This window comes from Lissotriton helveticus, chromosome 11 (assembly GCF_964261635.1).
Source record: "Lissotriton helveticus chromosome 11, aLisHel1.1, whole genome shotgun sequence".
Taxonomy (NCBI): Eukaryota; Metazoa; Chordata; class Amphibia; order Caudata; family Salamandridae; genus Lissotriton; species Lissotriton helveticus.
The window spans coordinates 142,754,094-142,898,272 of record NC_136072.1 but is presented as its reverse complement, the minus strand read 5'-3'; positions in this window follow the sequence as shown (position 1 = coordinate 142,898,272).

The following is a 144,179-nucleotide window of genomic DNA, read 5'->3' as shown; positions in this document are numbered from 1 at the left end:
CGAAAAGACTCCACAGATGACGAAATCCTCCTGCAGCAACAACATCAGGGTCACAAAGGTTTCCGCCGACCCAGGAAACTTTTCAGCCGTTCAGGCAACCAGGAAATGCGCTCTCACGGCATCCGCGGGTAAAGTCCGGCACGGAGCCCACGGAGAAGCCGTCCTCACCAGCTGGTGCGCAAGCCACGCCCCCCTCTTCAGGTAGTGCTAACGTCTGAAAATGGCAGAATTAAAAGTTATACTATAACAAAAAATTGCAGTATTGCACTACATACTTTGCCTTTTCTTGCTGCATTATTAATTCAACACTACTACATAAGTTGGTCCTCCTCGGTTGCATAATTCCAATGGCCTTGACAGCATCCTTATTTTCTGACCTTCTGACACCTTCTAACCTTAAGGAGTTCTAAAATACCTTCAAGAGGCTAGGGCCACCCACAGTTTCATTTATACTAAACACCCATTAATAACAGAGTGCATTTCATTCAGGAAGCTTGTCAGTGTCACCAGTTACTGTCACTGTGCCAAAAAATTATCATTTTGCTCAAACTTTCCCTAGATGAATGGGTCTCAACTTCACAACAAGCCATGGTGATAGCAAGGGAAAGGCACATATTTTCATTAATAATTATTATTATCTGCGAAGCAGAAGTGCCCTTCCCCAATCATTTAGGAAGAAACTATGAGAAAGAAAATCTCGGAATGTAAGTCCCCATGTGGGATAGTCTGTATCTCACCATTACCTAAATGCTAGCTGACTCATAACCTTTCTGTTCACTTCCTATCTGTCCCCACCTCTGGGCTTCAACTGACAATCAATTTCAGTCAGCCCAATACTCTAAAGTGACTCTGCTCAGTCATTGAACCTGTTGCATTGGTACAACCACAGCACAGATACACAGTGGTGCTGGAACAATTTTCGGAGTGTGGATGCTGCCATCAATGTTACCTCACTGAAGTCCTATGAATTGTGAAAAATTCAAGCATCGTAGAAAGTGGAGATAATGAGCCATGCACATTCAAGCAGGAAAGTGGTACGGGTGTTGTACGTAGCAGGTGGTGTAGTTTTAAGCACACTGTTGCAAATATATTACTAAAGCATAGGGGCAGCACACTCTCATTTACAAACACCACATTTTCTGTTCAATTTGCAACAACATTTGTACCGATATGCAGTTGTACTAATAATCCTATATAGGGTGCACACCATATATAATATGTGTGGTATTAAGGAGAATATTTCTAATTTGCTCTTTCCGAAGTAGTGTTTTGATTTGTTTGGATCTTATTAAAATCGTTGGTTCTACCACACGTCACAATTATAACAAAAAATGACCCTCATTTGTGCTAACTGCTGACACATTTTGAAATATTTTAATAGTTATTTCACAGATATTTACATTTTGCTGTGTGCTAGAAATAAATTTACATCTTGAAGCATTTGTTTTTTCACTCCCTGTCACCAGCAAGACTGTCACACAGTTCATTTGGTTGACTTTACAAAATTCTCTCACATTGCCCTCAGAGAAAGAAAAGTAAACACCAATCTCCATGTTAAAAAAAAAGCAGCAATTTGTCAGAAGACATAGCCTGACGTTTTACCTCTGTCTTTGAAGGTACAGCAAATGTATCAAGATAAAAACAACAGTTAAAGGCATCTTTGTAACTCATTCACATTCTGAACTCCAGCATGGTTACTTTGGGGGATGCTGCAGCATCCCTGGTCCCCAACACAATGCAGGCACATCAATATAAAACTAACTGCTCTCATCAAATGGCACACTTAAACCATGTGTTATTAATATTTTTTGCAGATTTATATAGCGTGAACTTGACCCGAAGGTATCGGAGCGCTTTACATGAGCACCAGTTGCAGTACAGACAGACACATTAATTATTTCCTGGTTAGACACGGGGAGATTAAGGGCCAGATGTAGGTGAGGGACATTTACCGATTCGAAAATACCGAATTTTACCGATTCAGTATTTTCGAATTGGTAAATGCTATGTAGCAAATTATTCGGTAAAAATTACCGAATCGTTAATTATTTACCGAATCGTATACCGATTCGGTAATTGCCATTCATGCCTATGGGCCTGGAGGCCCATAGGAATAAATGGTAAATACTGATTCGGTAAAAGGGGAAAACATTGAAGGGTGGCAGGGTATCACTTTGACACTCTGTTGCACCCCTCATTTGTGTATGGGTGCACATGTGGCACACATACATGTCCTAAGGGCATGTATGTCTGCAACATGGCACTGAAGTAATTTGCATGAAAATGCTTTTTTGGGGTTTTTCGTTATTTACCACCAACTTGTAGTTGGTGGTAAATAACGAATCCTAACATGGGATAAGCACTCATTTAAGTGCTCCCTAAATTAGGAATTCAGTCATTTACCGAATCGGTATTTAAGAATTCGGTAATTGACCGATTCCTTAAATTACCGATTCTGTAAAATACTGAATCCTTAATTTAGGCTCATACATCAGAAAAGCCTATTAATGGTCGGTAACGGCCGAAATTCATTAATTTCGGCTGTTACTGACCAGTAATAGGCTTCCTACATCTGGCCCAAAGTGATTTGCCAGGAATCACAGGATGGGGAGTCGACCATAAGGCTTGAACCTTGGCTTCCCAACTCCAAAGTCGGCAATCTAGCAATCAGACCACATCCTCTCAATATGTACAACGCTTCATGGCAAATCCTGCCTGAATCAATCCGCTGCTGTATGAAAACGGTTCACTTGATGCATAATAATAGATTCACAAGCCTAAACACACCTTTTGCGAATCCCTTGAAAACATAAACATCTACCTAATCGTACACAGTTTCTGAAATAAGCTTCACAATTTCCCAATGCAGGGGCTAGTGTACGTTTCCCAAGCATGACTACCATCTGTAAACAGAAAAGTTCACCACCATTCCAGTTCTATGAATCAGAATTTATGATTTATGACTGCAGATGACACCTTTGCCCACATGGATTTGGCATATGTGCCCGCTCCTCTTCTTAACCAGGCCTTGCTTCCTGCGCTGTATTCTGTTTCAATGGCTCTGAATTATATAAAGTTAACAGATTGTCCCCATTAATGCATCTGGCTATAATTTTGCTCTCAATTACTAAAAAGGCACGTTTAATGCACCATAAATTGCCTTTCTTAATATGGTTGAAGCCTAATTTAGGTCATTTTGTAAAATTGCTAGGGTAATTTAGCATCGAAGTAAATCTACTTAAGACAACCTGCTTATGGCATGCGTTTAATTGCGAATGGGGGGTAAAAATCACAATAGATTATCTAAATTGAGTGTTTAAGAATGCCTTCTCCCTCTGTGAGACATCTAAAGCTAGAGTGTGTGTGGCGAAACTGTTGCCAAGGGAAATTTTGGAAGTTCAAAACTACATTAGAAGGATTTCGTCTGCTTTAAGTCTACAAAGGAAGGGAAATCAAAGCTAAGGGGACAATCGCCCGGTTACAAAAGGCCAAGCTTCTTAATGTTATCCCTTTTGTACCTGTGTGAGAAATCATTACTGTAGCGCAGCGGCTTTTCATCCTACTGCTGTTTTGAGAAAATGGACCTCTGTAACATTTGAACACTGTAGCCTTATATCCGCTTTTTGCTTAAAGGCATTAATCGCCTTATAAACACACCTGCTCTGCAAAAGCATGATACTACATCTTGTAAAATGGACGAGCTGATTTTCAGTGACATTGCATGTAAATTGGAGGCACAAAATGTTACTTAGGTTTAGAATATTATTGTTACAACTGCGGGCAACAGACGCAATACCTTTTATCTTTATTACACTTTTATGCATGTATTTTTGTTGTCTTTACACCAGTTTTAGAAGAGTTTTTCGAGCATGCACAGGGAAATAAAGAAAAACAATAGCACGAGGAGAGGTAGTCTGAACACAATGGAGGGGGTTACACCCCTCTAATAAATGTAAATGCTATTATACCCCAAATGGCACTCTTCCTTCTGGATTTACCAATGCCTGAGACACTTCTAAGACCTCTGGACTTGGAGACCTCTGAGGTAGTGAATTAACAGGGAATGCAAAGTGTATGTACCCTCAAAGGGACCTTAGACATAAAGAATTGCCAGGGAATTTGGTAATTCTGCACCCAGTCGCCCTGTTAATTCCATTTTCAATGGATTTTCACCCAGAAATGTTTGTTTTCACCGCATGAAGTCCTCAGAGTTACCCTAGTTCTTGAAATCCTGATGGGGCCAAGAATATGCATTACAGGCCCCATCTGATTACATTCAAATTCATAATGAGGGCTTTTAGTCCCATTATGAGGTTGAAACCCTGACTGGGGATCTAAGATATTATATTTATAAAGAAGATTCTCACTTGGCCAGGAAGTACATTCTTTAATAATTGCGGGGTATAATTATGGCGATTTGGTGCAGGGCAGCACAACAAGTCACCTTGTGGCGCTGCCCTGCATCAAAGAGAAAGGGCGGGAGTGCGCTGTATCAATGGCATACAGCACATTCCTGTCTTTGTTCCCTGCGCTAGTGCCCTTTTGGCAGCCGAGCGCCAACGCAGGCCCCGTTGCACCACAGTGCAAGGGGACCTGCATTGCACACAGGATTGCTTTTGTGCAGGGAAGCTTTGCACATAAGATGAAGAAAAAACTAGGAGAAATAATGGTATTTCTCCTTGCCGTGCCTCCCCTTGGGAGGCTTAAGGTTTGGACGCTTCTGCATGTTTACATGGTCTTGTAAATCTTGGGATGTATCAAACTCCATGGGTCTCATGTGAGAACACCCACTGCAACGCCCATAGAAAGCTCATTGCTAAGGTATGATTTTTTATAGGGTGATGCCAGTAGAGGTCAAATGTGAAGGCGGTCACACTTTCTGCTAACAAAGCACAACATATCAAGGCAAAGAGTTTATACACCAAGGCTAGAATCATCTTGTTGCTGTTTCAAATTATATTTCTCTACATTTACTGTTAGCTAATAGTGCTTGATAGTCACCCACCAAAACTGAGGAAAATCAAATCTATAACTCCTTGAGAGATGACCATACTTTATAAGGCTATTAGACATGAGACACATTTGGGGTATCAACTAGCATGTAATCGTTTGTCAAAGAAGCTTTAAAGAGGAAGCAATCTCCAATTTCTTTAGAGTACTTGTATTATTGAACCACTTGGCTTTATTTCGCCTACTTATTTTTTTCAAAGTAATTTAAGAGTTTAATTGGAGTGGATTTCCTGTGATGGTGCCAAGGTCTTCAATGCATTACTACAGATATGAAAACAGTAGCCTATCAGTGTTGTTGAAGAAATTCTCTCTGTAATGGAAGTGAGTTTTTAGATACGTGGTTTAGTACCAAAATATCATAATCAAAATACGGCCTGACAGAAATATTGAGTCCTAATTGATATTTACAAAACTATGGTCCAATTGAAAAGAATAATAGAAAATCTACACTCAAAGGGCTGATACTTTTGTAAATGTTATTTAGGATGCATGTTTATGGCATACACATTTTCTAAAATGATAATCAGACACATAAACTGCTAAACAATGTCGGCTCAATCCCCATAAGGGCATCTTTGTCGTAAAGCTGCTTAATTTCTCAATGTTAGCTGAAGACTGTGGGCTATATTCATCAAGGCTTTGTGCCAGTGCAACAAAAGGTGACTGTAGGAAAATGTCCCTTTTTGCACTGTCACCCCCACTTTTTGCCTGATTCTATTGCTAGTTTTTGGACTCTTCACACTGGGACACCGTTTCTGTCTCAGACCCAGAAAAACATATGCATTGGCATATTTAACTTACCTATCAGTCCCTATTATATCGACCAAGTGTAACCAGGGCTGTAAGTGAAAGGTCACTCATGGATTGCAACTGCTAATGTGCCACCCACTACAGGGACTGTGTACGCATGGCTTCAGGCTTACTATTGCATGTAGCCTGTTTGTAGCAGCTTTAAATCTGCGAATTTGACTTGTCAAAAAAACCTCTTTGACAGACTTAAACCTTCCTTTTAAATATTATTAGGTCCTCCCTAAGTAGTCCTTACTCGTAAGGCAGGATATATGATATTGAAAAGTAGGGTATTTAAAAGTTTCATACGCAACATGTGCCTACAGTCAAAAAGGCCACAAAAGCTATTGTCACTGTTGAAGAATTGGCTGTTCCATAGGAATATTATGAAATACAATATTACATGTAATAATGTTATCTCTGGCTCGAAAACATGTACAAATGTTATTTTTGAACTTACTGAAATATTTATTACCTTTTCCCTGCCTAGGGCCTCTGAGCCTCTGGAGACCCATTTGCATGAGCTCCAGTGTCACCTTGCAGTATAACAGCCCCTTTAATGATGTGTGAAAACTGCTCCCAGAGCAGGACAAAGGTTTGGGGAGGGTCAGTGTTTCTGTTCCTCTGGTAGATTGACCATTTGAGCAATGGCCAGGCACCTGATTAACTTCAAAGAGGCCTATCCTGTTTTAGGGAAATGTTATCTGACGCCTGTGATTCTGCTGGAGTGAGTCCTGACCCCCAAGTACTGTTTTTGAGCTGCTGGGACTCTTGTCAGTGTCAAATGTCAAAGTGGACTCCTCCTAACTTCCTGAAATACCTGAGACTTGGAATTATTTTGGCTCCACAGCCTGCGGGATGATCGGAACAAACCTGCAAGTCAATCCATCAAAAGTGTGTTGCCACTGGGCCAAAGATTCAGGTTACTCCAATTCGGAGCTATTCTGCAACAGCAAATATGTCTCAGCGGGACGTTGTGGAAAGGTTATCCAGCCTCATGGAGCCATGTTCAGATACAGCTGGCAGCCTTGCCCCGGTGGAGGAATCCAAGCTCCAAAAATCTGAGTAAGTTCGAACATAAAAATCTTAACAGGGCAAAGGCTCCAAAAGTATCCAGCAGGCGAGGGACCTTAAATGAGTGCACATTTTTTATTTCTCCCCCTTGGAGCTTTCCTGCCAAAGGTTAACAGCTTCATTGGTATCTCGTCCAATGGTTCCTCTGGTTCATTTAACCCTTCTTAGCCACCACTTACTGCCTTGCCCCAATGAAGGTTTTTTGACTTCCATTTCAGAGACTAACTCACAAGGTGAATCTTTCAACCGGATTGAACCTGGTTTCTGTATCTGACTGGCACCTCATTGTGATCAGCCTTAAATTACACCTAGGTCCCAGAAAAGTGCAAACAAATTACCACGATTGGTTCTGAACAGTTTTTGGTGCTATTTCTATTATAAACTTCAAAACATGTATTTATTCAGCTCCCTTTATTGAAATGTTCTTGTTTTGGTGTCTCTTTGTTCATTACATTTTTTATTTTGATAGATTGGAGTGGGATTTTTACTGTGTTGTATTTTCATCTTTGTAACTGTTCTGATAGTTCTAAATGCTTTACACATTTTCTTATGGTCAGCCTATCTGCCACGTTCCAAATCTGCTGGGGGTTGACCTCAGGTTTACATTATTGAAACGTTTATTTGGCCTAACAAGAACAGTGACAATTTACTTGTGGTGGGCTAACATCCACTGAAACTAATAATACAAATTTTCACAGAAATACAAACCAGCGCAAAGCCTTGAAGTGGGATTTTCTTCCTGTGCAAATTACGATTAGCGCTGAAAAGTGGGCCTAAAGTTATGCAAAGTAGTGTAATGTGCTACCTAGAACTACTAAGGGGTGTCCCATGAATTGTACATGGGTATTGCCAATGCAGACTACCCCCGGATTTTGACACAAAGCTCTCTGTACTAAAATAGTTAGACAGCACTTAGCGCCAACATTTTATGCTTCTTCGAGACTAATGTAATGTTTGAGAAAAGCTTCATTTTCTCAAGAGCTTCTAGTTTTTTCAGGTTTGTTGTAATGTACAATGCATGCACAAGGTTAGAAAAGTTGTAAACTATGTCCAGAGAATAACATTTCCAGTACAAAACTTATGCCAGACATTACATGGTGCAAATTTGTGGTTGTGGCACTAGGCAGCCTAAAGTGTTGCAGCAGAGGGGATGATAGCAGCATCGCCATATCTTAGGATATGTGGTGCTGAGCTGCTCTCCCGCTTTCAAGCAATGCAGTGCAGGGCAGCAACTTTGTAAATTTGACCAAAAGTGCGATGCAGTCTTTTCTGATAGGTGAATGATGGCAAGCCTTTAGGTTAGAAACTTCTGTAGTAAAGATAAATTAGAGTACATGTGCAAGATTGACAGCAATTTTAAATAACAATCTAATGAAATATTAATAGAGATGTGGAATTTAGAAAGTTAGCCATTGTCCTAAATGCAGACACGTTCATAGGAAGCATAAAATCATAGTACAAGAGATAACAATATGTCAAAAATAACTATATGAAACATTGCACCATTACCAGAGGACGGGAGGCGGTCCAAACATCATCAGTGATAGTGGACTGATTTACCTGTTTCGGCAGATCATTTCTTATGGAAGCGTACCAATAGGTTGAGCAATAGGTAGGGTAGGACGATAAACTCTGCTCCTCTGGTGGAGTTTGCAGAGTTTTGCCCACTCCGAGCACCGCTTGGAGTGCAGAGTTTGGGAATAGCCCTGCCAACTCCTGCATTGCATAGTTGTTTCTCGCACGCATCTCGCCAATATTAAATTGACTAAACAGGGAGAAAATTGAACATTAAACTGCCTCCCAGTGGGATTTCTCAATGCTGTGTTGTCCCGGCACGTCACTACCACTTGCATTCAGAAGTTCTGCTCAAGTGGTAAAAGCAGCAGCTTGAGTAGAAAATATACTTGAGTGGCAGAAAAAAGCTACGCCCTCTGGCGGACATCACATGGTGCAGTTCACCCTGAGTTTACAGTGCAAGGCAAATTCATGGCAGTAAAAATCTGTGTGACTAGCGTGATTTACTGTATTCCACCACTCATGGAACTCCACAGAATCTCTCAGAGTTTTTAGGTAGTTTTGCGGAATTCTGTGGAGTGAAACTCCACGAGTTCTGCACGCCCCTAGTAAAAGGTAACAGGTGGGGTAGCTATGGCTACTGTTTATCCCTACTAAACCTTTATCCACACCATCCATACTTTTGGGGAAGATTTACTAATATGTTGTGTTGTAGTCGCATCACGCAACCCAGAAAAATGTTGCAAGTGCTGTTTACTAAGCTGCGCAGTGGAGGATTTTAATTATATTTTACCAACTGTGTGTTGTAAGGGCAGTGTTGCATTGCACTGCATCAGTTTTTTTTAATGTATTGAAGATGAGTGTTTCCATGCAGATCCATGGGAATAACAACACGATATGACTTAGTATTTTCATGCAAATGTACAATTGCTTTAAACATTTATGAATAGTCCAAGTAGGGGCATAATCCACGGTAAAATCCAGGGAAAACTCCACAGTATATAAAGGAACATGACACAGTACTTTACACATGGATACTCTGTGCCACATGACTCAGCTGTGACAGTACATCACTAGAAGACAAACAAAGGAGTGAATCTTTATACAGAGGGTTGAACTGAGTGATCATAGGGAGGGTGAGGTCATTAACTACTAAAGCCTGAATAAAGGCAGTATGATGGTTCTAGTGGGAAACAATTGCCCTGATTTGGAGCCCAACACAGCATGCTGACATGCAAAAGCACCACAGGTGAAACTCCTGTCAGTATTACATCTACGCGGATCTGGACCTTTCTGATGTAGTTGCACCATGGTGGCTGGCATTTTTCAGATTTCTTTGATATCTAGTTTGACAAATGTACATAATACCATTATTCACATTACTCCACAATCTTTGCATTTCCCACAAACAGCTGCAGAACAAATATAGGTCAAACAAGCTTTTCTCAAATTGGCCATTTTCCACATACGCTCAGAATTGCACATTGTATCTATGTAGCATTATTGTCACCTGCAGCAGCTGCACACATATACAGAACACGGAAGCAATCATACTCCATTAATGTCCAAGCAACTGTGCATTGTAACTACCGTTTCACAACATTATGACGAAATATCAATGAAGTGCCCATGATTCAGAAACATTTTGGCACTCTACAGTTCATCATCATTTTGAAGATGACCTATATGGAAATTCACTGTTATTAGGAAAATATATCTATTTTATTTTCACTAAATGACTAGCAGGTTTAAGGATCTTAACAAACGTCTGACAGATTTTCCAACACATTTACCTGAGTTTGCCTCAAAAAAGAGCATTGTGGTGGGATTTCCTTTTCAATAAAAATCAAGATTTGTGTTGGAAAGTTGCTTAATTTAATGGACAATAGTGTGTGCTACTTTACAATACTTTGGTCGTTGTACGATGGGAGGGGATCCCATGCAATTACCTACTTTTTTGATGCAAATTCCTATAAAACAATACCCAAAATAGCTAAGCACCTTGAAGCTGATGTAACATTGGAGCAACTTTTAAAAGTGTCCATATTTTTCCAGCTTGCCTTTGTGTACTGCACTGTACAGCACACATACAAAGTGGGAAAAGCATTAATGCATAGTTTCAGTACAAGAAGGCTCACTTTCCGGTACAAAGACTATGGTTAGTAGAATGCACACACCCATGAATGTGTGCAAAGGTCTCTGACAGCCTAAGGTGCCCCACTGCAGGGAGAAATCAAAACAGAGCCATATATTTTTTTAACGAATCACCTTCCGATTTTAATACTATACTCTCCTATGCTTTCAATATGCATCTTACAAAAGTCGCACACAAACAACGAAAAATATATCCATATGGGTCTTATGATTAAAATTCAGTTTTTTCAGTATTGTAGCACTTCACAACACATTCAGTATTTTGAAGACAAAGGAGTTAATATTTTGATTAGAAGTATGAAAACAACAATTAAATATATGCTAAATAATCCACCATGAATGCTAAAATACAGCAAATGAGATTGCACTTGTTCTACACCTTCACATTCTGGGCAGTTATCAATATAACACACATCAAGTGACCTTTATCAGACTTTGCACACACAGTACACTAGGGTGGCATAAAAAGAAAATCAATCATATATTTAATGGCGGTTAGCCAGGACAGGAAAATTAACTGCGTACATTGCAGGAGACATTGGCATCACAACACGAATTAAACAGAGTACTGTCATGAGAGTTAAAAAAACACTTTTATTTATTTACATTTATTTATTTTAAATTAAAAAGGTTACAAATGTTATTAGTGACTTGAGCAAACTGGAAAATATATCATGTAAACATTTATTTTTGACATGCCTGAGATGTTGCTGAGTCCTTGAGGTGGGCACTGTCAGTGCCCTCAATTCCACCAATTATTTCTGGTCCTATGACTGATGTGATTTGATCCTTCGGTAATGTAAAGTTCTCAAGAATGTCTGGACATCCTCCTGTCTCCTTTGCAGCCCTTAGGTTCCATGCACCTTTTCATTGCTTCTCTGCTTGTAATCATGCCACTTCCTATTACGTTACCCCACAATCCAGTGAGTAGGCGACACAGCATTGACACTGTCAGCTATAGCTCGGGGTAGAAGTAACTCGTGCAATATGCTGTCGCGTAATTGCTTCAAATTATAGCAAAATTACTTGAGATTATGGAGAATTACAAAAGGAGCATAACCCAGCATTTAGCACTATTTTCTTAGCACAAAATGCACCCTCACGTTCAAAAGTGTCCCGCAGATGCATTTTTCTCTAAGAGAATAGAGCTAACTGCAACAGAACACAAACAGCAGATGCCAGTAGGTGTTCGCCCCTGTTCCTGTGCTCTTGCTGTAGGCATTTTCCTCAAAAGGACTCTAAATTTCACGGGCGGACGTAATCGCTTCATTTTCAGTAATTTTGTGTCACAAGAATAATGCAAAATTACATAAAGTACTTTGATTACTCTGGCATAATTAAAATCTTACCCAGACCTTCAACAGATCTCAATAAATCTGACTTCTTGGATAATGATAGTTTAGAGGTGAGAAAAAGATACTGTTCTTGTGGGTACCTTCAGAAATCAAAATTTAATTCTCCCCCTGGGCAAAGTTTATCTTCGTTTTCTGGAAATCTCCTGTCCCTTGCCCTTTTTGCTGCTGGGGAACCTCCTGACTGGTTGCATCATCTTAGCTTACCCTTTGGCAGGATGGAGATCTCCAGGACTCAAGTTTAATATTTGCGCAGCTTTTTAAAAGTTAAACACAACGCAAGAATGCCTTGCAAGCCTTGAAAAGTGATGCATCGCTGCTTGAAAACAGAGATGCGTCACTTTTCACTGCGCCCTCCTTGCAACACAAATGATGCGTCATATTTACAGTATGATGCATCATTGCGCAAGGAGTTACAGATACGTCAGTATTTCTGACGTATCTGTATGGTGCAAAAGTGACGCATTGCTGGAGTGTGTCACAAAAGTGACGCAACTCCTGCAATGTATCCTTTTACATGGGGCAAGCCCCATGTGAAAGGGCCTGCATCAGTCTTACGCCTGCTGTGAGGCAGGCGTAAGAAATTGACGCATTTTTGTCCTAGAAATGGCGCAGTGAAATCTCATAGATTTCACTGCGTCACTTCTACGGCCCTTTCTTGCTTCAATACGCCCCCCTTGCATACATTATACCTGGCGCAGGTATAATGTGACGCAGGGGTTTACAAAGTGACGCTCCTACCTAGATGCGTTACTTTGTTAATATGGCGCAACAAGGAGCATTTTTTACGCCTTTTGGTGCGTCACAAAAAGTGACGCACCAGCGGCGTAAAAGTGACGCATAGCCTCATAAATGAGGCCCATGATTTTGCTTAATGGCGCAAAGCAGCTTAATAAAATTCATTGTTGCAGTACAGTGCATTGTGCTACCAAGGCGAGCTTTGCGTTAACATGGGTATTTGTGAAGCATAACACAACTTGTGTATTTGTAAAGCGCACATTCACCCAGAAGGGTATCTTAGGACTGAATAACATGTTGGTTGTTACCCAAATCAATGATACTCATTTTATCGACCTCAGATATATGAAAATCTGACTGGACCCACCGGGAAATGAACCTGTGACAATGAGGTCGAACATAGGCCCCCTGCAGTGGATGCATCAGTCCACAGAGCCCCAAGACCCGGTTATTATGCGAGGCATAGTAAATTGGGAGCTGCCCATGTCAAAAAAAGATGTTCAACGCAGAAAAAATCCTTTTGACGCAATGCAGCACTGTGCGTCTTTTTGTAAATTTGGACTCGGATGTTGTATTTTTGACAACTAATTCATCCAAGAGATGTTTATTTCTGACGTGGACCAGGATTGCCGAAGAACTACTTAATTCTGAATAAATATTTTTTTAAATCATGGAAATAAAAAAAATCCAAGTAAATCCCCTTCTCGATGAACGCCCATTTCTACCCTCCACACAAATGAAAATAAATCAAGAAGGAGGCTATGAATATTGTGTGCAGATTTGGTTCTGAAAAGCTGCACTCGATGACCCCAACTTTTGCGGTCTGAAATTCATCCCTTTAATATCGGTGAGCTTTAGACACTGCAGACGGAAAAGCTGAAGGGCCGCACCTGTCCAAGAATGAAAAATGTAGCTGGAATTGCAGGGGAAAATCGGCGTGGGCCTTCCTGCCCATGTTATGGCCTGCTAAGGAGAGCATATTAAATATGGAAGGGCTAGCTGCATGAAAGGAACAGGGCTACTGGGAGTTTACGTTCACAAGCCCTTTCAAGCAATATGATTTCGGGCAGACTCAGCTAGCAAAATCATAATTTCACGTGAGAGCAGAACTGTCAATAAAGGTGTTAGGATTTGAGAGGCAACAAACACAAATAAAACAGTTGTTTTTGAAAAAAAGATACATGGTAAAGCATTTCCTCTTCTTAATCATAACTTTTTACAGTATCATTCAAAATAAAATTGATCAAAATGGAGTTTGTGGCAATAAGTGAAAGGTATTCTACTGAGATCCCAAAAAAAGTGTGTCTGAGGCTTTAGGCAGCAATGCACTCTCTTCACGGTCCTGTCAAAGACAGGTGTCAGAATGCGCTGCCAGTGTGTGTGCAATGGAAACAGAAAAGCTGGGATTGAAGTTTCAGTGCCCCTCAAAAAGATGATCCCATACAAAAGACAACAGAAAAGTTTGAGAAGTACAGTGGTGAAAATATTTTTCAGGAGGTAATATGTAGAGAAAAACTATGGGGCATATTCCCAACAAGTAGCAATATTTATTGCTAAATAGGCTTAGTGACAATTTTTTTATTGCTGAGCAATAGCATCGCCGGAATTTATCGTTGCGATAACGTGCTATTAGCTACGTTTTTCTCCAAAGCAATACATTTTCCGGCGATAGCGGCGAAATGCGGGAATATCGCTGAGAATACAGCGATATTCACGGATTAGCGACGAAATGCTCTTAGCCATGTTTTCCACCTCCCATTGGATAACATGGCTAAGAACTGGTCTGGGCAGGTGTTAGTATTTGGAGATATTCGTGCTTAGCATGAATATTTCCATCAGTACGCCTGCCTTGCTAATAGGCGATAGCGATGTTAGCGACTGTTTTCAGTCGCTAATAGTTTGGGTACGCCCACTTTGGATGTCATTAGCGATAAATTTCGCTAACATGCAAAGCGTGCCCCAAACCGCTCGCTATCACCTAAAAGCTGTCGCTATCTGCTGTTAGCGACAGCTTGCTAATAGGGCGATAGAATTATCGCCGCTTAGCGGCCAAAAACGGCCACAAAATCGGCGAAAATTCCCTATCGCCACCCTTGATAATATGCCCCTATATTTGTACACACACGCATGATTATGTACTTATTGTCCGATGAGCACTGTTAGATCTGGGGGTCTCTAGTTGGCAGGGGTAAGTACCACTGTCCAAATAGGGACCCTTGCTTCTAGTCAGGACAAGGAGATAACTCTCTGAGATAACCCCTGCTCGCCCTCTAGGTAGCTTGGCCTGAGCAGTCTAAGCTAATCAGAGGCAATGCGTAAAGTATTTGTACCAACACTCACAGTAACACAGTGAAAACACCACAAACTGATTCCACAACAGTTTAGAAAAATAAAGGTATTTAATCTAAAACTACACAAGACCAAAACGATAAAAATCCAACATACACAGTTCAAGAATATGGTTTCAAAAAGAGTTCTTAAGGTTGCGTTAAAGTTCTTCAAGTTGCGGTAAAAATAACCACGGTTGCGTGAAAAGTTCACAGATGCGTCACGTTTACTCACAGTACCTTTAGTTGCAACAAAGTTCCAAAAGCAGAAGCTGGTGCGGTGGAAAACAAGCGATGCGTTGCTCCTGAGACCCTGGGGAGGCGATGCGACAGCCCCGCTGCAGCAGCGGGCGTGTTGCGACGAATCCGATCTGTATGGGGAGGAAGGCCACTTGTATGGATTCCGGTGCGTAGGTTCCGTAGGAAGTCTGTTCTCGCAAAGGCACGATGCGACGATCTCGTAGGTGCTGCGACGATCTCCGGGGCGACGATGCGCGGTCCAGCGGCGATCCTTTCTCTCGCAGCTCCTCGATGCGATGATTCTGCGACGACACTCGCAGCGACGTGATGCGGTCCGCAAGCAAGCGGTGTGGCGTTCTCACCCAGCGACGACAGGCTCTGCGACGATACTCGCAGCGATGTTCGATTCTCCCGCACCGGTCTGGTGCGTCCCGCAAACGAAGGATGCGACGTCTCTGGCAGCGGCGTCAGGCGCTGCGACGATCTCGACCTCCGTAGCGGCGGGAAACTTCTCGCACTGTCGGGGATGCGCTCCGCAAGCGAGCGATGCGACACTTTTCAGATTCAAAAGTCACTCAAGCTTAGTTTCAAGCTTCCCAGCACAGGTCCAACCTCCAGAGGCCCCACAACTGGATCAAGCACTCTAGGAGGGACAGAACTCTCTCAGCAGAGTTCAGGGAAGCTGGGGGTGAAGTCCTTTTGTTCCTGGGACTTCAAAACAGGGAGCCAGCTCTTCTCAGGCCCTTGGAGATTCCTTCAAGACAGGGGACACAGCACACAGCAAAGTCCTTCCCCTCTCCTTGGCAGCAAAGCAACAGGTCAGTCCAGCAGAGCAACAGCAGGACAATCTTCCTTCTTCAGTTTCAGCTTTCTCCTTGGCAGAGGTTCCTTCTTGATTTCCAGGATGATCTAATTTTCTGTTGTCAGGGGTCCTGTACTTATACCCCTAAAGTCTTTGTTCTCTGGGTGCATGTGGGCCCTGTGCCCGGTCTGAACCAGTTCTGGGTGGATCCTGAGTACTTTGTTTTGCTGGCTGCATCTTTCCTTTCAGAGTGAGGGGCAGGGTCCTCAGCCGCCCAGCAGGGGGGTGGAGCCAGCATTGTGGAAGGCAGGCACAGCCCTATTCAGCCCAGGTGCTAACTCCTCCCACCACTCAAGTCATTCAGCCTAGTGCTGACTCATCCATCCTGCCGGGGAATTCCCCAGCCCCTGTCACTCACAAACCAGACAGTCAATACACAAACAGACCCATGCACACAGAAGGGTCAGACAAGAGAACAGCAACTTTCTAAAAGTGCTGTTCTCAAACACAGGATTTAAAAACAACCTTTCCTAAAAGATGTGTTATTAAATTCTGAGTTCAGGGATACTAGATACTTATGTCCTATCTTGTTCCTATGGGAAGAAATGCTGTTAACCACTGTAGCCAGCATCCCCCATGTTAATCTATGGAGCAAGATAGCCTTACAATAGTGAAAACGAAAATGGCTCTAATTCACTACCAGAACATGTTACCTGCACCAGTACATGCTCTACCTTTCACATACACTGCACCCTGCCCAGGGGGGGTACCTTGGGCCTTCCATAAGGGTGACTGATGTGCACGAAAAGGGAAGGGTTAGGCCTGGTCAGTGGGGACACTGACCAGGAGGACATGGCAGTTCTAAACTGCCCATAGGCACTGCAGTGGCAGGCCTGAGACACCATTTTAGAGCTACTCATGTGGGTGGCACAATCAGTGCTGCAGGCCCACTAGTAGCATTTGTCATCACCAGCCCTGGCACACCCAGTGCACTTTACTAGGGACTTCATGGTGATACAAATATGCCAAACATGTATATCCAATCAGAATAACAATTTACACGGAGAGCATATGCACTTTAGCACTGATCAGCAGTGGTAAAGTGCGCAGAGTCCTATTGCCAACAGCCACGGGTCAGGAAAAATGAGGGAGGAAGAAGCAAAAAGTTTGAGGATGACCCTGCAAGAAGGGCCAGTTCCAACACAACCCCCTTCCAGCCTAAAGCCAGGGTAGACCAAACGATACCTCGATGGTATTCCCTGCTTAAGGCGATAGAACACGGAAACTGGCCCACACAGCAGGGCAGTCCTGTTCTACGCCATCCTAAACCCAGTTGGATCACTCTATACATACTCTCAGGGTCCACCATGCCAATCCATGTGGAACCCTTCTCCTCACCTGTGGACACCACCTGTGCAGCACTTAACCTTAATTTTCTCACAGGTGTGTCCCAACAGACCGACAGCAAGCCACAGTGACCACCACCAGTGATCATGGATGAGACCCAGGCCTTATGCCTCTCAGGGCTCTCAAACCCCTGTGGCGTCAGAGGGTGGGGGGCAGTAGCCCCAGGTGCTTGGCACCCTTTGTCCACCCCCTCTCTTGTCAAGTCAGGTCTAACATCCTGGCACTGACCCACCAGTCCCGGACCTGTATCCGGCGGCTGGACAGGAGGCTGAGGTGGGCTTCTCCACACCCGGTCCTCCTCTTCCTTGGGGCTCTGTACCCTCCCACCTGGAGCGGTACCCCCTTCTAGAATAGCCAGGGCACCTGTGGCAGGTGTCCCGCACCATTCATCCACCAGTTCAGGGGTGCTATCCTGCAACTGGTTTTCCAGGTCGGGGGGATACCCCGGGCCTGGCCCTCACACCTAGGCTCCAAAGCCTCCAGGTCAGACAGCACCTGAACCTGGCTTCCCCACCCAGGGACTAACCCCTGCAGTGGAACACTTGCCTGGCGCACCAGGACTTCACTCACTGAGGTTCCTATACTGGTAGACAGTACCCACCTGGCCAACACAAGGGTGTTGCCTAGTCCACCCCCAGGGTGAGACTCCTGCCCTCCTTCCAGGGGTGATCCTGTCCACCAAGACAACCAAGAACACAACTTTTCTACCAGTTCAGGACCTCCCTCCAGCAACTGGTCTCCCAACCTAGGGTTTAACCCCTCAGGTAGTACCGGGGTCAGAGGCGAGGACTCCCTCCCTCTGCACCCCCTTCCAGAGCGCTGCCCCCTCCCTACTGGAGGGGTACCCCTGGGAACCATATTGGTCAGGACACTGGTTACAGATGTCCTTCCTTCCAGGTCAGGCAGATCCTGAACCTGGTCTCCCAACCCAGGGACCAATACCTGCGGTTGTGCACTTGCCTGGCACGCCAGGACTTCTGGGGACTTACACAGTACCCCCATGAGGGTGACACACAACTCATGTGTCTTGTGACAGTCTGCCTGGCGCAGATCTCCCGACCCCTGTCCACCTGACAGCGCGGGAAGATCCCCCAGGACAGAAGTGAGGTCACCATGGTCACTCACTGGGGACTCAGCCCTTCTGACTGGTCCCTGACCCACTGGTTCTCCCACTGGGGACTCCTTCCCCCTCTCACCCCTCAGTCTGGACTTTGGTACCCTCCCAAATGGAGCTGCACTGCCAGACACCAGAACTGATGGAGGCCTGGTTACAGGCACTCCCCGTTCACCAGACACTAGGAGATCCTCCTCAAATGGCCCACAAGTACAGTCTAGGTCCCCTGCCTGGTGTTCCCCTAAGGAACCCTCCAGGCCCTGAGACTGGGTTTCGGGCACCATGAGACACACCGTCCCACACTCATTCCTTCTCCACTGAGACCGGACATGAGCCCCTACACCCCTCCCACTACACTGGGACCTAACTGGGCTACACTGAACCTCTTCCACCTCACAGGTCTGGAAGATATCTAAGCCACTCCTTTTGGGATCACTCCCCAATGCCTCCTCAGACTCTCTGGAATCCACCAAGAGGTCTGCCTCCAACGCAAGCTCTCTGGGATCAGAGAACTCACACTCCACCAGGTGTTGGCATAGCTCTGGAAAACAGGGACTTAAAATATGCTCTCCAACAAATGAATCACACAGCCCCCCACAGTTGTTAACCATGCTACCCTTTGCCTCACCCTCCAGTGCCTCACACAAGTACCCCACACCACTCTCTTGAGACTGGCAAGACAGTATCTGACTGCCTCTGTCACACAACCCACACTCTTCTGGCTGGTCGTCACACACACACACCAAGGTTTCTACCATGGGGGAACCCCTCTCCCTGTACCTCTCATCTAGAGTCAGTAGAGTGTCCCTCCCACCACTAGGAATATGGTCCCCTGTGCCAGTCCCCCCATCTACTTCAGGGACACTGCACTCCACTGGAACTACATCATAAACCTGAACCCCCTGGTGTATGTCGACCCCCTCCCTCAAGTCAGGCGCCACATCTCTGGGTGTTTGTACCTTTCTCTCAGCACTAGATATCATAAACATGCTGCCACCATCTGAGCTGGACTCCACCTCCAACTCAGCAAAGCTCACCTCTTGAGCTACCCATGTTTCTTCTGCAGCTGAGACCCTCATGGCCTCACGCCTCTTGAGCTCCAACTCAAGTTTCCTCATTCTTAATTCATGGGCCAAGGTAAATTTCTATTCCTCTAGGGCACGGGCATGTTTGCTCTCCTCCGCCGCCCTTTCTATTTTCATGACTTCCAAGTCATATTTTCTCATTCTCTGATTTTTTTGTAACTCTTCTGGGCTGAGGCCCCTACCGGAGTGGTTGCTGCCAGCTCCTGAGCCTCCTCTGCCCACTGGCAGATCTTTGACTTGAAAACCATTTTCTACATCCACATCATCCTCTCCCTCTTGTGCCTCCCAATGGGCCTTCAAGATTTTCTGCAGCTCCTCCTTTCTGTAGGCGCTTTTTATGGGGCACTCAAACTCAAGGCAGAATTTCCTAAGTTGCTCAACTTTGTATGAATACAAATCTCCAATGGCAAACTCCATCTCTACTTCTGCCTCTTTACTGGGTGCCTTCCCATGCACAGACATGATGTGTTGAAGAGTTACTCAAAAATAGAAAAATCAAAACCAAAAAAATCAGTAGTATGCGGTGGCGTAGTGGTCTGCACTCACTAGTGATGTACACCAATTACTGTGGGTCAAGTACAAATACAAGTTCAAATCCCACCGCCTGACCACCAATGTTAGATATGGGGGTCTCTAGTTGGCAGGGGTAAGTACCACTGTCCAAATAGGGACCCTTGCTTCTAGTCAGGACAAGGAGATAACTCTCTGAGATAACCCCTGCTCGCCCTCTAGGTAGCTTGGCCTGAGCAGTCTAGGCTAATCAGAGGCAATGCGTAAAGTATTTGTACCAACACTCACAGTAACACAGTGAAAACACCACAAACTGATTCACAACAGTTTAGAAAAATAAAGGTATTTAATCTAAAACTACACAAGACCAAAACGATAAAAATCCAACATACACAGTTCAAGAATATGGTTTCAAAAAGAGTTCTTAAGGTTGCGTTAAAGTTCTTCAAGTTGCGGTAAAAATAACCACGGTTGCGTGGAAAGTTCACAGATGCGTCACGTTTACTCACAGTACCTTTAGTTGCAACAAAGTTCCAAAAGCAGAAGCTGGTGCGGTGGAAAACAAGCGATGCGTTGCTCCTGAGACCCTGGGGAGGCGATGCGACAGCCCCGCTGCAGCAGCGGGCGTGTTGCGACGAATCCGATCTGTATGGGGAGGAAGGCCACTTGTATGGATTCCGGTGCGTAGGTTCCGTAGGAAGTCTGTTCTCGCAAAGGCACGATGCGACGATCTCGTAGGTGCTGCGACGATCTCCGGGGCGACGATGCGCGGTCCAGCGGCGATCCTTTCTCTCGCAGCTCCTCGATGCGAGGATTCTGCGACGACACTCGCAGTGACGTGATGCGGTCCGCAAGCAAGCGGTGTGGCGTTCTCACCCAGCGACGACAGGCTCTGCGACGATACTCGCAGCGATGTTCGATTCTCCCTCACCGGTCTGGTGCGTCCCGCAAACGAAGGATGCGACGTCTCTGGCAGCGGCGTCAGGCGCTGCGACGATCTCGACCTCCGTAGCGGCGGGAAACTTCTCGCACTGTCGGGGATGCGCTCCGCAAGCGAGCGATGCAACACTTTTCAGATTCAAAAGTCACTCAAGCTTAGTTTCAAGCTTCCCAGCACAGGTCCAACCTCCAGAGGCCCCACAACTGGATCAAGCACTCTAGGAGGGACAGAACTCTCTCAGCAGAGTTCAGGGAAGCTGGGGGTGAAGTCCTTTTGTTCCTTTGACTTCAAAACAGGGAGCCAGCTCTTCTCAGGCCCTTGGAGATTCCTTCAAGACAGGGGACACAGCACACAGCAAAGTCCTTCCCCTCTCCTTGGCAGCAAAGCAACAGGTCAGTCCAGCAGAGCAACAGCAGGACAATCTTCCTTCTTCAGTTTCAGCTTTCTCCTTGGCAGAGGTTCCTTCTTGATTTCCAGGATGATCTAATTTTCTGTTGTCAGGGGTCCTGTACTTATACCCCTAAAGTCTTTGTTCTCTGGGTGCATGTGGGCCCTGTGCCCGGTCTGAACCAGTTCTGGGTGGATCCTGAGTACTTTGTTTTGCTGGCTGCATCTTTCCTTTCAGAGTGAGGGGCAGGGTCCTCAGCCGCCCAGCAGGGGGGTGGAGCCAGCATTGTGGAAGGCAGGCACAGCCCTATTCAGCCCAGGTGCTAACTCCTCCCACCACTCAAGTCATTCAGCCTAGTGCTGACTCATCCATCCTGCCGGGGAATTCCCCAGCCCCTGTCACTCACAAACCAGACAGTCAATACACAAACAGGCCCATGCACACAGAAGGGTCAGACAAGAGAACAGCAACTTTCTAAAAGTGCTGTTCTCAAACACAGGATTTAAAAACAACCTTTCCTAAAAGATGTGTTATTAAATTCTGAGTTCAGGGATACTAGATACTTATGTCCTATAGGAAGAAATGCTGTTAACCACTGTAGCCAGCATCCCCCATGTTAATCTATGGAGAAAGATAGCCTTACAATAGTGAAAACGAAAATGGCTCTAATTCACTACCAGAACATGTTACCTGCACCAGTACATGCTCTACCTTTCACATACACTGCACCCTGCCCAGGGGGGGTACCTTGGGCCTTCCATAAGGGTGACTGATGTGCACGAAAAGGGAAGGGTTAGGCCTGGTCAGTGGGGACACTGACCAGGAGGACATGGCAGTTCTAAACTGCCCATAGGCACTGCAGTGGCAGGCCTGAGACACCATTTTAGAGCTACTCATGTGGGTGGCACAATCAGTGCTGCAGGCCCACTAGTAGCATTTGTCATCACCAGCCCTGGCACACCCAGTGCACTTTACTAGGGACTTCATGGTGATACAAATATGCCAAACATGTATATCCAATCAGAATAACAATTTACACGGAGAGCATATGCACTTTAGCACTGATCAGCAGTGGTAAAGTGCGCAGAGTCCTATTGCCAACAGCCACGAGTCAGGAAAAATGAGGGAGGAAGAAGCAAAAAGTTTGAGGATGACCCTGCAAGAAGGGCCAGTTCCAACACAACCCCCTTCCAGCCTAAAGCCAGGGTAGACCAAACGATACCTCGATGGTATTCCCTGCTTAAGGCGATAGAACACGGAAACTGGCCCACACAGCAGGGCAGTCCTGTTCTACGCCATCCTAAACCCAGTTGGATCACTCTATACATACTCTCAGGGTCCACCATGCCAATCCATGTGGAACCCTTCTCCTCACCTGTGGACACCACCTGTGCAGCACTTAACCTTAATTTTCTCACAGGTGTGTCCCAACAGACCGACAGCAAGCCACAGTGACCACCACCAGTGATCATGGATGAGACCCAGGCCTTATGCCTCTCAGGGCTCTCAAACCCCTGTGGCGTCAGAGGGTGGGGGGCAGTAGCCCCAGGTGCTTGGCACCCTTTGTCCACCCCCTCTCTTGTCAAGTCAGGTCTAACATCCTGGCACTGACCCACCAGTCCCGGACCTGTATCCGGCGGCTAGACAGGAGGCTGAGGTGGGCTTCTCCACACCCGGTCCTCCTCTTCCTTGGGGCTCTGTACCCTCCCACCTGGAGCGGTACCCCCTTCTAGAATAGCCAGGGCACCTGTGGCAGGTGTCCCGCACCATTCATCCACCAGTTCAGGGGTGCTATCCTGCAACTGGTTTTCCAGGTCGGGGGGATACCCCGGGCCTGGCCCTCACACCTAGGCTCCAAAGCCTCCAGGTCAGACAGCACCTGAACCTGGCTTCCCCACCCAGGGACTAACCCCTGCAGTGGAACACTTGCCTGGCGCACCAGGACTTTACTCACTGAGGTTCCTATACTGGTAGACAGTACCCACCTGGCCAACACAAGGGTGTTGCCTAGTCCACCCCCAGGGTGAGACTCCTGCCCTCCTTCCAGGGGTGATCCTGTCCACCAAGACAACCAAGAACACAACTTTTCTACCAGTTCAGGACCTCCCTCCAGCAACTGGTCTCCCAACCTAGGGTTTAACCCCTCAGGTTGTACCGGGGTCAGAGGCGAGGACTCCCTCCCTCTGCACCCCCTTCCAGAGCGCTGCCCCCTCCCTACTGGAGGGGTACCCCTGGGAACCATATTGGTCAGGACACTGGTTACAGATGTCCTTCCTTCCAGGTCAGGCAGATCCTGAACCTGGTCTCCCAACCCAGGGACCAATACCTGCGGTTGTGCACTTGCCTGGCACGCCAGGACTTCTGGGGACTTACACAGTACCCCCATGAGGGTGACACACAACTCATGTGTCTTGTGACAGTCTGCCTGGCGCAGATCTCCCGACCCCTGTCCACCTGACAGCGCGGGAAGATCCCCCAGGACAGAAGTGAGGTCACCATGGTCACTCACTGGGGACTCAGCCCTTCTGACTGGTCCCTGACCCACTGGTTCTCCCACTGGGGACTCCTTCCCCCTCTCACCCCTCAGTCTGGACTTTGGTACCCTCCCAAATGGAGCTGCACTGCCAGACACCAGAACTGATGGAGGCCTGGTTACAGGCACTCCCCGTTCACCAGACACTAGGAGATCCTCCTCAAATGGCCCACAAGTACAGTCTAGGTCCCCTGCCTGGTGTTCCCCTAAGGAACCCTCCAGGCCCTGAGACTGGGTTTCGGGCACCATGAGACACACCGTCCCACACTCATTCCTTCTCCACTGAGACCGGACATGAGCCCCTACACCCCTCCCACTACACTGGGACCTAACTGGGCTACACTGAACCTCTTCCACCTCACAGGTCTGGAAGATATCTAAGCCACTCCTTTTGGAATCACTCCCCAATGCCTCCTCAGACTCTCTGGAATCCACCAAGAGGTCTGCCTCCAACGCAAGCTCTCTGGGATCAGAGAACTCACACTCCACCAGGTGTTGGCATAGCTCTGGAAAACAGGGACTTAAAATATGCTCTCCAACAAATGAATCACACAGCCCCCCACAGTTGTTAACCATGCTACCCTTTGCCTCACCCTCCAGTGCCTCACACAAGTACCCCACACCACTCTCTTGAGACTGGCAAGACAGTATCTGACTGCCTCTGTCACACAACCCACACTCTTCTGGCTGGTCGTCACACACACACACCAAGGTTTCTACCATGGGGGAACCCCTCTCCCTGTACCTCTCATCTAGAGTCAGTAGAGTGTCCCTCCCACCACTAGGAATATGGTCCCCTGTGCCAGTCCCCCCATCTACTTCAGGGACACTGCACTCCACTGGAACTACATCATAAACCTGAACCCCCTGGTGTATGTCGACCCCCTCCCTCAAGTCAGGCGCCACATCTCTGGGTGTTTGTACCTTTCTCTCAGCACTAGATATCATAAACATGCTGCCACCATCTGAGCTGGACTCCACCTCCAACTCAGCAAAGCTCACCTCTTGAGCTACCCATGTTTCTTCTGCAGCTGAGACCCTCATGGCCTCACGCCTCTTGAGCTCCAACTCAAGTTTCCTCATTCTTAATTCATGGGCCAAGGTAAATTTCTATTCCTCTAGGGCACGGGCATGTTTGCTCTCCTCCGCCGCCCTTTCTATTTTCATGACTTCCAAGTCATATTCTCTCATTCTCTGATTTTTTTGTAACTCTTCTGGGCTGAGGCCCCTACCGGAGTGGTTGCTGCCAGCTCCTGAGCCTCCTCTGCCCACTGGCAGATCTTTGACTTGAAAACCATTTTCTACATCCACATCATCCTCTCCCTCTTGTGCCTCCCAATGGGCCTTCAAGATTTTCTGCAGCTCCTCCTTTCTGTAGGCGCTTTTTATGGGGCACTCAAACTAAAGGCAGAATTTCCTAAGTTGCTCAACTTTGTATGAATACAAATCTCCAATGGCAAACTCCATCTCTACTTCTGCCTCTTTACTGGGTGCCTTCCCATGCACAGACATGATGTGTTGAAGAGTTACTCAAAAATAGAAAAATCAAAACCAAAAAAATCAGTAGTATGCGGTGGCGTAGTGGTCTGCACTCACTAGTGATGTACACCAATTACTGTGGGTCAAGTACAAATACAAGTTCAAATCCCACCGCCTGACCACCAATGTTAGATATGGGGGTCTCTAGTTGGCAGGGGTAAGTACCACTGTCCAAATAGGGACCCTTGCTTCTAGTCAGGACAAGGAGATAACTCTCTGAGATAACCCCTGCTCGCCCTCTAGGTAGCTTGGCCTGAGCAGTCTAGGCTAATCAGAGGCAATGCGTAAAGTATTTGTACCAACACTCACAGTAACACAGTGAAAACACCACAAACTGATTCCACAACAGTTTAGAAAAATAAAGGTATTTAATCTAAAACTACACAAGACCAAAACGATAAAAATCCAACATACACAGTTCAAGAATATGGTTTCAAAAAGAGTTCTTAAGGTTGCGTTAAAGTTCTTCAAGTTGCGGTAAAAATAACCACGGTTGCGTGAAAAGTTCACAGATGCGTCACGTTTACTCACAGTACCTTTAGTTGCAACAAAGTTCCAAAAGCAGAAGCTGGTGCGGTGGAAAACAAGCGATGCGTTGCTCCTGAGACCCTGGGGAGGCGATGCGACAGCCCCGCTGCAGCAGCGGGCGTGTTGCGACGAATCCGATCTGTATGGGGAGGAAGGCCACTTGTATGGATTCCGGTGCGTAGGTTCCGTAGGAAGTCTGTTCTCGCAAAGGCACGATGCGACGATCTTGTAGGTGCTGCGACGATCTCCGGGGCGACAATGCGCGGTCCAGCGGCGATCCTTTCTCTCGCAGCTCCTCGATGCGAGGATTCTGCGACGACACTCGCAGTGACGTGATGCGGTCCGCAAGCAAGCGGTGTGGCGTTCTCACCCAGCGACGACAGGCTCTGCGACGATACTCGCAGCGATGTTCGATTCTCCCTCACCGGTCTGGTGCGTCCCGCAAACGAAGGATGCGACGTCTCTGGCAGCGGCGTCAGGCGCTGCGACGATCTCGACCTCCGTAGCGGCGGGAAACTTCTCGCACTGTCGGGGATGCGCTCCGCAAGCGAGCGATGCGACACTTTTCAGATTCAAAAGTCACTCAAGCTTAGTTTCAAGCTTCCCAGCACAGGTCCAACCTCCAGAGGCCCCACAACTGGATCAAGCACTCTAGGAGGGACAGAACTCTCTCAGCAGAGTTCAGGGAAGCTGGGGGTGAAGTCCTTTTGTTCCTGGGACTTCAAAACAGGGAGCCAGCTCTTCTCAGGCCCTTGGAGATTCCTTCAAGACAGGGGACACAGCACACAGCAAAGTCCTTCCCCTCTCCTTGGCAGCAAAGCAACAGGTCAGTCCAGCAGAGCAACAGCAGGACAATCTTCCTTCTTCAGTTTCAGCTTTCTCCTTGGCAGAGGTTCCTTCTTGATTTCCAGGATGATCTAATTTTCTGTTGTCAGGGGTCCTGTACTTATACCCCTAAAGTCTTTGTTCTCTGGGTGCATGTGGGCCCTGTGCCCGGTCTGAACCAGTTCTGGGTGGATCCTGAGTACTTTGTTTTGCTGGCTGCATCTTTCCTTTCAGAGTGAGGGGCAGGGTCCTCAGCCGCCCAGCAGGGGGGTGGAGCCAGCATTGTGGAAGGCAGGCACAGCCCTATTCAGCCCAGGTGCTAACTCCTCCCACCACTCAAGTCATTCAGCCTAGTGCTGACTCATCCATCCTGCCGGGGAATTCCCCAGCCCCTGTCACTCACAAACCAGACAGTCAATACACAAACAGGCCCATGCACACAGAAGGGTCAGACAAGAGAACAGCAACTTTCTAAAAGTGCTGTTCTCAAACACAGGATTTAAAAACAACCTTTCCTAAAAGATGTGTTATTAAATTCTGAGTTCAGGGATACTAGATACTTATGTCCTATCTTGTTCCTATGGGAAGAAATGCTGTTAACCACTGTAGCCAGCATCCCCCATGTTAATCTATGGAGCAAGATAGCCTTACAATAGTGAAAACGAAAATGGCTCTAATTCACTACCAGAACATGTTACCTGCACCAGTACATGCTCTACCTTTCACATACACTGCACCCTGCCCAGGGGGGGTACCTTGGGCCTTCCATAAGGGTGACTGATGTGCACGAAAAGGGAAGGGTTAGGCCTGGTCAGTGGGGACACTGACCAGGAGGACATGGCAGTTCTAAACTGCCCATAGGCACTGCAGTGGCAGGCCTGAGACACCATTTTAGAGCTACTCATGTGGGTGGCACAATCAGTGCTGCAGGCCCACTAGTAGCATTTGTCATCACCAGCCCTGGCACACCCAGTGCACTTTACTAGGGACTTCATGGTGATACAAATATGCCAAACATGTATATCCAATCAGAATAACAATTTACACGGAGAGCATATGCACTTTAGCACTGATCAGCAGTGGTAAAGTGCGCAGAGTCCTATTGCCAACAGCCACGGGTCAGGAAAAATGAGGGAGGAAGAAGCAAAAAGTTTGAGGATGACCCTGCAAGAAGGGCCAGTTCCAACACAACCCCCTTCCAGCCTAAAGCCAGGGTAGACCAAACGATACCTCGATGGTATTCCCTGCTTAAGGCGATAGAACACGGAAACTGGCCCACACAGCAGGGCAGTCCTGTTCTACGCCATCCTAAACCCAGTTGGATCACTCTATACATACTCTCAGGGTCCACCATGCCAATCCATGTGGAACCCTTCTCCTCACCTGTGGACACCACCTGTGCAGCACTTAACCTTAATTTTCTCACAGGTGTGTCCCAACAGACCGACAGCAAGCCACAGTGACCACCACCAGTGATCATGGATGAGACCCAGGCCTTATGCCTCTCAGGGCTCTCAAACCCCTGTGGCGTCAGAGGGTGGGGGGCAGTAGCCCCAGGTGCTTGGCACCCTTTGTCCACCCCCTCTCTTGTCAAGTCAGGTCTAACATCCTGGCACTGACCCACCAGTCCCGGACCTGTATCCGGCGGCTGGACAGGAGGCTGAGGTGGGCTTCTCCACACCCGGTCCTCCTCTTCCTTGGGGCTCTGTACCCTCCCACCTGGAGCGGTACCCCCTTCTAGAATAGCCAGGGCACCTGTGGCAGGTGTCCCGCACCATTCATCCACCAGTTCAGGGGTGCTATCCTGCAACTGGTTTTCCAGGTCGGGGGGATACCCCGGGCCTGGCCCTCACACCTAGGCTCCAAAGCCTCCAGGTCAGACAGCACCTGAACCTGGCTTCCCCACCCAGGGACTAACCCCTGCAGTGGAACACTTGCCTGGCGCACCAGGACTTCACTCACTGAGGTTCCTATACTGGTAGACAGTACCCACCTGGCCAACACAAGGGTGTTGCCTAGTCCACCCCCAGGGTGAGACTCCTGCCCTCCTTCCAGGGGTGATCCTGTCCACCAAGACAACCAAGAACACAACTTTTCTACCAGTTCAGGACCTCCCTCCAGCAACTGGTCTCCCAACCTAGGGTTTAACCCCTCAGGTTGTACCGGGGTCAGAGGCGAGGACTCCCTCCCTCTGCACCCCCTTCCAGAGCGCTGCCCCCTCCCTACTGGAGGGGTACCCCTGGGAACCATATTGGTCAGGACACTGGTTACAGATGTCCTTCCTTCCAGGTCAGGCAGATCCTGAACCTGGTCTCCCAACCCAGGGACCAATACCTGCGGTTGTGCACTTGCCTGGCATGCCAGGACTTCTGGGGACTTACACAGTACCCCCATGAGGGTGACACACAACTCATGTGTCTTGTGACAGTCTGCCTGGCGCAGATCTCCCGACCCCTGTCCACCTGACAGCGCGGGAAGATCCCCCAGGACAGAAGTGAGGTCACCATGGTCACTCACTGGGGACTCAGCCCTTCTGACTGGTCCCTGACCCACTGGTTCTCCCACTGGGGACTCCTTCCCCCTCTCACCCCTCAGTCTGGACTTTGGTACCCTCCCAAATGGAGCTGCACTGCCAGACACCAGAACTGATGGAGGCCTGGTTACAGGCACTCCCCGTTCACCAGACACTAGGAGATCCTCCTCAAATGGCCCACAAGTACAGTCTAGGTCCCCTGCCTGGTGTTCCCCTAAGGAACCCTCCAGGCCCTGAGACTGGGTTTCGGGCACCATGAGACACACCGTCCCACACTCATTCCTTCTCCACTGAGACCGGACATGAGCCCCTACACCCCTCCCACTACACTGGGACCTAACTGGGCTACACTGAACCTCTTCCACCTCACAGGTCTGGAAGATATCTAAGCCACTCCTTTTGGGATCACTCCCCAATGCCTCCTCAGACTCTCTGGAATCCACCAAGAGGTCTGCCTCCAACGCAAGCTCTCTGGGATCAGAGAACTCACACTCCACCAGGTGTTGGCATAGCTCTGGAAAACAGGGACTTAAAATATGCTCTCCAACAAATGAATCACACAGCCCCCCACAGTTGTTAACCATGCTACCCTTTGCCTCACCCTCCAGTGCCTCACACAAGTACCCCACACCACTCTCTTGAGACTGGCAAGACAGTATCTGACTGCCTCTGTCACACAACCCACACTCTTCTGGCTGGTCGTCACACACACACACCAAGGTTTCTACCATGGGGGAACCCCTCTCCCTGTACCTCTCATCTAGAGTCAGTAGAGTGTCCCTCCCACCACTAGGAATATGGTCCCCTGTGCCAGTCCCCCCATCTACTTCAGGGACACTGCACTCCACTGGAACTACATCATAAACCTGAACCCCCTGGTGTATGTCGACCCCCTCCCTCAAGTCAGGCGCCACATCTCTGGGTGTTTGTACCTTTCTCTCAGCACTAGATATCATAAACATGCTGCCACCATCTGAGCTGGACTCCACCTCCAACTCAGCAAAGCTCACCTCTTGAGCTACCCATGTTTCTTCTGCAGCTGAGACCCTCATGGCCTCACGCCTCTTGAGCTCCAACTCAAGTTTCCTCATTCTTAATTCATGGGCCAAGGTAAATTTCTATTCCTCTAGGGCACGGGCATGTTTGCTCTCCTCCGCCGCCCTTTCTATTTTCATGACTTCCAAGTCATATTCTCTCATTCTCTGATTTTTTTGTAACTCTTCTGGGCTGAGGCCCCTACCGGAGTGGTTGCTGCCAGCTCCTGAGCCTCCTCTGCCCACTGGCAGATCTTTGACTTGAAAACCATTTTCTACATCCACATCATCCTCTCCCTCTTGTGCCTCCCAATGGGCCTTCAAGATTTTCTGCAGCTCCTCCTTTCTGTAGGCGCTTTTTATGGGGCACTCAAACTCAAGGCAGAATTTCCTAAGTTGCTCAACTTTGTATGAATACAAATCTCCAATGGCAAACTCCATCTCTACTTCTGCCTCTTTACTGGGTGCCTTCCCATGCACAGACATGATGTGTTGAAGAGTTACTCAAAAATAGAAAAATCAAAACCAAAAAAATCAGTAGTATGCGGTGGCGTAGTGGTCTGCACTCACTAGTGATGTACACCAATTACTGTGGGTCAAGTACAAATACAAGTTCAAATCCCACCGCCTGACCACCAATGTTAGATATGGGGGTCTCTAGTTGGCAGGGGTAAGTACCACTGTCCAAATAGGGACCCTTGCTTCTAGTCAGGACAAGGAGATAACTCTCTGAGATAACCCCTGCTCGCCCTCTAGGTAGCTTGGCCTGAGCAGTCTAGGCTAATCAGAGGCAATGCGTAAAGTATTTGTACCAACACTCACAGTAACACAGTGAAAACACCACAAACTGATTCCACAACAGTTTAGAAAAATAAAGGTATTTAATCTAAAACTACACAAGACCAAAACGATAAAAATCCAACATACACAGTTCAAGAATATGGTTTCAAAAAGAGTTCTTAAGGTTGCGTTAAAGTTCTTCAAGTTGCGGTAAAAATAACCACGGTTGCGTGAAAAGTTCACAGATGCGTCACGTTTACTCACAGTACCTTTAGTTGCAACAAAGTTCCAAAAGCAGAAGCTGGTGCGGTGGAAAACAAGCGATGCGTTGCTCCTGAGACCCTGGGGAGGCGATGCGACAGCCCCGCTGCAGCAGCGGGCGTGTTGCGACGAATCCGATCTGTATGGGGAGGAAGGCCACTTGTATGGATTCCGGTGCGTAGGTTCCGTAGGAAGTCTGTTCTCGCAAAGGCACGATGCGACGATCTCGTAGGTGCTGAGACGATCTCCGGGGCGACGATGCGCGGTCCAGCGGCGATCCTTTCTCTCGCAGCTCCTCGATGCGAGGATTCTGCGACGACACTCGCAGTGACGTGATGCGGTCCGCAAGCAAGCGTTGTGGCGTTCTCACCCAGCGACGACAGGCTCTGCGACGATACTCGCAGCGATGTTCGATTCTCCCTCACCGGTCTGGTGCGTCCCGCAAACGAAGGATGCGACGTCTCTGGCAGCGGCGTCAGGCGCTGCGACGATCTCGACCTCCGTAGCGGCGGGAAACTTCTCGCACTGTCGGGGATGCGCTCCGCAAGCGAGCGATGCGACACTTTTCAGATTCAAAAGTCACTCAAGCTTAGTTTCAAGCTTCCCAGCACAGGTCCAACCTCCAGAGGCCCCACAACTGGATCAAGCACTCTAGGAGGGACAGAACTCTCTCAGCAGAGTTCAGGGAAGCTGGGGGTGAAGTCCTTTTGTTCCTGGGACTTCAAAACAGGGAGCCAGCTCTTCTCAGGCCCTTGGAGATTCCTTCAAGACAGGGGACACAGCACACAGCAAAGTCCTTCCCCTCTCCTTGGCAGCAAAGCAACAGGTCAGTCCAGCAGAGCAACAGCAGGACAATCTTCCTTCTTCAGTTTCAGCTTTCTCCTTGGCAGAGGTTCCTTCTTGATTTCCAGGATGATCTAATTTTCTGTTGTCAGGGGTCCTGTACTTATACCCCTAAAGTCTTTGTTCTCTGGGTGCATGTGGGCCCTGTGCCCGGTCTGAACCAGTTCTGGGTGGATCCTGAGTACTTTGTTTTGCTGGCTGCATCTTTCCTTTCAGAGCGAGGGGCAGGGTCCTCAGCCGCCCAGCAGGGGGGTGGAGCCACCATTGTGGAAGGCAGGCACAGCCCTATTCAGCCCAGGTGCTAACTCCTCCCACCACTCAAGTCATTCAGCCTAGTGCTGACTCATCCATCCTGCCGGGGAATTCCCCAGCCCCTGTCACTCACAAACCAGACAGTCAATACACAAACAGGCCCATGCACACAGAAGGGTCTGACAAGAGAACAGCAACTTTCTAAAAGTGCTGTTCTCAAACACAGGATTTAAAAACAACCTTTCCTAAAAGATGTGTTATTAAATTCTGAGTTCAGGGATACTAGATACTTATGTCCTATCTTGTTCATATGGGAAGAAATGCTGTTAACCACTGTAGCCTGCATCCCCCATGTTAATCTATGGAGCAAGATAGCCTTACAATAGTGAAAATGAAAATGGCTGTAATTCACTACCAGAACATGTTACCTGCACCAGTACATGCTCTACCTTTCACATACACTGCACCCTTCCCAGGGGGTACCTTGGGCCTTCCATAGGGGTGACTGATGTGCATGAAAAGGGAAGGGTTAGGCCTGGTCAGTGGGGACACTGACCAGGAGGACATGGCAGTTCTAAACTGCCCATAGGCACTGCAGTGGCAGGCCTGAGACACCATTTTAGAGCTACTCTTGTGGGTGGCACAATCAGTGCTGCAGGCCCACTAGTAGCATTTGTCATCACCAGCCCTGGCACCCCCAGTGCACTTTACTAGGGACTTCATGGTGATACAAATATGCCAAACATGTATATCCAATCAGAATAACAATTTACACGGAGAGCATATGCACTTTAGCACTGATCAGCAGTGGTAAAGTGCGCAGAGTCCTATTGCCAACAGCCACGGGTCAGGAAAAATGAGGGAGGAAGAAGCAAAAAGTTTGAGGATGACCCTGCAAGAAGGGCCAGTTCCAACAAGCACACAAAACAAATCCGTGCAGAGGGGCACCATGGGCAAATACAACAGAAAGACGACTGAAAGAGATTGAATCAATATGACTGTATAGCCAAATACATCTTCTCAAATCCTCTCGGAAAAACAGTACCTATTCATGTCACATTCAACAAACGTAAAATGCCATTTGTTGCAGTAAGCCGCGTGTTATTATGGATTAGAATGAAACATTTATGTGCCTAAATTGTAAAGCTTATCGTGTGAATCTTCCAATGTATTTCATTACAATATACCACAAAGGTTTCCAAAATGCAAATGATGCTAATACAAATATGGGAATTCTATTTTCCTTTAGTCTACGCAATCCTTGTCCAGCGCTTCTGCACCTTACCCATTAGGTCAATTATAAAGGAAGCAAATTATCAGGTTTCCATAATATTTATATGTGGATAATGTTCTTTTGGCATCACCAAAGAATGCATTGGGTAAGTTCCTCCATGAAGAAGAACCTGTTCTTGCTGCTCAGTGAGTTGAAATAAATTGCCCCAAGCCAGGAACTCACAAATATGGATTTCTATATATGAATAAAGAAAACAGGTGGGAAATGCAAATACTTAGCACAGAAATGTGTAAGAAATTCATAGTGTTTTGGCCCTGCTGAGCAAGATAAATACATTATAAACCATCCTTCAAGTCAGTCAATATAAGATAATAATACATACAGGGTCATTTTTACTTGGCCACTGTTAGACCTGTCAGCCTTAGGTGGTTTCCTCCAAAACGTTTTGCTTTTACCCTCCCATTTTTCTGAATTTGTTTTTGCTGACATTAGGACTCTGCACTTTACCAATGCTAAAGTGCTTGTGCTTGTGCTCACTCCTTAAAACATGGTACAATTGTCTCAAACCTGGTTGGCGTATCCAATTCACTTACAAGTCCCTTGTAATAGTATACCATATACCCAGGGCCTGTAAATTAAATGTTACAAATGGTCCTACAGCACATATTGTGCCACCCACTTAAGAGGCCCTTAAAACATGTCCCAGGTTTGCCATTGCCTCCTGAATGCAATTTAAAACTGCCAATTTGACTTGACAATATAACCTATTGTAACAACAAGGGAGTAAGGAATTGACAACGTACTAATGGCTGGGCCCCGATGATGAAGCATGCCACCTCCTAGGTAGGTGGGTGAGGGGCTCATTAAACAATGAGCAGTTGTCAGCGTTCCTCTCAAATCATAGGTTTGCAACCCTATCCACTGGGACTTGTCCCCATTGTTTGCTATATAAATTGATCATATAACCCTTATTCAAAGCCTTAAACTCTCCTTTCATTGCATATAAGTCCCCCCCAAGGTAAGCCCTAGGTAGCTCATAGTCAGGGCTAAAAGGCTGGTTATGTGCTTCAAGGTTTTACAAGTCCTGATAGTTATAAAACTCCTAAATCAATTTTTTCACTACTTTGAGGTCTGCCGCTTCTGTAGGATAACATTAGGTAGCCTTGTCACATTTAACAAGTGTTAATTTTTGATTGGGAATCAGTGAATATGTTTGGTGTCTGTGAAATTGTCATTAATTATCCTCTTTATTTGTAAAGTTGGATTTAAAAATGCATTTTGAAAATACCAATTTTAGACAGTTGGCATTTTCCTGCCCTAACTATTTGGTGCCTGCAGCTTGTTCCCGGGTCACATGACTGGGTGGTGTAGTTGGCAGTTGGACTTTGTTTATTCCTATCTGACAGCCACACAATAGAGGGGTTAGGTGTACCTAGTTCGGTGATCACTGGCAGGATGGAGAGTGGGACTAGGCACAGTCCCAGTTGCAACTGCATAAGCTGTGCCCTGCCTTCACCCAAATGGCTTGTCACCACTGCATTGTTCATGCAGCTAGCTTGGAGCCAGGGCAGGGGAGGCAGGAAAACCTCAAGAGCTTCAAGGGAATTTTCTAGAATTTCTCTTACTTCAAAGAAGGTACCACGTATAAAAAGTGGCTCTCAATCTCACTCTTCCGTTCACTTTGCAGACCTTCTGAAGCGCTCTTATAGGACTACCTTCTTCTGCGGCCTACTGTGTACTCTACAAGACTTCTTCGCTACACTTTAAAAGACTGCTTTTCTACATGGACACTGCCTTGACCCCTTAGAGGCCTGCCCTGCTGCTTGAGCTCAGTTCGACTGCTTACACCCAGGATTACCACTTGAACTCCAAGGGCAAGTTGGCTGGCCTCCTGATCAGCACCTCAGGACAGAAAAGGCTACAACCATCTTGAACCCACAACTGGATACAGACTGAGTGAATCCTAAGTTGTGCCCCTCCAGGCTTGGATCCTTTGTGGTGGTGCGAAAGGTGCCCAGATATCCAAAATCCCACACTTGGGAAGTAGAATATTTGGTTGGAAAACTGCTCTGAGAACAAAGAGGAAACAGTAACCAACCTGCTCATCTAGCCGCTAAAGGTGCACCACAAGTCAGCTTGACTTTGCGGTAGCTCCAACTATGTTCTTCTCAGCAGCAGCAAATCCTGTTCAGCAGTGCTTCCCCTTAGGTGCATTCTACCTCGAAGAACTCCCAATGGTAACATCTTCCAACCTCGACACGCTGGATATTTTCTACTTCCAAAAAGGGACTAAGGGCCTGATTTATATCTTGCCAGTAATGGTTCTACCGTCACTTTTCGCGTGGATTTCCCGTCTGCCTACTAGGCGGTTTGCCCACTCTACTTAGCTTCTGGCAATGGATGGACAATAGATCTGCAGAGTACCGCCAACTCTGCCATAGAAGGGCAGTCCGCCAATTTCTCTGCTGGGTCAATTACGATGTGCCTGGCCATGGATGCAAAATCTCCACACCTGAGTTGGCAGATTGGAAGGGATATAAGGCAGAATCTCACATAGTCTCACTTTCACAATTCTGTTTCTGCCATGGACTTAATCTTCCAAGTTCTGCCTCTGCTGCTGCTGTTTGATGACAAAGAAAATCAACCCCTTCATGTATGGAATTGAAGACAAGCTCCAATTTTACCTGTTACCTTTTGACTTGTCTGTTTACAATCGCTACAGACTTGTGCATTTTTAAAACTTGCACACAAGCAATAGCATACCAATGTGCAATGCATATATGTGTAATGTTGACATTTAAGAAATTTAAAGTAACACACCTGCTTGAATACATTTTATTTCGATATTTGGTGCAAGCTGCCTTCAAAGAAATGGACGCTTACACAGAAAAGGACATCAATCCAAAAATCAAAAAGTGAGCATGCAGGTGTGTTGAAAGAAATTGCATAAATGATCAAATCAATAACATATGCATTACACATCATTGTGGTTAGTGAAATGTAACATAATGTAGAAATTGTACTACACAAGGTGTAACGTTGCCTTTTAAAATACCTGTTAATCAACGTCAGTCCCAAGCTTCAATCAGTTAACATATGTATCCATGTAACATTTCCCCTAGTCTAGGGCAATTGCTGTATTTTATCCATTTTCTATTGCAACATAAATTTTTATGGTGTAATGCATTTGTGTTTATTCTTATCAAGTTCAAATAAACACAACAGTACTAACACTTAAAAAAAAAACATATTTTGTTGGTGCAAGTGTCCATTATCATGATGAATGCTTGAACCTAAAATCAAATTACCATCAGATACTATTTTAACCAGTATATGCACAAATCGAATTAGACACTTTAAAATCTGTTGTTGTTCCTGCAATAATGGTAATTAAACAGGTGTACTTCACATTGTGGTCATTAACATTTTTAGATATCAAACAATTGCAAATGACAATTACTGTCAGGCCAAACGATGAAAAGAAAAATCTTGATTTATTAAGAGGTACTTCTCTCATCTTTAAAAATAAAGGAAAATATATATACAAATGCCAATATATTGCACTGTGCATTCTTGTTGCTAAATTGCCTCCTATAGAACTGCAAGGGGAACCTCCTCAGGAATGGGCATTTGGTGGGCATGGAGCAGGCACCTCAATGATCCTCCTCAGGAGGGGTTGGTTTGGGAGGGGTGGCTTTGGGTTTGGGAATGGTGTGTTTGGGTTTGGGAGGGGTGTGTGAGTTTGGAAGGGATGAAGGTTAGAATTTAAAAGCAGAACTCGGATAAAGGGTAGGAGGACCTCTGTTTTGTAGGTAGAGGGACATGGTGTGCGTGATGTGTGTGTGATTGTTGTGCATTTGCATGTGGGTCTGGTGTAGATTTTGTACTTTTAGGTATGTGTTTCTTGGCAGGTGTTTTTGGTGTTCCGGTGAGTGTGTGTGTTTGGGTTTGGGTGGTGTTGTGGGTGTAGGTGTGGTTTTGTGTGAGTCTGCATCTTTAGATGAGCTGTTGCTGAGGGGTTTGGTCTGGTTGTAGTGCATATGGGTGTGCTGGTGGTTGTGGATGTGGTGGTTGTTGTGGTGGTTGTCAGTGTTTGTGTTGTTGTGGGTGTTATGGTGAGCGTGGTGGTGGTTATGGGTATGGTGGTAAGTGTGCTGGTGGGTGCATTCAGGAATGCAGTATGTTCTAGAGAGATGCTGTATATTAGTTCTCTAGCCTTCTCACTCAGTGCAGCAAGGGAGACAGGGGCAGTGGGTGAGGTGCTTGCAGCAAAGGAGACCCTATCTCTTTTAGGGGGGCGGGTTTGGCCAACTGGGGGGAGGAGCAAGAGAAAGGATGGAGATGGCTCTCTGGGTGGCAGACAAGGATGCAGGTGGAACAGTTTCTGCAGGGTCTGCCACCACTAGGGACTGGTCATTTGTAGAGGCCTTGAATGGTGATGTAGAGTTGGTGGACTCCATGCCAGTCCCCTCACCCTCCGTGCAACAATGTCCATGGGTGTCCGTGGTCTCACCAGTTGAAACACAGTGGCCAGCTGCTTCCCCACCTACATGGCCAAATTCTCATTTGGCTGCTCCTGATGATGTTGTAAAGACATATACAATAGTTTTATTGTACCTGTGTTAATAGAACTGATCATGACCTGTGATTTCAAAACATTTTCCAGGTTTTTCAGATTTCACCTACTTCAAGGGTCTCAAGCTTAGGTTTTTTATTTTCAATGTCTCATACATGCAGAGATCCTTTTCAGAAACTATTTGGTCACAGTTTTGTAACTTCTCATGAGAGTTCCTGTATCATTTATGATCTTCTCTCTCACCCATTTTAAAATCAACCCTGGAACTTTTTAACACCTTTGAATGGTTGGGCTTTGTTGTTTAGAATAGTAAACTTATGTCACCAAAAAAGAATAAAGGCATGAATTCATTTGTACAGTATGTTTACAAGGCGAAACAAGCTGCATTATTTACTTTCACAAATAGTAAAATATGAATCAATGTGTGTCAACAAATACTGTAATGTTGTACCAATATTTTTATAAACTGAAAGCCTGTTTCCTTTGTTTGGGCATTTCACAATGATAACTCTTACTTCAAGTAACTAAAGAATATATCAAATGTAAAAAATATTATATAGTTTCAGTACTGAAGTAGCTTATCAATGTATCACTAACTATGTATATACCTATGCCGTAGAAGAACTGAAGAAATATGTTTGTAATGTAAAGGCTATGACATCAGAAGTAAATACATCGCACTTGATACATTTATATTAATCCCCTTAGTACAGAGCAAAAACATTTTCACATTTGGAAGTGGCAGAAGAGAGGGTTCTGGTAGAAAGATGACCCACATCATGAATATGGCACCTCAGGGTGGATTAGCTACAGGGGCTGGCTGCCCATTGGCTCCTAGCTCCCAAGCCCCTACCTTCCCTACATTTGGGATTTAAGGGATGCCCATGACACCGGAACCTCAGTTCTGATCGGCCTACATGAAAGAAGGACCAAAAAGGAGACATGTGACTGTGACGGGGCTGCTTTTCTTTACATTGGGACTTACCTGCTCATTCCTCACACCTGGTTTGTGGTGCGGCCGCAGCTCGCTAGACTTTGCCCTATGAGTCCCCCCGCTGCCGCTTCCTGACATCTGCGGTCGCCGAGCAGGGGACTCCATTTCCCAGGATCCTTTGGCGGCGCAGAGTGACGAGGTCATACCAGCGACCGGGAGCGCTTAAAACTCCGTGCAGCCCCCGTGTCGCGGGACCGCGCCCGTCCTAGCACGTCAGTGCCCAGAAGAGACCGGACCGGCTCTAACCCCACTTGTTACCCAGAGAACATTTCAAAACTGTAAGACGCTTACTATTGTTGTTTGCTGCCCTGAAATTGGATTCACTTTGGTATCTGTTTATTGGTCTTGATAGTGACATTTAATTCTCAAATGAGTAAAGGGAAGGCTGGGGACAGGGGGGTGGGGACCCTAGACGAATATCTGATCAGGGCTGAGACCGCACTAAATCAGAAGATTTTAGCTGTAGAACATAGCCTTTCTCTGGAACCAAACTCCTCATTGCCATGTGCCCAGCCGCTAGCCACCCAGTCTATTCTAGAATGTAACTCCTCAGGAGCTCCCACATCCCCTGCCTTTGTGCAACTTTCCCCTAGAGTGGAAGTTACGGACAACTCTTTAATTTCTAGTAGTCCCGAAATCCCGGTTAGGGTAACTACTAGGGGAAGTAAAGCAAATGAGGGCAAAGCCCGAGAACCCCCGAATAAGAAAAGGAAAGGGCGCGGCCCCAGCATGTTAACCACTGTTAAGAAGACAAATGGCCACACAGTGGCACAAGTTCACAGGAAACCCCCCGACACCATTACTAACAGGGCACAGCAACTTGACCTCCACCACAATACTGAGTCATCAAGTCTAGCTATTGGTGATCAGTTAACTGCCATTATTAACCCTGTTATGGTCAAACTTGATTTAGTGGTGGAGAGACTCAACCGCATTGAGGAATTCCTCAATACTAAACTTTTCGTTTCTATTTCCCCACCCCTTATAGTTAGTGATCCTGCTACTAACCCTATTACTTAGGTGGTAAATACCATCAGCAATTCTAATTCTCAACGAGTTACTATTTTGACCCCCCCTAAGCCCCACAGTAACTAGGGACCTCCAAACTTTGGCGGTGCCGTCTGCCAGTTTTGGTAATAGGGTCTTTGAACAAAAGCGGCCACAGGGTAAAGAGTTGAGAGACAGCAGGGCTGAAGTAGGAAGCTCGGATATGCTACCAAGTTTACACCTCCCCCCCTGAAGCTACTCCCTACTCCGTCATTCTAGCTAATGTACCACCTTTACCCGTTGGAGTTAGTGAACACTGGTCCAAACTTAAAAACAAGGCGCTGCACTATCTAGGGAAAAGACTTGGGAAGAGTCAAGTACTTTTTGATGAATTCAAAATGGTTAGGCGGGTCAACTGGATAGGTTATTCACACAAATCACTGGCGCGGGACTGCATAATATTGAGCTTTAGGTCACCACCACTACTAGATCATATCTTAGATATGGCCGCTCATTCTGTCACCTCTGCTAATGATATTATGATCCTGCCATTGGGATATTTTTATAAACCAGGGTTGGTTAGGTTCCCCAGGGAAGGTTGGGTCCCACAGACACAGAGACTCCGTACACCAGGGTTACAGCCCACTCTGACATCTAATAGATACGCACCTTTGTCCACTCTTGAGGACAATGATTGACTGGGGGTTGACATTGTCCCCCCTCAGTGTGCGATGGTATTTACCATAGACCCAGCTAGGAGGGACTCGCTTGAACCATCAACCTTACCTCAGCAAAGGGCAGAAGAACAACCAATAGTGCACCCTACTCTAGAAAGTGCGAGTTTTGCAACCCCTGTTAAGCCAACTAACCCGACCGAGATTGTAGTGGATCCTCTGATTGCTTCCCACTATACAACGATTTCTTGTTGGAATATAGCTGGGTTGGAATCAAGGTTCTACTCGCCTGATTGGGTGGACTTTATAGAACTGGGGGACATTTGGTCCTTCCAGGAAACCTGGGCGGTGGCGCCCATATTCCGTACTGGATACTTAAACTTCTTTAAACCAGCGGTCAAGGGCCGCAGGGGTAGACCCGTGGGTGTCCTGACTACTTGGATTCGCCAGCGCGAAGGCATCTCAGTGGTGGAGATCCCATTTGACAGCCCTGACATCCTGGTTGTTAGGATTCGCTCCACTAAGGGTTTTAATGTCCTCCTTGTGAATATCTATGTAAGGGGCATCCCGGGTGGGAAGTCATCCCCCACGGTTTTACTTCTGGAGAACTTCTTTAATATGGAACAGCTCATGGGTCACAGGGTGGTGGCTGGTGACCTTAATACGTGTTTTGAACCTCTGGACGGGGATGATGGGAAGCTATCCGAGGTTGAGGACATGGTGTGGGGAATCCCACAGTTGGTACTCAAACCCATAAGTAAGTGGACACAAGCTGCTACATATCTTAAGGGGCTTTGCCTTAACATGGGCCTGAGGGCTGTCAATGGCAGAGTAAACTCAGATAGGGCAGGCAAGATGACGTTTGACAATGGTAGACATGGCAGTCGAATTGACTATATTTTGGTCAATTTGGAGTTATGGCCTGTGATAGCCGATATGGAGGTAAAAACTAGACCCAAAAGCGATCACAATCCATTGATGTTGACCCTATTCGATGATAGCTTTTCTGGGTTGCCTTCTGATGAATCAAATCTGGTACAGATACTACTAACCCTAAAAAACGACCTGAGAAGGGTACGGTGGCCTACGTTAGCTACAGATGAGTCAGCTAGAACTACAATTAGGACCCTAGTTACTCAAACCATGGAGAAGTTAAATAGTTGTGATTCCCAAGAAATGATTAAGGCTAGAATTCCGAGTGCCCACAGTGAGTTATTCCTGGGGCTCAAAAAAGTATTTATCAAAAGTATTTCAAACAGTGGTAAAATGGAAACACAGAGGAAAGTCTCCTGGTTTGATCATACTTGTAGTCAGGCCCATAAAAATCTGCTTGCTGCAATTAAATCTAGAGTTCCGGCCTGCATTAGATCCTGTAGGGCGTCCTATAAACTAGCCCAAAGAAATGCAAAAAAAAACTGGGATGAGGATCGCTGGAGGGTCTTAACAGAAGCATGTGATGGTAGGAACATGACACAGTTTTGGTATCTCCTCAAATGGGGCAATCGCCCGGAGGAGCGGTCTCACATTGCCCACGTTGAGCCACAACAGTGGGTAGGCTACTTTGAAAATCAATTTAAGACTAATGCTAGGTCAGAAGTGGTACTACCCGCCCCAAACCATGATGATCCCTTATTATTCACACACCCGGAGGTCAAGTCTTTTATGAAATCTATCCCGAGTGGTAAGGCCCCGGGCCCTGACTGCATCCCTGCGGACCTGTTCAAACAGGAACAAGATCTGTGGGTCCCCTATTTAAATACCTTAACCAACCCTATTGCTAATGGTGCACTGGTCCCCGACTCTTGGCTCGGGGCTGTGATATTGCCGATTTACAAGAAAGGTGACCGCTCAGCCCCGGCCAACTATCGGCCGATCAGCCTTATAGATGCGGTACAAAAAATAATAGCCCGCCTAGTCTTGGGACGTATCCAGAACTGGATATCAGATTTTGACATCTTAACCCCACTTCAGGCGGGTTTTCGGACCCATATTGGGACTCTAGACCAAGCCTTTAGGTTTGTGATGTTATGTTAAGTTTTCCTTGGGGGTGGCACGATTTACGCTGCCTTTGTGGACTTAAGGTCTGCATTTGACCTTGTGCCAAGGGCAAAGTTATGGGAGTGCCTTCTAAAGCTGGCAAATGCCTGTGGAACTGGTGAGGGTTCTGGTTAATTTACATGCTCATACATATGCCCAGGTCTGCTGGGGCAAGCCAGGGGAGGTGACTGACTGATTCGAGGTCTCTAAGGGTGTCAGACATGGGTGTTTATTGGCCCCCACCCTTTTTTCCCTGTTTATTAATGGGGTCATAAATTACTTCTCTAACCACCCTACTGATGCCCCGTCCCTGGCTGGCATGAAAATCCCCCTACTCATGTTTGCGGACGATACGCTTTTAATATCCAAAACGAGGCAGGGGCTTCAATCCGCTCTGTCTCGTTTTGAGTTGTTCTGCCGTGAACATGAGTTAGAGGTAAATGTGGGGAAGACCAAATTTATGGTCCTTCGTGGGAACCGACCAATTAAAGCAAGGGTTACCATGGGAGGTGTTACCCTTGAGCAGACCTCGGTTTTTACCTACCTTGGCGTCACCTTCAGTGATAATCTAAGCTGGAAACCTCAGTTAGATCTATTAACCCTAAAGCATGCTCAATTAGGAAGAGCTCTTCTCAAAGAGCATAGGTGCTCCCTAACCAAACCTATGACCCCCCTCATTAAAATCTATGGCTCCAAAATATTGCCAGCTGTGTTGTATGGTGCTGAGCTCTGGGGTTTTAGCAACTTGGGTCCCCTCAAGGTGGCCCAAAACAAATTCCTCAGGGCAGCTGCGGGTCTACCGCAGTCAACTCCACGTATTCCCCTTCTATATGACCTAGGTTGTCAGCCTGTCGAGGACATCGTGCGTTATAGACCACTGGCGGTTTGGCGACGCCTGTGGACCACGCCCAAACTGTCCCTATATGCTAAAGCCCTGCTAGAAGTTAAAGGCCTTAGGGGCTCTAATAGGATTGCCTGGCTGTTAGACCTTAGAATAATTTTGACCAGTATGGGGATGGAGGAGTTATGGTCCAACCCGGATACAGCCATCTTTCCCACAAAAAGGCTTTTGAGAGATTCATACTGGGAATGGGCTGTATCCAAAAGACATGCCTCATTGACCGGTGGTTCGCTTACGGCAACTTTTGTGTCAGTTAAGGATGATTGTCTCCTCGAAGCTTATTGGGACACAATTACTAGGCCATTGGATCGTAAGCTTTTCCATCAGTTTAGGGTCGGCACGTTACCACTACGTGTCCTGACGATGTCTTGGGTCAATGGTGGCAGTGGTTACTGCCCCTTTTGTATGGAGCAGGTAGAAACAGTTGACCATTTTCTTTTTGTTTGCCAGGTGTATCTTGCCCCTAGACAGAATTGGTTACGCCCAGTTTGTAGGGTATTGGAAACACGCTCCGCGCTGATAGCAAGTAGGATTCTGAAGTCTGACACCTCCATACTAGTGGTAACCGTGGTTGTTAAATATATTAGTTGGGCCTGGAAACTACGATCTAGGAAGATCAGTTCCCAATAAAAGGCTCCTCAGCTCGATGGAGGCTTCTTTCTTATGAACCGGAATGGGCATAGGCCAGATGATATAGGGGAGCGTCCCATTATTTTATAAATGTTTTTACTGTTTTATTATGTGTCAAGTCTTTGTACATGCTTATTAAATACCCTTTTTAACTTGATCTTAGTGTACACTTATTTATTGTTTTATTTATGGTACATACTAGTATACATCAATTGCGAATTGCACAGTAAGGATATTCAAATTAGTGTCCATTATTTCCGCTTTTATGGGACATGGGAATTAGTGTATATTAATGATGAATTGTGTAGTATGTCTTTTATGATGAAATATCGAAATAAAGACTTTTTTGACTGACTTGACTGACTGTGACAAAAGTACTTTGCCCACAAGCCAAAGCAAATGAGGGAAACTCTGTACTTGTGCAACAGACTTGGAACTGTTGGAGTAAACCATGTCCTTGGCTAGAATCCAGCACCCCCAACTAAGGGACCCCTGTGGAAGTCAGAAGCACCCTCAGACTCCGCTAAACTAATAGCACTAGTCCCCTGCACGCTGCAGGTAAAAATAATCTCTGGAACTGAAGAATCGCTGGCCATTTGGCCTGTCAAGGGGTCACCCAAATCCAGATGGTTTAGTGCAGGGCAGGAATTGCATTCCAGCCTACTTCGAAGGTCCAGGCTGCTACCTCACTTCTTAGGACCCCAGGAATTACCACCACCTTACAGCTGTGCTTACCACTGAAAAGGCTTGTTGGTCGTCAATCAGGTAACCAACCTCGACACTCGATGTTACAACTATAAGGATCACCCTGCAAGCCACAGCCAGCATCAACAGTGATGTCCCTGTTGTGTTTCTTTCATCCTGTTCTTTCCAGCACTGTGTAAGGGTAAAATCAGCTCCACTGCCACTCCTGTTCAGCACCAAAGACAGCCAGGATGACACTACACCTGGATTTTCTAGGCCAGGTAAAGAGGAACTTACTGTCATGGCCTAGTCCAGGGATCCACCAGACCTCTACTCCCTTGGGTACAACACGACTCAACCTGCAAGTGGTCATTTGTGTCTTTTCTCTTATTGGCCACATAGTTATATTTTCTCTGTATTATTTACAGCAATTTTTTTTTGCTTCAAAATCTTTCACTCCAGTTATATGTGTTCTATTTAATTCATTTTGGTGGTGAAAATAAGATAAAAATATGCTTCATGTTTTATAAATTGGAGTTGGATTTCTCTCCAGTTGTGTCAATTACTTATCGTCCATGTTGGTACACTGAAATGCTTAGCACATGTTCCTCTAGTAAAGCCTCACTGCTCTTTGCCACTGTACCAGGACTGAGCTAATGAATCTTTAGTGGAAATCCAAGGGCCATCTTTGGGATATCGGGATAGTATTACGTAGTGAGGACTAAACCCACACAAAATAATACTCCCATTTCCTACACAGTTATACTTTGTGGTCTTTTTATGTATGGAGCTAGTATGTTCTTGAATGTTTAGTTTGCTTGCTAAGTGTTTACCTATCTATGCATGGGGTATTCATATTATGTGAATCTAACTAAAATCCACCAGAATGCGGTACAGAGCGTTTTCTTTACAGCAGAAAGCAAACTGTCACTGCTGCCAGTAGGCAAGGCATCAAAATGTTGCATTCGTGGAAGTTGGAAAACATGTATCTACTTTGCCATGGGCAACGTTATCAATCTCACTCATCATAGCTGGTGAATTAAAACTGTGGCACATTGTATCTAGTGCAGGATGTTTTTGGAAAGCTCTTGGTGTGACCCATTGTGCCATAGTAAAGTATTTCTGAAGGCATGATTACTATTAAATAGCATCTTTGCCAGTGCTGGGTAGAGTCTATACACTTGCATAGACCCGGGAATTTTTATAAGCCGTATCTTCTAGTGGGTTGTTCCTCTGCTCTGCTCTTGGTGTGAATACTACTGACTGCTATCAGCTTTGTTACTTCCTGGGACACTAAAGATTTATCTGGCTCTAGGCCATTGGCTCTTACACATTTGTTGTAGCTGGGTTTGCATTCTTTAATGCAGTTTTAATTCTGCTGCTCTAAAATATACTAAATATAGGTTCATACAACCTGTAGTATTAGCAGCCCATATCTCTGGCTAGGGTGCACCCTCTACATAGCATGTTGACACTGTAGTTTCGAATATATTTCACACTTGGGAAGCAACCACATTTGTGTAACCATAGTCTAATTTATGGTTTAACACGTCATTTGTATAAGAATCATTTTCTACGATCAACTAATTTTTCCTTCAGTAGATTTTACTCTACAAGTTTGCCTATTCACAGGCAGAAACATCTCTAGTCCCATCAACATCCCCACTCTGAATCCCAGAAATATCCTTCCACTGTACTTTAACTCCTCCTTTTACATATATATTTTCTGGATTTCTTTGTCAGAACATTGTTCAGAAGTGGGTTTTCTACACTCACTGTCACTGTCACTAAGACCTCGGTTAAAAATGCCAACCCCCAGACAGAAAACCAGAGGAACGGTAGCCAAACAGTACCACACTGAGCATTGCTTGAGTAAGGGGTGGCTAATAATGATTAGTCCAAGAGATTTTCACATTGATATTTCGCGAAACTCAAACCTCATTCTTCATGGGAAGCAAAATCAAAAATAGATTTCCAAAATGTAATAATATCAGTACACTATATAAATAGTAACTACTGTAAAAACATACACAATAGTGTCAACAATACTTGTAATTTTTTTTCAATGTTTTCATTAAAAAAAATAGTCCTCGGTATCACCTAAAAATACATGTCTACTTGAACAGAACCTGGAACAGGAGATGGGGATCAGAGTAGGGTGATGAGTAGGTCAAGTTATAGACATCCAAACCTGGAATGTGAACGCTCTTAGGTCCCGTGCGAGGCAGAGGGTGGTGTTGAGATATTAAGAAGATAGCCATGCTCATATTATAATTCTGCACGAGACACATTTGGTGGCAAGCAAAAGTAGGGAATTATTCCGTAGGTATGGATGGATTCAGAGCTTTTTAGTCTCTGATCAGGAGAAATGTTGTAAGGGGGTTGTGATCCTAATGGGAAGGGGCTCTGGTGTGGAGGTTAAGTATTCTAAAAACAGATAGCTCTGGAATATGGGTCCTAGGTGTAATGAATTGTGTAGACTTTGAATTAATTTATTGGGTTTTATGATCCAAATAAGGACAATGCACTGAATATTGTAGATCTGAAATTTAATCTAGTTGAGTCTACGGTCCAGTTGATTTTGGGTGGTGATTTTAATATTTTGTTGGACCCTATTTTGGATCGGTCAACCAGTTGAAGTGGTGCTCTGACTCCTAGGATGAGACAAGCTCTTAGATATATGATGCAGGATCTAGGGTTGGTGGATGTATGGCGACATTTAAGAGTGCAGATGAGAGGGTACACTTTCCACAGTAAAAAATATGGACACTACTCTAGATTAGATTATTTCTTGGTGGAAAGGAGTTTAGTAAGCGTGGGCGCAAAATCCGTTCCGGTTGCGGAATTTGCGGATTTTTGGCAATTTCGCAGTTCGCAAATACCACGGATTTGCCCAAAAATGCGTGAATTCGCAAGCTGGTGGATTTTTTTGCTTGGTCGCATTTGAAAAATACAATATTGCACGCGCGGCGTTGACTTACTGTGATTCTGTGTTCGCCGAGTTGTTTTCCGGTTTGCGTGCGCTGTGCCATTTTTGATCTTGCTGCGTGATCGCGCGAGAGTTTTTCGACCGCGATTACGTCATCGCGGCCCGCCATCTTGCACAGCAAGAGTTTGACAACGCGAGTACGTCATAAGGGCCCGCGATCACGCATCGTGGGTGTAAACAATGGCGAACACGTAGATGCGGCGCGCAGCTGACTTCCTGCAGGAGATTTGAACAGCAAAAATTGCAATTCTGCACAAGAAATCCATCGCAGGCAGCATAAACCTTCAGAAAATGATGATTTTGATCAGAATAACTCCGCAGATTGACATTTGGCTGCACTTTTTGGTGCAAGGAGTCCATTTGTGGGGGGGGTGGGAGGAAGGAAGTGCCCCAGAGTCTCCAACTTCCTGTTCCTGTCCAGCAGGCTCCTCCCAGTGCTTTGTTCATGTCCTGGTCACTTTTGATTTGGATCTGGAGCTGGAAGGATTACATTTTGTGGCTGCTGCTGGATATTTGTATTTGAGGACTTTTTGGACTTTGGAGTTTGGATCACTTTTGGATTTGAGATTTTCCAAGTAAGTTGGTGTTGTTTGTTTGGGGCATTGCAATTGCTGCAACTACAATGTTAAAACTTTTATCACAACTTATAAAAAATATATATTGTGGGTAGCCACAATATCCAGTGGGCCCAGGGTTAGTCATGGGTGCATGATACAACTGTTTCTGTGATTTTTCTTAACTTAAATCTCATTTATGTCATGGAATTTTAGCTCACATTTATATGTTGATTTTTATTTTTTATTTTGGGGTGCCTGTGAAGCCTCACTAGCCAGTAGGCCCAGGGGTAGTGAGTGGTGCATGGACCAAGTCTTTCTGTGGGGTGTCTTGAATTTAAACATCATTGAGGGCATGGATGGCATTGGATTGTGGTGATTTTTGTCGGCTTTTCGACTTTTTGGGGTGTTGTTGGGGCCTGGCCATGTGGGTGGGGGCCATTTTGAGGCCTGGTCCATGCAGGGCCTGGCCATGTGGTGGGGGTCAAGGGGCCATTTTGAAGCCAGGCAGTGTGCTCAGGCCTGCCCCCAGTTTGCCTTGCTTTCAACCATTATGCCCAGGGGTACTCAGTGGTCCATGGACCAAGTTTTTCTGTGGGGTGCTTTGAATTTAAACATCATTGAAGGCATGGATGGCATTGGATTGTGGTGACTTTTGTGTGTTTTTTGACTTTTTGGGTGCTGTTGGGGCCTGACCATGTGGGTGGAGGCCATTTTGAGGCCTGGTCCAGGCAGGGCCTGGCCATGTGGTGGGAGTCAAGGGGCCATTTTGAAGCCAGGCAGTGTGCTCAGGCCTGCACCCAGCTTGCCTTGCTTTCAACCATTATGCCCAGGGGTACTCAGTGGTCCATAGACCTAGTCTTTCTGTGGGGTGTCTTGAATTTAAATATCATTGAGGGCATGGATGGCATTGGATTGTGGTGATTTTGTGTGTTTTTCGATTTTTTGGGTGCTGTTGGGGCCTGACCATGTGGGTGGGGGCCATTTTGAGGCCTGGTCCTGGCAGGACCTGGCCATGTGGTGGGGGTCAAGGGGCCATTTTGAAACCAGGCAGTGTGCTCAGGCCTGCACCCAGTTTGCCTTGCTTTCAACCATTATGTCCAGGGGTACTCAGTGGTCCATGGACCTAGTCTTTCTGTGGGGTGTCTTGAATTTAAACATCATTGAGAGCATGGATGGCATTGGATTGTGGTGATTTATGTGTGTTTTTTGACTTTTTGGGGTGTTTAACTGATGTTCCTCTGGCTTCCTTTGCTTTTAGGTGCACAAGAGAACCACCAGTGCCAGGAAGAAGTCCTGCAGCGGTGTGTGCAGCACAACGTCACGTGTGGCCACAGACAACTCTGCAACTCGTGAAACTGCGGCCTGCTCTTCTGACAACTGAAGAAGATGGGCCCAAAGAAAGGTGGCCGTAGCGCCTCTACGAAAAAAATGGCCACTGCCAGTAAGAAGGAGCAAAAGAAGCAAGGGGCACCACCTACCAAGGAGACTGATGTCCCCACAGACACCTTTTTTGGGGAAAAAAAACTACGCCTGCAGCAGCAGCGGTGTCCGCCGGGGACCAAGCTGGGAGCAGCACCTCCGCTTCATTGGGCTCAATGCCACCACACCGAGTTAGGTCCAAGCACATGAGTGTTGCAGAGGCAGCCACTTTAATTGTTCAATCACCATCGAACAGTGATGTTGGCTCATCGCAAGAAAGTAGCACCCAATCAATGCAAGGTGTAACTCAGCTGACGAGTGTTCAACACTCGGGACACTGGAGCAGGACGATAGGTCGCAGGAGCACGCTGATCGGAAATACCGGTCTTCTTTCCCTCCCTGCCAAGTGACCCATGAGGCTTTAACAGCAAGTAGCAAGTTAAAGTAGAGGGAATCCCCCTCTTACACGTACAGCACCTTAGCGAGTGTGACACTTTTTACCACACATTGTCACTTAATATAGTTTATTGTCACCCACACATACTCATTGGTCCTGAGGAAAGCCAGTTTTAATCAAAAGGCCTGGCTGAAACATGTAGACCACAAGGACGTAGGAGCTCTTAATACACTCCACATCGTCCACAGCCTTTTTATCTTGCTAACAGGGGCCCAGGTATTAAAATTTACCTTTCACCCTCGGGAACTGGGACCACCTGTATAGCTTTTAACCTTTCACGTTCATTCTCACTATCACTGCACACTCAGCAAGCATACCAGCTCCTCAGTAATCTGGAGTCGCAGCACACCCGGGACACATTCGGTGTCACTGTGGTGGGCCCGATGATGAAGCATGACACCAACTAGGTTGGTGTGTGAGGGCTTCATGACCAAACCTGAGGGTTTGCCAACAGATGTACCTCCTGAGTCTCACTAACACAACCTAGCTAGTCCTATATTGATATTTCTACATATAATCAGGGGACCCGGACTAGCTTACCTAGTCCTCTCTCTCCCTTTTGATTTGCTGAGTGTTCAACAACCACAGCCGCAATGACAACCACAGGTGCAACTAGTACAAGCGCAAGTACATGCGCAAGTAGAGGCGCAAGTAGAGGCGCACGGAGAGGCGCAAGGAGAGGCGCACGGAGAGGCGCATGGAGAGGCGCATGGAGAGGCGCAACTAGAGGCGATGGAGCGGCACAACTGCCTACAATGCTTGTTCCACCAGAAATAGGGGCACATCAGGAAATCGAGATTGAAGCGGAGGTATCATCTGAGGAAGCCACTCCTCCTGATGATGATCCATTGTCTTCCAGATCCCCAGCAAGAAAAAGGTCAAGGAGGGCTACTACTACAAGTTCTTCTTCAAGCCTCCTTCCTGATGACCTTGATGTTGATTGGAACCCACCAATGCAGTCTGAGAGTGAGGTACGCCATGAGCCGACAAAGGTAGCTAAGCCTAAAAGGAAGGTTCCCGCAAGGATTTCACTTATGGCTGATGATGACGACGAGCAAGAAGTGGTGTATGCTGCTGATGAACAGTCTGACGACGACCCAGTCATCACAGACGTCACTCCAGCCCCAGCGGGCATACAGCAGACAGACATTTTTACCCTATCCCGAATTGCTGCTGAGCGGGATGTGGGCGGCGTGGCACTGGTACCACCACCAACGCAGTTAACTACTACACCAACACGACCTACAGCTTCCATATTTTCTCGTCAGAACAAGGGCCGGCAGGGACCTCAATCCAGCTCGACCTCCATTACCTCAAGTAGTGGTGCTGTAAGTGCACAACAGAGACAAATTCAGCCACGCCCATCCTCCACTTCATCTGGCATTGAAACTGAAAGTAGCACCTCCACCACCAGCAGACATTTCCAGTCCCCAGTTTGGGACTTCTTTAGTGTTAGCCAAAGGGCAGAAAACGTGGTCGTTTGTTCGATTTGTAACAGTTTAGTTAGTCGGGGTAAGCTTGGTACCAACTATGGTACCGGAGGCCAGAGAGGTCATCTCCAAAAACACCACACTATCATTTGGGAGGCGCACCTAAGGAAGATCCAGCGAGCCAAAAGTACAACAAATCCAAATGTATCCATTCATATTGCATCTGATGATGACGAGGGGCTGATCATGCAGGGGGGAAGTGAAGAAGCGACAGACATTTTTTATGGTACACCCAGTACCCCTGGCAGCAGCACTGCAGTGGTAGCGCCCACACCCTCTGCCCCTGCAACATGTATCAGGCACACTAAGAGTCTGTGAGAGACACCAATGCGAAAAAGTACATCAATGAGCCTAACTGGTTTGAAGAAGTCTGCATCATCATCATCACGTAAAACGGTCCAGCCCACCATTAGAAGTATGTTTGGGTCGGATGCGCCATTTGAACGCAACCACCCAACGCCACGTCTGTATAACGCAAAGCTGGCTAAAATGCTAGCGCTGGACCTTCTCCCTTTTTCTTTCGTGGAAGGGGTGGGTTTTCTAGAATTTGTGGCAACAGTCTGCCCTAAATGGAAGGTTCCTAGCCAGTCCTATTTTGCCAGAGTTGCTGTTCCAGCACTACATCAAGATGTGCTGGAGGTGATTGGCGCAGCTATTCAGAAGAGTGCTGTTCACACTATCCACCTGACAACAGACATGTGGACCAGTTGCCAAGCCCTTGATTACATGTGCATCACTGCACACTTAGTTTAGTTTAGTTTAAAGGAGTTTGTAGAGCGCATGGTAACACCTCCCGGCGTGTCCCCGCGCTATAGAGAAAGACAGCAGCAGCAGAAGAAGGAAAGAGAGAGCCATTTCACACAGCAAAGAGGCAAGTTTTCAGCTTTTTCCTAAATACTAATTCATTGCAGGGGTCAAAGACAAGTTAAAAGCAGGTGTTGACACGGACGCAGTTTTTCAAGCTACTCGGAAACATGCAACAGTAGCCATGTTTGCCATGGAGAAATCTCATACTGCACCTAAGCTTTTGGAAGAGTTTGACAGGAAGGTCTATGAATGGCTGCATCCAAGAAATCGCATGATTGGTTATGTTTCCACGGATAATGGCAGTAATATAGTTAAGGCCATGCATCAAGGTGGCTATTTCAGAGTGCCGTGTTTGGCGCACAGTATTAAAATTGCTGTGCAAGATTTCTTGAAAAAAGAAATCACAGTCAGCAAGTTACTGACCACCTGCCGAAGAATCTTCACACATTTCAGCCATTCTTTTAAGGCCCAGAAGAAGCTTCTACATGCTTGAGCGTCTGTCTGAGTAGTGGGGGGTAATCAATGAGTATGTCTATGAACTGGTTTCTACTATGAAAGACATGAGGCTAGAGTTTGAGGAATGGAAGCTAGTTGCAAGCCTGACAGACATGCTTCGTCTTTTGAGGTCTTCACGCGTGAAGTCAGCAGGGAGGACTGTACTTTGGGCAAAGCTATCCCATTGTTGCGCATGCTAGAGCACCAACTGAAGGCGGTGTCTTCGTAGACGAGTCCCCTCAAGTGGGACTGGAATTACTGACTACATGCTTGCTGATTGCTGACAGTTATTCCTGAAATTGACAGGAGAGGCTGCCCTGTGGGCCCTCACTTTCAGAAGAAGATGCAGGCAAAAAGAGGAACAGGTAATGAATAATGAGAAGAAGATGGCATGCAGTGGACAGCAATGGCTGTCTGGCTCTGATGAAAGCAATTGCTGTTTGTTTGCTGTGCATGAAATGAATCATATGTCTTCTGTTATTATTTAATCTTTTACACACTAAATGTAACTCAAGTCTACTCTGCTGTTTTTTACCTTGTTTAATTCAAATTGTACTTCAAAAATGTCCTTGGACTTACTGTTTGCCAATATACCATGATGATTGTCTTGATTAAATAATATATATTTTTTCTTTACAGTCACTCACTGGGATGGATGGATCATCAGCGTCGGTTTACGGAAGAACTATGGCCAATTTGTGAGTGGCAAACAGGTAAACCAGTCTACAACAACTACTACAGCAGAACTACATGTCTGTCTAGTCGTGGTATGGAGTGGTCGAGGCAGTGTAGTGTTGTTATGCCAGGCAGATTCCAGACAGCAGTTCATGTAACATTGGGGCTATGTGGCTTGCTGCATACAATTAGATATGCTTTGTCTGTCTGTGACAAAGAGCCTAGGTATGCTACATCAGGTTGCTTCACTCAAAGGTGCCTGCCTTGACCGTCTGCATGGCCCTGCCGCAAGCATGGGCCAAAAATCCGTTCCGCTCGCGAAATTTGCTGTTTTTCGGCGCGAAATTGCCATAAATTAGCAAATTCTTGAGCGTAACGGATGTTATTTTTGTAAACTTGAACTTCTACGAGCGTGACTCTGTGCGTTTGTTTGCTCTCTGCTTCAAATTCATCCCTCCAGCTATTTGATAAGTTTCTTTGCTATTTTTAAAACTAATTTAATGTACTAATAACTGTAAGTATTTATTCTCTCTGAGGGCAGAGAGGCAAGTGAAATTGCGTAATTATAATTATTACTGCAGCCCTGTACTGTCAAATTGTTTCTTCATAGTTACTAGTAAGTTGTAGTAAGTACTACTTTTCAGTAACCTAACCATCCATTTAGCAAGAAACGTCATGCATGCAACAGTGCACTTCCTTTTTGTCCCTTAAAAGATTTATGGATATCTTCGAATCCAAAGATTTGTTTTTCTTCATTTGTTGTTTGTCCATGCTGTGTTTTTTTTCCTCTCTCCACAAAACTTTCCCAAAAACCCCCATTCCCATCCAATGTTCAAACCCTAACTCTCTTCCCCCGGGTTGTGTGGTTTTTCATTGAGGTGTGTCTAAATGACAACAATAAATTCCACACACTTGCTGGGGAGGATAAGGTCAAAGCTCATTAAAAATCATTCTAATCAGAATTTCATGTGCGCCATCGTGGATTGATCATCAACAACATCCTCCTCCTACATGTGACGGATTGAATGCTTAATGCTTGCGTTGCTTTGTCCTTTGCCTTAATACTATTTCTTATAGTAGCCATACTCCACGCAACTAGTACTTAGTTATCTTTTGAATACTTTAGCACTGCTTAGGCTACAATGTATGGCACTCTTCTCTACCGTACTATCTATCGTACTGTTTCTAATGCTATGCTCAGGCCACTCAATGTTTAATTTCCTTTATTTTCATATGCTGCTACTGCCAGTGTGTACCACTATTACTACCAGCACAACGATGATATTTCAACAATCCAGGATTCAAGTCAACACCCAACCTTAATCACCATTTGCCATGCAGCCATCCCTGTGCCTAGCCCTATTCTCAAACACGAATCACAGGTAAGATAAGCATTTTGGGGAGGTAGAATAATGGGCTAGGACTCGGAGGAGAGGAGAGACTGACAGTGTCACAGTAGTACTAGTAAAGTACTAGTAGGGCAATTGAATTCACTAACTCTGTTAGTGGCACTTTTGTACATGTTTGGACGTTTAGATAATTCATGCTGGTAAGTTTGAAGAAAGCAAACGTACAGTAACCCCCGCCCACCACCACACAAAACAATATGAACGTGTATATCATGTTTAAGAATGTAAAAATATGAATATATTTCCCCTAACAAAAATAAACTAACCCAACCCACCCCCCTACCTAACGCCAACCAATGTCCAAATGTCCTTCAAGTCCCTTTCCCCAACGCCCAATTCCCACCCCACCAACAGTCTTTAAAAAAGGGGCAAGGGAAAGTCACTTTCTCCGGCGGTGTCCTCTGAGTCCTGTGGACAGGACCCACACCTCTTTGCCGAGGTCCCGGAGCTGGCGATGTTGCTTCTGTGCCAATCGCTCCAGGTAGTCCACTCGCTTTCAGAGGCGGCGCAGACGTACCATCCAGGCTCTGGAGGGGGCAGCTGATTTTTGTTGCTGCTGTGCGGTGGCGGCGGAAGGCTGTCGGGCCACGGCGCCGTTTAGCTGGAGGCTGCTGGCTTGTGGACCCGGGGGCACTGGAGGAGGATGCAGTAGTTGCCGTCTCCTCCTGCTCCCGAGCCCACAGCCGCCGATATTCAGGGCAAATGGCCTCCAGCTTACATGCCCTGGCCCGGAGAGCCATCTCCTTGCGGGTGAGCTTTTTTGGAGCATCTATATGAAGAAAAAAAGAAAAATACTGTAGCCAATAGTCTTTAACATTAATTCAAAATAATTCAATAGAAAGTTGTCTCACAGTAACACTAGAAACTTGCAAGCACAGTATAACATTTTGGCATGTATCTTTCCGCAGTCTTTGTAGGCCTGTGACATTAGTGGGAGTTTCAGAAATTCTACTAGCAGCACTATGGACTCACTACTACATAGTCAGAGAGTCAGAGACTACACCAGTCTTCTTCTTTTTTTCTCTTGTTTTGCAAAAGAAATTACTTGTACGTGAACTTGTGGTAGCCGGCATAATGCCAGCTCAGTCAGCTTGCACCCAAGAAAAACAGACACAAGCCATGATGACGCAGACTCGCATTACTTTAAGAAGTATATGCTGGTGGGGATAGGAAGCTCTTACTTTTCAATAGGGGTGGCACTGGCCATACTCGGTTACATCAAGGGCTACTGCTCAACGTAATTTATATTTCGCACTGCCCCCCCGGGCCTTGACTACTACAAAAGGAAAATGAAGATTATTGATTTCTGATCATATATCCTGCAGATCACATAATCTTTGCTTATATGATGGATGACTTTAGGTGCTTTGTTTTGATAGATTGAGTGAACAACAGCAATAGTCCACCCATGACACAGCTGAAAGAAAATTATTAACATAGGGAGTGAGTGTGGTACCCATAATTGCCAGAGGAAGGGACTTGACTTGATATAATGTCAACTATACAATACATACACAATATATGCTGTGCTTGCAAAGTAAATTACTGTACTGTTAGTCAAGGGATTATTTACATTTTATGAACAATCACAACTTCTAGTATTTGGATTTCCTCAGCTTTGCTACTCTGGCATGGACATGCTGTTCAAAGTAACACTGTTCATCCACTGAGCATCTGCTCTAATACATACACCTCTGCTATCTATGAGGAAGAAGAAAAAGCTTTTTATGAACACTCAACAGCTAGGATCCTTCTCAATGGCTCCCTCACAAGAAGTTTTCCAATCACTTGGGGCACTCGGCAGGACTGTCCTATCTCCCAACTGTTGTTTGATAACAATATTGAGCCATTTGCTCAGCTCCCGCGGTGAGACGTTTAGGTCATTCTTTTAGCTCAGGCAGATACAAAAATAAAGTTGCATTGAATCTGGATGATCTCACAATATTTACTTCGGATCCAGTTCTAACCATTCCCAGGGTGTATGTTTTGGTGGAAGAATATGGGGCATTATCTGGATATCTGGTAAATAACTTGAAGTGTGGGGTAGTGTGATGGAATGTACCAGGCTGAAGGGGGGAGTACAGAATGAGCTTAGGTATCTAAGTATAAGTATTTTAAAATAATTAGAGGCAATATCCCAGTCAATTTTGGAGAGGGTAGCAAAGGAGGTTGAAGCATCATTAGTTAGATGGAAGAATCTGCCCGTGACTATATATGGGAGAGTGAATTTGATTAAAATGGTGATACTTCCCAAATTGGCGTACTCTGATATAAGACGAATGACTTTGCGGGGTATTATAGCTCACAACTTAGGTTTTAATTCTTCAATAGGCATACATAGACAAGACTGTTTCCTTCTGATATCTCAGTTCCCGTATCCGTTAGGTCTTGGAGTCTTAAGACCAGCAGAAATTTCCTGGGGTTTCTGGGATTCTTCACTTCTCCGTGTGGGACTTTTACGAGAATCTCCCTCAGAAGAAGAAAATAGAAAAAAATAAGGCTTTAGGTGAACAGCCCACTTCAGGTATGGCCTTTATGGGTATAGGTGTGAAGGGTTTAAACACAATCACCCTATTGCACCACCACCAGTGTTTTGCATAAGGGTATTAGCGTTTTTCTTGGGGTTGTCGGTACTGTTGTGCCGAATGCTTCCCTGCAAACGCACACTTCACTCCCCTTCTTTACGCCTATATCGGGGTCACGGCATATGAATCCCGTTTGAAAAAGAAGGTACGCAGATGGTTACGTACCTTAGTAAGCCACGCTCCTCCAGGACTGTGGCTGGAATTCCCGTTTTGCTGAAAGGGGTCTGGCTCCTGCCTTGAATTTTCTGTTGGCTTGCTGGGTCCGCCGTTCTGTTCATGGGCCTTCTTAGGTAGTGCTGTGACAACAACATCCTGGACAAGAGGACTTCAGCGTGGCGGCTCTTCGTCAGCGTCTCTCACATTGTCTTCCTGGTTCCTTGAATGCCCTCTGTCCAACAGGGAACCGGCTATAAAGACCTCCGTTGTTCCGTCCGAGGCTCCAATAGGTTCACGCAATGTCATCACTTGGTGTACCTCTGTCTGCAGGAAGTCAGGATCTTTAAAGGTATCATCCACAATATCCAGTGCCGTATCTAAGGGAGACTGGAAACAGATGTTAGGAGAAACGTAATGGGGAACATTTTCTCACTCTCCTCTTCACTCTCGAGGTAGTTAGGTACGTCGTGACATGTACCTTTTCAATTGTACCCCCTTCACATTCCCAAAAATCGCAGTGAATAAGATTCAGGGAAAACTAGCTAGTTTTATCTGGGCATCAAAGGGAGCTCAGCTGGCCTGGAAGAAATTGAGGTGTAGGCTTGAAAAGGGTGGACTGGCTTGTCCAGATCTAAAATGATATTGTATGGCATTCCAGTTTAAAAACTGTAGAGCACTCCTAGGTAAACCGGGGTCCCTAATATGGGTAGGTATGTTGGAAGTGATGGTAAGGGAGTGGGGCTCTAACGTTTTTTTAAATATAAGTTTAGGGTGAGGAAGTTCTTTAAAAAGGTCCAGATGAAGATCCTAAAGGCAGCACTCACTCTCTGGCTGGATTTTTTTCAGGTTTCTCCCCAATCTGGGATTTACCGGGTATGCCTGAGTGTCTGTCTCAAAGATGGATTGAGTCTCCCCTTGAGGAGGGCAGGTATTGAAGTATGGGCGGATCTCCTGACAGTGCAGGATATGTTGCCCTGGGAAGTGTTAGTGGCAAAGACTGGTAATTCCATTTCTAGATTCAAGTACCTCGAGCTATTATCTTGGGTTGCAGCTAATGCACAGGAGATTGGGGGATGTGGGAATTTGACTCAAAACTGCAGCATGGGGCCTCCAGGAAAAAGAAAGTTGCCTACTGTATTGGACTCTACTTGATGCCGAAGACAGTAAACTGAAGACACCATTTTCGGTATGGGAAGGAATCAATCAGACGACTTTCTTTAAAACTGTTGTACTCAGTGGTTAAACCTACCAGTTTGAAATGGAATCACATTTTTTTGTGCAAGAACTGATACCAAGATGCTGTAGATGTGGTCTGCTAAGAGCTGACGACCAACATGTTTTTCAAGTGCCCAGAACTACAGGTCTATTGGCAGGAAGTCAAGAAGGTGGTCAAAGGCATTTTCGGGGCGAATATAACGCTGAGTTTAGCACTGTTGATCATGGGGGTGGAAGACCGCCCCAGTCAACCTTTATCGAGGGGCAGGGCCCTTCTCATTTGTTAGATGCTTTTAGCCAGAAGAGAGCTGGGAGGGGCCCATTCCTACGTTGGGTTGATAGGTCAGAATGAACCATTGTATAGTACTAGCATTGATCCCGACCTCTCAGCCCCTATGAGAGACGAATTGTGTGCAAGCTCTGGATGAATCTTTTCCCTCCCAAGGGGCTTGATTGGCTCCAGGTAGTCAGAAGTATATGCAAAATGGATACCAGCTCTGAATTGGGGGGGGGGCTTCCCTAGTAGGATATGGGACAATTTCCAGAGATGGTGTGGAATAGCAATGTCTTAAGGAAGTATCTATAATTACACCTGCGTGAAACCAGTAACTGGAAACTGGTAGGACTGGAATGGTAGGGTCAGAGTTATAATGCAATCAGCCTGAGGTTGGGACAGGTTGTACAGGAAGGCCTTGTTTTGATGACATTGGTAATATGGGGACATAAGAAAAAAAAACTCAATACTTGTAACTTTTTGATGTCATCTCGAAGCTTCAATATATCAATATCCTCAAAACCCACCTTTGTCTCATGTTACTAAGCTAAACTTAGCACAAAAAAGACGAACGTCCGAAATGGTTCACACTATCACAGCTTTTCTGAACAATAGAATGTTATTTCAACAAAGCAACAGCAGCTGCTAATCTTGTCTGTGCCTGCAAGTCAGAAAACAAGTCAGTTGAGTGAAGGCTGGATGTATCTTACCCATACCAATCAGCAAAGGAAGGTGATTACTGCTTTGTATGACTCTCAGTTCCAGGTCCTTGGTGTGAAGTTCCTCTCTGTCTCATTACACCCTGTTCTTAGATTATGTATTGTATCTGAGTATTGTTGAGCTTTTTATAAGAACAAAGAATTAGTAGTAAAGCCCTTACAACCTTTCAATTATTTACGTACTGAGAAAACACGCCAATTGTTTTAAAATAATAAGTGAGAAGCAAAGATTTGAATTGTAAGATATTTCCTTTATAATTAAAAAATTATCATGGGAAAAGAAAATTGAGTCCATTAAAAAAACATGAATATATTCAAGCAGACTTAATTTCACATAGTGAATACCAACATGAAAAAATGTGCACTTGTACTAAAACGTGCACCAAAACAAACAGCATCTGTAATTCAAGAAAGGGGATACTAAAAGAGAAAATATATGATTATAACATTTCTTAACTCAATTTTCTTCTTTATCCAACTTTCAATATTGCTTCTTTTCTCTCTCCTTCTTCCTCACCGCTCCTAATCCCACTTTTACATCCATATACTGCAATACTTTCCCTTATACTTGCACTCTTCCGTTATATTTCACCAAAATCACTCCCAAAACCTTCTCCTTTATTGAAACACCCACTTGGTCCATCGGGCCACTGTCTGCACTCTTCTCTTGCATCTGCCATATCCCTGCCCTTAAATCGCACCAACACTTCTCAAATTCCCACCTCCTCCCTCAGCTTAATCATGTGCTGTTGCATACCCTTGACTACATGAGATGGAAACTCTCCTCCTCATGTTCCCACTGTTTCTGGTCTTTTGAGGCTCCTACTATTGCTATCAGCCCTATACGGTCCTTTTTGTCCACATTCCATCAACCATCCTCCCACTGCTACACATTATCACTAGCCTCAAGTAGTTTATTACTTCCCCCTCCTACTCTACAATTCCCCATTAAAATTGTCCTTTTTCTTCAGAGGTTTGATGTCGAGACTACCACATCTTTCAGCATATCTCCCATAACAGCCCTTTCTGACATGCCATCCATGCCCTTCACAACTTTAACATTCTCTCTAGCTCACTTCCTAAACACTGATTACATATTGACTGGCCTGTATCCTCACCAGCACCAGATCAGAGAACTGGAATAACTTTGACATCCATGAGCTGGTATCTGTTTCCAATGAGGACCTACACCTCATTACCAAACGCTGGCTAATTATTAAAGTAGCTAGCAGGCTATGGGCTGAGTCTGAATTAAAATGTACTATTTGTCACAAATTTCTCAACTACTCCTTGGAATAGAGAAGTACCGATAGCTAAATGTCAAAGGCATTGTGTTGTCATTACTAGGGCTCATATCCCTGTAAATAAACACTCCAGGCTAGGGGCATGAGCTGTTGGGTAGATTCCAGCCATTTAAGCAGACTAAACTGTCATATATAGTAACCCTGGGCAAAGCACTACGATACACTCACGTAGTTTGCGAAGTTTGTGCAACTTTGCACTACGCAAACTGCACGTAGCACAGTGCAAACATGCGTAGCGTAGTGCAGCGGTACATTTTTGCTTGCTCGCAGTCCTCAACGTCAAGTTGGCGACCGTGAGCAAGCAAAATGACATCCTCGCGAGACTTTTTCTTTGTTTGCGATCAGCAACATCAAGTTGCCGATTGCAAGCATGGAAAATAAACCTTCCGTCGAGATTCTCAAAGCGGGGAGGTCAGGTTTCTCATTGCGAGTGGTCACGCATGCTTCCGACCGCTCGCGATGAGAAACTACCAGTCCGCGTTGAGAAATCTGCTGCTCCAGTAAAAATCTACTCGAGCGGCAGAAAATTACAGCTCGCACTGTGCAAGATGCCGTTTTCAATGATTGCACAGTGCCGGATTCTTAGCCCCACTGTGCAATCATTGAAAACAACATCTTGCACAGTGCGAACATGCTATTACGCAGTTCGGTAGTGCTACGCATATCTTGCGCAGTGCGAAGTGCACTTTGCGTAGCTACGCGTAGCGCTACTTCGCGAACTACGCCCACGCCTAATATTAGGGACACTGACCAAGTAGGTTTAAACTTGCTAGCTAGTCTTTACACTTTGTAAAAAAAAGTGGAGCACACTTAAATCCTTTTTCACAATTGCATAGCAGATAACAAACCTGCAGGTTTATTAATTTGAGGGAAATTAAAATGCAATATTCTTCCAACTTTGATTTATTAAGTTATAAATAATACAAATGATAAAAACAAATATATACTGGTGTATAAAAGTTTGTTTGACCAATGTTCGTCTACGGATACATGTAGTGCAGTCGATATCCTGAGTGTTTTCACTTTGATACTCCTGAGTAATATGCAATTAGAAAGAATTTTCACAGTGTTATGCAATACAAAAACAAAAAACAGGTAGGACATGATGTCAAAACTAAGAAAAGGTGTTTAGTGATGAGAGTGAAGATGGGGTGACTATTCTGAAGTGGAAACACTCCTATAACCCATGTACATTTCCATATATTTGAATTCTAAAGTGATTTTTAAAGCCAGAATGTGTGTTAAATTCAAACACAATAAAAGCAAAATATATCATGGTAGAATGTCCGGAAGGTCCGCAGGCATCTGCCTGTATGGGAGATATGAGTTCCAGTTAACCTCTATGGCAGCAGCGGCCTCTTCATTAGGACGGAGGAGCGCCACCCCTAGCAACCACCCTCAAATAAATCAATCATAAAACAGGTTTTAAACCCATTTTATTATTGTTTTATTTTAATTCCCTGGACCTGCCCCCAGGATTATGACAACTCTTGGGGGCAGGTCCAGGGGATGACTTTGCTTGTGGGGGAGTGGTAGTGCAATCCCTTCACTGCTCATGTGGGTTTGGCCAGCCGTCTCAGGCTAGCCAAACCCTCAAGCACAGTAAAACTCTCTCCAACCCCAGCTGCGTTGCTGGGGCTGGGGAGAACAGGCACATGCTCCCAGTCTGCCTGGGAGCACAAGTTGCCAGTGTTCATGCCAACCCTGACACTGCTTTCATGCAGCATCAGGATTGGTCGCAGTGTAGTCTGGGAGCCTGTGTCCAAAAGCAGGAAGAGCGCGATGCAGCGGGAGACTGCGGCATTGGCTGCGGCGTTCAGGCAAGTCTTTACAATTAATTTTTTTTTTACCCCTGAACTCCCCACTGCTCTCCCCATCTTCCTGCCTTCTCTGGCCTGCTCGGCCACTTTGGCAGGGGATGGGCTGCTACTGCTCTATGGGGGTGATTTACTAACAGTTTGGGCTGGGTTTGCATCATAAAAGTGATGCAACCAGCACAATTCTTTTTTATTATTCACTTTCTTGTTTTGCACTGAAAATTGACTAAAAGTAACGCAAGTAGCTCAAAACTTCGCTTTGTGTCACTTAGCGTTAAGGGCGTGTTACATGGGCGTTCCAATGCAACCACCCACCCTATTTTATGCAAAACCCTATCTGCCAAAAATGTGAGACCGGATTTTGCATGAAAAATAATGCTTTTTGAAACTAGGCGTTAAAAGGAGAAATGTTTTCATTTTTCCTTTTCCGACTTCGCATGTGTTCTGCACCGTACAGCACGAAAACAAAGCATGAAAGGTTTTAAAATTTCTTTGGGCATAATAATTTGCACTGGAAGATAATCCTTCCAGTTAACAACCTATACTAGACTCATGCACACACCATTGCACTATGGCGCAAAGGTGGAAACAAAATTCCATGCTGGTGCTGAGGAGAGGTGAGGAGAGAGCCATATATCTGTAGATATCTCGCTCTGCAACTCCCTCCCTGTCAACCAATGCAATGCAGCATTTTTGACTGCCATGGTGCGTTGGGTGACCCTTTAGTCAATTTGCCCCTACATTTTCTGATTTTATGCGCATTAATCAAACACAAGGCGAATAAATTGCCCTTGTTGATGCTTTTTAACTTATGTTAATCTAAAGGAACATATGTGATCATCAGATCCAGTTAAATCAGATCTCCTTTAAAGCAACGTATCCACTACACAGGAGACATGTTGCAAAAGAATATATGAAAGTGAACATGTCAACGAACGAACATGTCAACGAACAATAACAGTGTGAGATTTCCACAGATTTCTCTTTTTGCGAGCATGGCTTCTGATAATGTGGTGGAGAATGAGAGTCTGCATAAACCTGCATCCAAGGGCTGGAAAAAACCTTTCCCTTCTTTGCCCTGATCTCCTGAGTTTCAATTTATAAATTAGTCAACACTGGCTCCATCAGAGTAAGCAAGCAAGTTACCGCGTCATTATAAAACATCCCACAGGGAAGATGTATTATTATCTTGCCAAACCAAAGGAACATGAAAACGTTAAAGATTAATATTTAATGTTCAGCTGGCGCACAGAGAGGTTCTTGAAGGCTGCATTGGTCTCTCTGAAGAAAAGGCCACAGGACAACACCTGGCTTTAAGCTGTGCGCAGAAGCGAAAAAGCGTGACCAACTTGCATCCAGAATTCACTAAGCAATTATGGAACACATAACTTTTTGCAGCTCAGCAAATCATTCTTACAAATGAGCAAGGTGAGTGAAGGAAAGTTCACATGCAGGATTTCTTTAGCATTTTGAGGAGAGTGTGCATGAAAATCAATTCCTATTTCTCTCTGTAATGATTTAACACAGGATTTAAAAGCAATCGATAATTTTTAAAGAAGTCTGGATCATACTTTGAATCAAATATGTGCTAAACTGTAAGAAGAGATGTTTGAAAGTATTTGTATTTTGTTATTATTTCAAACAGGGGAACAATGTTAAATAATTAAAAAATGACGTTATGTGCTGATTACTGAAACTGGGACCTAAATTAAATATCACATGCCCAAAAGGTTAATAATACCCAATTTTGCTTATAAGAGATGCACTGAAAGGCTGTAAGGCTCATATATCCTAGCGCTTTTTTTACATAGACACAGAATGGGAAAAACTCTTTCATACATCAGACCGTAAGTTTCCGTTTAGCTGTGTCTAAAATGGTGAACTCACTATGATGCTAATCAAAAATGTTGTTTTATCATCCGAAAAAACATGGTTAAGCATGGATGGCAAGATGTAGGTAATTTCTATTTACCAATTCCTAAATACCGAATTTTACCGATTCGGTATTTAAGAATCAGTAAATAGAATGTAGGTAAACAATCAGTAAATTTTACCGATTCGGTCATATTCGTTATGACCGATTCGGTACTTACAATGAATGGGAAGCCATTCACTATTACCGATTCGGTAAATACCGAATCGGTAATAGGGGGAGCATATTCAAGGGTGGCAACGTGTCACATTGACACCCTGTTGCACCTCTGAATAATGCATGTGTGCACATGTGGCGCACATACATGCCTTATGGGCATGTATGTCTGCCACATGGCACTTTTAAAAAAGCACAAAATTGCTTTTTAAAAGTTATTCGGTATTTACTACCAACTTGTAGTTGGTGGTAATTAACGAATCCTTAAACTAAAAATGCACTCACATGAGTGCTCCCTACATAGGATTTCAGATTTCGGTAATTTACCGATTCCTTAAATTAAGGAATTAGTATTTTACAGATTCCTTAAAATAACGAATCGGTAAATTACTGAATCCTTAAATCCAGCCTCCTACATAGCAGAGGGCTAAATACAGGTTGGTAACGGCTAATTTACCGATTTGTTGGCTGTTACCGACCGGTATTATCCCACCTACATCTAGATCTTAGTGTGATAAGCTGTTTATGTTCACTTCTGTGTTACCTGTGAAATGAGGCCAACATTCCCTCCAGGGTCAGAATTGGACAACAAATAGGACTGGTCACCAAAATAAAAGTGGCCCTCAATAACTAATCCGAGAGCTTAAAAAGATTACTACATTGGCAAATCAGGCTAGTTTTGAACTTGTAAAGGCACGCTGTATATGTGTTTTGCAACGTATGGAAGAATCCATATTTTCGTCATTGCTGCAGGTAACGATTGCAGTAATATCAGGGACATCACCCATAAAAACTGTCTCATCAGGCCATAAAACAGGTCCACAACAGCCAAATAAAACTGACCATGCCTTGACCTGTGAGACTAGCCCTTCTGACAATGTCAGACTGCCGTATAGCCAGTCCAAACCTACTTCCCTCCATATAGGCCATAGTTGTGCGTCCTTAACATTCATGGAAGAATATCAATGTTACCTAATATTGAAGTTATAAGATTGTGAGCACAAGTATATCAAGTAATGGAGTATTGTTGGCAAGTATATCTCGCTTTCAAAAATAATATTGAGGTTTAAAATATTCATAACTTTAATATTTTTGTCTTAAATATCATTTTAGGTGTCTTTTTGGCAATAATGTTAAAATATTTATTTTTAACTAAACTTAGTAAAATGTTGTTTTTTAATTTTGAGTTGTGAATTCTTTTTTTTAAGTTGATATAATTAGTTTTTGTTTGCTTTAGTTTACTAAGGAAGTTTGTAAGACAAAAGTATTTCTTGTGGGGTTTTATAGGAGAATTGAGTTGGAAGTATTTTAAAACTGTTATTTTCTTACAAATATTTTAAATAAAGTAATTGTATTATATACGTTTTTTATTTTAATCATGCTTATTAACTATTTGTTGTATAACATCATTTGGGCATATTGCTTGTTCACTTGTTTTGGATTGGTAGCTTTTATAGCAAGTTTATTTGTATGTTTCAATATTGTTTTTAGGTTTTGTTTTTATTTTTTTACGTTGTTGAGTTCTGTGTTTATTTAGAGGGTAGTGTTTGGAAAAATGTTTTTATTTTGTATTAGTTTTACATTTTTTAGTTTGATATTTTTGGGTTCATTTCAGTTTGTGGGGATTTGTGTGGGTAGGATGAAATAGGTCCGCTCTGTTTTCATGTGTTTTATTTGCTTGGATTTGTTATTTTTTAGGCTTTTATGATAACAAAAAATTCAATTTTGTGTTGTTGGGATTTATACGATTTTGGGAAACTAGTGTTTTTAAAAGTAGTTATATTTTTTCATTACCAAAAGCTTACAAAATCATATTTTTCCTTTATTTCATAGGAATTATTGATCCATATTTTCACTTCTAAACTAGACTATTGAAATGCCACACTCTCAGGATCAGCTAAAGCATAAGTAGCCTTTGTGAGAGCCACCCTGAATGCAGCAGCACGAATGGTCCCCATAGCACAGAAAGATGATTACATCTCCCCAGCATTGTAAAAACTAAAGTGGCTGCCAATCGAAGCAGGCTTCTGCTTCAAAACCGCCTGTCTCAACTACAAAGCCCTACCAACTGGTAAACCAGATTATCTCACAACCAAACTCACAAAAGCAGGCCAATTGAGAAAACTAAGAAGCTCCAACTCACTTCTTCTCATCCTCCCCAAAACCATAAAAAAAGAAACTCTCTCGCTCTTTCTCAAGCCCCCAAAATGTTGAACTTTTCTGCAGTACATATAAGAACTAACAACTCTTTCATGTGCTTGAAGGGACAATTTAAAGATTTTGTCCAAAACTGGCTCCTCTATCCTGCCCGGAAATAGCTAATCAATCACACTATGGAAACTCCACCTAGCTGTATGTACATATAACATAAGGTCCATACAATGACTTAATGTTCAACTCCACAATCATAATACGTTATTACTGAATGAGAATGACTAGACTCTTGAAACTGAGGGGCATATTACCAAGCATAAGCTAAAAATATCGCTAAGCTTGGTTAGCGGGCAAAATTATATCGCCGAGCTTCGCCTCTTTTTATCGCTTAGGAGCCTTGATATTATCAAGGTTTATTTCCTAAGCGATAAAAATCGGCCGAAATGCATGAATATCGCTGAAAAGTCAGCGATATTCATGCATTACCGAGCAAATGCTCTTAGCCATGTTATCCACCTTCCATTGGATAACATGGCTAAGAACTGCTCTGGGCAGGCGTTAGCTTTTGGAGATTATCGTGCTTAGCGCGATTATTTCCAAAAGTAGGTAATAGGGGATAGCGATGTTAGCGATTGTTTCCAGTCGCTAACATCTTGGCACGCCTACTTTGCATGTCATTAGCGATAATTATCGCTGACATGCATAGTGGGCCCCTAAATGCCCGCTATCGCCTATTAGCTGTCGCTAACTGGTGTTAGCGACAGCTAGGTAATAGGGCGATAAAATTATCGCCGCTTTAGCGGGAAAAATTCCCTCTAAAGCGGCGATAAGGCCCTTGGTAATATGCCCCTGAATCTTTACTGCACGAATAAGTGTTTAGACTCTCAAAACAAACTGTATTCTGATTGTACTGTGATTGACTGATAATTGTCGTAACATTGCTCTGATACCGCTTGGGTATTGCCAGCACTATATAAAACTCCTAAAGTAAAAATAAAACCTATGTAGCTAAATTTGAGGTGGTAAGAATATATCCAGGATCAAATACTTCCCCCAGTGTTAAATAAGTTTATGTGGGAATAGTTAATATGACCTCTTCCTCTTCAGAGCGGAACACTTTCTAATAGAAGTATATACTTCCCCCCAGAGTACAACACTTTCTTAATTCTTTCTTAGTTTGGAGTGGAAATTAAAAATATCACCACCTCCAGAGTCTAACACTTTCCCCAGTTTGGATATGTTTGGAGTGCACAAAGTAAATGTGACTCCTTCAGACATAAACACTCCGGAACCTGGTTAAGTTTGGAATGGGAAAAATAAGTTACATTCGCTCCCAAAACCCCACCCCTTTCCTCATTGAAGGTTAGTTTGCAGTGGGATAGGCAATTCAGATCCCTCCAGAGTACTACATATTCCCCAGTGAGGCTAAATTTTTTGTGGGAATAGTAAATCTGACTTCTTCAGTGTCCAACACTTTTGCTAATGTGGCTAGGTTTAGAGTGGGAATAGTAAATTAAAACTCCCTTCAAGCATGACAGTTTCACAAGTGTTTTATTTTTTGTGTGGAAATAGTAAATTTGATCCCTCCACAGTCAAATATTTTTCCCCAATTAGGATACGTTTGGAATGGGAATAGTACATCTCACCCCACTAGAGTCCAATATTTTAGGATGTCGCAACTGGAGTACCAACTCCACCATCAACAGACATTTTTTAAGGAAGTGTAAATAAAAGCTGCATCACCTGAATTAATTTTGGTGTGTGTATACTATCATGATTTGTAGACTCATTACAAATTGGTTTATATCATTAGGAGCAATACCTATGGGTAAATTACAGCAACTCACAATGTCAAGTGTCAAATATTTGTCTTAAACTCCAGTCCTGATAATTCCAGTTCTGGGTACACCATATTCTTAAAGAATTATGGGCCAGATTTATATGTTGGGAATAAGGGTACTCTGTTGCAACATACCCTTTCCACCAACGTAATGGTCTGCCTGCCTATTTTAAATGCAGGTAGAGCCACAACAGAGAGTACCCTGTCTCCGCAATGGTTACACCCCTCATTTGACATTGGAAAAAATGAGAAACTATAGCAAAACACTCAATTAGTCACTGCCAAAACTCTCTTTCAAACACAGTTGCGACTACAAACATATATATATGAGCAGAGTTTAGTTGTATATAAAAAACATTTTTATTTCTTCTTGATATTTTGTTTCAAATTGCTTTTATGAACATTTTTAGATTTTTTTCGTTTTTTAGTTCATCATCCAAATATTAAACATTCTGGATACATATATAGTAAAACACATATATATATACACATAACACATAAATCAGACAAACCACAATAAAAATAAAACCGGTCAATGTTCTTTTAAAGTAGGCAAAGCGGTGGTTTTTGACTACACGCGTTTCGGCAATCTGCCTTCATCCGGTGACCGTCTTTCGCACATACATAGAAAGAAAGCAATATACAAACACACATATATTTGACAATAAAAGAACTTCCTGTCCAGCTGGGCTAAAGATAATTTAGGGTTCTCAGCAAGCCTTCTAGTTTTTCACTTCTGTAATATTGAGGGACCTGTATGTGATCCTCACAATATTAATCTAGCGATGTTTTGTAGCACCCCTCATTTGGCCTGATGGAGTAAGGGTAGTCGGAGATTGACCAGTATGTCGATTCATCTAATTTAAATGGGCAGACATACAGGTCAGTATCCATTGTACGTCACTTCCAGGAAAACCCTGGGGGTGAGCGGCAGTAAAAACTACAAAATGCGTGCTCACCATGGGAGGTTACTCCCATGGTGACGGGGCATTGTTTTTTTTTTTTTTCAAAAACAAAGTCCTCATTAGGGCTTTGTTTTTGAAAATAGTAAAAAATTGTAACTATGCCATACGGGCCCATCAATTTATGATGGACCTGTATGGCAAAGTAACAATAAATTGGCAGGTAACGCCTTGACAGAGTTTCCTGTCAATAGTTGAAATGTCCCCCAATCTGACGGACATTTTAAAATGTGCCATTCGGGACCTCTGCCACAGGAAGGGAGTAATTTCCTCTGTCGCCCTGGCAGAGGACAGTCCGACCCCCAAATATTAAATCAGGCACAATATCACCACCTATGGTCTTCAATAATTAAACTATTAGTTTTTTTTTTGCCTATTCCTTCACGTTTCTTCAGCCTTTCATTTCAATATGTCAATTCACTTTTAAATGGTTCCTAGAATTTTATTTCACAGTTTTACATGTTTGTGGTTTTTGCAATGCAATATGACAAATAGGTTAGCATTTGAGATTAAGACGTCTGAACACTGTATACGCTTTTGCCTGTGCCTCTGCATTTTTACTGTTGCACATACATTTCCATGACCACATACATTTGCATGTCCTAATGGTCACAAGCAAATACATCAAATTAAAGTAAGAAAGAGCACTTTCGCCGCAAGACCCCAAGCAAGAATTAGTGCATGTACCTTGCTAAAAGCAACGTGAAATTGTAATATTTTTGCAGTCATTAGAAAAATGTACTTTTTGGGCCTGACTATGTGTGTCTGCCAGAGCACACTGCATCAAAAGACAGAAATACACTCATAGTGGGCTTTCCATTCACCCTATTCAGCAATTGCATGTTGGACATGTATTTACATTTTTAACTGCTCCAAAGACTATTAGCAATTTTTTACATTTTGTAATTGGCCATGAAGGAGAGAAATCACTTGTGGTTCACTAATTATGAGGGGAAGAACGCTCATTTTTGATGGCCAATGCATGGCACAAATAGTCATTGAAGATTGAAAAAGATATGTTATTAGTAACACTAGTATCACTGCTAATTTTTCAAGCAGTAGCACTAGCCCTAAATGAATAAGAATGGTTGGGGAAAAAACAACAATATTAGCACTGCTGAGTAAAACAGTACTTCTGTCTGTTAGGGTGATTTTTGTACTAGTCATATTTTTCTTGAAAATACAAATTCTAGTGTGCTAATGGGAACACCATGGAACGATTTTGAGACATCTTTGTACAGCATCCCATACAACTTTGACCTACTTAGGCGTGTAAAATTCAACATTAAATAACATGGGGGAAACTAATCACAGTACAAGATTTCTGTCTTTGGATCTAGTAAGCTTTCTTGACATTTGAATCCCTTTCACAGCAGTACATTGGGAAAGGATCAAGTTTGTCATGTTTTTCTTTTTCAAGCCACCATTGAACACTATGTAGCTATTTTGATGTGCACAACAAGAAACACAAAGGATTCCTTTTCTTTAAAAGTGCTTTAAATTCTTTGATTTAGTACAGCATAATGTAAGCATCTGAAGGCTTCACAATGTAGTGCATATGTTGTGAAAGTGTTAGAAAAGCATTAGCATTGCCCTGTCGTGCCCAGGAAACCAGCATGGTGAAAACAGAGACACCCTTGCTGATTTCCTTTACGTGACGTGGGACATTTTACTGCAGTTCTGATTGCACTATATTTTGGACAGATTACATTTTTTTAATACCTAGTGGCTAATTATCCCGTCTAACTAAGGAGTTACCTACCATAAATTTTGTTTACTTATTTCACACTTCCCTAAAAGGAACGAGAGCAAGTCTTGAAAAAGGTTTCTAAATCGAAACGTGTCAGCTATTTTAGGATCATACAAGAAGACAGTTTAAGATTGCATATGAAGATTTTGATTTCACAATCATCAGCGTACATGGAATCCTTACCTATTTGATTAGAATTATCTAGAAGCCAAAAAAACTTAATAGAAGAGATAACTGATCACATCACCTCTGCATCCATTAAGGATACCTGCCCCACTTTCTTTGTGGACTTTAACCTGCCCAGCTAATTCAGCACCAAAACCATGAAGAAAGTCCTCTACTTTCTACCCAGCACCGTAAAAACTAAAATAACTCATCACCACCCCAACTCACTCTGACTTTACCCTCACTGAATCCCCAATATCCACTGCAAGCCACCCATATTCTTGGACTAGACTGGTAATCTATCCACCTCCATCACTATTGCCCATACCACTCACCACATGAAGGACAGCAGAAAAAGATGAACGATACTCTTTACTCTTTCAAGATCATCCATCTTGAAGAACTACAAATATAACTAATTAAACTACCTAGATGATTCCAGCCCTCAGCAGATTTCAATTTGCTTTTCAACATCTATAAACCAACTCTGAAGAATCTCGTATAATGCAAAGCATCTCTAAGCCTAAACTGTCACCCCGTGATATACCCAAAAAACAAGCATACCATACAAAGACAAAAGTAGAAATAGTGACAATCAACATTCCAAGAAGACCTTAGACTTCTGAACGCACTCTGCTCCAATCAATAATCCTATTCCATCCTCACCACAGATAAAGCAATATGATACAAGATCACCATCAATGGAGCGATCAAAAGAAGTTGACCCTCTTGTGGCAGTACAGTGTTTCAACCCAATCCCAGATCCAGCTAACCCACCTTCATCCAATAAACGCAAAACAATGAAACCTGTTCTTCTTGGGTGTAATCAATAAATCAGGAGCAGCATCACACATTCATCATTGCCATCCACATCTTCACTCATTCTCAGCTGTTGAAATTCCACCTGGTCATCCTTCAACACTGGCTCACAATCGAACAAGTGCAATAGTCTGAACTCATTCAAAATTCCTGTTTGCACAGGGTTTGGAATTACGAGCGTTGTGGTAAATATTACACCTTCCCTGTTTTCCTTTGATAGATCCTGGCATGTCAGGCCTCATTTTCAATTGAAACCTCAGAATAAGGTATTTGCTATGCATGGCAAGTTCATCTTAGGGAATAGTAGTTACGCGGTAGGTGAATAAGTCACTGTCTTATGTCAGTCTTGTAATGAGAGCCACAGACTTGCCAATCACTCATTTTTAAAAAGCCAGACCTGCTTGATTTGCCAGTGCTATGTGATCCATGCTCCTCATTTGAAAACAAATAGTAGAATAATCCATACTGTTCTCCATACTTGTACTTATGCTTGCTTGAATTGGGTATACTTTACTTCCAGGAAAAACAGAAGCAAATTGTGTAATGTTGTGTGTCTGAATTATCAAATTTAGATGCAGTACTATTCTTTCATAGCTCTTGTCTCTGCATTGACATCGTTCTCTGGAGATCCAATGTTTACACTCAAGCCTGTATGCTTTGGAGTAAATGGGCACATGAAACTTAAACCTAAGTACCTTAATAAACTAGTATTTTCTTGTATTCACCGTGCTTAAATAGCATATGCACAATTCGTGAATAATTCCAGCGCGAGACTATTAGAGACCAAAAAGGACTTATACATCATCCCCTATGTGAAGTGGGACAAGCAAAACGAATTCTACTGAAAATGTATTATTAAATATTAAAAAACGCACACACACAATTAGACAGTGAACTTGTTTCCAGGACCCAGAAGCAATGAACTCCATTGTAGCCATTGTACTTTAGTACATCACTTTATAGCCATGATACAGCAATGGGTTCAGTAAAGATTGTCTGTTTCTGGTCACCTTGAATTCCTTCCATGGTTATTCACTTCTATTGCTTTTGATTCATGTATTCATAATTTCAAAACATAACTTTGCTTGATCCCGTTCTGCTTTACTTCAAACTCCGGTTACCAGATATGCTTTAGGAGAGTTTGCCTGTTTTTTTAATCTATGACCTCATAGGCTAGATGTTCTCATTTTTTAGGCTTGCCCTCTTGTGTTTATGTTTTAAGCAATATTAAGGTACATTGGTACAGTGGGTGAAGTGTTCAATTGGCACATATATTGTTTTTGCACTTTCCAGTCAGTTCGAATGTTCATTCTGAACTTGTAATGCGGGCCATGGTCGAAGTGGGCAGGATCTGATGGGCCCATACTTTTTTAATCAAAATACAACTGTTTCGCTACTTTTTGTGAAAAAGACATCTTCCTGGGACTGTTAATTCCAAGAGATGTAATGCTTCACCTGACGTTTAAGGCAGGGAGTCTCCTGTGCTGTGAAACCAAGCGAGGCGCGGAACGCTAAACAAGCTTTTTTGCTTTGGTGCCTATTTGGCTGAAGAAATGTAAATGTGCACAAATGGTTAACCTGCAAATGTAAAGGGTCCTTGAAAGATGGATTTGGCTTTAATTGGTGAAGCCACTTGAAGTTTCCTGATAACACAGAGTTGTTCTTTTTGAGTGGAGTTGCAAGGGAGTTACCAGCTGGGCTGTGAAGTGCATGCTTTTAAAGGATGGTTATTAAAAAAATTCCACCGTGAACAGTCTGAGCATTACTTTTTTTGCACATTTTGTAGCAACCTATATACTGTGTGTAATGCAATTTTAAAATAATGAGTTAGGGATTCACAGTGCTTTTAGTCACAGACTGGACCCTCATAACATTAAACATACACAAGTCGCTATTCACCACTGCACCAACAACACAGACCTCTGCAGTAAAGGTAGGTGAGCCAACAAATTTACATGGAAGTGGAGCAAGAGTCAAGGGTCTGGCTTGGATCTTAGACCTGTGATTGAGCTGAGCCCTGAAAATATTTGCTAGGTTAATTAAACAACAGACATCAGTTAAAATATGAGAAAATCACTTCAAAAGTGCATTTCTTTAACATTAGAAGCTTTAGCGTTAATATGTCTCATAGCACTGCACTGGGAAGTACTTATTAAATGTAATGAGGAAAACGTTTTGGTAAAATAAAAGATCTGTGTAAGTTAACACGATTTATGCAGTGAAGCCGTTATTTATCCAGGTATTCTGGTTGCACTTTGTACAAATCAGCTATTTGTCTTTCCTTATGGTACGGCTTTGTTTTTACACCTTTGTGCAATTTACTGCAGTTCGTCTATAGCATGAACAAGACCTTATGGCACTGGAGTGCTTTGCAGGAGCACCAGTTACATTACACAAGGTCACATTCATTGTTTATAGGCATGGGGAGATAAAGTGAATTCCCCAAAATCCCATGATATTGTACTGATGCTGAGACTGGAACCTAGTCCCCAGTTCCAAAATTGACAGCTATGACTGAAATGCTACATTTTGAGCAGAGGGACAGAGGGAGGCAGAAGCCACATGAAAACTGGATTCGACGTTCCAACAGGATATTGAGCCAGAGGCAGGTTCCAGTCTCGAGCCTGGCTTGAGCTTGCAGTGGCTCACCCAGCTCTACTCTGCAGTACATTAACTAATAGAGGTTTCAAAATGTATGAGAGTGTTTTTCCCACTTATTAACTTAATGTGTGTATTTTTCATTTAAACTGCAAATTATTTTATATGTAGTTACCTGAAGATGAAAGACTGAAAAAAGGAACAGAATATTTTGTTTTTTTACATCACAGTTTCCATACTTTTTTTACTGTACTTGGATCACTGGATGTGGGGGATTTTTATTGGTAATAGCCCAGTTTATTTAATGCAATAATGTTTATGAAAAACTCTATTAGTTCAGTCAGTGTGTGTGTAATTATGCCCCAGGTTCTTCCACCTGGGGGCATATTTATGAGAGACTTGTCTCATGTTAGCACCACACAAAGGGGCCGATTATGATTGCGGTTTTTCCGCATCCTCCGGGCCGGCGGAAGCCACCGCCGGCCCGGAGGATGCGGAAAAACCGCTGCAGAGCCTCCAAAGACCCACCGCCAAATTAGGATGGCTGGTGGCTCTGGAATTCCGTCCGCAGCTTTTCCGCCGCGGTCGCCTTCCGACCGCGGCGGAAAAGCTCTAACATGGCTGGCGGTGTCTATCAGACACCGCCAGCCATATTAGGATGGTGGTGAATACATGCTTTTCCGCGGCAGCTTTTCTGCCGTGGAAAAGCATACGGACTTTCACTTCGGGGGCCCGTTGCGGGCCCCCTGGGGGAAAGGGGGGTGGGGGGTGCACATGAGGGGTACCTATGGTACCCCCCTGCATTTGCATGCACAAAGTGGCAGGCACTGCGCAGTGCCTGCTGCTTTGTGCATGCAAATGCGATGCATGCATTTTTAACATTGCGGCGGGTGCAGCTTGAAGCTGCACCCGCCGCAATGTTAAAGATAGAGGATGTGACCGCCACCCTGGCGGTCACATCCTAATCTGCTCGGAGGGAACGCCGCAGCCCATGCGGACGTTCCCTCCTGCTCTGGGGTCGCGGACGGACTCAAGTCCGTCCGCGATCCTAATCGGCCCCAAAATGTTGGATGCATGGCGCAATGTTCTGTGTCAGTTTTTTAAACCACGCAAAGCCACACTGCGCGGCTTTGAGTGGCCTCATAAATGTTGAGTAGGGCAATGCAGTACAAATTGCTGTGTCACTTTACTCTGCACAAGGGAGGTATTCCATGGCTGTAGCAGTGGGTGTTTCCACGCAACTCCAATGGGTTTTGACACGTTCCCACGTTTTATTTATTTTTATTTATTTAATTTATTTAAAAGAGTTTTAGATAGCGCTGGCTAGACTCGAAGGTATCAGAGCGCTTTACATGAGAATCAACAATGTAACAGAACAAGTTCAACAAATTACACAATACGTCAAAAAAATAAGCAATGCAAGTAGGAGGGGAGAGAAAGGAGAGAGAGAAGTAGTGGAGGGGGCAGGGGAGATGAGAAGGGGAGGATAAGGGAAGAGACAATAAGGAGAGACGAAAAGAAGTCTGTCTAAAGACCGACTGGGTACGTGACGACCAAGGAGGGAATCCACGGCCCATCTCCCCTATAGCTAAACCTGGTAGCTCCATCGGGCATCAGGCAATATAGTTCAGTCTCAATACATTGAGAGAGGAGAGAAGGAGAGACATAACTAGAGGGAGGATGCAGGAGAAGACGACAGGAGAGACGAAGGGAAGTGCAACAATGTGGTTCTACAATATAACAGAAAAAGATCGACAATTACAAATTACATCAGACAATCAGCAATACATTAGGAGAGGAGAGAAAGGAGAGAGAAAAGTAGTGGGGGGTAAGGGAGGTGAGAAAGTGAGGATAAGGGAAGAGACAACTGTAGAGACAAAAGGAAGTCTGTCTGCAGACCGACTGGGTAGGTGATTACCAAGGAGGGTATCCATGACCCCTCTCCCCTATAGCTAAACCAGGTAGCTCCATCGGGCATCAGACAAAATAGTTCGGTCTCAAGTGTCAAGGGAAGAGTTTCACTGAGAAACAGGGTGGGGACAAGGGGCAGGGGCAGGTGATGGCAGAGGACAGAAGCTGGAAAGAGTAGGAGCGGAGAGGGGAGAGAGTTGGGGGAAGAGAGAGGGGGAAGATAAGGTCAGGTGAGACGTGGGAGCGTTTGCCCAAAGTCCGGCTAGGTAGGTGATAGTCAAAGGAGGGAGTCCAAAGTTTATCTCCCCTATGGTTCGCGAGGTAGCTCCACCGGTCATCATACAAAGGTAGCTTTAGAGTTGAGGCCACAGAGTTGAGACAACAGAGTGTAGTGACGCAGGCTCCCGTCACCGCCCACTGGAGTGAACACTGTTATTATGTCGTCTTCTTCACTTCACTGTGGCACCCCTTAGGCTGTCCCGTGTCTAAGGCGGTTTCGGTTTCACTTTTCCTCCCAGCTGCCTGTGAGGGTGTTCTTTTCTATTGCTGCCTCCGTCATCACTCCTTCAAATGCCCATATGTTGGACCCTAAGTATGTGTGGTTTAGTGTTTTGAGTGAGACTGGCGTCACTTTGTTCAGCCGGTGTCAGCTCCACGGGTCAGCTCCACGGGGCCCAGAAGCGAAAGCTCCGCGCCAGCAAGTCTGCAGGTAGACTCCCCAAGGGAGAAATAACTATCTTTATTTTTCCTCATTTTGTTCCTCTTTCTATGTCCTCTGCAACACACTTAGAAAGAGGAAAATACCTCTATATATTATTTCTGTGAAGGAATGCACCCCTTCCTGCACATAAACAATCTTGCCGATGACACAGAACCCTTGCACCATGGTCCAAGGATGCCTGCTTTGGCGCTAGGCAGCTGAAATGTTGCTTATGCAGGGGGATAGACCAGGAATGCATCATATTGGATAAAGACGGTGCATTCATGTTCTTTCACTTTGAAGTAGGGCAGTGCAGAAAGGTGGCTTCCTGCGCTGCCCTATGTCAAATTCCCACAATTGAGTGCCCTGGAGCCTCCATTTTGCGACTCTACATTGATTTGACCTCCTTAAATTTGCCTTTTAGCTGCATCTGACGTATCCCACGAATGCATACATCACTCACACCTGAGAAACAGCTTCAGAAAATAAGGATTTTAAGTAGTGGTGAATAAAATAGGCAGACATTTTATTCCCCAGCAAAACAGAAACAGGTAACCAAAGTTACATTTACAGACAATGCAGCTTGTTTTTATCTATGAGGCTGTACGATGATTTACTCGGTGCACAGACATAATAGCGACTCCAAAATATCGTTTGGACAGAATATCGAGTTTGAAATATCGTTTGGACAAAATATCGACAGGACAGAATATAGACAGTCAAAATATCGTTTTTAAGGTAAGTGAAGTAATATCGACTGTAAATAATATAGAAAGTGAAAATATCCAAGTATATAATCTAGATAGTAAAAAATATCGTTTTTTAAATAATATTTAATTATTTATAGTGTTTTTTATGTTATAATATGTGTGAAAAGTGTCATTTTATGTTATAATTATTTTTAATTAATGATTTTTTTAAAATTATTGTGTAATTTTATTCTGTAGCGGGTTGTGGGTTTATAGGGGAATAGGGTGGGAAGTAATTTCATTATAATTAATTAAATATGTAAATTTATTAATTGGTAGTAATAATTAATTAATTGGTAATTAAATAATATTTGTTAATTATTTAAAATTTAATTGGTAATTAATTTAATTTAATTGATTAATTGCTAATTATGTAAATTAAAATAATTTATTTCCTGTAGCGGGTTGTGGGTTTATAGGGGAATTGGGTGGGAAGTAATTTAATTATAATTAATTAAATATGTAAATGTATTAATTGGTAGTAATATTTAATTAATTGGTAATTAAATAATATTTGTTAATTATTTAAAATGTAATTGGTAATTAATTTAATTTAATTGATCAATTGCTAATTGTGTAAATTTAAATAATTTATTTCCTGTAGTGGGTTGCGGGTTTATAGGGGAATAGGGTGGGAAGTAATTTAATTATAATTAATTAAATATGTAAATGTATTAATTGGTAGTAATATTTAATTAATTGGTAATTAAATAATATTTGTTAATTATTTAAAATGTAATTGGTAATTAATTTAATTTAATTGATTAATTGCTAATTATGTTAAATTAAAGGTGTTTTTTAGGGTACAGGGTCAGTTTTTGGTTTTTGGGTAAAGGGGTATTTTTAGGGTTCAGGGTCAGTTTTTAGTTTTTGGGTAAAGGGGTATTTTTAGGGTTCAGGGTCAGTTTTTAGTTTTTGGGTAAAGGGGTATTTTTAGGGTTCAGGGTCAGTTTTTAGTTTTTGGGTAAAGGGGTATTTTTAGGGTTCAGGGTCAGTTTTGGGTTTTTGGGGTACAGGGTTACAGTGTAAAAATAAAGTAAAATTCAATTTACATGAAATTAATTTAATGAAATGAAATTAAATTAAATTATATTAAATTAATTTTAAATAATTTAAATAAAAAAAATATTATATACTTACCAATACTTACGTTGTAATGGTAGTGCGTTGTAAAAGTTGCGTTGTAACTTCATATATCCACTGTTGCACTCTTTGGAGTGGGAATAGTAATTTTAACCCCTACGCTATCCAACGCTTTCCCTACTGTTGCACCCACTGGAGTGGGAATAGTAATTTTTACTCTTTTGTATTTGTACGTTAATAATATTGGCTATTATTTAATTAAATGTTGTTACTATATATATATATGTTTTAAGAAATATGATTAAAAAAATATTATTTTTTTACTTTCATTAATTATTAAAAGTTATTTTAAGTATTGTTAAGTATATTTTAGTAATTAATTTTTTATATTAATGTAATTAAAATTGTTTTTATTAAAGTCGATATTTTTTACAACTATATTTTTGTAAACGATATTTTTAACTCGATATTTTTGTACTTACCTGTTTGTAGATAGAAACTCGATATTTTGTCTCTCGATATTTTGTCAACTATATTTTTGTTGGTCGATATTCTGTCCCTCGATATTATTTTAGTGATCCGATTTACTCAAGGTGACACAACAATGTCAGGTGGGGTGCTCGGGTTCCATAGGCACAACTAAGCTACAAATCCAAATTGTCGTCTTTCAACAAACTCAAATACTTACTAACGAATGCAATAAGGAGGGTGGGTGACTAGACGGTGAGGTGCCAAGTGTTGCCTTAGCCTTTGTCTGTGGTGTTGATGTTTGCTGTGCCTGCCTTGGTGCTCATAGGAAAGTGTTGTATGCTTTCTGAGTACTACGGGGTAGATTTACAACAAAGTAACGCAGCACGGTGCAGCTAGTGATTTTGCTGCGCCGTTCTGTTTTAGTTTGGAAAGCACCGAGATGCAGCATATTTACTAGGGATGGGCGGAATTTGCGAAATTGACTTTTGCAAATTATCGCGAAATTGCTCAAAATCTCCACGAGCACGCGGAACTTTTGCGAAGATTGCTTTTCCCGCCCGTTCGCGATGTGTTTTTGCGTGTTCACGGGGACATTTTTCTCTAACTTGCCCATGCGGTTGCTAATGAGCGCAGCCATCTTGCTCGCGATGCTTATTTCCTGTTCCGGGTCGAATGACGTGTTCGCGATCGCAATCTCTCGCGAGATAGTGCGACCGGCTACCAACAATCCAACATCTCGTGGTGCACGCGAACGGATAGGAAAACTCGTCGGCGAATGCAGGGACCCAGTAAGTTGCTACCACACGCGCGAGAACGCATTTTTAAAGCGCGAACAAGAAAATACTGCTGTTTCACAGCAGATTGTGAAAGTTTTGACATTTTCGCGCTCTCCGCGGAATTGGAAAATGTCAAAATATCGCAAATTCCGCGAGCGTTACAAAATTTACCGCCCAGGCCTAATATTTACAAGAATATGTCGCATCCCTGTGCTTCCCCTGTGCTGGGCCACAAACTACAGCCATGCGCCGGCGCAGGCACCCTTTCTCCATGGTGCAAGGATGTCTGTGTCGTGGGGAGATTGTTTTTATGCAGTAAGGGACACCTTCCTGCACAAAAACAATCACAAAAGGCTTTTTCTTCTTTTAATGCGTGCTGTAGAATGCAGCACGCATTGAAAGAGGAAAAACGAGGAGAAATGAAAACATTTCTCCTCGTAGCGCCTCGCTACGCCACCTCTAGGGTTGCATAGCATTCACACGCATCTCCAGAATTACGATTTCTCATAGATCTGCAGATGTGTCTTGTTCCATGGGTGTTGCGTGGAAACACCCACACCAACACCCATGGAATGCCCCTTCCACGCACAGTGCTGCATGTGAAGGGGCCGTATTTACAAGGAGGGGAAAAGTCACGCAGGGTGACGTAGTGGTGAGGCAGGGGCTTGTAAATCTTCCCCCTAGTTTGCTAGCATTTCTTTATTTGTTTTTTTTTTAAATCCCATACCTTTCAAAGCATCATTGTTTTTAAACCTGTTTGCATCTACATACCTCTACGTTTCTTGCACATTTTAAATAGGTTGTCTGCAGTTTTTCCTGCTTGCTTCATTCTCCTCTGGTGGACTTTGCTGTTTAGAGAAAGGCGTTCCTGTTTGCCTGAGATTGTTTTTTACAAGTCGATCAGTCTCTGTGTCAAATGCATCCTTTATTGTTTCCAGTCTCCTGAGCACATATCTGACCTTCAGGATCCATTGACCTTGCTAGTAATTACTTTAAAAGAAACGTTTCTTGGCTTGCATAGGAAGTATTGCATGTTTGCTCTGTGGTCTTCAGGGGCACTCATTGTGATCAGTCCCATAATACCTTATAGGTATTCCTTTACCTAATTATAGTACGGTAAAGTAGGGCCAATAATGCCCTTTGGACACAGAGTTAATGAGTTTTGCTCTCTCATCGGGGAGACACTTTTAGTATGTCAAACATTACACAGCCCTGTAGGATACTGACTCATGATACCCATCCTCCAATTGTGTTTGCGGTCTCTCGTTATTTATTTAATATGTGGCGTAGGAGATATACCTTTTTAACTTGATTGCTGTAGAAATTGTTTTTAACATCTTGTACTCTGATAACTTCTAGTTTAATTCCTTTTTAATCATTTTATGATTATTTATTGTTTTATTGTCCGTGCTGATGTATTTTATATGCACTTTTTATGGTCGCTTGACCGAAATAAAAGTTATCAAAGCAAGCAAGTATGTCAAACAAAGCATGATCACAGTCTGCCTTACTTCCATGATCCGCTGGAGACTGCTTTTCAGACAGTGGGCCATGTCGCATAAGGTGAGCACTGCAAGGGATAATTTAATGCTTTGTGCTGGACCACAAAAGTTGTTTGAGTGGAGTTCTTTCCTGGCCTTTGTGGTAAGCTAAGGTATTTCTTGGTGTAAACACCTTTCATAACCATATTATGAAAGAAGGCTTCTGGAGGTGGCATGTGTCGCAAGAATGCTTGCACACATTTGTTGTGTGACATTTTGTTGTGGTGATGTGTTGGTTTTCGTTTTGTTCCTTTCTATTTTTATGCTGAAATTTTGCATGTAGTTATGTTTTACTATGTTTGTTTTGTTGCATTCGGGTTTCTTTTTTGCCCCGTGGGGTTCAAACAGTAAAAGAATCTCATCTATTGAAATAATATGATTTATTTGTGGGTGAGTTTTTCCCTTAGATTGTTCGATTCCCTACTCTGTATTGGCCCTGTGCAGAGCTTAGCTATTACTGGTGCAGGTGGTGTACCAGCACCAGGACCCAGAAGTCTGGGGATCCACTGAATAATGATTATTGCTGTAATTTTCTGCCCAACTAGCAGTTAGAGAAGGCCATTTCCAAGCTTGCCCTGGGCTTCTTGGTACCCTTTCTGTGCCACTGGCCACCACGAATGACCTTAGATTTCATGCTGAATTGAGTCTTCTTTGCTTGACGTTAGGCTATCAAAGTTTGATTAGTCAAAGAGGAATTCCCAAAGAATGCCAATATGAATGTCCTTAAAGGTTTTAGTACGTATGAAATACTATTACTATAATATTGGACCATTAAACTAGCAGAGCGAGAATATCTGAGAGGTAGAATACTTTATCAGAGCTTAAATGTTACTGAAAAACTTGGGATGCAATGAGATAAATGTGTTTAAATGCATTCATGCACTGGCAGATTTTAAAGCATGCCAAATAGGCCACATAATATGAAAATGTCCTCTGTTACTGTCATCCCAGAGCAATAAAGAAGAAATATTATGACATCATTGGTAGACCCAAGTCCTCCTATTTATTGCTGCTCTGGCACTGAGGTATGTACATTTTGGTGATTACCACCTTGGCCCTCTGTTAACCCATGTTGTGCTTCCCTAACTTGTTGAAGAATGGTCATCTTTTATGAAATGTAAAAAAAAAACATAAATAATACAAAATTAAACTATTTCTTTGCAAAACCCTTTACTAATTGATAAAAAAAATAATTTACAGCATTACACACGTATTGCTGATTGAAATTCATATAAAACTGCAAACACTTTAAGACAGATTTATATCATGGTGGGCAGTTCGCCATGGGGGGGGGAGTAAATTATTCCGTCCTCATGCTGGATAGGCCATCCACCTCATTTATAAATGACCACCAAGCAGCCAGTCATTTATAAAAGCATTGTCTGGAACCGCTTTTAAAGTAGTTACTGGCAATGCATATTGCTGTGTGCTTTAGGTCTACATCAGCAGGACGCAGCATTGAAGTACAGGGTAATTGGTTTTTTTTCTTTAGGAAAAGTAAATCCCAAAACGGCACTCCCCAGGCCTGACAGAGAAGTTTAGTCTCTGCCACGGCTAACCTTAAGGTCCGCCCGTGGACAACTATATTGGCAGGGTGGGAACTTCATCGCCATAGCATCAGAGTACCCTTTCCGCCAATATATAAATCAGGCCCTTTGTCTTCGATTTGCTATGTTTAACATTACCTGTGTGATTGTGTGATGCAAAGTAGTGCTATGATATGATATGATGCTATTATATATATATTTAAACTTTGGAACTCTATTCCCCTACTATCACGTACCACCGACGTTCATCTTCTGTTCAGAAAACAATTGAAAACCTGGTTGTTCCTAAAAGCCTACGAAGAATAGCCCACTGACTTAGCCTAGCTCTGCCGTGTTCCTGAAGCACCAAGAAACCAATCCGGTGAACGTTGCGCTATATAAGAACTTTTAACATAACATAACTTAACATATTTCACTTGATGACCGCCCGAGACGTGGTTATTGTGACATGAGACTTTTCACCAGGTGGTGTGATGGATGAGGAAGGGTAAGAGATCTATGTACATTTTTTATTAAATTCAATAACAACGGGGAACATAGATTGATCGTAATTTGAATAAGTACAAAAAAACAGAAAAGCAAAATCAAAAAGTTTTGCATATGTTGGAAACAACTAGCCAATGCTGACCTATCGTGAAAAGGTGAGGAATCTAAATGTAGTGACTGAGAGAAAGGTGTATTGGTTCGAGTAATGATAGTGCGCTCATGGTAAAGACACACTATTTGTGACTTATAAAGTTTGGGCCTATATTATATTATTCATATTGTTGATGCTTCCATGTTAATGATGTGGATTGATTCAATTTTAAATTTGATGGCCGCTTTGTAAGTACGTTGAGGAAAGAAGACATGAGCCCTTCCGAGGACATGAGATTGCATAAAACTAGAGAAACTTTGAATGGAAGTAGGACATATAAGATGCTAGTAGCTAATTATGATCGTGCTATTATAAGGTAAATGTTGCACTAAGATTTGAATTCAAGGTTTAGGTATTTATTTCCTTCTTTCCTTCAGTCTCTCCTGTCATGATTTTGTAGATAATTGTTGATGTGGTCCCTGGGAAAATATCTAAGCTCGAATTTGTGCAAACCTATCGTGGATCCTAATCAGTTTATTATGTGATTGAAAGATTGAAAGAGCAAATATCTTAAGGTGAACAATGCCTGATCTTTTGTAATTGAATTGGACTTTAGGATATCTTTACAGAGACCTACAGAAGATGCAGAAGTGGAAATTATGTAATTCGATATCAGTATGATGTCCTGACTGAGTTGCTCGTAAATGACACACACAGAGGTAGCATCAATGGTAGTGGTGCACCTCCAGAGTAAGATAAGGCTCCAGACCACTAACGGTTTTCACCAACATCACATGAAGTGCTGAATGCTTATTAGTGATGTTGCCACTTGTTCTGCTGCCCTCTTATCTTTAAACGCGTGTTTAACCCTTCTCTGGTCAGTTTTGACAAGACAGTTTGGATCAGTATAAAGTTCAGGTCTCCCTAAAATGTTCATATTAGAGAAAACGTAGATCATCCATTGGATCTGTGATGAATTATCCAGATGCATGCAATCGTGCATGATCAATCTGTTAAGTCCCAACTCATCCTTTGTTCGAACAGAGAGACAACACAGTAGAGGGCAAATACGAATATAATCAATAACATAACCCATGCCCAACTCTTCGTGAACAACCTCAGAGGAAATACTTTCCCCTGAAGAGTACATTTTCAGCTATTTGAATTGGGACAACAGGTTTGTATCCCCAAATACCACAACCATGGCTGACTATTGGAATACATTTAGCCTTAAAAATACCCAGAACTGTATTTATATGGGTGTGCCCTAACCGACTAGAAAAGTCGCCTATACTTTTCGTAGCCCTATTGAAAGCTGTTACGTTATAAGTTATGAGTGAGTGCCAGTTAAGGCAAGAGTCCAATTGAGAACCCAGAGGACAAAACTTATCAAACTGGCTAATATGGTGATCCTCTACTACAAATTTCATAGGTTTAGTCTTGGGCGGGCCAAACTTCATCACTTGTGAGTTGGAAAAATTTGTGGACAAATCAAGGCTACTCATAAAATCAATAAAAAGGTCTAAAAGTCTCTGTAGCCCCCTGGCAGTCTGTGCAATTAAAACAGTATCATCTGCATAGAACAGAGCGGGAATTATGTGACCTCCAGCTCTAGGGACACCCAGGGTAAGTTCTGTCAAGACTGATTCCAGTTGATTATTATAATAAATAAATAAAAGTGGCGCTAATATGGAGCCCTGTTGGAAGCCATGTTTCAGTTTAAAGTGCGGTGTGCATTGAACATTAGGGCAATATCTAACAGATGCCAAAAGGTCTTTGTGCAAAATATTCTAAAAGTTAACCGGTGCGGGCTCTATACCCATCTGAGCCACCATGGATCGCAGCTTAGAGCGATTAACTCTATCAAAATCTGAGCTGAGGTCCATGAAGGCCAGATGGATGACGCCCTTCTTAGCCTTAGTGTACTTTCAGATCAACAAATAAAGATTCAGGCTCTGCTGAATAGTGACCACCCGGCCTAAACCCATACTACAGATCAGCCAAAATGATATGTTCCTCTGCCCAAATTAATAAGAGATAGGGGCCTGTAGCAGTCTGGATCTGCTCTATTTCCCTTTTTAAAATTGGGACTATGATTGAATGACATCATGTTGGTAGGGCGCCCTCCAGCAGCTGCATTAAAATGCAGGGTTGTTAAAGGGGCCCACAGGTCGACAGAAAATGTATAAAGATCGCCAGGCACTCCATCTGGCCCAAGAGCCTTATTGGAGGAAAGACAAGAGATCACTGAGATCACTTAGGCTAGTTGAAATACAATTATGTGATCCTCCTTTCTGCTAACTGAGGAGGTCACCTCTTCCTCTTGATTATAAATGGCCTTATAATGCTTGGCACACGCTTTTTGTGTGATGGTTGATGCCTGATTAGAACGTTGGTCACCATTAAACAAGGGAAGATTTACCACACATCAAAAGGCAGCACTATCCAGCTGAGAGCTAGCGGCAAGTAGCGTATCCCAGGTCCCCTCTTCCAACTGGATCATACGCTCCGTGCAATTCATAAATCCTTATGTGCTCACAAGCACTTTTTGTTGAGCCACCTAACTGGATGAGGGGGGGATGGGGCTTCTGGTTTAAAAAGAGCAGATTTAATAAATCTTTAAATATTTGAAAAAGACAGCATAATACTTTGAGCCGAAGCGTCATCACTACAACAAATGGAAAAATCAGTTGAGCAGGAAGTGAGCAAAGTGGAAGTAAAATCCAATGGGACCACTGATGTTCATCTCACACTCTGGCCCTGGGCAGTAGGCAATACTGATTCCTTATAAAAATGGGTCAAATCAATAGGCTTTTCATCCCATAAAAAGGTGGCCATCAAAAAATTATGATCACTTAAGTGCTGCCACATAACCTTAAAATCTACAAGAGCTGAGAATAAACAAAAATATACAAAAACATAATCTATAGATCTGCTTAAGCCCCTCTGCTTAAATGTAGATATCCTCTCAACTGGCCCCTCTTGTCTTGGGTCCATCAATATACCCAAGCTATACTCGATGATTAGGCTATTGATGGTGTCACCTTGCTACATCTGTTTAAGCTGCACCTGATCAGTAAATGGATTCCCATTCTCTGATACATCATTGTAGTGACAAGAAAAACAAATCTTTCAATAACATAAAAAAATCCTCTATAAAAACTTTTATACTAGCATTAGCATCTAATTCATTCTTGGTTATGCCTGCATTATAGAAATTTTCAACCAGCTTTCTACAGTTATCTGGAAAGGTCAGAAGTGTAGTAAGAATATCCATCGAATGTGGCCTGTTAAGTTTAACTCTACAGGTAAGGCCACAATTGACAAGTGTAACAAGGTGCCCACTATATGATGAAATAGCAGGATCAGTATATGAAGCAAAACCATCCAAATATAAGCACCCCTTGGCATCCCATGTCTCCTGTAGACATAAAACATCAAAGGTAGCCAACATTCTGATCCGGCCAACCTCGGGTATCTTGCCCCTGACCCCTTCTATATTCCAACAGAGAACCATAAACCTGTGGGTCTACTGAGCACCATATGCTTATCCAGGTCCTCTTTAACAGGGTCTGCACCCAGTCAATCAAGATCTTCCAGCTGACTCAGAGGTTCAAAACTATTCCTGAGTGGTATGCTTGCAGTTTCAATTTTGTATGAGTGTGTAGCCAAGTCTCCTTGTGGTCTGTACTGGCCAGAGTGCAATCCTCCCCTTTCCAAGGACCTCACAGTGTGGGGTGGATAGAAGAAGTCCAATGGAAACATTGGTCCTTAGTGGTACCTTTAACCCCAAGAGGGTGGAGAATGCATCCCACCCCTATGGCGCTGAGGAAATAAGCTATTATACAATCACCTGCAAACATCTTTATAGAGAGACCAATCCAGCCTACTCTGCGTACGATGATAAGTTCGTCAAAGAAAGGCTGAAACTCATTAGCTTTAGTCTCCAACCCGTGAACCACTTTGTTCTTGAGTTGCTAATTATTTTCCTGCGCATCCTTCCCTAACGGGGGAACATCAACCATTACAAAAACATAAGGGGTAGTGGGGGGGCAACTGTATTACATTGCACAGATAGCTCAGATCAATTTGGTAGACCCTTGGTGACACCTTTATCAGTATCCATGCTTGGTCTAGGGGTTGAGATACAGGACAGTTTCTGAACTTGTATTCATAAGGTTTCCACAGACCATTGAAGCTTTCCCACTGTTGACTCCAAAGCAGTAAACTGTGATCCAAAAGCATCAAGGGCTGTTAAGATCATGAGTTCCACGTTATGAAAAAGATCTAAACATTTCTCTCAGCCTTATTAATCTCGGGATCAGTATTATTATCAGTATTATTGTCAGTTAGATTCTTCATAAGGGTCTTCCTTGTACCATTTTCAGACTTACTACTTGATTTGTTGGTAACTGGCTTTCCAGGCTTTTTTATTTTTTACCTGACTTCTGTCCGCAGAGGGGCAGATTTACAAGCCCCATTTGCCACATTTACGCCGCTGCTGCGTGACTTCTGTGACGCAGCAGTGGCATAAACCATGTGCCACGTTGCACCTTATTTACAACGTAACGCATCTAGGGAGATGCGTCACGTTGTAAAGCCCTGCGCCACATGAAACCTGCATTAGGTTTCATATGGGCGTTCCGACGCAGGGTGGGTGTTCCATTGCAGGAACGCCTTGTAAAAGTGGCGCTCTGAAATCTACAAGATTTCACTGAGTCACTTTTACGTCCATGTTGCGTCAAAACCCTGCACCTGCTTGAAGCAAGCGTAAGGATTGACGCAGCATGTTAGGCATAGGGTGCCCCTGAGCATTGCTGGTGCCGCGTGGAGCTTGCGACACGACTCCAGCAATGCGCCGCCCTTACGCCACAGGATGCCACACGCATCGCCCTATCTGTGCCGCATTGTAAATGCGATGCATTTGTGGTGGCGCAGGGATGGAATTGCATGTCGCATCTGTTCTGGCGCATCCCTGTTGATTTGTAGAGATGCACCAGAAGTCGTAAAACTGCCCCAAAGTGTCCACAGTTTCCTTGCTAACAAAGGGCTCATTATTCTTATAATGTGCCACTTTGGGCATAGAATTTGTGGGTGATTGCTGGTGAAGGGGGGAAGTGTTAGGTAAAGGTTCTGGAGGATCAGTAGTTGAAAAAACTTTCCATTCACCTTGGGCATCTCCGGATAAAACAATAGCTTGATGACTCATGGTCAGCTCAACTTCACCACATGAATTTAATCTGAAAGTACTCCAACAGCCTGTTTGAGAAAGGAAAGTATTGATTTACTGGCTCTGGATCAATTATCATTCCCACTAGTGAATTCCGCTTTCCTCTTCCCCATAGTGTTATTAGCTCACTGGCCAGGAGGACTAATGTAATTTTAAATATAGGTTCAAAAAAGGACCCACAAAACGTGTAAACTTCAACACTCATCATCTTCAAGCAAAATCACTTTGGACATATTAGGGAAGCCTAGCCTCCTCCAGGTGCTAACAGGTGCAGGACGGGCCCTGCTGAGACCACGTTGGTAATTTCTGTCCCTCTTAGAACTGAAGTCATGCATTAGATGACAAGGCAGTCTGGGGGCTGTAGTTATCACTCCCCAGCAAGCAGTCATGTGTCCCGCACTGCTGGAGATCTGCCGGTAATGTATGCGCCTCTGGGAGTTGAAGTGACGCTGTAAATGACAGGACAGTCTGGGGCTGTAGTCCTCACTCCCCAGCAAGTGTTCTTGTGTCCCCTTTCTAAATCATGTAATAAATCAACGCACCGTTTTGCACTGAAAACGTTCTGTAAAAATTGTAACAAAACAAGTAGGCTGTTTGTTGTAATGTAATGCAAAATACAAAATACAAAAATTTTAAAAAGAATACTCAGATTGAACTGTTATCATTTATTGCTAATTGAACAGAGTTAAGAGAGTACATTTGAATTTTATTTATTTAATGTTCAGTTAATTGAAACCATAACAATACACAAACACTATATAAAAAAGAGCAAATTACATATAAGTTACATTTCTCTAAAAAGATCTTAAAATGTATGTAATTATAAAATATACTTCATGTTTTATCATTGCCCAGATTTAGCTTTCAGTTATTGTTCATGAGCACATAAAAATGTAACCAATATACAGTTCATTTGGGGGTCAGTGGAATCCATTCCTCTTATGATAGCTGTTCTGAATGACCTTATGCCTCTGTCCAAGAATGCTTGCCGTAATTTTGTGGTTTGTGCTGGTTGCAGTATCTTACAGTGGCATACCAGATGAATCAAATCCTTCTTTTTATAGCCACAATGCCGGACATTTTCATTTTCCCTATATATCCAATGAGGGGCCTTCGCAAGAGTGGGGATCTGTCCAAACCTTAATGCTATTAATTTTCTTTTTACATAAATAGAGAAAGTGGAGTCCAAATAGGCCGCTGATTTCAGTGTTTTATAAGTGTTGATCACTGACCATGAGTGAGTTCTTGTAGGAAACATTTCTTTATCAACCAAACAACGAGTGTAACTTTGCAGCTTTATTTAGTGTTAATTTGAATGTTTGGTAGGGCATTTGTTTATTCCACAACTCGCTTGTGCAGGTAACCTTTAATTCATGTTCCAAAAATTTGTAGGTGTGCCAGTGTTTATCCTGTTCCATTTCCTGCCATAAAGATTTGTTAAGACTATTTTCCTCTATGTTTTGTTTGATTTGGTACCATAATTTTATGTATGTGTAAAGTCTGCCCAGTGTTTCCTTCATTAGCCCGAACTCCAGGCGCATCTGTGCTGGTGAGGTAGTCTTCGGGAGCTGAAGAACCTTTTTATAAATGCGCGTCATTAGTCCATTTAGGATTTCTGAATCCTTTCCGTGCATTGCAGCACTGGCATATGATAGTGTTGACAGTGCTTTTGCAGACATTGTCATTAATAATGGTTTCAAAGACGGTCCCTCCAGTTTCTTTGCAAGTATTTTAAGGGTGAAAGTTAGTGCCCCTGCTCGCTGCATCATGTATTTTTTCTGATCTTGAAATGATAATTTATCATTGATGTAAAATCCCAAATTTTTGTAGCATGGTGCTTTCTCCAGTAGATTGCCCTTTAATCTAATATTGTGAATTGAGGCTGTTCGATTTGCAATAAGCATAGATTTGTTTTTTGAAAGATTTAGTTCTAAATTATTTGCCAAAAAGAATTCAGAGAGTTTGCTTAGTAGTCTTGTCAGGCCTACCTTAGTCAAGCTTAAGACAACAATATCGTCTGCGTAAGCGAGATGCAACAATTGTAGTTTTTCCAGCTTCGGTGAGGGTGAGTCAATTCCATCGAGCATTCTTGAAAGGTCTGAGATGAAAAAATTAAATAGGTGCAGAGGAAGTACACACCCCTGCTTCAGTCTAGTGTTGGTATACACTTTTCCTGGATATTCTCGCTCCATTTCCAAGCTTCACGCATACCCAGGTATCTGTATAAAACAGTAGTAGACCCTTCAATATTCTGTCCGGTATACACCAGGATTTTAATTTAAACCACATGAGTTTCCGGTCTACGCTGTCAAAAGCAGCTTTTAGGTCGACGTAACACAGTTAAAGATCCTGTTTTCTGCTGTTGCATCGTCCAGCAATCATTGAAATTGACAGAATATTTATGATAGTTCCGATGCCCTCCCTAAATCTAGTTTGATTTTTTGGTATCAGGTTACATTCTCTAGACCAATAAGCTAGGTCTTTAAGGAGTAGTGAGGCAAAATACTTGGCTTCAACATCCTGTAAGGCGATTAGCCTATAATTTTTTGGACTCGATCTGTCACCTCCTTTGTAGATAGTGGTAATGATTGATCCCTGCCAAATTTCTGGGATTCGATTGTTAAGTTCTACGTCAATATAGAGTTTCCTTACGAGCAAACTCCAGTACTTCGAGTCATATTTAAAAGTAGCCTGGGGAATGCCATTTGGGGCAGGAGCGCCTTCACTTCTGCCTTTCTTTATTATGTTTGTTATTTCTTCTGTTGTGTACATTGATTGATTGGTCTGTGATTTCAATTCATTCTCAATATTCTGCTTTACAGATGGTGATTGGAAATTGTCTATGTCATAAAGTTGTTCTTCTTTAAATTTATCCCTGAGCAAGTTAACCCTTTCCTGCTCTTGTGTGTGCAATGTTAAGATATTTCGAGGTCTCGACAGGTTGTTTATTATCTTCCAAAATGTATGAGATTTGAATATCTTGCATTGTAGAGTTAAGAGAGTGCTCATTCCCACTGCCAATTTAAAGACACATCTGTGTAGATGTTTATTCTTTCTCTAATAATATGGAATCTACCGACCTATCTGTAGTATGACTGTGGCAAAGCTAGATTATTTAATTTGTGAGTATGCACATACTGTGTACTATAGTTAATGATTATATTTTCTCTGTTTTTATGTCTTTTTTCTTATTTATCATAATTTAAGTTTCTTTTTCTTGCTTAATCTTGGGTATGGGAGGCTGGTACGTAGGTGGTGCAAGGGCATTGCCCCCTGGCCCCCAATGGCACAAAAAGAGAAGCTGTATACAACAGCATATAGCTGCCAAAATGTAAACAACTGAACTGACAGGTCTGTCAGTTCAGGTGAATACTTTTCCAAGACCTTTGCGCTAACATCGCAAAATGCGCATGTCGGCAGCTCAAAGTATGGGGCTATTGACTGGATTGATAGGACTGTGCTTGTTTGAGGGATGCGTTTAAATGCAGCTGGTCGCAGCTCACACAGGTTAATGCTGTCTGGCAGTGAGGCGGGTCAGGGTGTGGAGTAGTGGAATCCGATACACAATGGCAATGTGAAAACTAGCTAAATAAAACCACTTACCATGCGCTAGCCGCATCGCTGATGTCTGGGATGCGGTGAGTGTAAGGTAAGTTGTTTTATTTATTTCATTTTCACATTGCCAAAGTATGTCAAATTTTATGACCCACTCCGCCTCACCACCCCACAGCATTTACTTGTGCATGCCACGGCTAATGGCAGCCCTCACACAATCACAATCTCATAGTCATGTGCACACGCTTCGTGCAGTTTAGCATATCTGTATTTTGAGCAATGCCGCCCCAAGTCCAATGAGAAGACTGGATGGATAGTGTGTTGTGAAGAAGGTTCAACCCCTGTCCCATTATGGAACCTGATAGGGTTGTCAGCAAGATCGGTTGTTAGGGTGATCTACCGCTAATAAATCTCACAGACCGTTCATAATTTGGACCTTACGTCCATTGTCCATGAGGATTCCAATCATGGACGCCTTTTGTCCGTAATTTTGGGCCTTGCAGGGAACAGAGCTGTTCCCCCGTAAGAAGCCTTAGCCCCCTGATGGGGCCACCTGACACTCATCATCGGAGCACAAGAGCAGCCCCACCCTGCCCATTGTCATTCGGTATGGACTGATTGTCACATACAGAATGACAATGGGCTAGTTCGAGCTTTTACAGCATGTGGTGGCCTTCTCCTGCCACGGTCTAGGGTAGGGCATTCTGTTAGGGTTAGATGGTGGAAATATACAAAACACCTTCTTTCACTTCATTGGTTACCAGTAGCCAGCAGAATCAAATTTAAGGCACTCACGTTGGCCTTTAGATCTCTGTATGGCACCTGCCCTAAGTACCTGAAAGCTCGGTTGCCGAGATACATCCAGGCCCGCTCTCTTCGCTCTGACTGCCGCGTCCAGCTTGCAGTTCCACGAGCAAAAAGGGCTCGGCTGGGAGGACGATCTTTCTCGGCCAATGTGGCGGCACTATGGGACACTCTGCCCCCAGCGCTTCAGCTGGCCCCCTCCGAGTCCTGCCTTAAGCAGATGCTGAAGACCTGGCTCTTCACCCAACCGCGCTAGGCGCTTATTCTGCTCCTTGTGGTCATGCCTGTTCTTTTAGCGCCGGGACACCTCCGTGTGAGGTAGTTGTTCGTGCTCTATAAAATGCTGTATTATTATTATTATTATTATGTACAAAAGCGCCCATGCTGCTATGTGCCAGTTCATGAAAAGAAGCTGGCGAAAGAAGTTAAAAAGAAGAGGAGATTATAGTTTTTACACAGTCTCATCATTTCAGAGCTGAAGCATTTTTAACATTATATGTAACAAAGCCATAGTTGCTGCTTTTTTATTTATTTTATGCGACAAAGGCAATAGTCATGGATTGTTGTAGGTCTGATGTTACTGGATGCAATGATAGAAACAGCAAAAAAACAGTCAGGCGGCACATTATGCTCAGCACATATTTTTAGCTTAGGTGTTTTAAGCCACGCCCTTAATTACATCAGACACTTCCCTTTGAGAGACCCAGTTCGTTCATCCCACTTAAAGCCCTGGAAGCAACACCATGTCACAGTCACCTCACATCCTGGCACTGTTCATCATGCATGACTCATGACTTTCAAGTTTTCAGATTGCCAATGTGCAGGGGCATAGTGAACCCTCCCCACGGCCCACCCCACTCCTTGCTTTAGGAACTACAGTAAGGGTGAAGTTCTTTATGTGCCTCTTCTGTCTCCAACTCAGTAGACAAAAGCTAAGCTCATAATTAATGTGAAAAGGTGGGTTAGTGAATAAGTGAAGGAATGAGTAAATGCTGGATGGATTATTGGAAGTATGAATGGATGAGTGAAAGGGTATATGGATGCATAATGAGAGAAAGGATGGATGGATGCATGAGTGGAAGAATGGATGAGGATAAATAGATGAATGGATGTGTGGAAGGGTAGATGGATTGGTAAACGGGTTGATGGATCAGTAAAATGATGGCTGGAGGAGTGAAATGGTAAATCATAAGCAAGTGAATGGGTGGATGGATTAGAAAATTGACGGATGGATTGGTGGATTGATAACTGAAAGGGTGATTGAATGGATGGATGAATGAGTGAAAGTATGGATGTTAGGATGGACGAGTGAGTGAAAGGAAGGGTAGATGGACAAAAGGATGGATAGATGAGTGCACAGGTGGGTGGCTGAGAAAAATGAGGGATGAATGAGTGATAGATACAGTCAATGAATGGATTAATGAGTGGTTGAGTAAATAGATGAGTGGACTGATGGGTGAAGGGTTGATAGAAGGATGGGTGGCTAAGTGAAAGGGAATGGAGTGAGAAAGGGAAGATGAATGGATGGATGGATGAAAGCCTGATTGAATGATTGGCAGAATGGATGGGCGACTGGGTACCTAGACGAGTGAAAAGAAGGTTGTGAATATGGATGAGTGAAATAATGCATATGTGAATGAAAGAGAGGGTGGAGAGCTGGAAGAAAGGATGGATAATGGATGGATGAGTGAAAAGTTGAATGAGTGGACGAATGAGTGACTGGGCGGATGGATGAGTAAGTGAAAGGATCGCTGAATGGGCGAAAGGGTAAATGGTTGGATGGATGAGTGAATGGAAGGATGGGTGGAAGAGTGGATGGATGTGTGAAAGGATGGATTGTGTAAAAGGGTGGATGGATGACTGACGGATGCGTGAAAAGTTGGATAGAGAGATGGATGAGTGAAATGATGGATAAAAGGATAGATAATGGATAGGTTTGAAAATAGGTTTGGATATGGATGGGCACACAGGTGGAAGGATAGAATGAATGGTGAAAGACTCAATGGTACAGAAAAGAATTAATAGATGACAGAATGTAAATTTAAAAAGGTGGATATGAGGGATTTGATGGCAGGATGAACTGATATATCATTAGACAAGAGAGCTCTTCTGGGGAGGGTTGTGATGACTTATGTTGCTTTCTTGGTGGCATAAGAGCTTTAGTACAAAGTGGGAGGTATTTACATTTTCTGGCTACTCCTTGCCTATGTGTTAATATTCTGCATTTGCTGTGTACGTATCTGTGGGATCTATGCATCATGCATATGACATTTTGAGTGGCACCCAACTGCTACTTGAATGTTACACTAGTAATTGTAAATGTTTGCATGTTTTGTTTTAGGTGAAGGTTTTAGGGAGAGCCTCATAGTGCCATGAGCTATGCTTGAGATGTATATTCAGCTTGTAGCAATAAGCAAGGCATCAAAAATAAACTATGTAATAGTATCAACAGCGCCTTATTTAAGAAAGCTGCAGAGAAAAGCACTTTTGTGACTTCCGACAGGTAGTGCAACTCTCCTTGAAGCCCCCATAAGCAAAGTCAGAAAAGTCAGATTCCATATTTTAAGTTCCACTTGCTGAATCACCCATAATGAGTTCCCTATAGTGGGTTCATCACAGCAATCCTCCCTTTAGTTCACCTATGCATGCCGCTATATATCTCACAATGGCACTCAGATATGAGATGCTAATAACAAAGTGTATCCAAGCAGATCTTCCTGACCACTTCTCTCACCAAAAATGCCCGCTCAGGACCATGATTTGTAAACAAAATATCAGACTGAACAACCTAGTGCGTAACCATATAAATAGATTATTGTCAAACGAAATACTTCAGAAAGACCTACACAGTTGCTCAAAGCTGCATGCATACCAAAAATCCTTGATATGCATGATTGTCTCAACCTATTATTCCTGTTACCATTCTCAAAGCTCTGCAGCTTCTGCACCATGATATCTGGGTCAGAATTAAGATATGGATGGATTGCGCCTGTCACAGCCAATAACCACTATGCAAGGCCTCAAGCAAGATTTCGTTCTTGCACCCACTCTATTCAACTTATTCCCATCCGATCTGTCTCTGATCCTCAACTCAGTAAACTTGCATCCACCCAAACTGGGTGGCCTCTGCCTCTCACACCTACTCTATGCAGAGGACCTGGTCCTTATCAGTAAAACAAGATTAGTCTACAACGCCTTCTGGACGTAACTGCCACATTCTTCAATAGGAACGGCCTGCAAATAAACAAAAAGAAAACCAAGATCCTCGCTGTTTGAGTCGCCAGAACTCAAAAGCCAACATGGTCTCTCGATCAGGAGAAAGTAGAAGCAACCAACTGCCACAAGTATCTAGGCATCCTTATGAATGATAATGGCAGATATGCAAGAAAGATGACAAAAATTAAAAAGAAAGGCATTGCACTTTAGTTTGCTCTCAAATCTGCACACTAAAAACTAAAAACCCCACTTTTACACCAATCCTCCAGGTTGCTATGGTGAAGGTTTTACCAACTCTAACATATGGGTGTGAGGCTCTGAAAGGGCGGGAGAACGAGCCACTCGACAAACCAGCCATCAGGAATTTAAAAGGCTGCCACAAATTAGCATGAAACTACTGTCTTCAAAAGAAGATAGTGCCAGTCTCTCTGCACGGAATCATGGCTGGATGACCCTAGGCACATACACACAACTGACACCTCAGTGCTACTTAAACAACCCCTACAACAAAAGGACAAAGTTACAGTTTATGAAGCTGAGAATGGGGGAAACCCCCACTGCCGGCCAGCTCCCAGGATAGAAAAGGGGCAAGGTTCAGGCAATGTGTCTGCTCTGCCATCAACATAAAGAGGACATAACCAGTGTCCCACCCTCCTAGAGGATAGAAGGGCTCTGCTACGAAGGGGTTGGATAGCTAATGATATAAGATCTTGCAGAGGAACAGTCCTGACCTGCTTCGATCCTTCAAATATCATCCTGAATTGTACCTTGGTGAAATTTATGGACTATTTATCTAGGAAGATAGAGGCTCAGAATCGTGCACGCAATGGGCTGACTGATAACTTGACCACTACTGGGCCCTCGCCACTGACCTCTCCTCCTCAATACAATCTCCTCCTTTCTTCTGCCTAGTGAGCAATACACACTCCAGCTCCTCTAAAAGTGTTACGCACTGTAGGTGCTTATCTATTTGCTCAAGCTTTCCATATAATTATATCCCATTTTCCCACTTAGAGTAATGATGCCAACTCCTCTCCTTTTAATGTTACACCTGTATGCACTTTATATTTTAGCACCATTGTGTTAGCAATCTGTAATATAAGACCTATGTGACTCAAGATTTTTTAAATTTTTCCTTTTCTTTTTTTAAACTTGTAACTTAAAAAAGATATATCCTTATGGAATATGCAAACAGTGATCTGATGCCATCTTTTCATGTCGCAAAGGTTTTAACTAATCATGCAATAAAGTCTTTGTACATCATTGCTGATGGGCTACCTGAGCAGTGCATACATCTCCCAAATCTAACTCTGTTTGGTTTGTAATGCCACTGACACACTCAAGAACCTTAGACACAAGAGGGAATGGTGGGTGGGTAATCTAGAAGATGCTGAATGGTGATAAATTTGCATGGCACCATGCGAAATTACTATTTGCACTCCTGTTGCTGGTCCATATGTAATATTTACACAAGACCTACTTTATACCACAGTATCTCCGGCATACAAACATAATCTCTGAACCCATGTGCACCCAATATATGTCCACAGAGGCAGACTTCTTCCACAAGGTATGGCATTGTCCAAGTGGGTGAACATATTGGAGGCTAATCACCACAACCCTCACCCAACTATTGGAGAGGCCTATTGAGCTGTCATCCAAGATGGCTATTCCGAATCTCCTGGAAGATGTGAGGGGTGGCAAGGGGACCATATAACTGTGGGCATAGCAGCTATAACAGTCAAAAAGACCATTGCAAAAAAATGGAAATCCAAGGGCCGCCAACAAACTCTGAAAGGAAACTTGCAATGGACTGGTATGCAAAACAGGAAAAGCAATAATGTTGCCTGAGGTTGTCCTCAAAAATATCACAAAATATGAGGCAGATGGTGTGGATACTATGAACTGGTGAACCTACCTGCATATACAATTCCAAACGTTGAAGACCTATCATAGAGTTATGATGGGTGGGGTGTGGAAGGAATGTAAAGTGATTTTATTATGTTGATGTATTTGCTCACTGTTAAATCAGTAAAAGAATATTGTCAACAAATTAAAATAAAAGTATTGAAAAAAGATATTGTGGACCAGAATAGCTTTTTTTAAAGAAAATATAAGGATATCCATTAAATGTAATTTATTCAAAATATTACATTTTAAAATAGATAATTGAAAATAAATAGTTTTAATTATTAATGTAAAAAATATATATATTCACTTAAAAAAACCAAAGGTACAGGAATGTTATAGTTAGGAAATAGCATTAAAAACTGTATGGATGTGTGAGTGTGTGTGTGTGTCACTCGGTGGGTCTGTGAGTGTGGTATGTGAGTGGTTCTCTCAATAGGTGTGTGAGTGACTGAGTGTGTGCATGGGTGTGTGAGTGTTTTTTCTGGGTCTCTGAGTGGATGTGTGAATGGCTGTATGGGTGTGTGAGTGGTTTTCTTGATCTCTGGGTGTGTGAGTGGTTGTGCGGGTCACTGAGTAGGTGCGTGAGTGTCTATGTGAGTGGTTGTGTGGATTTGCGAGTGGGTGTGTGAAAGATTATGTGAATGATTCTGTGAATGGCTATGTGAGTGGATATGTGAGTATCTGTGAGAGTGGTTGTGTGGATATGGAAGTGGGTGTTTGAGTGATTGTGTGAATGGGTATGTAAGTGGGTATATTTAAAAAAAAACTTCGGATCTGTGGATCCATTGTAGATTCACATGTTGGGGCACGCTGAGCACCGCAGTGCATCTGTCGATTCTCTTCCTTCCCCAATATATGTTTTTGGACAACTTATTACCCATATGGGGTCCTTGACAGACCCCTCCATCGGTCCTATGGGGTCAGGATACTTCTATTCTGACCAATTAATCCTATTTTCACTTTATTACTTTCCCGGACCCATGTCTCAACTGACAAAATGGCAGCCACAACTTTTCTCTCAGGTTGCGTCCAGCCATTAACAGCAATGCTGTTGGGGTGTGGATCCACCGCAGTGGATCCACACCTTTAGATATACATAAAACATTTTCTTTAGTAACTACTTAACAGATTTACATTAAATTAAACAAAGGGCTCTTTTTACACCAAGAGATAGCTTTCTGCCAAATTTGATTCAATTCCTTTCAGTGGTTCCGGTTGTTATCGTGTTCAAATTCCATATGAGAAAGTACATAAGGAAATTGTGTTTTGGGCCTCCCTTTTTTCTCAGCCGCCGCTTGACAAATCACCCAAAACCTTTCCACACAGAAGGTGTACTCAGGTGCACGCCAGTTGTGAAAATTCTGTGAAGATTCATCAAACAGCTTCAAAGTTATTACCAAAGCAAAATAAATGCTTTTGCTATGGAGACTAGATCCTAACTATAACTACCTGCTGGCGGCTGGTAGGTAATATAAATACTTGTCAGAATGAATAACTTACATTTTGATCCAGGAGAGTCTGAGTTATCCTTGATGAGAGGATTTGTTGTTGCTTTATTTATATATACATATATATATATTGCAGCTCCCCTGACCAGGTCAGAAAATCCAGCACTCCCAGTGAGTTTAAACCTGTTGGTTTATTTGCACATAAAAGAAAAACGCGTGTCGGCTTTTGCCTTCGTCAGTTTCACACTGGCGTCCGTGAGGTGAACATAAATAATGGCGAAATTAAGAAACATAAAAATAGGACTACACGTCCAAAATCATGAGCGCCATCTTAAAGCAGTAAAATACAAATGAAGTCAAATCAAATCGTGCTGTGGAACGTTATCTGTGAGATTAAGTCGTTATATCAATCAAATCATCAATGAGTTCATTTCGCCCTGTATGGGCATTCATGATAGTTCAAATAATTAATTCATTGAACAGTAATCATAACATTTACGTCCACACTAAATAATTTCATCAATTGGTGGAAGAACTGAATATCTCTTGTCCTTGTGTTACGAACTTATAGACACCTCTAATAGGTAATTCTTATAAAATTTAAACAATTAAGCAATAATTGTAAATTAAATTCATTTCCGTTCACCTATTTACAAGTTCTAGGACAACAATCTTCCAACTTCGACCCTATACACATATATACATTAACATACAGACTTAATGAACACAGGTTTGCACATAACTGGATAGTTCAATCAATTAGTGCCATTACCCTCAGGTATATATATATATGTATATATATATATATATATATATATATATATATATATATATATATATATATATATATATATATATATATATATATATATATATATATATATATATATTCACTGAAAAAAACATAGGTTTCACACCAGTTATAGTTAGCTGGAAATTTTACTTTTACTCTCATAAAACCATTGAAATTCCCACGTTATAGTTAGTTGGACTCACTATAACTTGCGCGTGCAATGCACTGCTGATGACGTCACATATTACATCACTCATGACATGGTCAGTGACATCACTCATGACATCACTGATGACACCATCCAGTGAATGTGTGTATTTTAAAAAAATTATTATGTGTTATATATGTATATGTAAAAGTTGATGGAAGAATAAATGTTTAAATAAGTGTCTAAAGGGATGTTTTTAAAAAAAAATTGATTGGTTAACTGGCTTATTAAGTTTATCTTAGTGAATGCATATATTAGTGAGTAATGTTTAAATATTTAAATATATGTATTAGTGTTTCACTTTATGTATAAGTGGCTGCATGGTTTGGTGAGTAGCTACATGTGTACGTATATGGGTTAGAAGTTTTTTTTGTTTTAGTATCTGTATGAGTGTCTGTATGGTTTGGTGGGGGTATTACGTAGCACATAGATGCATGAATGACTGACTCTGTTTGTATGTGTTTTGAAAACAGCATATGTGCAGGACTGTATGGGTGGATGAGTGTGTATATGTGTGTGTTAGTGAGTGAATGACTGTGTCACTAGTGTGATTATCAGTAACTACATATGTTTTAATCTAGTATATGTGAAACTTTAATGTACAGTGAGTATATGTGAGAGTAAGAGATTGTAAGAGTTCCTGTTTAAATAAGTATGTTTTTCTATAAGTGATTGTTTAAGAGAGTGTATGTGTAAGTGGTAGTGTGTGTATAGCTATATATGCAAATAAATGGATGTTCAATAGTTTACTTGCATGTGTGAGTATGTGTGAGAGTACCTTTTGGATGACTGTCGGTGTGTAACAGGATGTATAAGTGTATCACTACATATGATGAGTGAGTATATGTATGAGTGACTATATAGAACTGTTGGTGAATGAGTGGATGTGTATATAGATGGTGGAATTACTGAATTGGTTGTTGTAACTGGTATGGGTATCTCGATTTTTTTGAAAATTTTTGTTTCTTTTTTTGAATATGTATTTCAAGGGTTACATTACAGTGAAAGGAGGTCTGTCACTCTGTCACAAGGATGGTGTCATCAGTGATGTCATGAGTGATGTCACTGACAATGTCATGAGTGATGTAATATGTGACGTCATCAGCAGTGCATTGCACGCGCAAGTTATAGTGAGTCCAACTAACTATAACGTGGGAATTTCAATGGTTTTATGCGAGTAAAATTTCCAGCTAACTATAACTGGTGTGAAACCTATGGTTTTTTCAGTGAATTTAATAGGTTTTTTAAATGCTAATTCCTAAATATAACTGGTGTGAAACCTATGGTTTTTTCAGTGAATTTCATCGTTTTTTTAATAGCAAATCTCTATAGGTATGAAATGTAATATTTTTTATAATGAAGTTTATATTGTACAATTATGTAATACTATTTTTTTTATGTTTATTTTTTATTTTTATTTTTTTTTTGCCTTGGAGCGCTCCCGGGGCGCGTACCGATGCGCTCACCGGTAAGCGCAGTGTTATGGCGCGCCCCGGTGCGCGTACCGGGGAACGTCCCGTTAGCACCATTGCCGTGAACGAAAACATCATCGTGACGTATCGCGTATCCGCGACGCCTTGCGTCATAAGACACGTATCGCGTAGCCGCGAGATGCGTCTTATGACGCACCGCGTAAGCGCTCCCAGAAGCGCCCGAGCATATACGATCGCGCAACGTAAGCACCCCGACGCGCTTACGCTACGCGCCCCGGGACGCGCCCCAGGGCACGTAGCGTAAGCGCGTCAAGCCATGTGACTTTAAAATAACACTTTTCATTGGTTCAGAACATTTTTTTTGCAAATATTGAGAAACCCACCCATTTCTCTCACTACTGCTTTGTACTTGGAGAGAGCAAGAGGTGTTCTGTGCATTATCTGCTTCTCAAAGTTTCCTGATCTACAGCAATGGCTGCAAGGGAGTCATCCAGCAGTGATTCTGATAGTTTTTTGCCTGAGGACCCTCCTCACCACAAAACAAAGGACCACTTCATTTGGAAATTTTTTGAAGGAAAAAAAAGGTTAATGCTGCTAAGGTAACCTGCAAGATATGTGGCAGTATTTTATCCAGAGGCAATCCTAATAAGAAATATAGCTTTGGAAATGCCAATTTAATTAGGCATGTCCAGAGAATACACCCAAATAACTATGCCAGGGAGAGTGTCAGGAACCTGGCACGGAATTTACCAAGAGATGACAGCAGCACTTCCACTGGTGGAGCAACACCTTCACGAACACCACGTGGAAGAATGGTCCCTAATGTGCAGCCGGTGTTTGCAGGCATAACATTTCTATGCGTGGACTGTGATGAACTGCTCTGTTATGGGGAGCAGAGCGTTGAACTCATTGCTATAAAGAGACAGGAATACCGCTGCCCTCCCCGTCCCTAATTTTTCACAATTTTTTGCTCCTGTTGAGCAGTTTTGGAATCCCTGTTTTTTTTTTTCCCCCTGAAAAAAATCCAAAAAAAATATAAAATCGTTTAAAAAAAGTATAAAAAAATATAAAACAAACAAAAAAAAGTTCTTTTCAGAACTACCTCCAATTTATAAAAAAATGCTACATTTTTTAAAAACTCTGTCATTCTTTTTTCTCCATGGTACGCTCCCCGGTACGCTCCCCGGTGCGCGTACCGGTCGCTCCCCCGCGAAAATAGAAAACATTTTTTATTTTTTTTTTGCCCCGCGGTGCCCTTTTATGGCCCCCACATCAAACCTAGGGGGTCAGGGGGGTCTACCCTACCCCCTTTTAGTCATTTCCCCCTTTGTTTTTGCCACCTCTTGTGTCTCGATCCTACCGAGACACAAGATGCCGGCCGCTCCGGACTGTTTGGAATGTTGACAAGACACCCGAGAGCCACTCAGCTTTCCGCTCGCGAACTCGCGTAGCGCGCTGGGGCGCGCCCCGGTGCGCGTACCGGGGCTCGCCTATAGATATATATATTTTTTTGAACCTAAATTACTCTAAATCCACTGGAGCACATATCTTGAGACATAGCAAAGGCACATCGGGCTACCAGTCCCTACAATTTTGCCAAGTTTGGTGGAAATCCATTCAGCCGTTCGGGCTAAAAATGAGTCCAACCGCCCTATGGAAATCAACATGGGGAAAACACGTTTTGGGACCCCCCTTTTATCTCGGCCCCTGCTTGACGAATCCCCCCGAAACTTTCAGGGAAGGAGCAGAGCTGAGCAGGCCATCTTCTTTGAGAAATTCGCGAAGATTCGTCCACCGGCGCCAAAGTTATTCTCAATAGAATGTTGTGGATTTCCTATGGAAACTAGGTCCTAACTATAACTACCTACTGGCGACCGCCAGTAGGTAATATATATATATATATATATATTACCTACTGGCGGTCGCCAGTAGGTATATATAGTTAGGATTTTTTCTCTATGGGTTTTTTGAAAATTCTATGTCTAATAACTTTGGCGTTTGTGGACGGAATTGGCTGAAATTTTCAGGAAAATGGCACATTTTGTTTCTGAGCAGCCCTTGAAAATTTGGGGGGGGTTCGTCAAGGGGGGGCTGAGAAAAAAGGGGGGTCCCAAAACGTGTTTTTAACATTGAGTTTTCCATAGGGCGGTTGGCCTCACTTTTAGCCCGAACGGCTGAATGGATTTGCACGAAACTTGGCAAAATTGTAGGGACTGGTAGCCCGATGTGCCTTTTGTAGGTCTCAATATATGTGCTACAGTGGATTTTGAGAAATTAACGTTTAAAAAAAGATATATATCTGTAACAGCGGACCGGGCAGCGCTCCAGGACGCGTACTTTTCACGCAACGGAGCTTTGTGAAGCGAAGCTGATTGGTTCTCCGGCGTCTGTCAACATTCCAAACAGTCCGTAGCGGCCGCCATCTTGTCTCTCTGTAGGATCGAGAGACAAGAGGAGGCCAAAGCGAAGGGGCAAATGACCATAAGGGGGAATAGTAGATCCTCGCTGACCCCGTAGGTTTGATGTGGAGGTTTTAAAAGGGCCCCGCGGGGCAAAAAAAATAATAATAATAATAATCGAACGGCTGAATGGATTTGCACGAAACTTGGCAAAATTGTAGGGACTGGTAGCCCGATGTGCCTTTGCTAGGTCTCAATATATGTGCTTCAGTGGATTTTGAGAAATTAACGTTCAAAAAAAGATATATATCTGTAACAGCGCACCGCTTCGCGTACTTTTCGCGTTACGGAGCTTTGCGAAGCGAAGCTGATTGGCTCTCCGGTGTCTGTAAACATTCCAAACAGTACGTAGCGGCCGCCATCTTGTCTCTCGGTAGGATCGAGAGACAAGAGGAGGCCAAAGCGAAGGGGCAAATGACCATAAGGGGGCATAGTAGATCCTCGCTGACCCCCTAGGTTTGATGTGGAGGTTTTAAAAGGGCCCCGCGGGGCAAAAAAAAAAAATAATAATAATAATCGAACGGCTGAATGGATTTGCACGAAACTTGGTAAAATATTAGGGAATGGTAGCCCGATGTGCCTTTGCTAGGTCTCAATATATGTGCTTCTGTGCATTTTGAGAAATTAACGTTCAAAAACAAGATATATATCTGTAACAGCGCTCCGCTTCGCGGTGATAAAATTATATCTGTATTACCTAGCTGTTGCTAACACCAGTTAGCGACGGCTAGTAGGAGATAGCGACCATCTTGGGCCCCACTTTGCATGTGAGTGATATTTATCACTAATGACATGCAAAGTGGGCATGCCAAGATGTTAGCGACTGGAAACAGTCGCTAACATCGCTATCTCCTATTATCAACTTTTGGAAATATTCGAGATAAGCGCGAATATCTCCAAAAAGTAACAGCTGCCCTGAGCAGTTCTTAGCCATGTTATCCAATGGGAGGTGGATAACATGGCTAAGAGCATTAGCTCGGTAATGCATGAATATCGCGGAGTTTTCAGCGATATTAATGCATTGTGGTCGTTTTTTATCGTATTTGCGATAAACCTTGATAATAGCAAGGTTTATCTGCGATAATTTCTGACGGTAAAAAAATCTTTGCAATGCATCGTTAGGGATAAATATCGCTTAACTTTGGTAATATGCCCCAACGTCTGTTAACGTTCGATTCGAAGGAAATCAGGAAGTGTTGAAAAACATTGTCTGCGCCATCTTGTCTTTTTTCAAATGCCACACTTTTGTCGTGCACGGCAGCCATTTTAGATGCCTTGACCAGACCCACTCTGTGCACGCTGTCGATCCTTAGCATGGCTCCCCACCCTCGCAAGCATCTCACCCAGGCAGTGGTCACCCCCGCTCTCTGTCTTATGCATGGGTAATAAACCTCCCCCCATCTGCGCTGCTCTTCCCTGAGAATCACACCCTGTGCCCGCCCGACACCTCCCTTTCGCCCTATTCACTACCGCACCCTCTGACACTCCTTTTCCTCTGTGTCCGATTGTCCAGGCCGGTCCTAGGCTATCAGCTAGCCCTGCAGATGTAGTTTATGGCCACAGCTGTAAAGAATCACCCCTCTTCAAAGGAGTTATAGTAGATCAAGGTCCACACTCGATGAGATCCGTCACAGCAGAAGCGTTGCTATTATCTGAAAACCATCCTGTATTGTGATTGGGGAGGGGACCGAGCGTGAAGCGGAAGATTCCAGGGATGACTCTTTGTACATCAAAGTTTTTACAATTATGTGTCACATTAAAAATATATAGCACTGCGACAAAGTAGTAAGATTATAAAACTTTAATAATTTATAAATATATACAAGAAAACAAAAATAGTAATAACATATAAACATTTTTAGGGAAAAACAACGAAGTAGCGGTCGGCTGTGCGAATAGTCCCAACGCAGCACAACGTCCAGATTTCCGGCGTGGGGCGTCGCGGGGGGTGGGTCATCAGTAGCAAACTGTTGTGCGAATAGTTCCAAGGCAGCAGAACGCGCCGAAATCTAGATGACACGAAAGTGATGTCTAGTAAGTTGCCACCCAGCAAATAACGGCGTGGGGCGTCGCGGGGGGTGGGTCATCAGTAGCAAACTGTTGTGCGAATAGTTCCAAGGCAGCAGAACGATGGCACCAAGGTGATGTCCAGTAAGTTGCCGCACTGGTTTTGGTATCCTACAATGCTGCTCCGAATAACGGCGTGGGGCGCCCCGGGGGAGGCGGCGTGAACGGGCCTCTCCAGGTGGAGTCTCATATGTTGTAGTGGGGCGCCCCTTTACCGTTTCAGTTGCCATTCCGTCCGTTTTTGGTTCACTGTGTCAAAAGCCGCAATTCAGCTGAGTTGCGCCCACTCTTGCGGTGCAGCGATAGGCGGCTGTCACAGGACTCTCAAAATGGCGGCAGGCTCTTTCCTTTTTGGGCCTGGTGCACTGAAATGGCCCTGGGACACCTTGGAAATCGGACGCTTGTCTGCTAGGTCTTGGACCCCATTCTCGAAAGCGTCCCCTCCGCCTTGAGAATTCATCAAAAGTTTTGGGGGCCCCGACTCCTGCAGGCTTCTGGTGGGGAGCGGCTGCCATGATTGCTCGCGGAATGACCACGACGGAGCTACGAGATGGTGGTGCTCTCATGCTGACGCCAGTTTAGTCTGAAACATCCAGAAACAAGGTGGGGCTTTCATCGTTTGGGGAAAAAAAAAAGTTTTCATCCAATGAAAAGTGTTGTTTTTAGGTCATATGATCAAGCCTTCCATCATTAGGAAACCAAAAGTAAAATGAACCAATGAAAAGTTTTATAAACAAGTCACATGACCTGTTATGCGGCATAGGGTATAAAATGCGGAGAAAATACGTTGGCACGTCAGGCGGCGTCAGTAGCGTACCGATGTGCGAATAGGCCGAAGGCAATACAACGCGCCAAGATCCGGATGGCACCGAGGTGGTGTCCAGCAAGTTGCAGCACTGGTGTGGCTATCCTACAATGCTGAAAGTCGGCGTGGGGCGCCCCGTTGGCCTGTGAGTTTGCGTCAGTAGTGGACCGATGTGCGAATAGGCCGAAGGCAGCACAACGCGCCAAGATCCGGATGGCACCGAGGTGGTGTCTAGTAAGTTGTCGCACTTCTGTGGCCATCCTACAATGTTGAAAGTCGGCGTGGGGCGCCCCGTTGGCCTGTGAGATGGCGTCAGTAGCGGACCGATGTGCGAATGGGGCCAAAGGCAGCGCAACAATATTTTCTGACTGACACCACAAGGCGCTGAGATGCCAAGATCCGGATGGCACCGAGGTGGTGTCTAGCAAGTTGTGGCACTGGTGTGGCCATCCTACAATGGTAAAAGTCGGCGTGGGGCGCCCTGTTGGCCTGTGAGATGGTGTCAGTAGCGGACTGATGTGCGAATGGGGCCAAAGGCAGCGCAACAATATTTTCTACAATATTTTCGGAGTAGAAGACACCACAAGGCGCTGAGATGCCAAGATCCGGATGGCACCGAGGTGATGTCTAAGTTGCGGACTGGTGTGCGAATGGGGCCAAAGGCAGCGTAACAATATTTTTTGTATGGAAGATACCACTAGGCGTTGAGATGCCAAGATTCGGATGGCACCGAGGTGATGTCTAGCAAGTTGCTGTACTGGTGTGGTCATCCTACAATGCTGAAACTCGGCGTGGGTCGCCCCATTAGCCTGTGAGATGGCGTCAGTAGCGGACCGATGTGCGAATAGGCCGAAGGCAGCACAACGCGCCAAGATCCGGATGTCACCGTGGTGGTTTCATAGTTGAGAGGCACTTCATCTGCAGTGGGGCGCCGAGATCCGGATGGCACCGAGGTGATGTCTAGCAAGTTGCTGTACTGGTGTGGTCATTCTACAATGCTGAAAGTCGGCGTGGGGCGCCCCATTAGCCTGTGAGATGGCGTCAGTAGCGGACCGATGTGCGAATAGGCCGAAGGCAGCACAACGCGCCAAGATCCGGATGTCACCGTGGTGGTTTCATAGTTGAGAGGCACTTCATCTGCAGTGGGGCGCCGAGATCCGGATGGCACCGAGGTGATGTCTAGCAAGTTGCTGTACTGGTGTGGTCATTCTACAATGCTGAAAGTCGGCGTGGGGCGCCCCATTAGCCTGTGAGATGGCGTCAGTAGCGGACTGATGTGCGAATGGGGCCAAAGGCAGCGCAACAATATTTTCTGAAGAGAAGACACCAAAAGGTGCTGACATTCCAAGATCCGGATGGCACCGAGGTGGTGTCTAGCAAGCTATGCAGTTGAGTTGTGTGCGCACTTGCGGAGAATAGGTCGAAGGCAGCATAACAATGTTTTCTGAATAGAAGACACCACAAGGCGTTGAGATTCGGTTACCACCGAGGTGATGTCTAGCAAGTTGCCGCACTGGTGTGGCCATCCTACAATACTGCTCCGAATAACGGCGTGGGGTGCCCGAAGGGGGGGGGAGCCGGCGTGAATGGGCCTTCCTAGGTGGAGGCTCGTCTGCTGTAGTGGGGCGCCCCTTTACCGTTTCAGTTGCCATTCAGCTGAGTTTTGGCTGCTCTTGATGCTACAGCGACAGGCGGCTGCAAGAGGACTCTCAAAATGGCGGCCTGTTCTTTGGATTTGGGCCTGGTCCACTAAAATGGCCCTGGGACACCTTAGAACTCGGACGCTCGATTTTTTTTTCCTTTCCTGTACATGCAAAAAAAGGTAAATGCCCGGTACGTTACACGCTTCATCTGCCACGATGAACTCTCCAGAGGAACCGAAAAAAAATATAGTTGTGGTAACTATACCATGCATCGTCATATGGAGAGGTGGCACCAATTAATTATAGTGCTGCATAAAAGAGAGATTTGGAGGAGAACCCCTGACCTGCTAGTACATTCATCAAAGAAGTGGCACTGAGAGCTTCAGAGGCAAGGGAAACGGTCCCAAATATTTAGAAGAACTTTGGAAAGATTAAAATGACATGTTTAGATTGTGGCAAATTAATTTCATGTGGACAGATGAGTGTTACTCTAATAAATACAGCATATGAACATCATCATAGTCGATGGTTGGTAGAGACATTTTGACTATATCCTGGACCTGCCCGTCCTCGCCCAAAATGGCGCCGGAATAAATGGGACTCGTAACTCCTTGTTGTGTACTGGTTGCAGAACCTTGAAATCACGAGATACGTATGCAGTTTTGAAGCACATGGCGGGCGGGGACGAGAATTGATTGAATATTTCGACATCCCTATTGATATTAAGTTCTGATGTGTTATTGATTACTGTACTGTTGAAAGTTCGAATTAACGTCACCCATGGTACTTGCCCGCAAATGTATATCTAGATAATTTTATTGTAACTGGCCCTGTCGTATTTTAATTATAAAATGTACGTCCACCGATTCCGTAACTGTTAGACACCTTAGTTCTTGCAACCTAATGGCCCGCCCGTTACGTTCCTCTACAGTGTAAATGTCTATTCATCATATACGATTACAGTTTGCTCTGTGGCAGGCCCACGTGGTTATAGGCTCGTATTTGTATAATGAAATTTTCACAATAAAGGTTTTTAAAAGAAAACATGGTAGTAGTATATACATTGGTAAAGTTTTTAATAATAGTGACTGTTTTAGAATCATTAAAAGGCAAGTGAAATAAAGCAGACCAATTACATGAAGGGTAAAAGGTATAATACGAAGGAACGCAGTAAAGATAAATGGTCAAGGGCTGTTGTGTTTTCTATTCCTGAAACATAAAGTGATCGATAAGAATCTCATATTCAGGCGTATCGGCGACTAAGACAGCAGGTCGACCCTCTTTTGCTCAACGGCTCCGTCATGGGACGAAGAAACGCTCTTTTTCTAGAAAAAAGAATATATTTTACTTGCAGGACAGTTGTAAAATTTCCGGGAAAGTACATTAGCCTTGAACATTATAACATATATTTAAGAAAAAATAATGTTCGGAAGTAATGAAAAGCGTAATTTTTAGGTCATATGACCAAGCCTTTCATCATTACAATAAGAAAAGTAAAATGAACCAATGAAAAGTTTTATTAACAAGTCACATGACTTGTTATGCTTACGTTACGCGCTGCGCGCCCCGGATGACTTCCGGATGCGCTAACGCGGCGCGTCATATGACGCATTACGCGACAACGCAGGTACAGAATATAGTCAAAATGTCTCCACCAACCAGCGGTCGGAACACAACCCCTTTCAGCAGGCTAAATAGTTCTGTTAAATGACAACAGAAGGGACAGGCAACAAGAACCATCAGTCAAAGAGGGGAGGGCTAGTTCTTCTCTACCGGGTTACATTGGGGCGCTACCGGAACTGATCGAATTGGTAGTCTACAGTGTTTCTGGATGTTTCAGACTGAAGCTGGGGTTAGCATGAGAGCAGCACCATTTCGTAGCTCCGTCGTGGTCATTCCGCAACCAATCATGGCAGCCGTTCTTTATCGTTATTTTGGGCGGGGTGGGTGGCGGAGCCGAGCTGTTTTGCAGCCATCATTGTGTGGAGTTCAGTTCATCTCACTAGTTTTGTATTTGTCATGAGGGGTTGTTCCTAATGTTTCTATTTTAGCGAGGTCAAAAAGAGATCCCATTAGTGGCCTACTGATTTTGCTCGATTCCTTTTCTTTTTTTTTACACGATTTTTCGTTATCTGCAAAGACTAAACAGAGTATTGCGACTCTGTGTTTGTTTGTAAATAGAGAATGAACCAAAGAGAACTAATTCTAAAACAGTAAATACTTGGATAACAATCAATCAAATGGAGAGAGAAGCAGGCACGACGGATTACAACGGGGGCAAAGGCCTGCGTTAACTACCTTTCACTATCTGCAAAGAGAGAGTACTCCTAATAGAAATGAGGGGGGGGGGGCACCATTCAAAGCAGATCAGTGTGCATAAACACGAAAATGTTTTCACTTACCACGTACTTGACATTCGACAGCTTATGATATTTGCTATTAAAAAACCATTGAAATTCACTGAAAAAACCATAGGTTATAGACCATATATAGTTAGGAATTAGCATTTACAAAACCTTGAAAATTCACTGAAAAAACCATAGGTTATAGACCATATATAGTTAGGAATTAGCATTTAAAAAACCTTATTTTACTCACACAAAACCATTGAAATTCCATATATAGTTAGTTGCACTAACTATATATCGCGCACCCGCAATCCACTGCTGATCATGTCACATATTACATCATTCATGACATGGTCAGTGACATCACTGATGACATCACTGATGACATCTCAAATGACATCACTGATGACATCACTGATGACATCTCATTTGACATCATTCTTGTGCTAATACGATAAACCTCTTCAGACTCTAATATAACCTTAGATACACTCAGTGTATACAGACACTCACACACTGCCACTCATCCATGGAGTTACTCACACACCCAGTCAGTCATGCAAAGAAACAATCTCACCTCCATTTCTTCAACTATACAGTTAAACACACCTTACTTATTGAAACATATACTAACACATATTTACTCTCTTATACAATCCCTGATACAAGTTCACAATGATCGATACAACCACTCACTCATTCAGTGGCTCTCATGCACAGTTATTTATATATGCCAACTCTCACATGTACTGTGTTTTACATATGTACTTACTATGACATGTAGCATTGAGATATCCATTCACTCATCAATACACTCATGCACACAGTCAACTGCCCATGTAGCTGTTTCCACATGCACTCTTGAACTCATACACCTAGTGAATAAACTGCTCACACATCTATGCATAGAGTCACACACCTTCCAGCCACCCCCACACAAACTCAATCTCCCATAGAAATACTTGGGCAACCAATTAATAACACATATAGCCTCTCGTATAGCTAGTGATCAACACATGCAGCAGTTTACAGAACAACAGACATAATGATGCACAAATTAAGACAGTTTAGTCACTAACCCATGCATTCAGTGAGACACATTTAATCACTCACTCATACAGTCAGTCACGCACCTACTAAATCCTTCATCCAGACACTTATACATCCACTCATTCTTCAATATGTAAGACATATTTTAACTTTACAGAAACATACAGTCACTGGATGTTGTCATCAGTGATGTCACTGACCATGTCATGAATGATGTAATATGTGACATGATCAGCAGTGAATTGCGGGTGCGCGATATATAGTTAGTGCAACTAACTATATATGGAATTTCAATGGTTTTGTGTGAGTAAAATAAGGTTTTTTAAATGCTAATTCCTAACTATATATGGTCTATAACCTATGGTTTTTTCAGTGAATATATATATGTATATGTATACCACCTGTGAAAGAAACGTGACCTTTGAGAAAGAGGTGCATACCTCGAAACGCGTCAGGTCAGGCAGTAATCGTCTTCCCCGAATAAAGAAGCAAGTTGCCTAAAACAAAACCGGATGGTGTCAGTGGCTTTGTGTGCGCTCCTAAAAGCTCGTGGGCGTTTTGTGGGAAATCTATACATGGTTGTCCATACCGTGGGGAGCAGCACCGTCCTAAAACCTACAAGGAGGCTGTGGTTGGAACTAATCCTGCCGGAATGAAGCATTGTCACTGGAGGCGATACAAACTTGTGGAAGCATTTGTGGATACAGTAAAGGTACGATTATGCCATGGAACTATCGCTTCTAAACACGGACCTACTATAGGTAAACATGATTTTCTGAATGGGACTACTTTACCCAGCATGCAATAGACTTTAAAAACCAACGCAGAAGATACCAAATGCGCATGCACCCCAAGCCAAATATGCCGGAACCACCTGTGAAAGAAACGTGACCTTTGAGATAGAGGTGCATACTTCGAAACGCGTCAGGTCAGGCAGTAATCGTCTTCCCCGAATAAAGAAGCAAGTTGCCTAAAAAAAAAACGGATGGTGTCAGTGGCTTTGTGTGCGCTTCTAAAAGCTTGTGAGCGTTTTGTGGGAAATCTATACACGGTTGTCCATACCGTGGGGAGCAGCACCGTCCTAAAACCTACAAGGAGGCTGTTGTTGGAACTAATCCTGCCGAAATGAAGCATTGTCACTGAAGGCGATACAAACTTGTGGAAGCATTTGTGGATACATTAAAGGTACGATTATGCCATGGAACTATCACTTCTAAACACGGACCTACTATAGGTAAACATGATGTTCTGAAAGGGACTACTTTACCCAGCATGCAATAGACTTTAAAAACCAACGCAGCAGATACCAAATGCGCTTCCCCCCCAAACCAAATATGCCGGAACCACCTGTGAAAGAAACGTGACCTTTGAGAAAGAGGTGCATACCTCGAAACGCGTCAGGTCAGGCAGTAATCGTCTTCCCCGAATAAAGAAGCAAGTTGCAAAACCGGATGGTGTCAGTGGCTTTGTGTGCGCTCCTAAAAGCTTGTGGGTGTTTTGTGGGAAATCTATACACGGTTGTCCATACCGTGGGGAGCAGCACCGTCCTAAAACCTACAAGGAGGCCGTGGTTGGAACTAATCCTGCCGGAATGAAGCATTGTCACTGAAGGCGATACAAACATGTGGAAGCATTTGTGGATACATTAAAAATGGTACGATTATGCCATGGAACTATCGCTTCTAAACACGGACCTACTATAGGTAAACATGATGTTCTGAATGGGACTACTTTACCCAGCATGTAATAGACTTTAAAAACCAACGCAGCAGATACCAAATGCGCATGCACCCCAAACCAAATATGCCGGAACCACCTGTGAAAGAAACGTGACCTTTGAGAAAGAGGTGCATACCTCGAAACGCGTCAGGTCAGGCAGTAATCGTCTTCCCCGAATAAAGAAGCAAGTTGCCTTAAACAAAACCGGATGGTGTCAGTGGCTTTGTGTGCGCTCCTAAACGCTCGTGGGCGTTTTGTGGGAAATCTATACACGGTTGTCCATACCGTGGGGAGCAGCACCGTCCTAAAACCTACAAGGAGGCTGTGGTTGGAACTAATCCTGCCGGAATGAAGCATTGTCACTGAAGGCGATACAAACTTGTGGAAGCATTTGTGGATACATTAAAGGTACGATTATGCCATGGAACTATCGCTTCTAAACACGGACCTACTATAGGTAAACATGATGATCTGAATGGGACTACTTTACCCAGCATGCAATAGACTTTAAAAACCAACGCAGCAGATACCAAATGCGCATGCACCCCAAACCAAATATGCCGGAACCACCTGTGAAAGAAACGTGACCTTTGAGAAAGAGGTGCATACCTCGAAACGCGTCAGGTCAGGCAGTAATCGTCTTCCCCGAATAAAGAAGCAAGTTGCCTAAAACAAAACCGGATGGTGTCAGTGGCTTTGTGTGCGCTCCTAAAAGCTTGTTGGTGTTTTGTGGGAAATATATATATATATATATATGGGGAGCAGCGCACAGTGGCGTGATTTATTTATTTTATTTATTTTTGATATTTCTAAAGCGCAAGCAAATGCCCGTGGGCGTCTCGGCGCTAAGTATCAGAATTAATTACCCTAGGAGGAAGGAGCGGGATCTATTGATTAAAAAGCCAGGTCTTAAGTTGCTTACGGAAAGACCAGAGAGATGGGCTGGGTTTGATCACGTGAGGCAAAGTATTCCACAACTTTGGAGCTGACACCAGGAATCTTCTGTCACCCCATGAAACAGTTTTCGTGCGGGGGACCACAAGATCGATTAGGCAAGAAGAATGTAGTGTTCTAGACGGAAAGTAGGGAATCAGATTGTGGATGAGATGGGCAGTTCCTAGATTGTGCATAGCCTTATACACAATGCATAGAGTCTTAAACGTTATTCTATTTTTGATGGATAACCAATGTAGCTCTCTGATGGTATTCGAGGCGGATTGATGTTTGGGAATTTTTCCCAAAAGCCTGATGAGATGACTACAAGCACCAGCAGTCTCTGGGGGTGACAACGCCCACCGGGGCAGATGCTAATGATTGAAAAACTCTATGGCTCCTTTTTAGTGTTTAAACAGCCTCTGAAGAAATGCTCGAGTGAGCATGAAACACGTCAGGCTTCTGGATTTAAACAGGACTTTGCTCATTCCTTCCAGCGCTATAAAACCTGCAAATAAAAAACGAATATAGATACCTACCTGATTGTTGGCTCTTTGAAGTTGGGACAACTTTTTACGCTGGTTATTTTTACCGGCCGGTCCCGGTCGGGGAAGAGCCCTACCACATGGCATGTGGTCCAGGCTGCAGCTATTGGCTAAACAGCGAGAAACTGGCAGGAAGGTCGTTGTGCAGGTGGACATACACGGCGCAGGCAAGAGGTTTACAATTTCCTGGCCCACTGGGGTTATAATGTTTGATTTATTGACACTTGGGGAGCAGCGCACAGTGGCGTGATGAGATGACTACAAGCACCAGCAGTGTCTGGGGGTGACAACGCCCACCGGGGCAGATGCTAATGATTGAAAAACTCTATGGCTCCTTTTTAGTGTTTAAACAGCCTCTGAAGAAATGCTCGAGTGAGCATGAAATGCGTCAGGCTTCTCGATTTAAACAGGACTTTGCTCATTCCTTCCAGCGCTGTAAAACCTGCAAATAAAAAATGAATATAGATACCTACCTGATTGTTGGCTCTTTGAAGTTGGGACAACTTTTCACGTTGGATGTGATCAAGGTTACCTGATAACCGAAACGCGTCATGCTAGAGAAAGAACGGGAGAGGAGAGAATAAAACTTCCTGAAATATTTACTTGCTGCGTGGTGGTTTGTTATTCTGTGGCAAAAGCACGCTGGATGCAGAATCTACAAAATATATATATATATACATATATATATATATATATATCTATACATATATATTACCTACTGGCGGTCGCCAGTAGGTATATATAGTTAGGATTTTTTCTCTATGGGATTTTTGAAAATTCTATGTCTAATAACTTTGGCGTTTGTGGACGGAATTGGCTGAAATTTTCAGGAAAATGGAACATTTTGTTTCTGAGCAGCCCCTAAAAAGTTGGGGGGGGTTCGTCAAGGGGGGGCCGAGAAAAAAGGGGGGTCCCAAAACGTGTATTTAACATTGAGTTTTCCATAGGGCGGTTGGCCTCACTTTTAGCCCGAACGGCTGAATGGATTTGCACGAAACTTGGCAAAATTGTAGGGACTGGTAGCCCGATGTGCCTTTGCTAGGTCTCAATATATGTGCTCCAGTGGATTTTGAGAAATTAACGTTCAAAAAAAGATATATATCTGTAACAGCGGACCGGGCAGCGCTCCAGTTCGCGTACTTTTCGCGTTATGGAGCTTTGTGAAGCGAAGCTGATTGGTTCTCCGGCGTCTGTAAACATTCCAAACAGTCCGTAGCGGCCACCATCTTGTCTCTCGGTAGGATCGAGAGACAAGAGGAGGCCAAAGCGAAGGGGAAAATGACCATAAGGGGGCATAGTAGATCCTCCCTGAACCCCTAGGTTTGATGTGGAGGTTTTAAAAGGGCCCCGCGGGGCAAAAAAAAAAATAATAATAATAATCGAACGGCTGAATGGATTTGCAAGAAACTTGGCAAAATTGTAGGGACTGGTAGCCCGATGTGCCTTTGCTAGGTCTCAATATATGTGCTCCAGTGGATTTTGAGAAATTAACGTTCAAAAAAAGATATATATCTGTAACAGCGCTCCGGGCAGCGCTCCACTTCGCGTACTTTTCGCGTTACGGAGCTTTGTGAAGCGAAGCTGATTGGTTCTCCGGCGTCTGTAAACATTCCAAACAGTCCGTAGCGGCCGCCATCTTGTCCCTCGGTAGGATCGAGAGACAAGAGGAGGCCAAAGCGAAGGGGCAAATGACCATAAGGGGGCATAGTAGATCCTCCCTGACCCCATAGGTTTGATGTGGAGGCTTTAAAAGGGCTCCGCGGGGCAAAAAAAAAAAAAATAAATTGTTTTTTTGGTGGGGTGCGCCCGGTTAGCGTAACGGGAAGCGGACTGGGGAGCGTACTACAAGGAATGAAGAATGATTGACTTTTAACTTATTGTATATTTATAGACTTTTTTTAAACTTTTTTTTCTGCTGAGTGACGTCTCGGCCTATCTTCACGGGATGCAGTCCCTACCATCTCGGCGTTTAAGCCCAGGGGGACCGGTAGTGTGGGAGAGATAACGGGGCATATTATCAAGGGGGTTTATCTCCGCTTTTTTGGCTTTAAAAGCCAAGAAAGCGGAGATAAAATTATCTCCGTATTACCTAGCTGTCGCTAACACCAGTTAGCGACCGCTAGTAGGAGATAGCGACCATCTTGGGCCCCACTTTGCATGTCAGTGATATTTATCACTAATGACATGCAAAGTGGGCATGCCAAGATGTTAGCGACTGGAAACAGTCGCTAACATCGCTATCTCCTATTACCAACTTTTGGAGATATTCGCGCTAAGCGCGAATATCTCCAAAAAGTAACACCTGCCCTGAGCAGTTCTTAGCCATGTTATCCAATGGGAGGTGGATAACATGGCTAAGAGCATTAGCTTGGTAATGCATGAATATCGCTGACTTTTCAGCGATATTAATGCATTGCGGCCGTTTTTTATCGCATTTGCGATAAACCTTGATAATAGCAAGGTTTATCTGCGATAATTTCTGACGATGCTTAGCGGTAAAAAATTCGTTGCTAAGCATCGTTAGGGATAAATATCGCTTAACTTTGGTAATATGCCCCAACGTCTGTTAACGTTCGATTCGAAGGAAATCAGGAAGTGTTGAAAAACATTGTCTGCGCCATCTTGCCTTTTTTCAAATGCCACACTTTTGTCGTGCACGGCAGCCATTTTAGATGACTTGACCAGACCCACTCTCTGCACGCTGTCGATCCTTAGCATGGCTCCCCACCCTCGCAAGCATCTCCCCCAGGCACTGGTCACCCCCGCTCTCTGTCTTATGCATGGGCAATAAACCTCCCCCCATCTGCGCTGCTCTTCCCTGAGAATCACACCCTGTGCCCGCCCGACACCTCCCTTTCGCCCTATTCACTACCGCACCCTCTGACACTCCTCTTCCTCTGTGTCCGATTGTCCAGGCCGGTCCCAGGCTATCAGCTAGCCTTGCAGATGTAGTTTATGGCCCCAGCTGTAAAGAATCACCCCTCTTCAAAGGAGTTATAGTAGATCAAGGCCCACACCCGATGAGATCCGTCACACCACACGCGTTCCTACTATCTGAAAACCATCCTGTATTGTGATTGGGGAGGGGACTGAGCCTGAAGCGGAAGATTCCAGGGATGACTCTTTGTACATCAAAGTTTTTACAATTATGTGTCACATTAAAAATATATAGCACTCCAACAAAGTAGTAGGATTATAAAACTTTAATAACTTATAAATATATACAACAAAACAAAAACAGTAAAAACATTTAAACATTTTTAGGGAAAAAGAAGGAACAATGGTCAGTAGCGGTCGGTTGTGCGAATAGTCCCAAGGCAGCACAACGTCCAGATTTCTGGACGGCAGCCAGGTGATGTTGCCTGGGTGCCGCACTGATTTGGGTATCCGGCGTGGGGCGTCCCGGGGGGTGGGTCGTCAGTAGCGGTCTGTTGTGCGAATAGTTCCAAGGCAGCAGAACGCGCTGAAATGTGGATGGCACCAAGGTGATGTCCAGTAAGTTGCCGCCCTCCGAATAATGGCGTGGGGCGCCCCGGGGGGGGGGGGGGGGCGTGAACGGGCCTCCCCAGGTGGAGCCTCGTCTGCTGTAGTGGGGCGCCCCTTTACCGTTTCAGTTGCCATTCCGTCCGCTTTTGGTCCACTGTGTCAAAATCCGCAATTCAGCTGAGTTGCGCCCACTCTTGCGGTGCAGCGATAGGCGGCTGTCACAGGACTCTCAAAATGGTGGCAGGCTCTTTCCTTTTTGGGCCTGGTCCACTGAAATGGCCCTGGGACACCTTGGAAATCGGACGCTTGTCTGCTAGGTCTTGGACCCCATTCTCGAAAGCGTCCCCTCCGCCTTGAGGATTCTACAAAAGTCTTGGGGGCCCCCGACTCCTGCAGGCTTCCAGTGGGGAGCGGCTGCCATGATTGCTCGCGGAATGACCACGACGGAGCCACGAGATGGTGGTGCTTTCATGCTGACGCCAGCTTCAGTCTGAAACATCCAGAAACAAGGTGGGGCTTTCATCGTTTGGGAAAAAAAATAGTTTTCATCCAATGAAAAGTGTTATTTTTAGGTCATATGATCAAGCCTTCCATCATTAGGAAACCAAAAGTAAAATGAACCAATGAAAAGTTTTATAAACAAGTCACATGACCTGTTATGCGGCATAGGGTATAAAAAGCGTAGAAAATCAGTTGGCACGTGAGGCGGCGTCAGTAGCGGACCGATGTGCGAATAGGCCGAAGGCAGCACAACGCGCCAAGATCCGGATGGCACCGAGGTGGTGTCCAGCAAGTTGTCGCACTGGTGTGGCCATCCTACAATGCTGAAAGTCGGCGTGGGGCGCCCCGTTGGCCTGTGAGATGGCGGCAGTAGCGGACCGATGTGCGAATGGGGCCAAAGGCAGCGCAACAATATTTTCTGAATAGAAAACACCACAAGGCGCTGAGATGCCAAGATCCGGATGGCACCGAGGTGGTGTCTAGCAAGTTGTCGCACTGGTGTGGCCATCCTACAATGCTGAAAGTCGGCGTGGGGCGCCCCGTTGGCCTGTGAGATGGCGGCAGTAGCGGACCGATGTGCGAATGGGGCCAAAGGCAGCGCAACAATATTTTCGGAATAGAAGACACCACAAGGCGCTGAGATTCGGTTAGCACCGAGGTGGTGTCTAGCAAGCTATGCAGCTGAGTTGCGTGCGCACTTGCGGCGAATAGGTCGAAGGCAGCACAACAATGTTTTCTGAATAGGAGACACCACAAGGCGCTGAGATTCGGTAGGCACCGAGGTGGTGTCTAGCAAGTTGCCGTACTGGTGTGGTCATCCTACAATCCTGCTCCGAATAACGGCGTGGGGTGCCCGAAGGGGGAGGGGAGGCGGCGTGAACGGGCCTTCCTAGGTGGAGGCTCGTCTGCTGTAGTGGGGCGCCCCTTTACCGTTTCAGTTGCCATTCAGCTGAGTTTCGGCCGCTCTTGATGCTACAGCGACAGGCGGCTGCAACAGGACTCTCAAAATGGCGGCCTGTTCTTTGGATTTGGGCCTGGTCCACTAAAATGGCCCTGGGACACCTTAGAACTCGGACGCTCGAATTTTTTTTCCTTTCCTTTACATGCAAAAAAAGGTAAATGCCCGGTACGTTACACGCTTCATCTGCCACGATGTACTCTCCAGAGGAATCGAAAAAATATATAGTTATGGTAACTATACCATGCATCGTCATATGGAGAGGTGGCACCGATTAATTATAGTGCTGCATAAAAGAGAGATTTGGAGGAGAACCCCCGACCTGCCAGTACATTCATCAAAGAAGTGGCACTGACAGCATCAGAGGCAAGGGAAACGGTCCCAAATATTTAGAAGAACTTTGGAAAGATTAAAATGACATGTTTAGATTGTGGCAAATTAATTTCATGTGGACAGATGAGTGTTACTCTAATAAATACAGCATATGAACATCATCATAGTCGATGGTTGGTAGAGACATTTTGACTATATCCTGGACCTGCCCGTCCTCGCCCAAAATGGCGCCGGAATAAATGGGACTCGTAACTCCTTGTTGTGTACTGGTTGCACAACCTTGATATCACGAGATACGTATGCAGTTTTGAAGCACATGGCGGGCGGGGACGAGAATAGATTGAATATTTCGATATCCCTATTGATATTAAGTTCTGATGTGTTATTGATTACTGTACTATTGAAAGTTCGAATTAACGTCACCCATGGTACTTGCCCGCAAATGTATATCTAGATAATTTTATTGTAACTGGCCCTGTCGTATTTTAATTATAAAATGTACGTCCACCGATTCCGCAACTGTTAGACACTTTAGTTCTTGCAACCTAATGGCCCGCCCGTTACGTTCCTCTACAGTGTAAATGTCTACTCATCATATACGATTACAGTTTGCTCCGTGGCCGGCCCACGTGGTTATAGGCCCGTATTTGTATAATGACATTTTCACAATAAAGGTTTTTAAAAGAAAACATGGTAGTAGTATATACATTGGTAAAGTTTTTAATAATAGTCACTGTTTTAGAATCAGTAAAAGGCAAGTGAAATAAAGCAGACCAATTACATGAAGGGTAAAAGGTATAATATGCAGGAACGCAGTAAAGATAAATGGTCAAGGGCTGTTGTGTTTTCTACTCCTGCAACATAAAGTGATCGATAAGAATCTCATATTCAGGCGTATCGGCGACTAAGACAGCAGGCCGACCCTCTTTTGCTCAACGGCTCCGTCATGGGACGAAGAAACACCCTTTTTCTCAAAAAAGGAATATATTTTACTTGCAGGACAGTTGTAAATTTTCCGGGAAAGTACATTAGCCTGGAACATTATAACATATATTTAAGAAAAAATAATGTTCGAAAGTAATAAAAAGCGTAATTTTTAGGTCATATGACCAAGCCTTTCATCATTAGAATAAGAAAAGTAAAATGAACCAATGAAAAGTTTTATTAACAAGTCACATGACCTGTTATGCTTACGTTACGCGCTGCGCGTCGCGCCCCGGATCACTTCCGGATGCGCTAACGCGGCGCGTCATATGACGCATTACGCGACAACGCAGGTCCAGAATATAGTCAAAATGTCTCCACCAACCAGCGGTCGGAACACAACCCCTTTCAGCAGGCTAAATAGTTCTGTTAAATGACAACAGAAGGGACAGGCAACAAGAACCATCAGTCAAAGAGGGGAGGGCTAGTTCTTCTCTACCGGGTCACGTTGGGGCGCTACCGGAACTGATCGAATTGGTAGTCTACAGTGTTTCTGGATGTTTCAGACTGAAGCTGGCGTTAGCATGAGAGCACCACCATTTCGTAGCTCCGTCGTGGCCATTCGACGAGCAATAATGCTAGCCGCTCCCCACCAGAAGCCTGCGGGAGTCGGGGGCCCCCAAGACTTTTGTAGAATCTTCAAGGCTGAGGGGACGCTTTCGAGAATGGAGCCCAATCTCTAGCAGACAAGCGTCCGAGTTCCAAGGTGTCGCAGGGCAATTTTAGTGGACCACGCCCAAATCTGAAGAGCCGGCCGCCATTTTGAGAGTACTGTGGCAGCCGGCTATCGCTGCACCGCAAGAGCGGGAGCAACTCAACTACATGGTGAGCGAGACGCTGTAGTCGAAAGAGCGGGCGGTAAACAGCTGAATAGCGGAAGAGGCACAGTGTAGCAAAAGCGGGCGGAATGGCAACTGAAATGGTAAAGGGGCGCCCCACTACAGCGTGTCTTTAGGTGAAACGGATTGTGGGACAAGGTCAAGAATGGAAGAGTTACCAAAAGGCAAAAAGTTCCGCTTGATCCCGGGAGCCGGCCACCTATGTCGGGGGCGATCTCAGGCTACACCAGGAGAACACGACTTGGGGAGGGAGCTGGAGCCAAGCGCCCCCTCCGAGTCCGCGCCATCACACCGTCCCTCGGGGGCCTCCGTCAAGCGGTTCAGGGTGGCACCGCATTACATTGTTCACAAATGCAGTCACGTCCTCAAACAGCCCCCACTTTACTTTGAGAATAGTGAAGCTGAAGCAAGTGCAAATAGGCTTCAGACAGTGTTACAAGCACTCCTCAAAACTTTGAACCATCAGAGTGCATGAGTTTCATGCTCGATCGATTGAGCTAGCCGGATCGGGCAACAAAAAGTATAAAATAGTTATGTAAATAGTTGTTTAATAAAATGTTTTACCCTGTTACTTTGCTGGTGTGTTGTATATATTTGTAATATTTGCATAGAGTTTATCGTTATTTTGGGCGGGGTGGGTGGCGGAGCCGAGCTGTATTGCAGCCATCATGGTGTGGAGTTCAGTTCATCTCAATAGTTTCGTGTTTGTCATGAGGGGTTGATCAGAAATGTTTCCATTTTAGCGAGGTCAAAAAGAGATCCCATTAGTGGCCTACTGATTTTGCTCGATTCCTTTTGTTTTTTTACACGATTTTTCGCTATCTGCAAAGACTAAACAGAGTATTGCGACTCTGTGCTTGTTTGTAAATAGAGAATGAACCAAAGAGAACCAATTCTAAAACAGTAAATGCTTGGATAACAATCAATCAAGCAGGCACGACGGATTACAACGGGGTCAAAGGCCTGCGTTAACTACCCTTCACTATCTGCAAAGAGAGAGTACTCCTAATAGAAATGAGGGGGAGGGGGGGCAGCATTCAAAGCAGATCAGTGTGCATAAACACGAAAATGTTTTTACTTACCACGTACTTGACATTCGACAGCTTATGATATTTGCTATTAAAAAACCATTGAAATTCACTGAAAAAACCATAGGTTAGAGACCATATATAGTTAGGAATTAGCATTTAAAAAACCTTGAAAATTCACTGAAAAAACCATAGGTTATAGACCATATATAGTTAGGGATTAGCATTTAAAAAACCTTATTTTACTCACACAAAACCATTGAAATTCCATATATAGTTAGTTGCACTAACTATATATCGCGCACCCGCAATCCACTGCTGATGATGTCACATATTACATCATTCATGACATGGTCAGTGACATCACTGATGACATCACTGATGACATCTCAAATGACTGGGGGGGTTTCGTCAAGGGGGGGCCGAGAAAAAAGGGGTGTCCCAAAACGCTTTTTTCCCATGTTAATTTCCATAGGGCGGTTGGCCTCACTTTTAGCTCGAACGGCTGAATGGATTTGCACGAAACTTGGCAAAATGGTAGGGACTGGTAGCCCGATGTGCCTTTGCTAGGTCTCAATATATGTGCTCCTGTGGATTTAGATAAATTAACGTTCAAAAAAATATATATATCTGTAACAGCGCTCCGGGTAGCGCTCCGGTTCGCGTACTTGACGCGTAACGGAACTTCGCGAAGCGAAGCTGATTGGCTCTCCGGTGTCTGTCTAAACAGTCCGGAGTGGCCGCCATCTTGTCTCTCGGTAGGATCGAGAGACAAGAGGAGGCCAAAACAAAGGGGGAAATGACCATAAGGGGGCATAGTAGATCCTCCCTGACCCCCTAGGTTTGATGTGGAGGCTTTAAAAGGGCCCCGCGGGGCAAAAAAACCCAAAAAACAACGTTTTTTTGCGTGGGGAGCGCCCGGTACGCTTTTGTGCAATGGGTGGTGGTAATCTAAATGATGAGGGGGGGGGGCAGCGTTCAAAGCACATCAGCGTGCATAAACACGAAAATGTTTTTATCTACCACGTACTTGACTTATCTCTCTGAGATGCATTCCCTTGTGTTTCGGCAATGGTAGTCTGTTCATTACATAGATCGCCCGAGGGCGGTAGTACAGACCGCGCGTAGGAAAGGGTCAAAAGCCAGGGGTATAGGAGTATGTAACAAGCGAGCCATTTAATTGAAAAAACTAAACGTGACAAACGTGAAGGTTGATTTTATAATTGAAAGTATATAGGGTTGTCCGTATTCCTAGTCAGTACCCTTCCCCGCCCGCCATGTGCACAAAGACCGCATACATCCCCCATAACGTCAAGGCTAAGTAACTAGAACGTCATAAGGAGTTGCAAGTCGCTCCCATACTGGCGCCATTTTGGTCGAGGCCAGGCAGGTCCAGAGTATAGTTCAATGTCTCCAATAAGTAGCGGCAGGACCAGAATCCCTTTCGGCAGTTCTGGCTTCGTCATTACGAGCACTAGAAAACAAGACATTCTGGGCACTGAAAAAACCATAGGTTATAGACCATATATAGTTAGGAATTTGCATTTACAAAACCTTGAAAATTCACTGAAAAAACCATAGGTTAGAGACCATATATAGTTAGCTGGACATTTTATTGACATAAAACCAATGAAATTCCATATATAGTTAGTTGCACTAACTATATATCGCGCACCCGCAATCCACTGCTGATGATGTCACATATTACATCATTCATGACATGGTCAGTGACATCACTGATGACATCACTGATGACATCTCAAATGACATCACTGATGACATCACTGATGACATCTCAAATGACATCACTGATGACATCATCTAGTGTCTGTGTGTTTTTGTAAAGTTTAAATATGTTTTACATATTGAAGAATGAGTGGATGTATGGAAGACTGAGTGTGTGTGTGGCTGGCTGGGAGGTGTGTGACTCTGTGCATATCAATGTGTACTTGTATCAGTGATTGTATAAGAGAGTAAGTATGTGTTAGTATATGTGTGAAAAAGTATGGTGTTCTGTGTTTAACTGTATAGATGAGGAAATCGAAGTGTGATTGATTCTTCACAGGACTGACTAGGTGTATGAGTGCATATGATAGTGTTGTAATAATGAGTGACTGTATGTATGAGTGATTGTATGGGTGAATGAGTGAATGTGTGTGTAGACGTAGGAATCAGTGAGTGCATATGTAGTAACTGGTATTGGTGTGTCATGATGTCATCAGTGATGTCATTTGAGATGTCATCAGTGATGTCATCAGTGATGTCACTGAAATATGGTGTTCTGTGTTTAACTGTATAGATGAGGAAATGGAAGTGTGATTGATTCTTTACAGGACTGACTAGGTGTGTGAGTAACTCCATGGATGAGTGGCAGCGTGTGAGTGTCTGCATAGGTGTATGAGTGCATATGATAGTGTTGTAATAATGAGTGACTGTATGTATGAGTGATTGTATGGGTGAATGAGTGAATGTGTGTGTAGACATAGGAATCAGTGAGTGCGTATGTAGTAACTGGTATTGGTGTGTCATGATGTCATCAGTGATGTCATTTGAGATGTCATCAGTGATGACATCAGTGATGTCATTTGAGATGTCATCAGTGATGTCATCAGTGATGTCACTGACCATGTCATGAATGATGTAATATATGACATCATCAGCAGTGGATTGCGGGTGCGCGATATATAGTTAGTGCAACTAACTATATATGGAATTTCATTGGTTTTATGTCAATAAAATGTCCAGCTAACTATATATGGTCTCTAACCTATGGTTTTTTCAGTGAATTTTCAAGGTTTTGTAAATGCAAATTCCTAACTATATATGGTCTATAACCTATGGTTTTTTCAGTGAATTTCATTGGTTTTTTAAAAGCTAATATCTATAGCTGTAAAATATATTCTTTATTAAGTGACGTATCACGTAGCCACGTGAGACGCCTCATAACGCGTCGCATAACCGTGACGTTTCGGCTCTGCAGCGCAAACAAAACCCGTAACGTAAGTGTGCCGGAGCACGCTTACAGATATATATATTTTTTTTAACCTTAATTAGACAAAATCCACACGTGCACATATCTTGAGGCCTTGCAAAGGCACATCAAACAAACAGTCCCTACAATTTTGCCAAGTTTGCTGGAAATCTATTCCCTTCATTTTTTTTTTACTGTTTCTCTTGGTTTTCCCCTTGTTACGCTTACCGGGACGCTACCCGGTACGCGAACCGGACGCTCCAAAAACACAAGATGGCGGACTCCCGTTACGCTGCCGGTTAGCTGCCCGGTTCGCGTACCGGGAAGCACCTCTACCGCGAAAAATCGCGGGGGACTTTAATATCCCCCTCATCAATCCTAGGGGGTCAGGAGGGGTTTACCTTGCCCCCTTTCCTTCATTTCCCCCTTCTTTTTTCACCACATCTTGTCTCTCGAACCTACCGAGAGACAAGATGGCGGCCGCTCCGGACTGTTTACAATGTTGACAGCTACGCTGCCGGTTAGCTGCCCGGTTAGCTGCCCGGTGAGCTGCCCGGTGAGCTGCCCGGTTCGCGTCCTGGGACACGCCTCTACGGCGTAAAATCGCAAAAAAAAATGTATTTTTTATTTTTTGCCCCGCGGGGCACTTTAATATCCCCCTCATCAATCCTAGGGGGTCAGGAGGGGTCTACCTTGCCCCCTTTCCTTCATTTCCCCCTTCGTTTTTCACCACATCTTGTCTCTCGATCCTACCGAGAGACAAGATGGCGGCCGCTCCGGACTGTTTAGAATGTTGACAGACACCGGAGAGCCAATCAGCTTTGCTTCTCGAAGTTCCGTTACGCGTCAGGTACGCGAACCGGGGCGCTAACCGGAGCGCTGTCACAGATATATATATTTTTTTTAAACGTTAATTTCTCAAAATCCACTGGAGCACATATATTGAGACATAGCAAAGGCACGTCGGGCAAACCATATCTACAATTTTGCCAAGTTTCATGTAAATCTATTCAGCCGTTCGAGCTAAAAGTGAGTCCAACCGCCCTATGGAAAAATGAATGTGAAAAACGCGTTTTGGGACCCCCCTTTTTTCTCGGCCCCCCCTTGACGAAACCCCCCCAAATTTTCAGGGGCTGCTCAGAAACAAAATGTGCCATTTTCCTGAAAATTACAGCCAATTCCGTCCACAAACGCCAAAGTTATTAGACATAGAATTTTCAGAAATCCCATAGAGAAAAAATCCTAACTATATATACCCACTGGCTATCGCCAGTAGGTAATATACATATATAAACATATATAATCTGCATATCTATATAAATATAAATGCATGCATACATATACATATATGCATACATATGCATGTTATTTACATGAAAGTTTTAAAAACACTAATAAAAGCAAAGCTAAAAAGCCACCTCATTACAAACAGAATGGCTTTAACTTAAACGAGGGCGAGATCTATTGCATTTTCAATGCTTGTTTACTTTGGTTCTATCAAGAAGGCATTCAGATGTGTCACACATTTGCCATAAATTCTGAATGTTAGCACTCTAGTTGCTCATTAGATCACTGTAGTAAAGCTAGTGCTCACCAGGGAAGTCTGCTGCTAATCATGGTTTGCAGCCATTTTCCCGCATTTTTTATCCCGCAGACTTTCAGTCCGCATACCATTATCCCGCAAGGTCATTGACCTCGCATACCATTATCCCGCATTTTTTCAAAACGCATGTGCATTTATCGCGCATGCCTTTACAAAGAATTACGTTTTAAAGGCATGTATGGTAAATGCATTTGCGTTGTGAAAACCACGATGACAAGAGAGGTAAGTGGGTTTGTGTTAATTTTTTCGTGGGTTAGTGATTGTGTAGTGTAGTGTTGTGTAGTGTAGTGTTGTGTTCGTGTAGTGTAGAGTTGTGGTGGTTGTTTAGTGTAGGGTCATGCTGGGGGTAGTGTTTTAGGGTTTAGGGTTGTGTTGTAGTGTTTGCGTAGTGTAGGGTCATGCTGGGGCTAGTGTTTTAGGGTTTAGGGTAGTGTTGTAGTGTTTGCATAGTGTAGGGTCATGCTGGGGGTAGTGTTTTAGGGTGTAGGGTAGTGTTGTAGTGTTTGCGTAGTGTAGGGTCATGCTGGGGGTAGTGATTTAGGGTTTTGGGTGGTGTTGTAGTGTTTGCGTAGTGTAGGGTCATGCTGGGGGTAGTGTTTTAGGGTTTAGGGTAGTGTTGTAGTGTTTGCGTAGTGTAGGGTCATGCTGGGGGGTAGTGTTTTAGGGTTTAGGGTAGTGTTGTAGTGTTTGCGTAGTGTAGGGTCATGCTGGGTGTAGTGTTTTAGGGTTTAGGGTAGTGTTGTAGTGTTTGCGTAGTGTAGGGTCATGCTGGGGGTAGTGTTTTAGGGTTTAGGGTAGTGTTGTAGTGTTTGCGTAGTGTAGGGTCATGCTGGGGTGTAGTGTTTTAGGGTTTAGGGTAGTGTTGTAGTGTTTGCGTAGTGTAGGGTCATGCTGGGGGTAGTGTTTTAGGGTTTAGGGTAGTGTTGTAGTGTTTGCGTAGTGTAGGGTCATGCTGGGGGTTGTGTTTTAGGGTTTAGGGTAGTGTTGTAGTGTTTGCGTAGTGTAGGATCATGCTGGGGGTAGTGTTTTAGGGTTTAGGGTAGTGTTGTAGTGTTTGCGTAGTGTAGGGTCATGCTGGGGGTAGTGTTTTAGGGTTTAGGGTAGTGTTGTAGTGTTTGCGTAGTGTAGGGTCATGCTGGGGTGTAGTGTTTTAGGGTTTTGGGTAGTGTTGTAGTGTTTGCGTAGTGTAGGGTCATGCTGGGGGTAGTGTTTTAGGGTTTAGGGTAGTGTTGTAGTGTTTGCGTAGTGTAGGGTCATGCTGGGGGTAGTGTTTTAGGGTTTAGGGTAGTGTTGTAGTGTTTGCGTAGTGTAGGGTCATGCTGGGGGTAGTGTTTTAGGGTTTAGGGTAGTGTTGTAGTGTTTGCGTAGTGTAGGGTCATGCTGGGGTGTAGAGTTTTAGGGTTTTGGGTAGTGTTGTAGTGTTTGCGTAGTGTAGGGTCATGCTGGGGGTAGTGTTTTAGGGTTTAGGGTAGTGTTGTAATGTTTGCGTAGTGTAGGGTCATGCTGGGGGGTAGTGTTTTAGGGTTTAGGGTAGTGTTGTAGTGTTTGCGTAGTGTAGGGTCATGCTGGGGGTAGTGTTTTAGGGTTTAGGGTAGTGTTGTAGTGTTTGTGTAGTGTAGGGTCATGCTGGGGGTAGTGTTTTAGGGTTTAGGGTAGTGTTGTAGTGTTTGCGTAGTGTAGGGTCATGCTGGGGTGTAGTGTTTTAGGGTTTTGCGTAGTGTTGTAGTGTTTGCGTAGTGTAGGGTCATGCTGGGGGTAGTGTTTTAGGGTTTATGGTAGTGTTGTAGTGTTTGCGTAGTGTAGGGTCATGCTGGGGTGTAGTGTTTTAGGGTTTAGGGTTGTGTTGTAGTGTTTGTGTAGTGTAGGGTCATGCTGGGGGTAGTGTTTTAGGGTTTAGGGTAGTGTTGTAGTGTTTGTGTAGTGTAGGGTCATGCTGGGGGTAGTGTTTTAGGGTTTAGGGTTGTGTTGTAGTGTTTGTGTAGTGTAGGGTCATGCTGGGGGTAGTGTTTTAGGGTTTAGGGTAGTGTTGTAGTGTTTGCGTAGTGTAGGGTCATGCTGGGGTGTAGTGTTTTAGGGTTTTGGGTAGTGTTGTAGTGTTTGCGTAGTGTAGGGTCATGCTGGGGGTAGTGTTTTAGGGTTTAGGGTAGTGTTGTAGTGTTTGTGTAGTGTAGGGTCATGCTGGGGGTAGTGTTTTAGGGTTTAGGGTAGTGTTGTACTGTTTATGTAGTGTAGGGTCATGCTGGGAGTAGTGTTTTAGGGTTTAGGGTAGTTTAGTTGTTTAGTGTATGCTAAAGGCATATTCGTTCTAAAAGTTTTCGCTATTTTAATTTGCGGCCTAATAGTACATGCAGGATTTTTTTTGCGGACTGATGGTATGCGGGATTTCGTCATATATTCGCTAATCATACTTTCTATGGCAAAATGAACCCCCTCATTTTGTTCCTTTTTAAATTAAATGTTTTAAGAGTTACCACTTTATTCCAATCAAGATGGCTTCAGGTGTGCCATACCTTTGTAATAAGTAGGACTGTTAGCACTCTAGTTGTTCTTTAGAACACTCTGGGACATTCTGTCATTGGGCTATAGTTGGGCTACATCTGGCTGATATTTGGGCTACATTTGTTTTTTTTGTCTCTGGTGGCCATCTTTGGGCTACATTGGGCTACATTGGGCTACATTGGGCTACATTTGGGCTCCAACATATATATAGCCCAATGTAGCCCAATATATATTTTTCAAAGTTAATTTTCGTAAAAACCACTGGAGCCTATATCTTGAGACATAGCAAAGGCACATCGGGCTACCAGTCCCTACAATTTTGCCAAGTTTGGTGTAAATCCATTCAGCCGTTCGGGCTAAAAGTGAGGCCAACCGCCCTATGGAAAATTGCATGGGAAAAGCACGTTTTGGGACCCCCCTTTTTCTCGGCCCCCCCCTTGACGAAACCCCCCCAAATTTTCAGGGGCTGCTCAGAAACAAAATGTTCTATTTTCCTGAAAATTTCAGCCAATTCTGTCCTCAAACGCCAAAGTTATTCGACATAGAATTTTCAAAAATCCCATAGGGAAAAAATCCTAACTATATATACCTACTGGCTATCGCCAGTAGGTAATATATATATATATATATATATATATATATATATATATATATATATATATATATATATATATATATATAACTGCCATTCATACATGGCAGTTAAAAAAATTAGAACAGGAATAGTCCCATTTTCATATCCAGGAAGTTACATTCATTTAGGTGTGTTCAAAGTGGTGTGTCGAATCCTAACACACAGGCTGAGAGGCACATGGCCAAACAACTTCATCAGGTAAACTGCTAATTTTTACAGATTATATTCTGTAACAGGACTGGAGGCTTCGATTATGCTTCTCTTCCTTTCCTACTCAAAAGACATCAGCCAATGAAAAAACATTTTACTTATAACTTATGATCCATATCCCATGATACTCTGCCAATTAATCACCAATCATGGCCCAGTAGCCCATATAGGTACAATCAACGTCATCCTAAGAGCCTCTTTCTTTATTGCTCTGTAGTCAAGATAAGTGCCTCTGTGATTATTGACATTCACATATGCTTTCCTTGTATTTTAGGTATTGTTTTACATTACCTGTGATGTTTTTTTATATAGTTTAATGATAGGAGTGATTACATGAAAGGGTTTTGCTTGTATTACAGAGGCACGCATGGCTGAACCAAGCGTGTCACTACAACGCGGTCCCAACCACAAATGCATCTTAACCATGCATTTGTTTACCACAAATTCCTTCACCACACATGCTTACAGTGATTTTTCTTATAAAGGGATGATTGCTAAAGGAATATGTGTGGTAAAATCTAAACTAGACTAGCCCAGCTACTCACCCATCCAAGCAGATCCACTTGGAACCACCTGGAACACCCTGTAATCACACCCCAAAAAACATGCAAAACTGCTCCTTTCCATAGGCATAAGGCCGATGATTTACCATTTAAAACTAGGCCCAAAATCACCGTTACCATAGATCGATTACCTCCAAAAATCACAGGCATAGTAGACATACCTAGCCTTCAGTGACAGAAGGCATTTTCCCCTGGAGCCAGTGGAAACCACCCAAAAAATTTCTTAACAACCGCCAAAACGAGCTCATTGGATTACCCGCACCTTCACATAGAATGCTGTTTTCACCCCTTCCACTGCATCAATTCTCTTGAAACTTGGAAGGACACTAGTCAAATAATTCCCAAGTACCTCCCTATGCTGCATCTCAATCCAATTATGGGGAGAGTAAGACTTTTGACTCAAAGACCCCCCCCACCCCGCCCATGGAAAAACTAGCAAAACTCAGTCAAAACAAGTAAACATCGCACAAATTTGCAGCAGAACTTCATAAACTCCAATATTCATGAAACCTAAAATGGCCCTGAGCCCTAGACTCTGGGAACCCTATCCCACAACAACCCCAACTCCTAAAAACGACCTGCCCCAACCTGCCCTGAGCCCTAAAACCAACCTTCCCCTAAAATCTACTCCCCCCACTGTAGTGTAGCTCCTATATCCCTAATAGGCTCTGCGCATTGGAATAATATGCACTATCGTTTCGACATAAGCCTGAGGTCAGTCTATCGCGTACATTTAACTTAATTGTGTGTGTGCCAGCTAACTCAGAGGTCACTAGAAACTTTCTCGAAAGAACAAGAAGGGATTCTTTTCTGACAACCGCATAAACATGACAACTTTGTTTCCCTTAGAGTCGGAACAATATCTTCAGAGTTGTGGAAACAATAGATAACCGTTTCACTCAGTCCATCGTGTATGCTTTGTTTCTACAGAGTGGCATAGAGATAGAGAAATGGGTGTTTCAATAAAAAGGATTTATTGAACAGTCTTCTTTCTCATGCAAGAGATATGAACTGCTACGATCGTAAGACAGAATGCAAAGTATAATGCATACAGCGTAAACAGTAATATAAAATAATACTGTAATAGCATGGTCTGTAGCTATGACATATATAAAAATACATACACAACACAGGCTAAAATACTCAACTGGTGCTTCTAAAATAATCCTACCTCAGTGTACCTAACCTAAGTCTAGTACGAGGGAAGAAGTAGGTGCTGTTTTAGCTATAGTTTAGTTTAGTTTAGTTTTACTAAGAATTGCCAAAGGTTTCTCTAGATTCTAATCAGCTCCATAGCTTAGAATGAGAGACCTTGGTATCTCTTTCCCGGAACACGGTTCTCTAACACCCCGCAAGGGGAGTCAGAGACACTGGAGCTGGATTCTCGGCAAGGAGGATGACAGCGTCTGGTCAGTGCGTCAGTTGGGAGATTACTTCCTTAGGAACTTGCTGTGGCGAGCCGCGTCGTGCAAGTAGGTAGGCGAACCGCACCGTGCCTTGCCCTAGCAAGTGAAGGTCTATTTATACCTTGAAGGTGTTTAGGAATGCCAGTATTGACGTAAAAGTCGGGCATATGAACGTCATGAATGAACCCCTAAGGAATAACAAACACACTGGGGGCTCCACTCTTACCAAACTGTGGTGAGAGGATTTCCACTCAGTGGGGTGCTGTAGACCACACTCCACCGTGATATGCCCTATATCTTAAGCCTGAAAAGAAAAATGATCATGTGTCACAATAATATACGTACTAGCGCCCAAAAATGTCTGCTGTTGTGCGCTCTGGAGATAAACAGTAACATAACAAAAAAAACTATCTAATTTTTTTAAAGTGAAACATTTTGTACTTTACTCTCACCACAGATTAGTAGCAAATGTCTCATCGCAAAGGTATGGGCATGGCAGGTACAGGAACTGAGCTGTATCTTAATGAAATTTGTAAACTTCTGAAATGCTTTAAAATTCTCTAATTTGTAAACTTCTGAAATGCTTTCAAATTCTCTATATGTTCCTACTCATAGGACAGCGAGAATCTTAAAGCAACAGGGCAAATTAAGCCTTTGAAGATGAGAAAGAACAGCAATAATTTGTACTTGGCTTGATAGGAACCAGGAGATTAAGTGTGAGGCATTGTTCTAAACGCCCAATATTCTGATTGAAGCAAGGAGAAGACGTTTAGGTTAATGTCTTTGTTGCCCATTTCAGAGAGTTACTAAAGGAAAATGGGCATGATAAACTGAGTCATGAGGTGATAAAGCTGTGCCAACCATAGTGTATTAAGAGCCAAGGGATAGGCTCATTAAGCCATTCGGAAAGAATAAGGTTAATCAAGTACATCTACTCCATACTTTCTTTCACCCAAGCATGAATGCAGGATTTTGAATTCTATTCGCAAAATAGTCAGCAAGTGTCGCTCAGAGCTGTTTAGAAAAAAATCACCTTAAAGTGCTAGATGTTCATGGCCGCTCGTGACTCTTCATGGCCGCTCGTGACTTAGCCATTAACAACACCAAATCTTACATCATGCAGGCAGGGTTGCGCACCAAGATACTATATCCATTTGTGGTAAACACAGAGAAGGTTCCCATGACTACAACATTCTCTTACCTGGGGTCCACTGTTGCAAAGGAAAAGAGGGGAGTAACCCGGGCAAATACTGCTATATTTAACTTTGAGAAGAAAATGGGTAAGCGACCTATTGCTGCATTATTAAAGATTTATCAGGCAAAAAGCGTTGCACTAGGAAGTTATGGTAGCGAACTTTGGGGGTATGTGGCAGCCGAGGACATCGGAGTGGTTGAGAACAATTTTTTAAAACAGCTCTTGGGGGTACCAAAAGGAACCTCTAACCTAATAGTTCATGAGGAAACTGGTATACCCTATATTGGTGATATTATAGCACTACGGCCTTTAGTATTTTGGCTAAAGTGCTGGTTAAACAAAGATCTGGTCCTAAACCACCAGCTGCTAAAAGAAGTATTTTCCCTGGACCACATGCTTAATATTCCATGGCTTAAATACTTAAAAGGCTGTTTTTTTGCACTTGGTCGCCCGGACCTTTTTTTAAATCCAGACTCGATTGTTATCGCAGATGTGGAGTTTGTGAAAAAATTCTTCACACTAATAAAAAAACTCAATCGTGAAGGGGTGGAAATGGTAAAACTCAGCGTTCGCAATTACGTGATGCTTAAAACCACTTCTTCACTGGAGCCCTATCTATAATGGTCCTTATCAGAACACGAGCGATTCTTGTTAACAAGGTTTCGGCTGGATTATTTCCACCTTTTATTAGCTGTTCCGAGGGCCTCTCATAGAGGAAAAGTGTTACCGCCCTGCGGCTGCGACAATGTGTCTCCGCAGGACCTGGTGCACTTCCTATTTGTTTGTTCCTTCTATGATGTACCCCGGAGGTTCTTTTTAAAGCCCCTTTTAAAAAACTGAATTTTATTCAAGTTCACCCAGCCCTTTCCTATTTGCAAATGTTGAAACCCGAAAGCACTTCTTTCTTGATTGTTTTTTTTAAATCAGCCCTAAAATCCAGAAACTGCAGGGATAACTAACTGTTCCATAATTTACTGATACCACCTAAATTGTTCCCCAATGGCTGTTTATTTATACTTCATACCCTTTTTAAATGGAATGTTTTTTTATAATGGATTGCGTTCATAACTACAGATCATGATTTAACTGTGTATTATATTAATTGTGATATTGTTGCTTTTATGGTTTTTATACTCGAAAAACCGAATAAAGTATTTTGACTATGACTATGACTATGGCTAGATGTTGAATTGTAGAATTAAGAGATCTCCCTGAGGAGGTCCCTAAATGGAGAGGAATCTAATGAGATTAAATTATAGATTTTGTTAGCTTTCAGTTAGCTGTTCTGGTTCTTCTATGGCTTGGTAAATAGCACTGCCTATCTACTGAAGAAAATCACAACCACCATTTGGATTCCAGAGTCTGAATTGCTCTCTTGAAGTAATTTAGCTCTTCAGTAAACCACTTGTGAACTGTATGTTTCAGACGAATAATGGTGTCCGAAAGAAGAATTTTGGTGTTCAAAATCCCAGAGTGCCATCACTCAAATGATGTGATGGACGTTGATAGGAAGGCAAACCTAACGTGTGATGGGAATATAGTCAGCAGGTATCTTTTACAAGTGTGTGAATGATAGTTCAATGCAAAGACTAATATGAGGCAGCAAAGAGTTCCCAACAAAAGCCTTACATTGAGCACATCGTGTAATGTTGAAAGGGACAGCATCACAATAATTCTAAGAAAATTGGGCATCAAGCTTATAATGAATTTAAAGCACTGTATTAAACATATTTAGTGCTTTGGAAACACCTGATTATATGTTGGTGTAGTGAAAGTGATTCTAGATTAACAGGCTCTGAGGTATAGTCCTCAGCAGTGGCTGTAAGGCTATACTAAGTGAGTTGTATTATGAATTATTACGAAAGATTGAACAGGGATTTTGCAGAATATTAGAATAATTCTGCCTCTGTTTTATTACAAATCACTTTGAATACCTCACATCAGCCGACACATAGGGCCCAATTCCGAGTTTGGCAGTCCTACCACCCCACCGACGTGGTCCCAAGAAGACCTGCACGGAAGTCTCCCGTCTGCGATATCACAAGGTCCCTGATGGTCTGGCGGCGGTGTTTCTGATGGCGGTGTATATTAATTGATATGTGTTGATGCAGGTGTGCATTTCTTTGATTGCAATGTACACATATCCATGACACATGGAAAAAAACTACTACCAGTACTTCCCCATTGCTGGAATCTTGACCATATGTGCCCAGTCCAGTCAATGGGTAAATAGTACAATACGGACTTACTTGGGTTTCGGTGCCAACAGGGTAATTTTTTCGGGGTCAAGATGCTGCTGTGAAGGGGATCCTGATGGAAGGTATCCACAAAGGAAGGAAATAGAAATGGGTGAGTATGTATCTCAAATCCTTTGATGTTGCCTACTCAAAGCAGACGTTCCAGCCGCCACAGTCAGCTTGTCGGAAAAGCAACTCATAATTCGGACACCGGTGAACGTCTCTGTATCGCCCTATGACAGCTGCTTTTACCTCACCGCCATCTATGGGTTCATCAATGGCCGGCGGTGTCAGCGGTCTTTCATTCAGCAAACCATAAAACTCGTAATATGGCTGTCAGACTGCCTAGTCTGCAACTGTTAATCTGCTGGAACTATATGAACAAAACAGTATCCCAACTGGTGTAATTTAAGGACAGTTAGTGGGGACATGAATACAACATTATCCAGGAAGGAACAAGGAGACTCAAGATGATTTATACATGTGCTCAAGGCATCATTTTACTAAACATTTTTATCGGGATAGTCAAGTATAATTTACAGTTAATATCAGCACTGCAATTTCAAATTGGAGGATAAAAAAACCAAAGTTGTACAAGGTGCACGAGTGAACAAGTGAATAACACTACGGTGACACAAGTGACAGAGTGATCAGCGTGGGCGGCGCAAGGTATTAGTGCATAAATATATACAGTGAGTTTTAAAAGGCACAGAGTGGTTTGTAAATAATTTCAAAGGAACATTTTTCATTTGACATTCTTGATGAGAACCACTGTGTGAAGGGCGCCTAGGGTCTTGCTGATAAGTCAACGGTGTTTCAATCCGTGGCAATTAGGATCATCATCTGGACTGGGGGGGTTGGTCGCAGTGCTGTAAACGGAGAGAAGGCAAGCATCAGGGTAATTGGCTGCGGGGTGGATTGACGGAGGGGAGAGGGGCGGAAAGGTAAAGGAGGGATGAATGGGGGTCTAGTAAGGCCGAGTAGGAGGAGTCACTCTCATAGGTAGGTTGCATGAGGTTCGCAGAGAGTCGGGTGCCAGGTCGGTAAACCCGATCAGTGGTGGTAGAGGAGCAAATCGTTTTAATAAGGTGCTCCCTGGGCCTTCGATTCTAAAATAGAGGTGAAGGCCCGGTAATGGGGGAACAAGGAAGCAAACAACCTATCGATGCAGAAAGCAAGGCGGGAGAACCAACTCACCTAGTCTGGCGTAGTCTCAGAGAAAAAGCGGATCGTTCGGGGGAGGAATGTGTCGATCTGTGCGTGATTGGGGGGGGAACGAGGTGGATCAATCTGAAAGAGAGGCAAGGTAATAAGTAATGGGCACTTGATGGGAAGAAGAGATGAGGACAAGGTCCGCAAGAGCTAAGGCAGGAGAACTAACCGAAAATTCCGCTTCTTCACTGTAAATACCTATCATTACAGGTGTATAAAGTGTAAACATGAAGTCCATTTTATCTCTGGCCACAGTGTAGTATGACCACTCTCATCCATAGCCATTACGTACACTGTCTTCAGCACTGGACATTTGTGTTGTATCCTAAAGCATTCGATGAGTGTCCGTAATAACCTGGAATGAGGTGGTGACAATACTACAGTGGCTATTACCGAGCTTCATGTTTTTGTCTTAGATGTGCTCAAGTTAAATAAATGTGCCTTCCAAAATGTGCTTTATACAAAACAATGACATCACTTTTAATAGGTAACTCCTCGTGAACTGTCTTCAACAAATAATTACAAATATTGTTCGGTGCTAGAGAACGAAGGAAGCTCACATTATTTGTTTTAGGTCTGTTTCTTTACATTGTATTTTCAGAGTGCTTTTCTAATTTTTGCTTTCTGGTTCACAGAACATGTGTATGTGATCTGTGATCTGTGTGGAAGTTCACATTTTTACGTTTCATTTCCGTTTCAATTACTTAATTTCAACAACAAGTCATGAAAGCCACATTTATACCATATTCCCAGTCTGTTGATTTGTACAACTGTCATGTTGTCTGCTGCTGTGACTACTGCCTGTTGAATGGCTTAAACCACCTGTGCTCTTTTTAAAACATTCACGTTTAGGGCCCCATTATGATGGTGGGCGGATCGCCACCGCCCGGCCGGTGGTGGCGATCCTCCCACCATCACAATCTTATTTACCTGCCCCATATTACCATGGGGGGGATACCGCAGTGGACGGAAAGTCCGTCTGCCCCTTCCCGCCGGTCAGCACTGCCATCCATATTATGATACCTGGTGGTTCAGGCCTTTTCATGGCGCCATGGAAAGGCAGGTGGGGATTGCTGTGGGGGCCCTTTGCGGGTCCCCAGGAGGGTGGGGGCTGATTTTGGGGGGTACCTATGGTACCCCCCTTCATTGCCATGCACAAGGTGGCAGGCACTGCTCAGCGCCTGTCACGTTGTGCATGGCAATGCACAATATGCCACTTTGGCATTGCTGTGGGTGCAGCAATGATAAAGATGCGGGATGCGACCGCTAGGCTGGCGGTTGCATCCTAATTGGCGATGCAGGACCGCCTCACCCCTGGCGGCCATCCCAATACCGCTAGGGTGTCGCCATTCTAATGGGGCACTTAGTCTCTAAGTAACCATAAATCTAAGTGAGCAGTCTATGTGCAGATTACTCCACAGTTGTCTTGAGGACAATATGGGAGGGATAGTGAGGGACAGGTTGACCCAACCATTTCTGAAACTATAATGCATTGCATAGACTCCTAGCAGGCATTGTTGCACAATACCACATAGAGCCTTTTATTTACACCCATTATTTCTGCACTGCACCATTGGGCTAAAGGAAACTTAAACAAAAAATCCAGTTCACTGGCCAGAAAGGAAAAATACACCAGGCTTTTAAACTCTTTCGCTGCTAGCCCCCTCCCCCCAAGCCTTTTATTGGGCTATTTGGGGTACTTTGCACTTAAGCCCCTGCAACATTTTGTCCACATAAGGTATCCACGCCACATTTGCGTAATTTCTTCCAACATCATGGAGTTTTTAAAGGTAGCCAGAGTTTGTGGATTCCCCTGGATGCGACCATGAAATTAACTGAAATACAGCAAATTATTTTGGGGGGAAAATGGTGAAAAGGTGATGCAGAAGAAAGCGTCTGTTGTTCAAATCACTATCTTCCCAGCTTTCAGTGGCTGGCAGGCTATTGTCAGAAAACCAACATTTTCTACACAGTTTTGGCATTTTACTGGTATATAGCCTTTTTTTGCTACTTTTTGTGCTTTCAGCCCCCTTCCAGTTAGTGATAGAAATGGGTGCAACCCGAATAATGTATACGGGAAAGCTATACATTTCTGAAAAGTAGGCAAAATTCTAAATTCAGCAAAGGGTTGTTTGTATAGATCCTTCAAGGTTTTTTTTATAGAAACGAACAGTTGAATATAAGCAATGACAGATTTTTTAAAGCAATATACCGTTACATCCGCTGGAACCTTCCAGTTGTGGGGATATACTGGACGTGTAGGTGCACTAAGAAGCTGAGGAACCCAGAGCCAATAATTGGGCTACGTCTTGCAATTGTTTTTCATTGTGTACCGGGTATGTAGCAATTCATTTGGTAAAATATGGGTATCAAGAACACAGATATATTTCCAGAATTGGAACAAAATATAGAGTTTAGAAGCAGTAGTTATTTGCACATCTCTAAAATTGTGGGTACCCATACTAGCATAAGTGCATAAAAAGTCAATAGGTAATAACAGTTGCTCCACAATTCTGTGTTCCCAAAAGTCTTCTCTTGAAAATGGTACCTCACCTGTGTGGGTAGGCCTAGTGCCTGCGTCAGGAAACGGCCCGAAACGCAACTTGGACATATCCCATTTTTCTAGTGAAAACTGACCCTTTTTCGCAATGTGCCTAGCTGTGGATTTTTTTCAAGCCTAGCTCAGCCGGCACCTGGGGAAACCTAGCAAACATGTACATTTTTTGAAAACTAGACACCCAGGGAAATCAAGGATGGGGTGACATGTGGCTCTCACCAGCTTCTGTTACACAGAATCACTTGCAAATTTCTGGAATCTGCGTGGATCCACCAAATTCCACCCACGCCGCATTGCCACAGCCTCCCAATAAATATGGTGCCTCACTTGTGTAGGTAGGCCTAGTGCCCGCAACAGGAAACGGGCCAAAATGCAACATGGATACACTACATTTTTACAGTAAAAATTGACCCTTTTTTTCAAAGTGTCTAGCTGTGGATTTTGAACCCTAGTTCTGCCAGCACCTAGGGAAACCTAGCAAACCTATAAGGTTTCTAAAACCAGACACCAAGGAGAATCCAGGATTGGGTGACTTGTGTGGCTCTCACCAGGTTCTGTTACTCAAAATCCCTCGCAAACCTGAAACTGTGTAAAATAAATTGCTCTAATTTCTGTGACGGAAAGTACTGGAATCTGCATGGATCCAGAAAATTCCACCCACCCCAGATTCCCCAAAGTCTCTTGATAAAAATGGTATCTCACTTGTGTGGGTAGGCCTAGTGCCCGTGACAGGAAACGGGCCAAAACGCAACTTGGGTACACCACATTTTTAGAGTAAAAATTGATCCAAGCTTTGTAAAGTGCCTAGCTGTGAATTTTAAACTCTAGCTCTGCCAGCACCTAGGGAAACCTAGCAAACCTATACATTTTTTAAAACCATATACCCGAGGATTCCAGGATGGGGTGACATGTGTTCCTCTCACAAAGTTCTGTTACTCAGAATCCCTTGCAAACCTCAAACTTTGTAAGAAAATATATTTTCCTCATATTTCCCTGATGGAAAGTTCTGTAATCTGCTTGGTTCCTCATACTTCCACCCACTACGCGTTCGCCAGAGTCTCCAGATAAAAATGGTACCTCACTTGTGTAGGTGGGCCAAGTGCCCGTGACCGGGAAGGGCCCAAACATATTGTGGAGACATCAAAATGACCTATCACAAAACAACCTGGTATGGCCAGGTGGGGGGCCCTGGGTTTTTGGCCCCGGGATGGGTGGCCATCTAGGGAAACCTACCAAACTGACACATTTCTGAAGACTCTACACTCTGGGAAGTCCAGGGAGGTGTGGCTTTTGTGGACCATCCAACATTTTCCTACCCAGAATCCCCTACAAACCTCAAATGTAACAGAAAAATCCAATTTTCTCAAATTTCTGTGTAGGAAAGTAGGAAAGGAAAAGTTGCTGGA